Below are 144,179 nucleotides of genomic sequence, written 5' to 3'. Positions count from 1 at the left end.
ACACGACACAGAGGAATAATCTGGTTGTTATTACTACACGTTTTCATGCTTCACTTGCTGATCAATCAGTAGTTAAAACTATATCAATGCTTATTTCAGTATTTCCAATTCCTCTATGAACATTCCCTCTGGCAACAAAGGGTAAAACCACCTTAAGTGAGAGGGGAGAAAAAAATGTTTGCAAAATTTGGGCAATCTTGCTGTTTTATGATTTTCTGATGCAAAATTTCAAAATGCACAATAAATAGCCTACATTTATTGAAATGCAATTAAAAATACATAGGTTGCTGTAAAAGTAATAACTCTTCTTTTAACCTCATAGTGTGTAAGAATGCATTTATATAGCAACGCATAATCTAAATGATTAGAGATGTAACAAGACATAATGACAAAAACACAACTGTTGTCTCTGATTTTGTGTAGTAGTGTATTTATTCTATTTAATCAAAACAGAGAATGAAAGGTAAGCGCATCAAAATATACCACTACACAAAACAACAGTGTTATAACAGAAAATGCAAGTATAATTAATGCATCATAAAAATGTCTCCTTATGATTTGTTGTAATACAGACATACACCATGATACATTTATTTCTGCCCAGAGGTGCATTAATGTTAAACTAAGATGCACCAATCCAACTTTTTAAAGTTCTGATGCCGATACCGATGCTAGTGTATTGCGTATCGGTTGATACCCAATAACGATCCGATATTGTTGATTTGTTGATTTATTGTTTGATTTATATAAGCCATACCTGGTGTGGTAAGGCTGAAGTATCTCTATTATGACTAATTCATTTGAGTTTAGAGAAAACCAGGCAATTGACTTTGGTTTAAGTTTATATTAAAATTATGCATTATTTATCTATTTTCTGATATTTAAGATAATTGTTAATACAGGGATGATTGCAAAAAAAAAAAAAAATCTCAAGCCTGAAAATTTTTTCTTCAGGTCAGGTCATGAGGAAGGGGTCATTTGTGGGCCTACATCCAGCAATTTGCAGGTCTGCATAGGAGCAAATTAAGAAATCATAGGTCCCTAAGCAATAAGGTCTTGTGGCCCCTCAACCACCCAACCCACACTGAACTCACATCATGTAAAGGGGGGTTTGGGGGGCCTTCACCTGAGAAAATGTTGCAAATTATAGCACCTAAAGTGCCTTTTCATGCAATTTCAGATGGAAACTACTTGTTTGAGTATTGTGCAAATACATGATAATTCTGCTCATTAATCCACCACTGGACACTGGACAACTAACTTTATATCTAGAATCACTTTGAACAAAATTTGTTTCAGACATTTTTATTGCGAAGCCTTATCATAGTACAGATTTGAGATCCCCTGATTGGTACATTATGCTTCATTTTTGATATCAACATAACAAACGCACATTCAGAAATAAAAAGAACACAGCACTGATATAGTGACAAAAGAGGAAGGAAAGAACCCCCCCCCAAAAAAAACCCAAAAAAAACCAACCAAACAAAAAAAAAAGCACAAAAAAACACACACATACAATTTAACATTATCCTGTGTGTCCTCAGCAGACAGACCACTTCTTCTGACCATGACAGATTTTTTGTTTGACTGTCTGTCTGTTAGCAAGATAACTCAAAAGTTATGGAAGGATTTTGCTGAAATTTTCAGGAAATGTTGATACTGGCATAAGGAACAAATGATTACATTTTGGTGGTGATCGGGGGGGGGGGGGGGGGGGGGCAGATTTTGATGAAATTTTTAGGAATTGTTTATACTGGCACAAGGAACAAATGATTACATTTTCGTGGTGATTGGGAGGGGGGTGGGGGGACTGATCTGCCTTGGTGGAGGTCTGCGCTCTCTGAGTGCTTTTCTACAGGGTGTCCCATAAGTCTCCATACATAGGAGACATAATACATTCCATACATATATGGTTCTAACATGTATTTCTTTATATTTCTTCTTTATAGTTCTTCAGCAGTGGAGGACACACATTGAAATGTGTTCCCGACAAAATGGCAGTCATATAGAGCATATTATATAAATAAAAATGGTTTATGTCAAGAAACGTTTATTTTTCCTATGTATGGAGACTTATGGGACACCCTGTAGTGTATATTTGTGTAGAAACGTTCAGTCCTCCAGGACCCAACAGGCCCAGCAGACCCATCATGACAAGGCAGAGGGCCTATGCAATGGTATCCATGGTCCAAACTTGAAAACAAGGAAATTTACAGGCGACGTGGATTTGAATAGACATAGTGACATCCAGGTGGCTATGACACCTAGACCCACTAAACAGAGTCAGAGATTCTGTATGAAAGTCCATCAGTCTGGCCCGGGTACAGCTGTGGATATACATGGAGTTTACACCACCAGGTTGTGAATGGGAGAGGGAATGAACGACGGATCAAAAATGTAAAAACACTACAAATCCATTATTATTATTATCATTATATAAATGAGGCTCTGGTCCTGTCCTGTATTCGACAGTAGGTATGGGTGGTTCTGGGTGGGTTCAGGGCTACAGAACTGGACCGCTGCAGGACTCAGTTTGTTCACACACGTGTTCTGTTGGGTTTCCTGAAACACGGTGACGTTACTCACCTTTATACTCTGGAGTGAACTCCTTCATTTCTGGAGGTAAGGATTCATAGAAGCGCTGCTCCCTGCTTATCATGGGCTTACACACCGTGTGGTCATCATAGCGCATCATACTGGTGTGACCCCCCACCTGCGCGCGTGCACACACACACACACAACAGCACCACAGGTTAGAGGAGGTCAACAGCACATGGCTCCGCCCACCAGTTCATCCTGCTCTAACAAATGAACACTACTCACCTGGTGGATGAATGGCTCCAGGGAAACACCTCCATCTCGTGGTCGCGGTGAAGCCCCTCCCCCTGGCCCTGACCCCTGCAGCTTGCTGTCCATGTTGTTCGTCTGAGGGAGGCACATGGCTCCAGGCGGACGTGCCGCACCTCCTCCTGCTTAGGATTGAACAAAGACGGTTCGTTTGAAAGATGCTCTAAGGGTCAAGTGATCAAACAGAAACAGCAGAACAGCTTATACCCATTTTGTCGTTATTGGCATCCTTTGTGTCTTTTTGGACTGTCATTATTACAATATTTTGATTGAATCTAGATGATGTACATACAAGTGTGGCACAGTGCCATTTTCAGGAATTCCAAGAGTAATTTGTTGGTACAGAGTTTTATAATGAATCAAATATTTGTACACTCAGTTATGGGGATTCGTCTGTACCTGAAGTCATCAGTTCATGCCTTCACTTCTTCAGCAAAAGCAAAACAACATTTTACACTCTGGCAGTTAATATGGACTAAAGGCCAACATTTTAGTGAAGGAAAACACTGTAGTATCACTATAAACAGAAAGAAAGAAAAAAATAAAATAAAATAAACAAAAAAACCCAACTCCCCTAATAACAGTAAAGCTACAAACCCAAAAAAAGCCAACTTCTGTTGTCTTTTGTAGTCTTACCAAATCATCAAAATCAAAATCGAGTTTTTAGAGGGCCAAAAAAAAAAAAAAAAAAATTAAGGATTTTATTTTTGGCCAAAATCATGCAGCCCAGTCCTGCTCTTACCTTGGGCATGGGCTCTGGTGTGCAGTGACGGGGAGGGAGGGGTGCAGGGCACCACGGGCTGCTGGGAGCGCACGCCGGCCCCGGGGGGAGGCGGCGCCAGACCGACAAACCACCGCACAAAGCCTTCGATCAGAGCGCTCCAATCCACCGCCGGTTGCACAAAGATCCAGTCAGGACAAGGGGGGAAGGGGGGTCCACCACCTTCTGTACAGAAGACACATGACAGCATGTCAGGGTGGATTGTCTGGATCCCTTCAGGAGCTCTAATTTTAGTTCAATCTTTCAGTTAGATTTCCGATTCCAGTTTAGTCTGAGTTACTTTTGGATCAACTTTTTACATATTATTTTACTGTTGAATATTTGGTCCAGCCTTGCATATAGGTCAGGAAACACATACATACTCACAACCAAACAAACACAGCTTAAGAAATAGGAAAAAAATAAAATAAAAAAAATTTGGAGTTTCATGTTAGTGTTGAACTGAGTTTTCTTGTTCTCTTGACAACATTTTCAGAAGCCCATAAGTATTTTTATGAAGCACCTTAATCCAAAAGATCGTAAAAAGACATTTACCTTAATTGTGCCCTAATACAGCTGATTTTTACGAGGTAAGAAACAGCAGTAACTAAATTACATAGCCTTTTATCCATAGATCTAAAAAAATGTTCCAAAAAGCAATTCAGGGCAATCACCGCAATTGTTACCATCACATACAAAAAGACACTAAAAGAAAAAACTTTAAATTTCTTTAAATAAGTTCCAAGTGTCCAGACAGCATCCAAGTTCTCTAACATTAGAACAACACTGATGGAAATAGGAAAGTCCTTTACATCATGTTTTTATTGATTTGGAAACAGAAAAACATGAGTTTTAACAGAAATTTGCATCAACAAGAATCAATAATACCGGCTGACTGAGTTGAAAACTGCACATCTACAATGATCTGGAAAGAACAGATAAAAACACTGTTAACAGAAAGAAAATAGAAATCAGCTTTTCTATTGACAGGATTTAAACAAATACATACAAGTCTAAACAATTAGCATTTAAAACAACAATGGAATAAAACACAACAAACACTAAAAATGTAGGATTTAGAATTTCATCTTTAGGCCTCAATGAAAAAGAAAAGATGCAGATCTCAAACTGATAGTGACTATATAAGAAAAAGAGTTATCTGATCTACTTTAATATGAAATTTACAGTTCATGCTGCATCTATAAGGTTTGTTGGTCTGAACTCATTACATTAAACATATCACATCAAGAACAGCTTGTGTGAATGTCATCAAATTTGGGGGTGTTTTTAGCCAATTTTTTTTAACCCCAGTGTGTATTAATCATCCCGTATTGTGTAAAGATTTTATTCTTCCTACTGCAGGTCATTAACATTGGAAGAAAAATATATGACAGTCATTTTATTTAGGGGTCATGTGGTGCTAAACCCACTTTTATTAGTCTTTAGTACATTTGTTTGTATATTTGGGGACCCCAACAGTTCATAAAGTTTCAATTTGAACCCTCCAGGTGCTGCAAAGCTATCTTTATATTCATTTGAGCAAAAATCCAGTGGATTTCTACAACCAGTTTCAATTCCTACTTAATTTGTTATGTCTATAACTAGTTACGTCATGACATTTGCACATATGAGGTCAAGACTTCCGATAAACATTTCTCAGAGCACACCATAATTGTTTGTCGGCAGCAGCAGTTGTAGTCCATACTGAAAATATGTCCAAACTTCAAGCCGATTACCTCAAATGTTCAGTTGTTGGTTGTATTAACAAACACAAGTGGCTGAACGGGACAGAGCAGCACAGCCAACATACTGGAGGGGGTGGGGTGTGAAGTGGCTCATTTGCATATAAAGGCCAGTGCTCAAAACATGTCATTACTCAGAAATAAGGTTGAAGATGGGCCTGTGGAGTTTAATTAAGGAAGAATTCAGACCCAAGCATAGCATTTACAGTGTGGGCGGCTGTGTCTCAGTTGGTAGAGCGGGTCATCGAATCCTGGCTCCGACTGTCCACATGTTGAAGTGTCCTTGGGCGAAACACTGAACCCTAAATTGCTCCCAGTAGGGCAACAGCCGCCCACTGGTGTATGAGTGTGTGTGTGAATGGGTGAATGTTTGTAAAGCGCTTTGGGGACCATGAAGGTGTACAAAATGTGCTATGTAATGCCCTGTTTCCACTGCGTGGTATCGGCTGGACTCGGCGTTTTTGCATTTCCATTCCGAGAAAGGACCTGGAATCTGGTACTCGGTACTACTTTTTTGGTATCACCTCCGCCGAGGTTCCAGGACTGGGGACCAGATACTAAAACGTGACGTGTAAACACTGCAGACCACTGATTGGTCAGAGAGTTGTCTCTGTGACCCGCCGTTTTACAAAAAACAGATGCGGAAGTGGACAATAAATATAGCGGTAGGTTAATCCACATGATAACAGCCCAAAACTACACCATGGTTGGTCCAGGAGATTCAGTCTTTGGTGGCCGACGTAAAAATTCAGACGAGACAACATGCAACGACCGAGTTTTCAGCAACTCTCTGAACAGACGACACGGAAGTAACGCGCCGCATCACTATGACATCCAGGTACTATAAAGTTGGTAGTATCTTGTAATGGAAACGGTCTCCAGGAATACCGAGTTGAGCTGGTTCCACGTAGTGGAATCGCAGCATAAGTGCAGTCCATTTACCATTTACAGTTTATGTAGATCACAGGGAAATGTTTTACAATGCATAATTCCATTTTTTAAAAAAAGCACAATATCACTCCTTTAATACTCATTTTACATAGCTTTAGTGTGAAAAAATAAAACCATTAATCACTTCATTTAAGTCAAAATAATTTTTTATTGCCATTTTGTCCTTGAGTTACTACATTAACTATCAGGTATACAGCAGGCAAAACACTTTGATAGTTCATTACAAATAATAACATATTTTTCTGATAATAATGTTTTTTTTTTCCATTTCTCAAGCTAAAATTCCAAAGTATCTGCAGATGTTGATTTGACTTAACTTTCTTTTCTCATTCAGCCCAAAATCATTGAATTGATTGACAACTGCCTTGTTCAACACCATGGGAGGAAAGTGTTCCTTTACATCCAAAGCTTTGCACTTGTGCACCATCAGGGGGTGTTCAATCATTTCTGCCACATTGTTTTGAAGCACTTAAGTGGAAATACTACTGGAAAACTTTGGCAAGGCAAAAAAAATGCAGCTACGCGCAAGTTACGATGAGATTACAAAACGTTCAACATGGCATCAAGGTAAGACATGGCTTTAAATATCACAGACTGCAAACACACACGCACACAGTAAACAGCGTCTCCCAAGAGCAATGAATTCTAAAGTTAGCAGCAAACAGGAAACATCAGGCCACATCTGTGCTGCTCTGACATCAGAGTAATCATCCTGATGATACATGACACGAATACGCCAACACACACCCAAACTATCAAACACTGTAGGATGAAAAAATCAACCGGTGGGTGACTGAAAGAACAAAATACATGTATTTAAAGTGATTCACACCAAATACTACAACTTTTATTGATACTGCACATTGGCTGTGTTCTTACAAGGTCAGTTTTAGGTTAGAGTTACATCTTAAACTGTGAGATGAATTATTTGCCTTATTTTCTCATATGTAGCTTAGGCTCATATTATTAACCAGGCCCGGACTGGCTAATCGGGAGGACCGGGACAATTCCCGGTGGGCCGGTATAATATTTGGGCCGCGAGGGCCGGAGTTCACTTTAAATATGTATTTAATATTTTATTTATTTATTTATTTTTTGGGGGCCGGTGTTCAGTCATAGCACTGAGTTGACCACGTAATCTGCAGCTGCTGTTCCTGGGCCACACCCCCTCTACTAGTAAACTGTTTGTTTTCTTCCTGTTTTGTTTGCGGACACACCGTGACCTGGCGTAACATCTCCTTGCATACGGTTAGCAGCTCTATACTGTAGCTGTGGAGCATATACGATATGTGCTCTGTAGGCTATGTTGATGCTCAGCTGTGTTTGCTGTTTGAGACATGGATAATAGAAAGAGCAAAGGTGGTGTAGAGAAGGCAAGAATTAAAAAGAGGAAAGTCCTGGAAGCAAACGCAGCCAAATGTGCCAAAATCTGCAACTTTTTCACAGAAACGACCTCCCGGTTGGAAACAACTAATGAGGATGATGAACCGGGTAAACCACCTTTCAAGTTAGTTAATTATCGAGTCAGTGAATTATGTGGCATTGTGACGTGGAACATAATGTTATGTCATTTAAATAATAGTATGATGCGACGCCACGTAAGTGGGAAACTTTGTCTTGTAGCTCCTCAGATTCAGAAAGCAGATCCAGCAGCAGACACCAGCCATGAGGCTTTGCAAAATAGAAGATTTGTGCTGAGAATTATGACCATTTTTAAACTGTGCTTTAGTGTCAGAAGCAGAGCCAGGAGCCAGTAGTGATGAGGGGATTGTTCCTGTCAGGATGGAAGGAAAAGGTGAGCTGTTGGAACAGACTGTGTAAACAAACATTAGTTCCACTAAAACCACTTTCTATACCCAAACGATAATACTGGCCTATTTTATTTTTTATTATTAAAAGTGAGACAGTAAATACACAAAGCCCACAACTGAAAGGCAATAGTATAAAGTAATATTAAATAAGCCTGCATATTTTGCCAGTGTAAAGATCTGAATTGGTTCAGTAAGTCCAAATGTCTGTAGATGTTATTTTTTATTGTGATACAGGTGCAGGCGAGTCTAGGGAAACTGGTGGAAGTGTGAAAGGGAGAGCAGAGTCTACTGATGACAGAGGAGCAGCTTAGCAGCACAACCCTGAACCACTAGGCACAAATGAGACAGATGAAGAGGAGTCTGTTGTTAGCTTTGATTGCTTTGCTCACCCTCAGTCACAGGATATACATATTTTTTTCTTATCATCCTCATCAAACCCCTAATATCACTATACCAAAAGTTTTCAATAGCATCGATGGAACAAACTGCAAGTAAGTTGTGATGGAAATCTTTTGTTGCAGAGGATACAAAAATAATAGTTATTAGAAAGTGCAGCAAGCTTTATTTTTTTTTTTAAATTTTTAATATTTTTATACTTTCATTTCATTTCAAACATTTTAAAGGTTTGAAAAATGTTAACACTTATAAGAACAAAAATATAGATTCTGTTCTTGTTGTGTTGTGAGGAATAATAATGTTGGAGATGTCAATGTGCACTCACTTTTGAAATAAATCCACATTGTGAAGCAACCTTTACTTGCGCTGAATTGGAAATATTTTAGAAAATACACTGAATTACAAGGCTGTGCAGAACAGTGTGTAGACCTAACATGTAAGGTTATAATTGCATGATTTTAATAATAATCGGTCGTGATCTAAAGTGGGCCGGTCTGAGGTATGAAACTCCAGGGCTGAAAATGAGTCTCAGTCCGGCCCTGTTATTAACACATCACAAACTAACACCTTAGTCCAGTGTTTTTCAACCTTGGGGTCAGGACCCCACATGGGGTCGCCTGGAATTCAAATGGGGTTGCCTGAAATTTCTAGCAACTGATAAAGATAAAAATAAAAAAAAAATAATAAAAAATATATGGTGAGTTTAGAGAGACAATCACAATACATAAAAGACATGACAAATTCTAAAGCTGAAGCACTGCGGTACTATTTATCTTTCAAATGTTCGTTGTGGCCAGTTTAAGCTCTTTCATAATTCATAGTTTGAGTTATTGCTTGTTCAGTATTAATTGTCAGCGCTGTAAATACAAGTTGGACTGACTGTACATATCCTGACCAAGAAAAATAAAATTCTCACTTTGTGCAGTTGTCTCAACCTGACTTTTCTGCCTCGATCCATAAAATTTTTATATATATATATATATATATATCTCTCTCTCTCTCTCTCTCTCTCTCTCTATATATATATATATATATATATATATATATATATATATATATATATATATATATATATATATATATATATATATATATATATATATATATATATATATCCTTAATGTCATCTAAAAATTATGTTTATTTGCAACATAATATAGCAAACTATTACCTGATCAAAAACACATTCATTTTAGCAAAAAAAAGTCACAGTTTTGAATGTCTGGGGTCGCAAGAAATGTGTGATGTTAAAATGGGGTGAGTCAAAAAAGGTTGGGAACCACTGCCTTAGTCAGAAACAGAGCTGCTGAGAAAAATCAGCCACACAACTTTTCTGTTTTTGTTTCTCCAGCAACCATAAGGAAAACCAATCATTTGGACCCAAGGCCCGTTTAGTACCAGGGTTTGGTACCCATCCATAACCTCGACAAGATAAAACAATGACTACAACAATGGACACCGCAACAAGATGATGGGCATAGAAGGCTACTGCAGTTTGACAGCGGTTGACGGAGGCCCTGTTTAGAGTGACTGGACCTTAGGGGAACAATGTTACATGCTAATGCTACATGTAAACAGATTCACTCAGGACACATTTGGCCATGTGTTGACATTCTCCAAGTAGTCTGAAGAGGATGGTGTTCTAAGACAATTGAAGGACTGAATACTCAACTCAGTTACTCAGCGCACTGATAGGACCATATTCAACAGTTTTTATAAGGTTTGCATTCATTTAACAAAAGACAGACGGTGCAATTAATTGAATCATAATTTTAAATGCAATTTCATCCTGCGCAAGTACACAACCATAACATGCTGCAATCTAAAGATCCGGAATTTAGGAAGGTTTAGGTAGCTCTAAATACTGAAACTGAAAATGAACACAGCCTCTGCTGTATGGTCCTGTATGGATTTAGAGTGAATGATCAGAAGTGAAAACATGCAAAAATCTAAACTACCGATTGCTGTATTACTGACAACATGCAATTATAGTATGCATTTTTCCACCAAATCCAGCAGCCTTGTCAGTATGGAAATAGAATGAATCCAGAATTCCTTTTTGATGAATCCTATTGTTAGGGTTAGACCTGCTGCTGTGGTCCTGCCTCTCTCCTGCCTTCATTGTCATCACTCACTCATCCAGTTGTGATAGTGTTTATCATATTGTTCCATAGATGGTAGAGGTTTCTATTATTTGTACTAAATGTTGTAGTAGTAGTACAACCACTGTTAATACTGTAACAGTGGTACATCCACTGTTAATACTTCTACTTGTAGTAATTGTATTAACAGTCATGGACTTTTGTTCTGGTTGTTGGTAATTATACTGACACCACCTGATCTACTTTTGGCAGTTCTAGTTCAGTTATTTGTGCATCAATTGCATCCATGTGTCTCCCCCTACTTCCCCCCTTCTCCCCCAGTCTCTCTCTCTCTCTCTCTGTTTTTCTCCTCCTTTACCCTCTTTCTTTTACCCAAACTGGTCAAGGCAGATGGCTGTCCTCCAGAAGTCAGGGTCTGCTCGAGGCTTCTGACTATTAAAAGGAAGTTTTTCCTTGCCACTGTCACCAATCACAAGTGTTTGCTCCTGGAGGATTGGGTTGGGTTTCTGTAAATTGGCTTGAGAGTCTGGTTTCGACCGGCTCTATATGTAAAGTGTCATGAAATAAGTTTTGTTATGATTTGGCGCTATATGAATAAAATTGGATTGAATTGGATAGAATCTCAATAGTTCACATAATCTGGTGGAAATATATGTACATATTTTAAATTTAAAGACTTAATTATCACTAAAGGCAGGGCTGTACAGTGCGACATTTTTTGTTGCATTTGCTACTAAAAATCATTCCGTACGAAGAGAAATATGCATCCACTAGCACAAGTGCAAAGGAGTTGCACTGGTATAATGTCTAAAATAGTGGGGAAAACTAGGCTATATTACTGTCGCTTGTCCTATTCGTCAGTTATTGGAACAGTGCTTCATGGGAGTTGTAGTTCTAAGTGTGTACTGTCCTTCTCAATCCGTATACAAAAGAACTACATTTCCGGGTAAACGTTCCCGCCCTCGCTGATGTGTGCCAGGAAAGTGCGACATTTGTATCATTTTCTACAGTACACCTAAGAACAAGAGGAAGCCTCAAGCAAAATGAAGAGGTATTTTTCTGTAATTTCTACCTCAGTATGTCATGACAACGATGTCAATGTATGTGGGGGGGCGGTCCATACATAACACCACTTACGCTAGAGTAAAAATGAAACTGAACATACTTCAATGTACGACTCACGACTTTTGTGCATCTCTTATACAGTGAACCTTACACGAAATTTTCACAACTTCTAGCCTGTATCCACTGGACCCCCTCTGCCGCTGTATGACCCCCCACAAATGCTGGGCCCCATTATTAATTACCGGCTAATTGCCCTTTTCCATGGCAGGATTTGTGGTGTTGACAGTAGGGGGCACCACTGCCCAAACTAGGCTACATTGCTGAAGTTGAATAACAGGGAAGTCACCCTTTCCACCTGTCCACACCTGTCCGAAGGCTGGCGGTTTGTCCGTGCTGCGATGCCACAGCTGGGATAGCCAGTCATCAAACCAGATCATGGCACTGATGAGTTACAATTGCTTTAGGGACATGGTGGAGTGAAACACAGACCCACAGAAACACAGTTTGTTTGTGGGAGCGGTGCACCCTCGCCTAAATACACACACAAATGCGTGGTCGGTATTGGATCAGAGCATTTTCCCTGGAGGTTGGTCTGGTCCACAGTCATCTGGAGTATCTGGTCAGTGAGACAGAAGTTGAAAACATCCTCCAGGCTCCTGATCTGGGCCACAGGCATGTTCCACAGTCACCCCAGTGGCCACGGGAAAATAGCGAGGGGGGGGGCATCATCTGAAATCTCGCTCCATCATGTCAGTGATGCAAAGTCAGAAATGCCCATTTCTTCTAAACTTCCCCTCTTCAAATCCATTTATTTTATTGAATTTCTCTGCAGAATTTATGTAGTTCTACTATATGTCATTGCCTGTAGTGTATCCAGTGGTACAATAAATCACTCATTAAGGAATATAGCATGATTTTTTCATGAAGTAGGCCTATATTACAAATATTAAGCTTTTATTCTTGTAGACCGTAGCAAAAGAGAAATTCAGGGTCTCAGGAAAATCGCTGCCTATCAATTAATCGTTAATTGATTGATAATGTCAACCAACTAATGGTTAATCGATTAATCGATAATTTGCATCCTTAGATGATATAGTATAGAGGAAGAAGATGGAGCTGATAAGTGAAGTTACAAGTATTAAAGGAGTGATATTTTGCTTTTTTACCTCCGTCAAGGAGGTTATGTTTTTGCCAGTGTTGGTTTGTTTGTCTGTCTGTCTGTCCGTGTGCATGATAACTCAAAAAGTTATGGACAGACAGCTGCCTGTCAGCCAGCTGAGCCCATAAAAATAAGAAAAAAAAAAGTTATGGACGGATTTGGATGAAAATTTCAGGAAATGTTGATACTGGCACAAGGAACAAATGATTAAATTTTGGTGGTGATCGGGGGGCGGGGGCACTGATCTGCCTTGGCGGAGGTCTGCACTCTCCGAGTGCTTTTCTAGTTTAAAATGGAATTATGCATTTTAAAGCATTTCCCTGTGGTCTATATAAACTGTAAATGCTATGCTTGGGTCGGAATTCTTCATTAATTAAACTCCACAGGCCCATCTTCAACCCTATTTCTGAGTAATGACACGAGAATGGTTGTTTTGAGGGCTTACTCTTTAAATGCACATGAGCCACTTCACGCCCCACCCCCTCCAGGTTGTTGGCTGTGCTGCTCTGTCCAGTTCAACCAACTGAACATTTTAGGTAATCGGCTCAAAGTTTGGACATATTTTCAGTATGGACTACAACCGCTGCTGCTAACAAAGAATTATGGCATACTCTGAGAAATGTTCGTCGGATGTCTTGACCTTGTATGTGCAAATCTCGTGACATAACTAGTTGTAAAAGAAACAAATTAAGCAGGAATTGAAATGGGTTGTAGAAATCCACTTGATTTTTGCCAAAATTAACATAAAGATAGCTATGCAACACCTGGAGGGTTCAAATTCCAACTTTCTGAACTGTTAGGGTCCCCTTATACACAAATAAATGTACCAAAGACTAATAAAAGTGGGTTTAGCAAAATATGACCCCTTTAAGTTATGATAGACTTATAGATCACCAAACCTTGAACCCAGCCACAGCAAAACTGTTCATAGCTGTCAAAGGACTTGAGGCTTTTGAATTCTTGCACTGTGTAATAACTTATGTCGAAAACGAGATGGTTAACTCACTGCATGTAGGTACAGGGTGGCAGGGACCAGTCAGACGCTGGTGAACACTGGTAGCTTGTAGGGGTCTATATCCTTCATATGTCTGATCTTCTCCAAATACCTCTGCTTTGCAGTGGTGTTGAGCTTCTCCCGATAGGGACCCCTTGCTTTTGCCACCACCATAACCATTTTTTAAAATCTTAATTTATACGGCTCTTTCCTGCATGTCGGTAATATGCTGTTGCCCATCGCAACCGATAGCTTGTAAGTTCATAATGGTGCAGCCTTCCAGATATATCACATGATATGACGTATGTCCTCATTCGTAATTATGTTAGGGCCTGTTTTGCACATGTGGGTCACTTCAGGGTCACATTCAGTTCATACTCAAGACTGACAGAAGTCACATTTAATGTGTACGACGAACAAGCATACAAAAAATGGATTTCACCAAAAAATCGAAACTCTGCATTAAGACCTGCTGTCTGAACATACCCTGTATGTCAGCCTTGCAATGAACTGGTGACATGTCCAGGGTATATCCCGCCTTTGCCCATAAGAAGTTGGGATAGGCTCCAGTGATCCCTGAGACCCTTGTGAGAATAAAGCAGGTTCAGATAATGAATGAATGAATGAATGAAAGAAAATAACAGTTCAATGACAAGTAAAGGTATCATGTACCCGAATGAACAGCTGGAAGGCCTTCGATTATTTTCTGCAGTTTAGACTCTTACCAGAAGGTGCATTTTGTTCACGTAAGTTAAGTTCTACTGTGATTAAATACTTTGGGACACACACACACGCTATCATATCACTTCATTTTATGTCCATGTAAACAGCTCTGCTGGAATGGACACATATTGCCCATGAAGCCACAGTTAACGCTGCTACTGTTGCAATGTTAATGCCAGTGCAAACAAACAGACAAACCACCTGATCGCTAATCATCCTCCTGTGTCTAGGTATGGGTGCATGAGCTCAGCTGGCAGCCAATCAGCTTATAACATACATGAGTGGACATCAGTAGGACAAACCTGAACACACACCAACAGACTGATTAAGCTGCTATTTCTGACTGACTGTGTTTGTGATTGAGCCAATTAAGGACTTCCAGGGATATCTGGGAGTAGAAGTACATGCTCTGAAGCCTGTGTGATGTTCCTCACCAAAGACAAAACAAAAGCAACCTACAAAAGAGCCAAACCCATACCAAAGCATTTCTGTTCTGGAAAATGTCTGGTCTTCTGTTCATCACCACCATTTTCGAGTGTTTAAGTGTTTCGAGTGTACTTGCTGGACAAACAGGATAAAAGGAGACAGAAGCATGACATAAATATACTGAAGACAATGTATCCCACAGTTGAATCAGTGTGTAGCAGTGGAAGGTGTACACACACACACACACACACACACACTTGACAAAATAGAAAACTATGGTGTTTAAGATCTCATTAATCTCATATAAACACAGTTGGCCAATTTATCAACTAAAACAATGAATAAGAAATACAAAATATCAGAGCTCTAACACTCTAAACAGCCTTAAAACCAGCTGTGATGAGTGTCGTCTGTGTGTGTGTGAGTGTGTGTGTGAGTATGAGTGTGTGTGTGTGTGAGTTTGTTAGCCTGTATAAAACTTCACCAGGGTTTGGGCCAGTATGACAGTGAAGGTCACATTGGTCTCAGCTGGTACACATTAAAAAATGTGGCACACTGATCTGAATTATTTACCAGCCATCTGGCCAATGAGCCCCAGTTATTTGTTGGCTGGTGATTCTGGACTCTGGTTCTACATGACAGCTTGTTGAGTGTGTGATTCTAATGATGAAGAAATTCAGTAGGAGGGCAGGAAGTTAAGAGCAGAGCTGACAAATACAGGGAAGCCTGGATGGTGATAATTTAGACAAACAACAGACAGAGGCATTATCAGAAAATGACAGCATATGTTAGATATACGCATTATGAAAGGAGCTGTTTTTCTACTGAACTCAAAGTTTTTCCTGCTAACAAAGCAATAGAAACTACTATTTGATTTTGACTTGGCAATAAATATTGAAGGCCACAGTGCTTGAAGGGTTCAGTTGTTAACATGACTTATTTAATGAGTGTCCACTGAAGGACCAGTCAAATGTCATTTATCCAGTTGTACTGGCCCCAATACCTGACACACAACTGTCCATGAACAGATGCTGTTTAAATCATTCACCTCGTACCCCTTTTCCACCAAACTGGTTCCAGGGCTGATTTGAAGCCAATGCCTGTCTTAGCATTGGTGTTGTGTTTCCACCCCCTGATCAACAGCCAAACCGGTTCCAAACAAGTTCCAGGTAAGAACCAACTTCGAGCTGGGCTAAACCGGGGCCAGATTAAGAACCGACGACGCGACTCCCTGTGTCATCGGTGGGCGGTAGTGCTGCGTACCTAAACCCATGTTCAGGTTCAGGTCCGGACTCGAGTCCAGAGGTTTAGGTTCAGGTCCGGATTTATAAGTCATAAGACATGTGATGGTATCATGTAATGGGCCCACAGAAGTTTTTTTTTTTTTTTTCATTAAATCTTTATTGGATTAAGTAGAGTATACAAACAATGTATACAACAAGAAAATAACAGAACAAGTTTGCCAGGGGGAATACATTACAATACAATGTCCAAATCAGAGCAAATACTGATGGTTTTTACAGCCTTTTTGTTTCCAGATGTATCTAACAGCTTTGAATAAAGTTCAACATCTTTCAAAAAATAAATAATATTTGGTTTTGTGTTACAGAACTTATATTTATGAATGAAAAATTTAGCAGGTAAGAGAAATAAATTACCCAATTATTCGGGCCGATCATAGTGTATCACCAATTAATCAACATCAGCCAATATGTAGCCGATGTAGCCGATATATTAACTTTTTTTGCTGCGCAGAGATTCTGTTGCTTGCTGCTCCTGTGTGTGTGTGTGTGTGTGTGTGTGTGCTGCCCGGAGAATAAGAGGAACTTTAAAGCGAGTTAGTTTCACTTTCACTCCTGCTCAGACAATGACGCTATCACCCCCCCACACACAATCACATAATCACGGAGCTGCCCCCCCCCCGGCAAAAATCACAGACTGCTACCGTGCGCTCTGACAAGGATTGACCATTAAACACCCCCTCCTCCCCGAAAGTCACCCCCCCCCCCCCGTCTTATGAAGTATTCACCCCACACACACACCCATATCTGTGCACTTCCTGTCTCCCTCACAGTTTCATTCTGCCAGCAGGCCTGGATGTTAATAGTGTAGGGGAGACTGGGGACAGTTGTAACACAGGTCAGTTGTAACTCTTGCTATTGCTCCAATCAGGAACAACTTAGGACTCACCTAATTCACTCTGCACATGCTCAGTTTAGTCCTTAGTCCACATAAGAAGTTGTAGTGCCATGAGGCAGACACATCAAAATGTATGAGTGAAAACATAATTGTGTGGTAAGTAATATTGTTTGCTCTGATTATTTTTGTGATTACATAGTTTGCATTTGAAAGTTGTGTAAAATATATTTGTGAAATAAAGATTTATGCAACTGTTTATCCACCTGTCCACAATTATCTAATATAAGATTATTATTTCCTGTGTAGATCAGTGTTCTTATTTCATATATCGGCCAATATATCAGTTATCGGCCAATATCGGATATCGGCCGATATATTGGATATCGGCTTTTTTTAGCCCCCAATATCGGTATCGGCATCGGCCCCAAAAATCCCATATCGGTCATGCTCTAGTCCATAATGTTGTTTCTGTTATTTTACTTAGTTTTGTGGCTCCCTTTCTTTGATATGTGGAGAAGCCATGAAAACCGGGCTGGAATCAGGGGTTTCATGTTAAATATAAAACCTCTGGGTTTTTAAAGTTGGGTACATAAACAAATGTGTTGCAGACCATCTGTGTTGACCACTAAATTAACCTCCTTTACGTAAGAAGCAGATTCATGACGGAGAACAAGATGACATCGTAGAGTGAGCAGCACTGAACAGCAACTCCCGTGGCTTTTCTAATTTTAAGTGGAAATTATCCATGTCATACGATAAACATACAAATAAGCTGTGTGAGTGATGCCCTAATATGAGTCTGGGCACTTATTTTCTGCAAAAAGTGGGTAATATGGAGAAAAAGGCAATGAAAAAAATCGCAGAGGAATACTCCAGTGAAACCGGGTGCCATAGATGAGCTAACTCGAGCAGTATGGAACCCAATATTATTCAGGCTTTGGACAATATAATAGTCAGTCTCACAAAAGACATCAACACAAAAATTACCACCATTTTAGAAGCCATTAAAGAGCAGACCTCACAGATACAAGCTGTTGCCACATGCATAGATGAAGCTGAAAAGCAAATTGCTAATGTTGAAGAGACAGCTCTAGCCTCAGACGCTAAGATAGCAGCTCTTGAAAAGCAGGTCTGCAACATCTTCGAGCATATAGATGATCTGGATAACGGAGGTTGTAGATGTAATGTGTGTATCATTGGGTTACGAGAGGACACAGAAGGGAAGGACCGAAATGTGGATTCCGTAATACCTCCAAATGATGGTGAAAAACAACAGTATGAAGCTGGACTGGGCTCAAAGATCAATGGTACCGAAACCCAGTCCAAATCAGCTTCCCCGGCCATTAACATTGAAGTTCCACAACTTTTGGGATAAACAACGAATAATGGAGCAGCAAGACAGCAGGGATCCCACGACCATGACCGCTCTACATCATCACCCGGAGAGATCAAAATATCCTATTTCAACGATTATTCGGCTGATGACTCAATGGCACATCTTAAGACACTCAACGTGAATTATGCCCTGCTCTATCCGGCTACTTTAAGAGTGACATTGGATAGAAAGCAGAAAAGATCCGTCTCTCCAAAGTACACTGCACTGCTCACACAATCACTGGAAGATGGGCGCAGATGTAGGCGAGCCAAACTGATGGGTCAGAGCATGAAAAGCGAAATACTCACTGATAGATTTGTGGACCTAGCCAAATAACCTACTTTAGATTTATGCAGTTTTTGGACACTTCCTGCTCAACTGTAGTTTATGGTCACTTCAGATAACTTGTACTTATAGCCACTGTGAGTGAACCTGAGTGTTTTTATTCTGTTCTGTATTTTGTGTTTTTTGAAGCTAGCAACCATGGTGTAGCTTTGATAATGATATGGGATGAGGTTTGGATGGCAAGCTCTTCAAGCTTGCATTTCCCTGCTTTTTAGGTAGCAGGGACATCCCCTTTGAACTTGAACTTTAAGTTTGTTTTGTTTTTCTGTGTATGATAGGGTTATATTACCAGTGCAGGGTTTCCCCCAGAAATCTTGCTAAGCCTGGTTGTAAGGCCGCTAGGGAAGCTCACCGGCAGCCCACCATGTTTTTGTTAAAAAAAAAAAAAAGTTAAAAGTTGACAGGAAATATGAAATTATGACTATTACGTGTTATTGTATGACATTTATTAACAATACTTAGACACCAACTATAGTCTAACAAAAAGGCACACTCTGAAATACTGTTTTAACAAACAAAAAAATATAATTAACATAAATAATATAAATTCTTTTCACTTAAGTTAAATCCTAATTAAGTAATCAGCCAGTGAATCTTAAAAAGTCATGAAAAGGTCCCATTCAAAAATAACATTTTGGATTAAATCCGCTAGTTCGATGTTTACCATCGCGGCTCGCCGAAGGCTGCTCTGATGACATAACAACATCCGTGCTAGCTCGCACTGGCTCTGCCTCATCATCGAGTCACGGCTCGGCTAATGTCGGCTCAGTGGCAGTGTACTCCCCTTGGCAGGGCCGCCCCTGGCCAAATTGGGGCCTATGCAGAATTTTATTTTGAGCCCCCCCCAACATTAAAAATGATTTTATCAACAAAAAAGACTAACAAATTAGAAGAAAGAGGAATGACAGACTGACTGGAGAGACAGAAAGACAAAGGAGCAGAAACACCTACACTACAGGGCTAGGACAACAGTTACAAGACAGGACAAAAGGATGAGAGGAGGATAGAAGTGGAAATAGATTAACTAGGGCAGGGGTGTCCAATCCTGGTCCTCGAGGGCCGCTATCTTGCATGTTTTAGATGTTTTCCCTCTTTCAGCACACCTAAAGGTCATTATCAGGCTTCTGCAGCGCTTGATCATAGGCTTATCATTTGAGTCAGGTGTGTTGGAAGAGGGTTCCATCTAAAACAGGGGTCACCAACCTGGTGCCTGCAGACACCAGGTCGCCCGCAAGGACCGCGTGAGAGTCACCTACAGGCCTGTTCTAAAAGTAGAACTAGTCTAGATGTCTCCAACACGATGCTCGCGATCTGCCAGTAGCTGCCAAGGGTCAATAATATAAGAACACAAAGTTGATTCGTCATTTGGTTGAACAGGTCTAAATTTCCACCCAATCAAAATTACAAGGGTCCTGCTCCCCTCCTGAGATGAAACTGTCAGGTAGCAGTCAATCAGACTTTAGCGCTGGTTTGCTGTCTGTCATTGGAGAGGGGCGGGGCCCAGGAGGAGCAGGATGAGCCAGATACCAGGCAGGTAGTGGGTTTAGCCCCACAACGATGTGGGCCAAGTGAGGTCAGGGAGTTATTCTCACAAACAATGAGACATGGACTAATGTTTGAATAATGTGAAAGACAAGTGTGTGTGTGTGTGTGTGTGTGTGTGTGTCTGATCTGTGGTGCGAGCCTGGCAGTCGGAAGATGCAATGTGGAGTGGAATTTCACCAAAGGTCACAGCAACTTTTCTGGATATTTTCCAGTGGGAATCAGCCTTCTTAAAGAGAAGGTAAAAGAGCTGAAAACTAAACTTCAAAAACAACAGTCCATGTTCACTAAACTGACCAAGATCAACATTTCAACAGAGGCATCATTAAAGAGGTACACATCCTGGACAAGTGCAAACATATGTGCGCTATGTGCACATGCGCTCAGACAGCTGGAGTCGGACCTGAACAGGTTCCTCTGCGTTTTACTCCGGTGTGACAACTAAGTAGAAGTGACAGGGCGATGGTGGATTTATGTGCACAAAGTTGTTCTGTTTTTAAGTGATATGTTTTGACAGCATATGTGAATTTAGAAAAGGTCAAATCCTTCAAAAATACAGCAGCACATGCTAGTGAAGTTTTATTGTGTGAGTGACAACGTTCCTTTTCACAATTTCCAAGTATTAAAAATGCACATACAGGTGTGTATTATTTGTCTTTAATAATTGTATATAAATATGCAGGATTGTTCCATTTCATAATATTTGACATAGTATTAAAATATTTAGGAATACAGCATGCACATCTACTTTTTCTACTTTTGATTTTCTAAATTAAAGTAAAATAATAGTTTCATATTAACTTCTTAAGTATTGTAAATGTAAAGACAAAGAAATATAAATTAATAAAATAATAAATGAAGAACACAATGTTACAAATGAATTATACAAAATACACGTATGTATGAAAATTAGGTATGCAAATAAATGTTGCTAAAGTAGAGTAGCCCTCCGGCAACTTCATTATGTAAAAGTAGCTCACAAAAGAGAAAAGGTTGGTGATCCCTGATCTAAAACATGCAGGACAGTGCTCCTCGAGGATCGGATCTGGACACCCCTGAACTAGGGACTGAAAGCACAGAACAGAGGAAGACAGGTGAGGGACACAGAAATAAAAAGGACATGAACAAACACATTATAAAACAGACAGGAAAACTTAAAGACTGACAGGCTGACTTGAAATAATAAGCTCAACTGAAACCAATAGACACACGAGGTGAAAGACACAGGATGGGAACCAGGACCCCACAAGGCCCAGTTCCCCACAAGGAATGGGACGCTGGAAACAGACGAAAGACTGGGGAACAGACACACAGGAAGTGATGACCGACAGCTCCTGGACCTCCTGGCACAGATGATACAGAGCTGCCGCTGGCGGACCATCAGGCCACAAAGTTTTTCTTTTTTACTTCAACAACATACCCACTTTTAAGTGAAACACAAGTCTCCTCTTTTTTGATTTTTTTTCTTTTGCTCCAGATTCATACTGTTGAATGAACCCATTTCTCCTCCAAAGTCCAACAACCTGTCGGTGCATCTGACTGCTGATTGGTCAGATGCTGTTTACTATCAATCATTGTGGAAACACATGGGGTGTCAGATTACTTGTCTCTTTTTTTCCTCTCCTCTCTGCTTTGGGCTGACTTGATACTCTACAGTACGCATTTGGCATGCCTCACGGCTGCGTGCACATATATCCTTTGCAATGCATTTGCAGAGAATGCATCCCCTCACAGCTTGCGCAAAGTGGGCCCACACTGCGCATGTTCTGCATGTAGGGAGGGGCAGCACTGCCCCTTGGTAAGGCAGATAAGATACCGTTTTATCTGGCTTTTGTATGAAATAAATAAATACATATGTTCATAAACAGATAAATAAATAGATGTCCATATACTTATTTACAGATCAAACAGGTGGTCCAACATGAAGATGTGGTCCAACAGGAGGACTTGGTGCAGCCAAGCAAAGGCCAGAAATCTACAGTATTTAGTGCATTTGTTTCTTTTTTTTCTTGAAAATGAGGAATATGGAAGTGTTTATATCAAAAAGCTAAACTAGTATGTGAAAGACTCATAACTGATGTATCTAAGTGTGTAAAGTTTATGGAGAACCTGGTGCTTTAGGAGATGTTTTGTGTGAAGTTTGAGGAGGTTTACCCTAACATTTTGTGGAACGTTGGGATATCTTAGAACTGTTTGTTATTATTATTATTATTATTATTATTATTATTATTATTATTATTATTATTAATAATAATAATAATTATAATATTTTATTTTGTGATTTTGAATACAGTGTTACTGTTTGTAAATAAGAGAGTCAAAAATCTAAACAGAAAATCAGTTTTATCTTGAAAATCAATATCTTTGAAAAAAAAATGCAATTTTCTCAGTTTTTTTTGCTCAAAATTTAGTTTTTTCCTGAAAATGACCAATATTCAAATGTTTATACCTCATGAACGAATGAAGATAGAATAAAATATTTTTTGGTGTTTAAAAGTTGAAGTTGTGTTCTTTCTTTTGATGTATTCAGTGTTTACATACACATAACACAACATTTTCAGTGGGCCTTCAAAGATTAGTGAATATGACCAAAAAGGTTGGCGCTGGCTAGCAACTCAATATAAAATGCTCTGGCGGGGAAAGAGTTAATCACTTTAACACAGAATTTGGGTATTTCATTTCCATTAAAACACAATCCACAGATAACCCTGCTTTGCTGTGGGAAACAGCTACAGCATTTGCTAGGGGTCTCATTATTCCGTTTTCAGCCAGTAAAAAAAAAGCAAAAAAAAAAAGAGAAACAAAATATGTTAATGACTGAGCTTAAAACTAAAGAAGATGCTTATGTGGCATCCCCATCTCCAGCTATCATGGCAGAAATAAATGCAATTAAAAGCATTTTGGATAATTTTCTCACACAAAATAAGGAGGTCAGAATTAGATTTATTAGTTAAAGGATGTATGAACATGGGGACAAACCTGGAAAAGATTTAGCTTATCTCACCAAAAAAAGAGCAGAGTCACAAATCATTGCAACCCTTTGTAATGCTCAGGACAATCACATATATGACAATAGGCTCATAAATGATACCTTTTAGTTGTTTTACCACAATCTATATACTTCAAAACAGCCAAATGATGCACCTGTTTTGATGGAAAGGTTTTTTGCCCAATTAAGACTACCTACTGTATCGTCAGAAGATAAACATGCTCTCAACTCTCCAATATCCAGGGAAGAGTTGATTAAAGCCATATAGATAATACAATGGAAAAGCACCAGGGCCCAGGGTTTCTGGTAAGGTTCTGTCATGAAATCCTTGCTGCCACACCACACATTTCATACAAAAAAAATCATCACCGTCGCATTAGAATTATTATATGTATGTATAATATGTAATAGGCCAGGACAAACGTCCTGCCCCCTCAAATGAAAGTTTGTGAAGCTTCAGGAGGTAGGGAAAACATAAATGAACGTTAAGTTCCATTTTCACATCCGGGAGTGGCACAGTCCACACTGCTCAGTACCCCCATAGTATTATAAGTAGGACCGCCCCCCCGGATTACACACCGCAACACCAACAGATCAGTTCCACAGGAAACACTGCCAGGGCCTGATGGGTTCTGCTCTGAATTCTATTAAATTTTCCAACCAATTACCAATTAGTAGACCCTTTAGTCAGTATGTTTAATGATGCATTTTCAAAGAATGAGCTGCCCCAGACTCTAAGAGAAGCAAATATATCCCTCATTCTTTAAAAAGGCAAATGTCCAGAGTCATGTGGGTCCTTTAGGCCCATATCCCTCCTAAATGTGGACAGGAAAATCCTTACAAAAATTCTCGCCATGCACCTTGAAGGTCTGCTACCAAAGATCATAAAGGAGGATCAAACTGGGTTCATTAAGGGGCGAAACTCTTGTGGTAGCGTCAGGCGTCTTCTGAAAATTATCCAAGTTTTTAAGAGCAGAAAAAGTTGATGGTTTAGTGCTTTCTCTGGATGCAGAGGAAGCTTTTGACTGAGTTGAATGGTCTTATTTATTTTACTCTTTGGATAAATTTGATGTAGGAGATAATTTATCAGATGGGTTAAGGTCTTATACAGTAATCCTCAAGCAGCTATACTAACCAATGGTGTGGGTCTGACAGTTTAATTTATATTTCAAAACCAGAAACTTCAGTTCCCATGTTACTTAATGTTGTTGACTCATTTAGCAAATTTTCTGGCTATAAAATTAATTTGACAAAGTCAGAAGCCATGCCACTTGAGAGTCTAAAGTCAGTTCCTAACATACAGCCCTCCTTTCCCTTTAAGTGGTCCCCTGAGGGCTTTGCATACCTAGTTATATTCATAACCCTGATATTTAGCCAAATGTATAAGACAAATTTTGTCCCATTGTCGAAGACTTGGAGTGCTGGAGCTCATTGCCAATTTCTTGGCTAGGACACAGAGCTATGATTAAAATGAACATGTTGCCTAGAGTACTCTCTCCCATCCAAATGATTCCTATTCTACTTTCAAATGGAGTCTTGAAAAAGTTAAATGGTTGGCTTGTTGCTTTTACATGGAGTAAACGCAAACCCAATTTGAAGATGACTACTTTGCACTTGTCAAGTTCTGAAGGAGGTTTAGACTTGCCTAATTTCAGAAAGTACCAAATATGTGCTCATATGTGATATGTTTATGATTAGTTCTGTAACAATAACACCTAGGGATGCACCAATACCAATGCCAGTATTGGGAATCGGGTCCAATACTCAGCGTGTGTACTTGTATTCGTACTTGTAAAAATACTCCGATACAACTGCACCAATACCACTTACGGCAGCATGACAGTCGCAGTTAAGTGCAGCAAGTACACGGCGGAGACATAATGTCAGCTGTGTGGAGAGTTTTGAAAATAAATGATGGTGACAAAAGTAATGTTAAGGACACAGACGGATACGGACGGAGCACTCTGTCCATCCTCTACATTCCATCCATTTTCCAGGTGCTTATGGATAAGTACCCAGACAAAGAATACCACCGGGAACCATGGGGGTAGCGGATCTTTTCAAAGAGAGACTGTGTGAGTTAGTGAAAAACTACTGACATATTTACGACAAATACCCTCATCAATATCAACATTAGTATCCACATTAGTGTTACCTCTGTTGTCGCCATGTTTATTACTACAGACTTTCTTCTTCTCAGAAAACTTTACTTTTCTTCATGGTATTCGGCCAGTATGGTAAATTAAGAGCAGCACCCCCTGGTGGATTGATTGAGAAATGCTCATTCCAACGCATTAAATGTCAGTAGCAGCACTTTGTTACAGTCAAACTAATGACAACGACAACAAAGCACATTTTCTAAAGTAACTAAGAACTGTAATTGTATTATGAGGTACTTATATTGGTACTCGGTATCGGAAAGTACTCAAATGTAAGTACCTGTACTTGTATTCAGTCTGGAAAAAAGTGGTATCAGTGCATCCCTAATTTTTACTTTGGACCAAAAAAAGCCTTTAAACTTAAAAGAATTAATGATTTCAAATTTTTTCCAAATTGGATTTCATGTAAGATGATACTACAACCACTATTTCGAGTACATAATTATCTCAAGAGACATGGCAAATTAAGTCCAAGACATTAAAATACTGTTTAGAGAAGAAACCCAACAGAATGTCGACATCGACACTTTTATCATGAGAACATTTTTGATCATATCACTATTGCCTTCATTACAATATAAATTACAGAGCCTAAAATTCAATGATAATATTTTTTCATCATACTACAGAACACTTCAATAAATAATAATCTGATTACTACTACCTTCACTCTGGGCCTTTAAAGTGGAACTCCATCTGATTAGTGCTGCCGCGATTAGTCAACTTAGTCATCGCAATCAACCATGAAAATTAGTTGATGGCAATTTTTTTAGTTGACGTGTCGGTTTACTGTTGACCACCTACTTAATCTTGGTCTCCCATCTCAAATGCAGTAGGAATGTGATCAACCTGCAAACGCTGCCAGAGACAAGCCCCAGGTGCCGTGGCTTCATATCACGGGTGCTACAGTCCGGCACCTGGGAAATCAATGCTAGTGCATCAATATGTACCTGCTGTCTCTCTTGATGTAGGTAGTAGGCTAGTCCAGACTCTGACTAATATGGCATAGCCTAATGGAAATGAAGATGCTAATGCTTAGATTGTTAATAGGCTACATGATTTTGAACAGTTTACTTAATGAGCTTCCAACAAAAGTAGGCTGTGAAGATTAAGGTGAAAGCCCAGACAGGTTATTAGGAATGGGCTCTCTATGTCTCCATCTACTTGTGGCTACTTGTGTATTTTTCTCTCTTCTCTTGTTGTCAGTTGTAGGCAAAGTAGTCTGACTGAATTCATCCTTCCAATGAAGGACTGCATGCCACAACTTGCAGCAGTACTCACTGACAGTGTCCTGAAAATGATTGTGAGATATGAGACCATATTTGCAGTATTAAGCAAATACTCACTGGAAGTCCCTTTGCACTGGAAATTTTAAGGGCCCTTGTATTAATATTTTGTTTTATATTGATATAGCTAACCATTTACTTGAATAAGTGTTCAAATGTTTTTAATGTGGAAAACATCCCACTTTGTAATTTTTTTGTTTGGTAATGATTATTTATATTGTTTACATTTGTCATGGTAGAGGTGACATTTTATGTTTTGCCCCCCTTTTTTTATTAGTAGTTTAGATTAGTTGACCAATCTAAAGTTTAGTCAAAAGATTAGTCATTAGAAAATTAGTTGTTAGTGGCAGCGCTACATCTGGTCTATATGGACCTTGATGTGTCTGCCATGATGATACAACGCCTTTCTGTTGCATATTATTTTGTTGTGTTTCCCTGAATTCATTACTTTGTTTGTTTCACTTATTTAGTTTTTCTATTATGTAATTACTTGTTCTTCTTGCTTTCTTTCAAACAAATGAATCTATCGTTAAAAAACAAATAACAAACAAACAAACAAACAAACAAACATGACAAGCACTGGGACAAATACAATTCATGAAGCAGTTCCATCCAGCAGATGTGCACTTTAAACCAGCAGCAGCATTTTAAATCGATCCACATCCTAATAGCATCATAGCACTACTGTTTACGCCAAACTAGCACCAGTAAAGCTAATTAGACTTTTATTAAACAATTTTATCATTTTCCTTGTTAATCTGATCAAAACGTTAATCCGGCTGAAAAATCAACCCGTTCTGCGGTTGTTAACCAGCAGCAGTCCGACTACTCACCACATAACACGTTTATGTAGTCTTAGCTGTCAGCTTCTTGACCTTAGCTTGCCATGCTAGCGGGCTAAGTCAACTCCACTGCACTTAAATGCTCCTCTAGGTAATTACAGAAAGACTTTTCACCTTCTCATGTCACCTCCGTTTAAACACTGTTTTATAGCCGGATGACTGGGGACACATGGAAAACTGATGTTTGTCCGACACTGTGCGGTTCAATTAGCCTCAATGCTAACACTAGCCGACAAGCTAACAGCACGGTTGGTCGATACGCAGTCTCTCCTGTCGGAACACCGACCTGTCAATATAAAGACTTACCGCCGGATTCACGCGCTGGATACAACGCTGACTCGGTGGGGGCAGCGAGTTTCAGACACCAGAGAGCTTCATGGATGTCGGTCCCGGTATCCGGAATCAGTAACGGCGGAAAAAAAACATCCAAGCGGATGACGTCATAGAGGGGCTGCTAACGCAGACTATTCGGCTTTTACGGTGGAGTTGTGAGAATGTGAAGCTCTAGCGCTATCTGCAGGTTAAAGATAGGACTGTGAGTCCAAAAGTATATGGATACACTTTTATTTACGATGGTATGTTCATTTTTGGATGTTTTGGCGTTCAGATAATGGATCTAGATTTTTCTTTGTTAATCGTCCAACCATAAATATCGGTTGAATTCCAGGCTTTCTGTCAGATAATAAAAGAAAAGAATCAAACTTTCACGTTTATAAAGCTTTACTATTAATTAGCTGCTCTAAACCTGTTTCAACACCAAATAAATGAGCTTTTAATGAGTGAAAAAAATATTCTTCCTCTTGCAAAAACGAAGTACAACACTAGAAATGTTGATGAGTCACCGGTTTCAACCAAAAAAAAAATTAGTTTACATCATCAATGTAATTTAAAACAAAACAAAACAAAACAATGTTTACAATTATGAATTGCAGATTTGCTTAACCCAGGATTATGGATTTAAAGTCTTGAATAAGTATTCATTCATATATGAAAATGTAAAAATATATATCTTACGTCTATATACACATTGTACACACGTTATTATCTTGTGTATTGAAAACTACACATTCTTTATGTTTTTCACCAAAGATTAAAAAATTACATGGTGAACTTCATCAATACTGAAAGGCAAACGTAAGATAAGTGTTTGAAAATTAGACATCGAAACCTAGTGACAGATGTATATTCGCAGCACAGACTTACCGTTGTTAGTCCAGCCTCCACAAACATGCAATTGGCGGATACACAAAAATATTCATCCAATCAGAGAAGCTGTTCTTGGTTGTTCTAAGCAACCACCGTACACACTTTAGTAACCAGGAAGTGGAGCGTCTTTAACAGCGCGGTTACCCTGATTTTGTAGCAAAAAAAACCCCAAAACACTTCTTAAAATTATTACGCAACATTTAGCCCATCTGTTCAACCTCAGGAAGGTTATCGGTAATCTCTCTGCCATATCGGCGGGTATTTTCTATCGGCATGAATATTGGGTGAGTCTGTCTTTTTGAAATTAGCAATAAGCTAACTAAGCTTTTTCACAGCACGGTGATTATATCATTTTATTAAACTGGAAACATATATGCGAGTACCATGACACATGGTTCCAAAGATGACAAAGAACAAAGTCAGGCTGTTAGGCTCCAAGTAAGATTGGGCGGTAAATCAAATTAATTTAATTAACCAAGTTTTGGCTGGAAGACAATTATATATATTGCAATTCTTTTTCGTTTTTCTTTTTCTTTCTTTTTTTTTTTTTTTTAATTTTACATCTTGTTTCTTCGACGTCCATGCAATTTGTTTTTAACCTTTCATGAAATATTGAATTAACATTTATAATAATGATTATTGGCTGATTAACACATCACCATGGCCTGATTACCAGGCTGTAATACAGTGTATAGATTTTAAAAAGAAGTCTACTTTTGAATTATGTTTTTACTTAAGATATTAAAGTTTTTTGTGACAGCCCTGTGCAACATGTTGTCAGTACAACTCACAATTTCCAGTGTCAGGAAAGAGGTTTACTTCTAAATGGATATGGTAACTTTCCCTGCAAACCTGCTCTCAAGCAGGTTATGTTCCAAAAAATGGACTGAAGCTTTGAACGTTCCTCCTGCTGACCAGTACTGACCAATTAATTCACCTTGAAGATTGTGTAGATCCTTGGTGTGTGGATGAAAAAAGGAGGGAAAACCATCTGTATGGGTAGTGACATGTAACCTAATATGTAAACTTAAAACAGAATGATTAAAGCACTACAGTGTTTGATTTATTGATTATATAATATTTTATAGTAATTTATATTTTGATATTTGTTCTAAATCCTCAGACTAGTGAACTGAAGAAAAAAATCTGGAAGTCACACATTAACACAGTGGCAGTTGATCCTTGTTTCCTCTGACTTTGATTGCAGGAGCTGTTGTTGCTTTTAGCCTTTATTACAGTTTTTCTGTTCTAGACCTTTCCATGTTGTGATGGTGGCCTGGTGCCATCTTGGCCTCTTTCATGTGAACAGGCTAACATCAGAGCCCTGGATTGACAGATAACCAATAACAGCCTCACGTTATATTTTGTTGAGCCAGGCACAGCCTTAGCTTCATAAAGGAAGTTCCTTCTCGTATTTCATTTTACGAGATCAAGAAACACCAGCCTGTAGGATGCATCATTTCCCTCAAGAAATTTGATCCTATTTATGCTTAGAGATGTGTAAATCTGAACAAAATGTATTTTTAACATGATCTGTTGTTTTTCAGTGTTCAGAAGGACCACATAATCTATGATCATCCAATTTGCCTGGAAATTTTTATAAAGATTTTTTTTTTTTTAAAGACTACTTTAAGTTTGTGTTTTTGAGTCAGGGGAAAAAACTCAGTTCAAAACCATCAGTAATATGTGCATTTTCTTTGAGCAAAATCCAAGTTACTTTTGCCCACGAGAATAATTCTGCACTAAATTGTCTGGTCCTAACAGACTATAGCATTTTTGACATACCTGTTGTACATTAATTATACTTTGATTCATGTTAAAAGTAAGTTTGAATTTTGTACAAATGGTCCCTGCAGGTAAATGGTACCTTTGACATACTTCTAAATGCCAAGGCACCAAGACAATTTTACACAGACTGAAACAGCTCAAATATTACAGCCCACCAGCCCTTTTATGTAAATGATGTAAATTACTTTTATGTTAATGATCAGTCCCCCCCCCCAATAAACACCATATTAATGACTAAACCTAATTTCATTCACTTTCTCCTGTTGTATGCACAGAGACGGCCTATTGTTTGAACTGGACAATGGAAAACCCAGACTGATTCTACTGAGTCATGGTAATTCACTCATCTGACATTTCCTTGAATCAGATTCACTTATTTATAGAAAAAGAACATCCTTTGCTTTTATTTCTTTGTTTGAGCTTAATGATTCAGATTGAACCATGTAGTAAGGATAAGGGTTTGGTGTTGGTGCTGCCTAAAATAGACTGAAATAATTAATTGATAGCTCTTGTCTTTTTTGTATTTCTGAGAATGATGTCTGACCCTGCTGCATCTCATTTTTACCTACAGGCATCAACAAGAATCCAGCAAAAGTAGGAAATATTCTCACAAACTGCACATTTCACCCGTCTGTCACTTGTGTGAAAACTGATCAGAAATCAATAAAGAAGGCTGATAAGTACGGTGGCCCAGAGGGGCAATAGCCCAAAAAATTATCCACTACAAGAAAAAAAAGGAGATTGTGATTTATTAACAAAAAAAAAAAAAAAAAAAAAATCTGAAAAAATACATGTACCCCTTAAATAAAAATACACTTGCATGAAAAAAACTCTCTTAAAAAAAAACCTTTTAATAAAAAATTAATTTGTACAAAGAAATAAAATAAACGTGTATGTTTTTTGTTTTTTTTTAAATACTGTCCTAAAAAAATAGACCTCTACCAAAAAAGTATCTCAAAATAAAATTGAGCAACATCAAAAATTATACGTTTAACAAAAAACGTGTTTGAAAAAAATGAAACTCCATATGCCTAAAAAAGAAAACCCCTTTACTTTTTAGATAAGGTTCATCAAAAAAAAGAAAGAAAAAAAAACATCAACCACCTTTTCAATTAAGGGGGGCACAGTTTACCCAAAAGGTCTCTTGCTTTAAAATTAAGGCCACCACAAAAAATAAAAGCATAGGCGAAAAATTTTTAAGGCCTTCATCTAATGTGGCTAATGCTAAGGAAGTAACTCATTGGAAGTGGAGGTCAGTGTGCTAAAAACAAAGTTATTTTAAAAATATTTACATTAATATAGTTTGCAAAGCAGTTAAATGATTAAATGAGGTTCTCGTTTCTGCTTAAAGTTAAGGTCCACCACAGTGCACACAAAATGATCCTTCTTCGGACAACTGTTCACCACAGAAAACACAAAACATCTTTATCTCCATAAAATAGACAGTTGTCCTTCTTGAGCTAGTGTTAGTTAGCCGTTTGAGTTGAGATGGGGTCTACTGCAATTATTGCCACAATAGTGGAGCTCCACAGGAAGCTCCACTTCTCCTCCTCTCAAAATAAAATAATTTTAAAACTTCTTGTAGTGAATATTCATCAGAATAATACTAAATACCAGGCAGCTGAACAGTTCAACACCATAATCACACAATTGCTTACTCGCACTGGTAGTTCACAAAGTTGCAATCAACTTTTCCCGTTAGCATTAGCTTAACAACGAACCTGCCCACAGTGCATACAAGGGCTATTTACCAATGAAAACTAACCCCAACCATACCCAAACCCTAACCTTAACCATTTAACACCCAGACCTAACCTTAAGCAGACATGGGAACCTTATTTAATTGTTTAACTACTTTGCAAAGTATGTTAATGTAAATATTTTTGAAAATAACTTTATTTTTAGTGCACCGACCTCCACTTCCGATTGATTACTTCCTTAGCATTAGTCACATTAGCTGAAGGCCTTAAAAATTTTCAGCCTATGCTTTTATTTTTGTGGTGGCCTACTTCTAAAGCAAGAGACCTTTTGGGTAAACAGCGCAAACAGCCTTAATTGAAAAGGTGGTTGATTTTTTGTTTGTTTGTTTTTTTTTTTGTTTCTTTTTTGGATGAACCTTATTTAAAAAGTGAAGGGGTTTTCTTTTTTAGGCATTTGAAGTTTTATATTTTCAAACACTCTTGTTTTTTGATAAATGTATAATTTTTGATGTTCAATTTTATTTTGAGACACTTTTTTTTGTTGAAGTTTATTTTTTTGAGGAGATTATTTCATTGTAAAAAAATCCAACATGTTTGTTTTATTTCTTTGTACAAATTGATTTTTTATTAAAAGTTTTTTTTAGGAGAGTTTTTTTTCAATGCAAGTGTATTTTTATTTAAGGGGTACATTTATTTTTTCAGATACTTCTTTTTAAATAAATCACAATCTCTCTTTTTTTTTTGTTTTGCTTAAAGTGGATAATTTTTTTGGGCTATTGCCCCTCTGGGCCACTGTAGATAAGTGACAATAAAGCTTAATAAATGAGCAACGTCCATCCCTAGCTTTGATTATTTGATGAAAGTCTTTGTTGCGTCTCTACCAGCAGCTGTCAGTCAAACCCAGAGCCAATCACATCCTGAGCTCAAAGCAGATCTCAGTGGATGATGTCCAGGTCCAGCAGGTGGGAGGGGCAGGGGAGGCAAGGAGTAGAGGAGGAGGGGGAGGAGGAGGAGCCTCCAGCAGAGGGAGGTGCAACACTCTGATATCATCCAAAATACAGGAGCCACACACAGCAGGGGGTGGAGCCAAAACTGCAGCCAAGGTTAGTTTGTCAGTTGTCTTCTTTTTACCTTTGATTGTTCATCTTTTGATGATCTTTTGGTCTGAGAGCCAAGACTTCTTTAGATTTTTTTGTTTAGCTTTTATATTGGACAAATAAATCTTTTAGTTTCAGTTGATTACAGTTTAGTGTTTGATAAGATTTTTGAAATACCCAAATCAATAACTCTGAGTCTTTGAACATGAAACTCAAAGTATTTGATCAATAAGTCACTGAAGCTGGAACTGTATGGAGAGAAATTTGTTTCTTTATTTATCAATCAAAAAGAATGTGTTTGCAATTAAAAAGAATAGATTTGCAACCAAAAAAGAGATTTGAGAGCAAAAGACAGTAAGTGGCAATCAGAAAAAAAGGTCATTTTGTTTATAAATCAGTCCTCTTTGCTTGTGAGTTAAAAACTTTTGCTTGCAAATTTAACTGCACATAATGGGCTATGCTGACAGATGAGAGAAGAGTTTCTATTGGTGGGTTTGACCTGGCTCCAGCGCTGGCTCCAGCTTCCATGTTAAACCCACTTCTCCGTTGTGTTTATGTTACTGGGAGGTCAGTTCATAGTCTATCGCTCTTTGAAATTGAAATGTTTCTCATAAGTAATGGATTACACTAAATATCGTCAGCTACAGCCTGAGCAGAGGATGGAATGAGTGACTGAGTTACAGGGAGGAGTTGAGAGACAGAGGGTGTATATAGAGGCACTGGCATCACCTGTGGTTCACTGTCGGTGCCTGTGACACCACTGCCACAGAGACAGCGGACGGTGCTGTGGCTTTGTGCAGTGGGTGCCATGGCGCGGTACCACGGCCCGGTACCACAACTCGGTGCCATGTGTGGCTCGGTGCCAGGTGCCATTGTGCAGAAAGAGAAATAAAGACTGAGTGCCATAGGAGCCCATAGGATACCCACAAACACAACTGAGAGAGGTAATCAGGTTATCAATCCTGCAGTTCTGTGTCAAAACAACAGAATACATAACATCATGGCAGTCACGAGAGGTAGGAATAATGGCAGGATGTACCATCTCCCCACTAGCCTTCACAATGGCAATGGAAGTGATCATTTGAGCGTCCAAGTGGGTGGTTGGAGGAGAATGTCTGTAGTGTGGACAGCGTCTACCTCCCATTCGCACCTACATGGATGACAGGACGACTGTAACATCTACCATTGCATGCACAAAACAGCTGCTTGAGAAACTTCAGGACAACATCACATGGGCAAGGATGACGCTGAAACCTAGCGAATCCAGGAGCATATCCATCAGCAAAAGGAAACTTGTGGACCAGAGGTTCTACATCAAGGATACACCCATCCCTCTGGTGTCAGAGCTACCCATTAAGAGCTTAGGGCACTGGTACAATGAGAGCCTCAAAGACTCAGACCAGAGTGATCAGCTGAGGGGAGAAACCATCAAAGGTCTTACCAGCATAGACAAGACCCTGCTTCCTGGCAAGTTGAAACTGTGGTGCCTGCAGTTTGGATTGCTACCCCGCCTGATGTGGCCTTTAACAATCTATGAGATCCCCATGACCAAAGTCGAGAAGCTGGAGAGAACATTCAGCTCTTACATCAAGAAGTGGCTTGGTGTTCCCCGTTGCCTCAGCAATATCGGCTTGTATGGGCATGGGGCCCTGAAACTTCCCGTCTCTAGCCTCACGGAGGAATATAAATGTGCCAAAGTGTGCCAAAGTCAGGTTGAACATGACCCTGAACGAGTCTCAGGATGACACGATCCAAGCAGCTGCCCCCATATTGGCAACTGGCAGGAAATGGATCCCATCAGAGGCCATACAGCAAGCAAAATCAGCGCTCAGACATGGAGACATTGTAGGGCAGGTGCAGCATGGAAGAAGTGGGTTTGGATTTGGAACAAGCCAACCCATATGGGACAAGGCCACAGCTACCCAGAGGAGAAAGCTGGTTGTGGCTGAGGTTCGAAAGAAGGAAGAGGCACCAAGATGTGCAAAGGCAGTCTCACAGTCCAAACAGGGCCAGTGGACTAGCTGGGAAAGCTTGGAGCATCGTAAGCTCACATGGAGGGATCTGTGGGAGATGGAAGGAAGCTGGATCACTTTCATTATCAGAGCCATCTACAATGTGCTTCCCTCACCCAGGAACCTACACCAGTGGCTAGGAGAGGATCCATCATATGCTCTCTGCAAAACCCCTGCAACATTCAGGCACATTCTCACCGGATGCAAAACCAGTTTGTCCCAAGGCCAGTACACCTGGAGACACAACCAAGTCCTACGACAACTGGCGATCATCCTGGAAGGAAGAAGAACTACTAACAACGCCCTTCCTCCCCCAGTGCCTGGACAGGTGAACACCATCCCATTTATAAGAGCAGGGCAACTCTCAGCAACAACAGCTGCTAGAGTGGAAACGACCTTCCTGGCCAGATCCCGGGATTGGAAAATGCAGGTTGATCTGGACCAGAAGCTCGTCTTTCCACCTGAGATAATTACAACTAATCTCAGACCGGACCTGGTCTTATGGTCAACATCGCAGAAGTCGCTGTTCATTGTAGAACTGACTGTACCATGGGAGGCTGCAGTCAGTGAAGCATACGAACGGAAATGCCTGAAATACTCTGACATAATAGCAGAGGCAGAATAACGTGGCTAGCGTGCCCATGTGCTTCCCGTGGAGGATGGATGCAGAGGCTTTGTCGCTAGATCCACAACCAAGCTTCTGAAGGGGATGGGAGCGCGAGGACAGGCCTTTCAGCAAGCCAACGAAACATCACCGAAGCAGGGTGCCCACCTGAAGACCCCAGTGAAACTTTTACCCCTACCCCACTCATCACCAAGTGCAGGGATCAAGGATTGTAATACCAAGTCCTATTAGCTCAACTACGTAACGATTATCATTTTCCAGCACGACGTTTTCTGGTTTTCCCTACGTTGCGTCCCGACTGGATCCAAGCTCACCATGGACCAGGTCCCAGCTCACCACCAACCAGGTCCCAGCTCACCACGGGCTAGGTCCGTGGTGCTGATTTAAAAAGTGTTTATGATCTATCATCTAAATGTAATATATTATTACTGTTAAAAAAAAACTCAAAGGACTTGAATTCAAAGTTTAGGACTTGGGACTTGACAGTCTTGACTCAGGACTTGACTTGAAACTCAGGTCCAAACCTTAGCACCGCACTGTGACACCTGGCACCCATAAGACAAAGCCACAGCACTGTGTGCTGTCTCCGAGCTCAGAGGTGAGCAGGGACCTGGTCTGTGGTGAGCTCGGCTCCGGTCGGGACGCGACGTAGGGAAAACCAGAAAACGTCGTGCTGGAAAATGACACCAAGCTGTGGTACCGGGCCGTGGTACTGCAGCGTAATGGCACCTGGCACTGTAGCCGATGCTATTTAGTGTAATCCATTACTTATGGGACACATTTCAATTTCAAAGAGCGATAGACTATCAACTGACCTCCCAGTAACATAACACAACGGACAAGTGGGTTTAGCATGGAAGCTGGAGCTGGCGCTGGAGCCAGGTCAAACCCACCAATAGAAACTCTTCTCTTGTCCATCAGCTTAGGCCCCGCCCATTAAGCGCAGTTAAATTCGCAAGCAAAACTTTTGAAGTTGCAAACAAACAGGAGTGATTTTCAAGCAAAACTGTCGAGCAAAAGTTTTTAACTCACAAGCAAAGAGGCCTGATTTATAAGCAAAATGGTCTTTTTTTTGATTGCTACTTACTGTCTTGTGCTCTCAAATCTCTTTTTTGGTTGTAAATCTATTCTTTTTAATTGATGAATAAAGAAACAAGTGTCTCTCCAGAACTGTACATCAGAATGACGATGTTTGTGTTTTGAGTCTGTATTTCCAGTTTCACTCATCAGTCACTATCAGCACCAGCATCCACTAATAATAACTATATAACACTACCCTGCTTTTGATTAATCTGTTTAGTATTTTCTGTATTTTTTTGTTTAGTCTATAAAAAAGCAAGAATGTAAAACAGCAAGTTACTGTTGTATTAAAACAGGAATTAGTTTTTACCCCTTGGGCAACTCTGGCCAGAGGGGTATTGTAATCGTTTTGTCTGTCTGTCTGTCTGTCTGTCTGTCTGTCTGTCTGTCTGTCCATTCTGGCCAAGGGGTATTAAAAGTGCACAGCACGTTATGTTTTTTGTGACTGTTGTAGGTAAACATCACCAAGTGAATCTTTAACATTTTTTTTCCACTGCCAGTTATATTTTTAGTTTTAGTTTTTGGTGAATAACTATAATAACTCATGTGTGAACCCTAAAGGTGAAGCAAAACAGACTCAACACCCCTGTCAGCCTGAGAACAAACAGGAAACTGGGACAATCTCACAACAGTCAGGCCAATCAAAAGGGGGGACCACAGGACAAGCCAGCCAATCACGGTGCAGGGCTACAGGACAGCATGGTGTGTCTGACCCAGGAACAGCTGCAGCAGATCCTCAACAGCGTCCACACGTCCAACGATAGCGGACAAACACGTCAGGTCCAAGACTCCCCAGGTGACTGCCACATGTCCATAGTCCATATGTCCACTGGTCCACTAATTTGATTAAAAAATTAATTGTTTGGTAAAAACACAATCTATTAAAAAAAAGCCTTGGACTTAACTTCATATTTGTAATAAATGTGACACACTATTATAAAACATCTTAAATGTGTCAACTTTAAAAGCTGCAGAGGAAGCTTGGCTAAGTTTCTATAAATCTGTGTAATAAATTAAATAAAAGCTTTACTGTATTTGAAGTATGTTTGCAACTGGATTAGACATGTACAGAACAGCCTCTCTGTTTACATCTTTAACACATGAAGCGTCTCATTGAACTCAGATGTGGATGTAGAACTAATGTTTCATTCAAATGATAATATAACTGTTGTGATCTTCAATATAATTTATATATAATATTTTCTTTGGACATCAGTGGCTGTGATTATTGCTTTATATTTTTTATATTGTGTTACATATATATTAATTTTTTCATCTTTAAGTTTTATTTTGTTGTTTGTGTCAGGTAAAACAGAATGTTTCTGTGTTTTATTTAGTTAAATTTTTTTTCTAATTCTAATGAAGGGGTTCAGTTAGGACCAAAACTGGCATGAAAACAGTTATAATATGTTTGACTAAAATAACCAGCCCTATGGTCGCACGTAATAACATAATGTACTGCACACTTTTAATACTCAGCGGCCAGAATGGACAGATAGACAGACAACCAAAAAATTACAATACCCCTCTGGCCGGAGGTGGCGGAGGGGTAATACATTAAAGATTTTTTTTTTTTTTTTGTGCACAGTAAAAGTCTGTGTGTGTTTTTTCTTGTATTTTTTAGAAAACAAAACCGACTCTAAACTGGACTCTTCAGTCAATGAGACAAAGACAGGAGGTGCAGAGACTGGACGTTCACAGGATAAAGACAAGAGGTGAGTTGTTTCCTTTGAATACTGAAGTTAATAAGGTACAAATTTATTGACTTGTTCTAATGGCGGTTTGGTAAAACTGTTTTCACATTGTATTCTTTTTCCAGTCATTATAATATTATAACAGTTTGGAATCTGCTTGATTGTGATGAGATCACAATATTTTCAGTTCAGCCATAGGACGTGAAAAAATAAATAACAGTTAAATTTGCAGTATTTGATAGTTTTTTTGTACATCACTGGTCCAATTAACAGTAATTACCTTTCAGAAAATTGTAAGAAGGCCTCAGATTCCCAGCATGAAATGGCATTAGCTGATTTCTATTGATGTTTAGTCTTAAGATTTGGACTGAGAGGAGAGATCTGCAGAGGGAATGTGTGATTCTGACTTTGGCTAATGCTGCTTTAATTAAAGGATATTTTGAATCCAGTGTTTTAAGGTTTTCATTAGTTTTTACCCCTCGGCCAACTGTGGCCAGAGGGGTATTGTAATCATTTTGTTGTCCGTCTATCTGTCTGTCCATTCTGGCCAAGGGGTATTAAAAGTGCGCAGCACGTTATATTTTAAGGTAAAGTAGTAGGATGGCTTTGGTGATAAAACTCTTATAAGGATTACTGGCATATGATTTTATATTGGATAATGTTAATTATTGTGTAATTGTGTTTTTTACATTAAAAGTGTTGTGTTGTTTTTACTTGGTACACATTTTAATTTTGAGTAAAAACTGTAAAAAATTAGTAGTGGATAGAAATGCTCAAACATTCAAATTTTTTTATGCCAGTTTTCTTAAATCTTGGTTAAAATTTGCACTAGTTTCTTAGCCTTCGGCCAACTCTAGCCAGAGGGGTATTGTCATCGTTTTGTCATCTGTCTGTCCATCCATGTGTCTGTCTGTCTGTCCGTTCAACGACGTAATCGCATTATCTGAAGAATGCACTGAGATATCTGCACCAAATTATACTGTGGATGCATCTCGTCATGGAGCAGATGCCTATTGAAAATAGGTCACCTTCACCTACTTTTTCAAGGTCAAATGGCAACACATCTTTTGATGTAATAGCTATATTTGGCTGAGGGATATTAAAAGTGTGCAGCATGTTATGTTAATATTTTGAATTGGATCCCAGTGAGAGCCTAGGGTCAACTTCTGTGTCCAGATCAGATGATTTTTAATGTAACACATCTGGATATGTATATTTAACTAAGGTTCTCCTCCCTCACCTTCCTCTTGAAGGTCATTCATAATTCAAGTGGGAATATAACGTCCGTCTTTGTCTTTGCAGTGTTGTGTGTGTGTGTGTATATATTGCAGCTGGATAGCTTAGTGGTTTGCATCACTGACTTTGGGGTAGAAGGTTGCCGGTTCGAATCCCAGCAGGAGCGAAGCATGGATCCAGGTGGGCCCTTGGGCAAGGCCCTTTACACTATACACCTATCCCACCGAATGAACGTTACAATAGAGTCATACTGGCTCAGATGTCACCAGGGACAACAAGGTCTGCGTCAGGTGTCGGGGAACCAGGACATCCTGATGTCAAATTGGCTACTGGAACAAGACATTCATGGAGCAGGGCAGAGAACATGGTACTGATGGAGTGTTACTACAGGCGTAACCCCAGTGGAAGAGGGTAGATGCAAAGGATGTGGGAGAAATGGGTGCTTCAAAACCCCACATCCTCACTGACTAAGAAACGGCTCTTAGCTCAGTGTTCAAATATCCGCAATAAGATGTTGCTATCACAGCCAGAGATTGGTGAGGCACAGCGTTGTACCTTACCCACGGTACAAAGATGCTACGGCAAGGGGGAGCCAGGACGACAGGTCAGCTTGGGGGTGGTTTCACCATCACCTAACTATCCTTACCGGCTGATGTATCATCCTAGAGATGCTTGGGTACAAGATGAACAGCATGAGTAGTAGCCAGAAGGAGCGAATTGCCCAATGGAGGAGAAGGCTAGAGGCAAAGATCATGGCAGCATGGAGAGAAGTCAGCCTTCTAACAGAACTAAGCAGTGGTGTGAATCTAACGAAAGAGCTGCCCAGGAAATATAACAAACTGTCCACAGCTGATGCGCTGGAGACTGCTAAGCAAATGCTCACAGCCCTAGCTACATGCCTAAAGAGGTATACAAGAGAAGTCAAGGCAAGGAGAATAAGCAAAGTGTTCTCCACCAACCCAGCTAAGGTCTACTCTCAATGGCAGGTTAACAAGGTGACAACAGACCCACCCAGGGATGAGACTGAGCAATACTGGAGGAGTATCTGGGAGAAAGAGGCAGCACATAACACTAACGCCCAGTGGCTGATAGACTTACAGGGCACAGAGCAGAGCACAGCCAACTTCCAGAACAAGATCCAGTAGTCATCACCCTAGCAGACACCCAAACAAGAGTGTCCAAAATGAAGAGCTGGACAGCACCAGGGCCCAACATGATTCACACCTACTGGCTTAAGAAGCTGACTGCACTGCATGAACGCCTAGCAGCACAGATGAACCAGCTGCAAAAGTTGGGAAACCACCCAGAGTGGCTAACCCAGGGCCAGATAGTCCTCATAATGAAGGACCCCCAGAAGGGAACAATACCATCCAACTACCGGCCTATAACCTGCCTCAGCACCACATGGAAGCTCCTATCAGGCATCATAGCGGCTAAGATGAGTGGAGCAATACATGAGCAGAGCACAGAAAGGAATAGGCAATAACACCAGAGGAGCCAAGCACCAGCTACTGGTTGACAGGGCAGTTGCCCGAGACTGTAAGATGAGGAACACCAACCTGTGCACTGCCTGAATTGACGACAAGAAAGCCTGTGACTGAATACCATACACATGGGTACTGAAGTGCCTAAAGCTGTATTACATCATCATAATGGGCACAAATGTGCTTGCTCGCGCTAAAATATGCGCGTGCTATTGATTTGCGTGTCAGGGTTGATCAACTAAGATTTCCTGCGCAAATGACAACAGGCACAAAGTCTTGGAGACCGCCCTAATTAAATGAGGATTTTGCGTGCGCTACTGGTTGTCTGGAGACAGTACGCTGTAAAAACTGCTCTGGGATATGCCAGCACTCATAAATATGCTCTTTTTCCACACAGAGGGGTGAATGGGCATTTCTCTGTTGTTGTTTATCAGTGGTGAATGTGTTATGAGTGAAATAAATACCTTCTCTCTTTATGTTGCTCTGCATGGTGAACGAAAACTTTTAAGTCCATGGGCATGAGAGAAAACCCTCCACATCAGTGCTTATATAGGCGGTTCAGGAGCCCAGTCACAGCAGTTTAATGCTCGAATACAGCTGTCAATCATCAAGAGAGAGACAGACAGACAGACAGACAATTTCTTGAATAAATTTAGTGATGGTTGATCACCAGATTTGTTCAGGAAATCTGTTTGTCTCTGTCTGTCTCTGTCTGTCTCTCTCGATGGTTGACATTCGGACATGTAGCTACGTTAAGCTTTTTCTCTATAATGTGCGCCTGTGGGGAGGAAAAGTTTTTAATGCATATAGCATCCATAAAAGTGGAGTTTTTGTTTTGATTTTAGGGGAGGTGACAGTGGGCATGACTAGAGATGTCCACATGAAATCTGGTGATGATTAATTGCAGTTTTCGGGCATTAAACTATGTAAATCTTTGAGCAAAGGAGATCAGCGGTGAATTGGTGTGGTCTTTCTGTTCTCTTTACCTATTGGCTGATGAGAGTTCAATTTTAGTGGCCGTGAAAAGCCAGTGGGTGAAGATGAAAATAATACTAGAAAATGCTGCTTTTTATGCCATCAAAAGTGACACAGAGCGCCGTAAAATATGACGTTTTAAAGAGCCATATGACAGCGCATTTTATGCCACTCTTAAAACAGTACATGAGGGTGTAAAAAACTGTTTTTGAGGGATTTTACGCCGTTTTTTACAGCATTTTGGTGATTTGGACGCCATTTTTATGGTGTTTAAATGACCGGACGTGTTGTAGGAGTGGCGAATAGTGATAGAGTTGGCTTGCCATAAGCACACACATTTTTTAGCGTGAGCATGTCATGCCTGCAGCCAGACGTTAGTCTGGTTTTGTCTGTCTCTTATGTTTTGTTTGTCACTTCCTGTTTCACTTTTTTTTTTTAGTTTGTGAAGTTTCCCCTCATGTGTCTTGTCTGTCGTCTTTACTTCCTGTTCCCTGATCGTTCTTACCTTTCACCTGATTACCTGTCTCCGCCCTGATTTGCTCCACCTGTGTCTAGTTGTCTTCCCTCCCTTTTGTGTATTTAAACCCTGTCTCTTCCCTCTGTCAGTTGCCAGTTTGTTACTCTTGTAGTACTTACCAGCGTTCTGATCTTGTCTGTCTGTTTTGGATTCCTGTTTTTGACCCGTTTTTGCTTACCCGGTTTTTGCCTACTGCCTGCTCCCTGTCGGTTTTTCTGCCTCATCTGATTCCTGGTTCTGATCGCCTTGCCTGACTTTTGGTACGTGAGTTTTTGCCTTTCCCTTATGTCCTGTCGCCTGATTAATAGCTTACCTGTGTATGACCTGTTTCCGTCCCTGACCTCCCTTTGCTTTTCCCCAGTCGGGAAAAAGACCCCGCTAACCACACGGGGAGACGGGTTGCTGTTCTCGGTCCGGAGGACTGATTCGAAGAGGAAATTGCCACCCATTATCCTCAAGATTTTGTCAATTATATTTTTCTTACACCTGTGTGTGACTAATAAATCTTTTGAACTTTACATTTTGACTCTGAGTTCTGCATTTGGATTCTGTGCCTGTACTAGCGCCTTAACAGTACAAACTGGCCACATTATGAATCCAGCAGAACTCAATCAGGTCAAGGAGGCTATCCAGTCCCAGGGGCACAGGTTGGGAGGACATGAAAAGACGCTACACTCCCTGGTGGATAGGATGACTCTGTTAGCCACGCAGGTCTCCCAGCTCACCCGTACCCAGGCTGCGGCTGCGGCTGTGTCAGGCGAGAACCAGGCTACCAGTCCTCCTGTTTGGGACTTGGCCGAACCTCACATTCCAGCACCGTCCAAGTACTCAGGTAATCCAGATACCTGTCGGGATTTTTTCACCCAGCTCCAGCTTATTTTTGATTCTCAACCCATTCGTTTTTCTAAAGATTCTGTTAAGATCGCCTATGTGGCCAGTCTGTTAGAGGGTCCCCCTCTGAGTTATTTCAACGCGCTCTTTGAGCAGAATTCCCCAGCAGTTCAGTCATTTTCCTCCCTAGTGACTGAACTCAAAAGGGTCTACGACCACCCGGTTCGGGGACAATTCGCTGGTCATCAGCTTATGAGGCTGAGACAGGGAGATCAGTCTATCAGGCAGTATGTGAGTGTTTTTCGTTCCCTAGCGGTTGAATCAGGGTGGAACAACCAGGCCCTGATCACCGCCTTTTTGACCGGGCTAAGCCGCTCCGTGGGCCGTGAGATGGCGCTCCGTCAACAGCTCCACTCCCTGGATGACGTCATCGCCGAGGCCATCCGGGTCGCTGATCAGGAGTCAGTATGGCAGACAGATGAGTCTGTGGTTCGCTCTTCGTCTGGCAAGGGGCCCGTTCGGGAGGTGGTTCGACTCCCGGTTACTGAGACAGACGGTGGGAAGGAGGAACCCATGTAACTGGGCCGGACCCACATCTCAGCTGAAGAACGCCGACGTCGCCTGACCAAGGGTCTCTGTCTGTACTGTGGACAAGGGGGACATAGGGTATGTAATTGCCCACTTAAGCCTGATGGCAAGACAAGTGAGGGGTCGCTGTTGAGCAGAACTGTTTGTTTATCCACTGTTTCTCGTCCGTTTCCTGTGGTTCTCCTCTGCTCTGATTCTTTGTCTCTCCAGCACCTCGTACTGATCGATTCCGGGTCCGACGCTAATTTAATGGACCAGAGCCTGGTACAGAAGTTGGGACTCGGGTCGATTCCGATCCAGCGTCCGTTGGAGGCCCGGGCCCTGGATGGCCACGTGATTTGCCGGATAACCCATTGTACCGAGCCGGTCTCCGTTCAGTTCACTGATGGACACACTGAGAGCATTAACTTTCACATTTATGAGTCGGAGTCCCAGCCACTAATTCTGGGTTATCCGTGGTTACAGATTCACGAGCCATTTATTGATTGGGGCACTGGGGAGGTTCAGTCTTGGGGTAAAGACTGTGAGACTCGTTGTAAATATATTAAATTACCTGTATACTCACCCAAGACTCCACAGATCTCCGTGGCCCCGGTTAGTGTTCCGGTAGGGGAGGATAAGGACTTTCCAGCACTGGAGAAGGTTCCCCCGTGTTACCATGATTTAAAGGAGGTGTTTAGTAAGTCTAAGGCTACGGCCTTACCTCCTCACCGTTCGTATGACTGCGCCATAGAACTACGTCCTGGTACGTCTCCACCTAAGGGGAGATTATATTCTCTATCTGGGCCAGAAAATTTAGCTATGAAAAAGTACATTGACGAGTCTCTGGCAGCCGGGTTAATCAGACCCTCTTCATCTCCTGCAGGGGCGGGTTTCTTTTTTGTAGACAAAAAGGATAAATCACTAAGGCCGTGTATAGATTATCGGGGACTTAATGACATCACTATCCGCAACCGGTACCCGTTACCGCTGATGTCCTCAGCTTTTGAACTTTTGCATGGGGCTAAAGTGTTTACTAAGTTGGATCTTCGTAATGCCTATCACTTGGTTAGAATCAGAGAAGGGGATGAGTGGAAAACAGCTTTTAACACTCCCAGTGGTCACTACGAGTATCTGGTGATGCCTTTTGGTCTGACCAATGCCCCTGCTGTCTTCCAGGCCCTCGTTAACGATGTCCTCAGGGATATGCTAAATGTTTTTGTATTTGTCTATCTGGACGACATATTAATTTTCTCCCCAGATGAGAGCACGCATGTTCAGCATGTGCGACAGGTGCTCCAGAGGCTCCTCTCCAACCAACTGTATGTCAAAGCTGAAAAATGCGAGTTCCACCAACCTACGGTCTCATTTTTGGGTTTCATCATTTCTGAGGGGAGTGTCCAGATGGACCCTGAAAAGGTTAGTGCAGTGAGAGAATGGCCAACACCATCTTCTCGGAGAGACGTTCAGAGATTCCTGGGTTTTGCTAACTTTTATAGAAAGTTTATCCGGGGGTTCAGCAGTGTGGCTGCCCCCCTGCATTCTCTCACCTCTTCTAAGTCTGTATTCAGGTGGAGCCCTGAGGCTGACAGGGCGTTTAACCGCCTTAAGGTGGCGTTCTCCTCTGCTCCCATTCTGTCCGTTCCAGACCCTGCTCTACAGTTTGTGGTGGAAGTCGATGCTTCTGATTTGGGAGTGGGGGCTGTCATCTCCCAGCGCTCGCCAGCCGACAATAGGCTCCATCCCTGCGCCTATTTGTCAAGGAGACTGTCGCAAGCTGAGATGAACTATGACATAGGCAATCGTGAACTGTTGGCCATTAAGGTGGCATTGGAGGAATGGCGACACTGGCTGGAGGGGACAGAAGTTCCGTTTCTGATCTGGACAGATCATAAAAACCTGGAGTATCTACGTTCGGCTAAACGTCTCAACTCCCGTCAGGCCAGGTGGGCATTGTTTTTCACACGTTTCAACTTCACCCTATCCTACCGTCCGGGTTCCAAGAATGGTAAGCCTGACGCCCTGTCCAGAGTTTTCTCCCCTGAAAAGCCTGTCTCTGAGCCTGAAACTATTTTGCCTAGCTCTTGTGTGGTGGGGGCTTTTCAGTGGGGCGTAGAGAGGATGGTCACTGAGGCCCTTAATGACTGTGATGTTCCGGATGGCGTACCGCCAAACCATCTGTTTGTTCCTCCTCATCTCCGTTCCCAGGTGATCCATTGGGGCCACACTTCTAAGATGGCGTGCCACCCGGGTGTGAGGAGAACCCTGTTTCTGATCAGGCAACGTTTTTGGTGGCCCGCCATGGAGAGGGACGTGAGTGAATATGTGGCCGCATGTCCTGTCTGTGCTGCTTGTAAGGCTTCTAACAAAGCGCCGATGGGGCAGCTGCATCCGCTACCTGTCCCTAAGAGACCCTGGTCGGACATCGCCCTGGATTTTGTTACTGGTCTTCCCCTGTCTAATGGCAACACGACCGTACTCACGGTGGTGGACCGATTTTCTAAAATGGTGCATTTCATTCCCCTACCTAAACTCCCGTCTGCTAAGGAGACTGCGGAGGCGCTGTTGCAACATGTGTGTCGACTTCATGGTTTCCCAAAAGACATTGTTTCCGATAGGGGACCTCAGTTTATTGCTAGATTTTGGAAGGCTTTTTGTTCTCTCATTGGTGCCTCTGTCAGTCTGTCCTCTGGTTTTCACCCGCAGACCAACGGCCAAACTGAGAGACTTAACCAGGTCCTGGAGGTGGGACTCCGTGTGTTGGCTTCCCAAAACCCCGCCTCCTGGAGCCGTCATCTGTTGTGGGTGGAGTTCGCTCACAACTCTCTACCCAGTGCTTCATCCGGATTGTCTCCTTTTCACGTAGTGTATGGTTATCAGCCTCCTCTGTTTCCTTCATTGGAGAAGGAGGTGGGCATTACTTCGGCTTTGGCCCTGATCCATAGATGCAAGAGGACCTGGACTCGGGCCAGACAGGCTCTGGTGAAGGCGTCGGCCCAGTACAAGACCACGGCGGACCGCCATAGGATCTCTGCACCCGTCTACCATCCGGATCAGCGGGTCTGGTTGTCGGCCAGGAACCTTCCTCTGAGGATGGAGAGTCGCAAGCTGGCACCCAGGTTTGTAGGCCCATTCCCCATCTCGAAGGTTATTAATCCTGTTTCTGTACGTTTGAAATTGCCAAGGTCTATGAGGATACATCCCACTTTTCACGTGAGCCAAGTCAAACCTGTTAAGGAGAGTCGCCTGGTCCCGCCTACCCAACCTCCACCACCACCACGCCTTATTGAGGGTGACCCAGCCTACACGGTTCGGCGACTGATGGCAGCTCGTCGCCGGGGGAGGGGCTTCCAGTACCTTGTGGATTGGGAAGGGTATGGGCCTGAAGAACGTTCCTGGGTGCCGGCCTCCTTCATTTTGGACCCTGACCTGATCCGAGAGTTCCATCAACGCCATCCTGATGTCCCTGGTCCGTCTGGTGCCGTCCCTAGGAGGGGGGGTACTGTCATGCCTGCAGCCAGACGTTAGTCTGGTTTTGTCTGTCTCTTATGTTTTGTTTGTCACTTCCTGTTTTATTTTGTGAAGTTTCCCCTCATGTGTCTTGTCTGTCGTCTTTACTTCCTGTTCCCTGATCGTTCTTACCTTTCACCTGATTACCTGTCTCCGCCCTGATTTGCTCCACCTGTGTCTAGTTGTCTTCCCTCCCTTTTGTGTATTTAAACCCTGTCTCTTCCCTCTGTCAGTCGCCAGTTTGTTACTCTTGTAGTACTTACCAGCGTTCTGATCTTGTCTGTCTGTTTTGGATTCCTGTTTTTGACCCGTTTTTGCTTACCCGGTTTTTGCCTACTGCCTGCTCCCTGTCGGTTTTTCTGCCTCATCTGATTCCTGGTTCTGATCGTCTTGCCTGACTTTTGGTACGTGAGTTTTTGCCTTTCCCTTATGTCCTGTCGCCTGATTAATAGCTTACCTGTGTATGACCTGTTTCCGTCCCTGACCTCCCTTTGCTTTTCCCCAGTCGGGAAAAAGACCCCGCTAACCACACGGGGAGACGGGTTGCTGTTCTCGGTCCGGAGGACTGATTCGAAGAGGAAATTGCCACCCATTATCCTCAAGATTTTGTCAATTATATTTTTCTTACACCTGTGTGTGACTAATAAATCTTTTGAACTTTACATTTTGACTCTGAGTTCTGCATTTGGATTCTGTGCCTGTACTAGCGCCTTAACAGAGCAAGCATATTTGCGCCCGTTATTCGCGATCTTAGTAAATCAGGCCCTTGTTTGGAATTGTTTTTATTATTAATATTGACTAATATGACTGTGATCAGGTCTGGAGGCCTGTTCAGCTGGTTGGACGAGCGTCCCTCAGACAGCAGAGCCCTCATGGACGCGAAGAAAGCTCAATGGAAGAGAGAACTTGGTATGAACACACACACACACACACGCACACATTGAAACCTCCAGTAGTGAACTGTCCTTATAGGGGCTTTTACTTTACAGTAAATACTGCATGTTATCAGGTACTTTCTTTAGCTGTAGATATATGAACAATATTTGATGTCTTACTCAAGGTTAATTTTTCCATCTCCTTACCACCAAATACAAATGTTTTCTTATCTAATCCTACTTTTCTTATTAGCATTCTAAGCCTGAACTTCTGTTAACGGAGGTCATGTTTTCTCTTAAAAATAAACATGGTCTGCTGTTCTGCTTTGGTGTATGAAGGGCCTCAAAATGTAACTTGGCAGATTTTTTGTGATTACAAATGATTAAATATGGCTGTATGTTGCTGTAAATTCCTCAAAGAACATGGAGGAGGGTTGGAGTTCTCAAAAAGCAGCGGGATGTTCCTTTAAAACCTCTTTGACCAAACCTCTTTTGTCTTAGATGAGCAAGTTGCTCTGAAGCAGAACCAGCGTTCAGCCCCTGGAAGACTTCAGGTACTGCTGATGATTCAATCACTTCATCTTTCAAAGATCATTATGTCCCCAAAATCAAGTTTCAGGGATGTAATGGTTTTACCCCAACCACTGCCACCTCTGCCACTGCCATTGCCACTGCCAGGTATCCTTGGTGTGAATGTGATAATCAGGATAGATTTATTTGGATTTCTTATCCCTTGATAACCCACATAGGGGACCCCTAGTGGAAGAACCCTATTGATTTCAGCTTCTCTACGAGTATTGTAAGTCATCCAAATTGGGGGCGCTTTAGTTGAAAATCAGTTTTTTGGACATAAATCAAGCAATAATAGGCCGACTGAGATAAAATTTGGTTCATATTGATCATCTTACAAATGTCCATTTTCTCCCAATCATCCAGAGTTCATATGGTGTCATTTTCATTCACTAGGTGGAGTTTTGTGGGGAAAAATTGGTTCTCTGACCATTATTCTGCCACTATCAGGTCGATGTAACTCAAGTTGAGTTTATATCAATTGTCTAACAATTATCGTGGATAGATTTATATATAGCAGAGGATTGGGGGGATTTTTGGAGATATACCCTAGCTGTCGGCCCCCAACAATGTAAGTCTCATTTAGACAGTGCTCCACAGTGCTTCTTTATACTCTTGAAGGTGCTTTACATGTTGATAAAATGGCAAGATAATACATGAAACAGTAAAAATAACAAATACTACACAGAAAAAGTAATTTTTAATAAAGCAGTGAAGTGCCAATAAGACATGATGTATCACTGATAGTGATTAAAGAAATATATCATAATGTTGATGTACCTGAGTATAGTGATGGAAAATGGATCTGATTCCAACAGTAACTGGTTTTATCCCCAGTAACATATGTTGTGTTTGTCTTCAGGCTGAGGAGGACACAGAGCCTTGGGCATCGATGCACAGCTCCATCAGTTACAGAGAACTTCCAGCAGCCATCAGATCCAGCCTCAGACTGGGGGTAAATATGACCATACACTCACACTCTGGAACAACCGTTCCATATCATCAACTACACTTATCTTTAAAATTATCTGGCACCTCGGCGTGGTTTCTAAGCCCTTCGTTTTCTGTCACTTGGTTTAATGTAAAGAATCTTCATGTCAGATTTGATTTCTCCAATGTTGCACTATGATTAAAGTGTCAACACTCCAATAAGGAGTAAAGTTACAGCATGTGAAGATGGTGAAGATGTGAACAGTTGGGTTGTGACATTGGTGGGTTAGCAGATTGCAGCTTGATGTCAGATTTGGTCGTACCCTCTGTTCACAATCACACTGATAAATATTGAAAATTTGTGAGTAGATGACTATGAATAGATGAATTAAGTAAAAGATAAGTATAAAAAATATCAATCTAAAACATGCAAGTGGATACTATATAAAAATGCATATTATTATAGATATATATTTCAATCAAAATGAGGTAATAAAAGGTAATATTGTTTGATATTTGCATTGAAAAGTGTAATTTGATACAGGACGTATGTTTTAATGTCCATCCTAGAGAAAGGGAAAGGTTTATCCAGAGTAACAATCACAGGTAGAAAAAGAGCTTCTGTGGTCCATCTTGATGGTCTCACTCAATTGAAGGTCATGTAATGTCCCTTAACGCATGAAAAAAACATGTTATTGTGTATAGGAGGTTACTCCAGTGGAGGATGAGCTGAATGTGGAGAAGAGAGAGGAGCAAAGGAGACGCTGGCTGGAGGAGTTGGACCGACAGAGGGAGGAGAGGACGGCACGCCACAGACACCAGAAACTACTGCAGAACCAGGTAGAAACACAGTGGAAATGCAGTGGAAATGGGGTAGAAACCCAGTAGAAACACAGGAGAAACGCAGTAGAAAAACAGGAGCAATGCATGAGTAACACGGTAGAAACACAAGAGTAACACAGTGGAAACACAGTGGAAACACAGTAGAAATGCAGTGGAAATGCAGTAGAAACACAGAAAAACAGGACCAATGCAAGAGTAACACAGTAAAAACATATGAGTAACAGTAGAAACACACTGGAAACGGAATAGAAACAATAGAAAAACAGGAGTAACAAAGTGGAAACACAATAGAAACAGAGTAGAAAGACAGTGGAAGCGCAGTGCAAACAGTGGAAACACAGTGGAAATGCAGTAGAAACGCAGGAGTACCTCCTCCTTGAGAATCGTTGAATCCAAGGATTCTGCCAGATTTTGAACCCTTTTGTCAAACTTTACCTGGGATGTTGTGTTTTGAACGTGGTTGAAGGCTGACTGACTGACAAACCTTGTTATGTAGAAGTAATGTGGACAAAAACCAAACTGAAACACTGAATAAAAATAAAAGCTGATATCTGTCTCAGAGCTGTGATCACTCTTACGCTGTGTCCTCAGACAGAGGACCATGAGTTATGGGTGACTCACTTCAATTCCCTGCAGAGGAAGCCTGTTCCCCCAACAGCTCCCTCTGTGGCCCCCAGTGAACGAGGGGAGAACCGGGACTGGGAGCCCTCCTCCAGTCTGTCTCTGGTCTGGGAGGAGGCATCCGGCAGCTGTGGAGCTGAGAGTGTGGAGCTGAGAGGTGGAGCCCAGACCAGAACGAGGTGAGCCCCGTCAGGATGGAGCTATGTATTCCACCCTGGATAGAGTCACAGTAGCTATCATACTGGACTAACAAACCTGTTTTTGGACTAACAATCTTGTTACTGGACAAACTAACCTGTTATTGGACTAACAAACCTGTTACTGGACCGATCCAGTAGAAGCAAAAATGCTTGTGTAAACCCCCCCCCCCCCCAAAAAAAAAAAAAAACACTGGTAAAATCAGAAACCGGAAAGGGTCCGATCAAGTGAAAGTGGACATCAACATGAAAAAGTAAATTTGCACACATCAAGTTGGCTCATTTTTTAGCTAAAGATCTCTATTTTATGGAACTGTTATCCTTTTTTAAAATACCACTTGTAGAAAAAAAGTTACAACCGATTTTATCGATTGTACATTTTACACCATAAGCATGCCTCAGACATAAAAATATAGCTCGAATTTGACACTAAAAATGATATAAAAAAATTTGAAAATGTATTCAATCTGTCACATTTAAAAAGAACTGTGAACTGTTACAGAGAAATTACTCTTTATTTGTAATATACCTATATCAGTATGGACCACCACAAGTTGTAACTAACACTGTATTAGTATTACATACATTTAATAAAGCATTGTGATTATATCTGGCCTGTCAACATTTTGGTTGAAGCATACAATGGTAAAGAGTCGTCCACGTGTTACTATGGCAGCCTGTCCACGTGTTACCACATTCTCATGTCAATGAAACAGGGACTTTCAATATTTTACTGATATCAGTTTTTGTTGAGAACCACATGTTTTGAATTTTTGTGTAAAGCTTAAAAAATTGATGTCCATTTCAAGTTCACGAGTTACCAAGTAGTAATTTTTCACCTAAAAATTTTATTTCCCCACATCTTGTTACACATAATGTTAAGTGCTTATAAATATCCACTCAAATAAGTATAATACATGCACATGTTACTCTGCTTACATGACGGAGACTGTTGAACACGAAATGTGTCGACATGTTAGCGTTTGATTGGACGCTAAGGTGAACGTAATCAATATAATTTTCAGTCCAATGTGTAAATCAGTTTCCAGTTTCAGCAACAGAACTTTCTGAAATATTGACACTTTATCTCTGGGCCAGTCTCCCTTCACCATCTGCTTGGTCTTGTTATGTTTTTAATGTTCACCTTGTTGGATCTTTTAGTTGTTTTTGTCTTGTTACATCTGCCATGTGCAGTGTGTGCTGGTTTTGATATTTGGAAGACAGAACAAAGTAAAATAAAATTATTGTCAAATCTCCCCCAATGCACTGAAACTGAAGGAATGAGGCTGTTTGAAAATGTAAAGAGAAGGAAGTACTGATAATCAAACTTGGTATGAGAGATACCTGAAAGGTCTATATGAGTGCAGTCACCGCTGATCTGTTCCCTGATGTTCCAGCTACCTGAGGACAATGACCTCCCTGCTGGATCCAGCTCAGATTGAGGAAAGAGAAAGGAGGCGTCTGAAACAAAAGGAGCAACAGGTAGGAGCAGATGATGACGTCTATCACACATGATGCCTCAGAAATGTATTATTCTTACATCCTTATTTTGTCTTGTCGTGATGCCAGCGAGCGATTGAGGCCCAGGTGGAGGAGCGGCGGCAGCAGAGGGAACAGGAGGAGGCAAGGAGGAGGCAGGAGGAGGAGGAGGAGGAGTGGAGGGTGGTACAGGAGAGGGAGACGCTGCGGAGACAGTATGAGCTGGACACACTGAGGGAGAGGCAGAGGGTAAACCCAGTAGAATATGTCATCCTGCTCCACTAATCAGAAGACATTCATTTAACTCGTCTGTTTGTGTGGATGCAGATGAATTTGGATGTCCAGGAGGAGCAGAGTCATCAGGCAGCACAGCCAATCACAGGCAGCAACCACAAAACACAGAGTAAGCACACCACTCCACTGCTCAACAAACTGACATTTAGTATTATTGTGTTGTCTGCACACAGCTTGTCCATAACAAATGCCTTGTTCGAACATAAGTGTGTCCATAAGTGCATGTAGCACCAGGGCACCCAAGGCAATAGGTTGATGATCAACTTTATAGTCGTTTCTTCAGACCTGCAGCCATATGTCTTGGACACTCGGGTGAAGAGAGGTGCAGAGCTGTCAACTGATCACCATCTGGTGGTGAGTTGGATCTGATGTTGGGGAAGGATGCTGGTCAGACCTGGTGGACCCAAATGTACAGTGAGAGAGTGCTGGGAATGCCTGGCAGTATCCTCTGTCCAGGAGATCTACAACTCCCACCTCTGACAGCTTCAACCACATCCCGAGGGAGGCTGAGGACATGGAATCTGAATAGACTATGTTCAGCACCTTTGTTGCCAATGCTGCTGTGCAGAGTTGTGGCAGCAAGGTTGCTGGTGCCTGTCATGGCGGCACTCTCCAAGCCCATTGGTGGACACTAGCAGTAAGCAGTGCCATCAAGCTGAAAAAGGAATCCTATTGAGCCTGGCTGGCACTTGGGAATCCTGAGGCTGCTGACAGGTACCAGCAGACAAAGTGGGCTGTGACTTTGGCAGATATTGAGGCAAAAACTTGGGCATGGGAAGAGTTTGGTGAGGCCATGGAGTTTAACTTTTGGTAGGCCTCGAGGAGGTTCTGGCAACTTGTCAGGCAACTCGGGTGGGGGAAGCAGGGCTCCACGAACAGTGTTTACAACGACGATGGAGTTCTGCTGACTTCAACCGGGGACATCATCAGACAATGGAAGGACTACTTTGAGAATCTCCTAAATCCTGCCTTTACACCTTCTATGGTGTAAGCAGTGTCCTGGGAGTCCAAGGCAGGCTCGCCCATCACCCGGGCTGAGGTCTAAGCTAGTTGGGCAACTCCTTGGTGGTCAATCTCTGGGGGTGGATGAAATCTGTCCCTAGTTCCTTAAAGCTCTGGATGTTGTGGGGCTGTCTTGGCTGACACACCTCTTCACATTGTGTGGGGGACAGGGACAGTACCTCTGGATTGGCAGACTGGAGTGGTGGTTCCTCTTTTCAAGAAGGGGGACTGGAGGTTGTGTTCCAACTATTGGGGGATCACATTCCTCAGAGCAGCCGGGGTAAAGATCAGCACCTCCAAGTCCGAGGCCATGGTCCTCAGTCTGAAAAGGGTGGAGTGCCCTCTCCAGGTTGGAGAAGAGTGGAGGATTTTAATTATCTGGGGGTCTTGCTCACAAGTGAGGGAGGGATGGAACAGGAGATCGACAGATGGGTTGAGGCAGCGTTGGCAGTATTGTAAGGCAAAGCTCTCGATTTACCCTTTTAACACTTAAAGACCCAAATATCCACCATTGACCTAAACCATCTACTGATGGAACTGTTTAATACCTATTCCTATCAATACATGTAAATAATTGGTGTAAAATACAGTTTGTCATGTTTTCATGGTCATCAGATATGACCCATTTGGATGTTCAGAGGCTATGTAGTTGCCGTGGAAACACCATCATCTTCTACAACATTGATTCACCAGTAAAACCAATGGAGTTGGATCAATGACTGGATGGACACACTGAGTTTATGTTCAGTTAATGAGAGATTTTGTTGAAAAAGTAACTTTTTCTTCAGTTTTTTGTGTTTCTGATCTAATAACCCTTAATTTTAGTCTGAACTTTAATAAACATCTACATCGGGGGTGTCAAACTCACGGCCCATGGGCCAAAACCAGCCCTCCAAAGGGTCCAAATCCAATCTGTGGGATGAGTTTGTGAAATGTAAAAAGTACACTGAGATGTAACAGCCAAGGATATTAAACTCATTTTAGTTCAGGTTCTACATTCAGACCAATATGATCAAGGTGGATCAGACCAGTAAAACACTATCATAATAACCTATAAATAATTGCGTCTCAGAATTTACTCTTTATTTTAGCATTAAAAAAAGTAAAATTACATGAAAATGTTTATATTTGTAAACTGTCCTTTTACAAAAAATGTGAATAACAAACAACAAATGTGAACAACATGAAATGTCTTAATATACATCAGTGTAATTGTACCAATATTCTGTCTCTTCTTAAATATTTTGTGTATTTGTAGATCCACTGTGATCTGAAAGTTATAATGCACATGTGGAAATAATAAACTGAGACAGAGTATTGGTAAAATAGTCCTTATTTTCCTTAAGAAATTTTAGGTTGTTCATGGTTCATGTTATTCATATTTTTTAAAGGAAACATTGTAGATGTAAACATTTTCATGATGTAACTGTACCTTTTTCACTCTACTTGATCAGTGAATTAAAGATAAGAAAATACATGATTTTTTTCTGAAAATGCAAAATAGAGAGGATAATATAATAAATGGTGATAAATCGCTTAAGAAAGTTTAAATAGAGAGAAAAATTCATTTGGGAACTGACACAAAAGTATCACTGGGTCAGTATGGGTTAAATCCTGGATGCAAACATGTATAAGTAATCTGACAAAGAAGAGATGCTTCATTGGTTGTGACTTTTCTTACACACACTTAAAGACAGACACAGTGAAGGGACAATAGAAACCAGATCCAAGTAGAGCAGAAACATATTAGGAACTGTAGCTGGGTACAGGTACAGAAACTGGTGACACCAACTCCAGCCCAAACTGAGCTGGGTATAGTTGAAACTAATGGACACCACAGAGTAATGGTTCAACCCCAGTAGAGACACAGTAGAAAAGGGAGATGCTTATAGTAGAGGCTGAGATAACAGAGGAAGGATCAGAAATCAGGCTAAAAAATATTCACTCAAAGTCGAAAACAGAGAATAGAAGGCAGAGTCAACCACAGTACAGATGTAGATGTACACATGTACAGAATCAGAGGAAAGTACAATAAAAGCGCATCCAAAAGCAGCTCCAGGTCAAGTAGAAACCCATTAAAGCTGAACCAGGTGCACAAGAAAACAGATCACGATATTTTAAAGTTTAAATGTCACACAAAGAACCAGAAAATAGTCCTACAGTTCTACATCTGTTGGTCTGTTTGTCCAGTTCAGTGCACCAGTCAGAACAATGAGGGTTTATAGTATAGATTAGACAGAAGGAGACCTGAGTGGATACTTTACAGACTAGTAACAGATACGTAGGAACTGATACTAGTACCACATACATAGGAACTGGTAGTGGTACTAGATATGTAGGAACTGGTACTAGTACCAGATACGTAGGAACATTTCTAAATGGAGAGAGTGTAGAAAGGCTGAGGTTATGTTTGACCTGTCCAAGTATGTCTAATATGAGTGTGTTATAATATAATGTATAATATATTAGTGTGTTCTCTGTCAGTTGACCAACAGGAGCAGAGTTGGAAGGTGGATATTGTCAGTTCTGTGTGTCCATACAAAGACACTGCTGTCCAAACAGGTACCGTCACACTCATCTACACATTTGATAGACATTTGCACTTTGGTACTAAACATATATTAGTGTTTGTGCAGAAGCAGCTCCGTCTGTGCTCAAAGATGACGCCGTTCAGACTCCTGATGTCTATGCAGAACACCGGTCACCTCCTCCTCCACCTGGTCCTCCTCCTCCTCCACATGGCAGGAGTAGAGTGGGTAAAGAAAACATATGTGTGCCAGGAGGAGGAGACCCTTATGAGGCGTTCGCCAGGACAGACAGAAGCACGAGAGACAAGAGGAGACCAGAGTGGAATACACAGAGGTACAGCCCACTGACACAACATCTACTTCCACACATCAACCCTTTCATTCCTGATGTTCAGTCTAGTCTTCATCTGTTCTACAGCTGTTCTCTTGTATATTCATGGATTTGGTTGTTTTAGTTCCATATCAGCCAACACAGTGGACACTGGTGCGTCATCCCATACACTGACACTTAGTGAATAGTCGGGGAAGTGGTTTTTTTTTTTTTTTTTTTTCACTTAGGGCAGCTGTGGCTCAGTTGGTAGAGCGGGTTGTCCAATGACCGAAGGATTGGTGGTTCGACTGTCCACATGTCAAAGTGTGCTTGAGCAAGACACTGAACCAAGGGAATAGGTTTGATTTTGACATTGGTGGGGACACAAAAGTGCTTCAAGGCAGCACTCGTGAAAGTTGCAATGTTATTCTCATGACTAATATATCCATCATTAGGCCCTTTCCCACCAAAAGGCCCAGGAACTTTATTACCAGGAACTTATTTACCAGGAACTTTTTGGGGTAAAAGAGTACCTGGTAATTGTGTTTCCACCGCACCCAAAAGTTCATGGTAATTTATTTAAATCAGGTTGATGATGTATGAAGGAGCAGTAACAGAAACTGTAGTCCAGTTCATGTACATTCACAAACTAAGCTCTAGTTCAATAAAATGACACAGTACTGAAGTGGACAGTTTGGGTTTAACATTTTACTGGTTGTTGAATCACTTAATCCATCTGGAATACATTTTAAATGAAGTTAACCATTATTACAGATCCTTAATTTGTATTTAAAAATGGTAGAACATGTATTTTCAACTTCTCATTCCTTAAACTAAATCACATCTAACTTTATGTGTGATGGATGGTTCTGTTTCATTTCTATTGTTTTACAGATATAGTCCAGGTTCAACCTAAAGTCAGACAGATTTACTCAAATGCCTGCATTTAATTCAACTGCATATTACTGATAAAAGTACTAATACTCATATTTTGATGCCTTGTAAATGAACAGACAGTATTAGGTTGTATATATATATATATATATATATATATATATATATATATATATATATATATATATATATATATATATATATATATATATATATACACATATACACAGGGTGGGGAAGCAAAATTTACAATATTTTGAGGCAGGGATTGAAAGACAGTGTATGACCAATTAGTTTATTGAAAGTCATGAGAATTTATTTGCCACAAGAAAATTTACATAATAGAAAATGTTTTTATTCTATGTGTCCTCCTCCTTTCTCAATAACTGCCTTCACACACTTCCTGAAACTTGCGCAAGTGTTCCTCAAATATTCGGGTGACAACTTCTCCCATTCTTCTTTAATAGTATCTTCCAGACTTTGTCGTAATAGTTTTGCTCATAGTCAGTCTCTTCTTTACATTATAAACAGTCTTTACGGACACTCCAACTATTTTGAAATCTCCTTTGGTGTGACGAGTGGATCAGCAAATCACACACTCTTTGACGTTTGCTTTGCTGATTACTCATATGGGCAAAAGTTTCTGAAAAGGTATGGATAATAGTGTTAGGTATGATTATGACATCAATATATGTTTGGTTTCAAAACAATTGACGTAGTGCCTGCTGAGAAAAAACAACTAAATGTTCATTGTAAATTTTGCTTCCCCACCCTGTATATATATTTTTTAGGGACCGAGCCGAAAGGTAAGGCCCTCTCACACAGTGAGAGGCCTTGCCTGCAAGCAAGGCCCTATTGTTATTCGTTCGTTTTTATATTATACTTCCGTGTTTTTGAACTGGATTTTGACCCCCTAAACATGCTCAAAAACTCACCAAATTTGGCACACATGTCAGGTCTGGCGAAAAATTTGATAAAATTTTACAATTATACCCATAGGTGCCAAAATGAGCTCTCTAGCGCCCCCTACATGCACAAAAATGGCCCTAGCGGCCACTAGGAATGTCATAGAAACATGAAACAAACGCCAAAATTTTCATCTCATCGAGCCTAACAAATCACGCACTGACACTCATGACCTAACTCCAACAGGAAGTTCAGAATTTGCCTTTCAAAATAAAATGCTCAAATTGCTAACTTCCAGTAGGAATGTTGTACACACACAAAACCAACGCCAAAACTTTCGGTTAATGGAGCCCAACAAATCATGCACTGACACCTATGAGCTAGCTCCAACAGGAAGTTCACAATATGCCTTTCAAAATAAAATTTTTAAAACTAACTCCGATGACACCGTTTGTCGTATTGACTTCTAAATAGCACCAAAAGATAGAGTGAACCCTCCTCAAAAAAGTGATCTCGTACTTTTTCCATAACTGTCTTTGTTTTTTTTTTATGAGCCTGCAAAGTTGCCATGTTTGGAACTCATTTTTTACTTTGGAGTTTTTCCCCACATGTGACATATCTATCCATTCACGGGACTCAGCACAACTCTCACATGCAAAAAATTTTTAGATACGATGTACGGTTATTGATTTATAACAATTTGTTTATTTTCATACTTTTTCCACTTTAGACTGCCATTTGACCCCCTTAACATGCTCCAAAACTCACCAAATTTGCCATGTATGTCATGGCTGGTGAATACTTTGATTCAATATCAAAATTAACCCCTTGGGTGCCAAAATGGACTCTGTAGCGCCACCTTTGTACTAAAAAACACACAAAATCTGCCCTAGCGGCCAGTAGGAATGTCACAGAAACATGAAACAAATGCCAAAATGTTGGTCTGATTGAGCCGACAAATCATACACTGACACTCATGAGCTAACTCCAGCAGGAAGTTGGCAATCTGCCTTTGAAAGTTACTCTACTTTTCTGCAATTACTGCTTATTCATTTCAGACTTTTGACACAAAAGTTATACCTCATTAAATTCCCACAAGTCTGCAGAATCCAAAAGTGAAAGAATTTTTCAGATACAACCTACGGTTATGGAATAATGGTGATTTTTTTGAAGACTATGTTTAGTTTCACTTTTCACAATGACAAAATCCCTATGAAAGTTGTGTTGGTGCATAGTTGACAGTGTCTGTGTATAGTATAGTGGTTAAAGCTGCTACCTATGGAGTAAGAGGACCCTGGTTCAAATCCCAGGCTGTCCATGGAAATTTTTTTTTTTTTCTCTTCTCTCCCCCCTTCACATTTTAAAACACGTTTTGCTGCATTGTATTGTGGATATTGGACATTTTGCACACATTACAAACTACACGGACTACATTTTTTCAAAATAAAACCCTTATTTAAAATAATGAATAATGTCTATTACAGAACTTCTTTTCATTTTTATGACCAAACGCTCAACTGTTTGTACAATGTTTCTTCATTCAAAAGTACTCTTTCTCACAGACACACATGCTCACACAATAGGGTTTTTCCAAAATAATAGCCTTAAATGTGATAAATCAGCACTTTTATGCTCAATTATTCATACAATTTCAATTCATTTTTCAAACTGATTCTTTCTCTCACATACAAAACAAATGCACAGACACACAGTAGGGTTTCCAAAATAAAAGTCTCATTTAAAGGTGATGGTGGTTTCAGCAGAGGGTCGCTGGTGTTCTGTAGAGATGTAAGGAGGACAGACACTAAAGGGTGTGAACTGGTATCGGGACGGAGAGGTGTGAGTGGAGCTGAGGTATCGACGGTCACGGGGGGTGGATCGCGGGGGAGGTGGAATGCCCGGTGCGAGGTCCCGCCCAATGCTGCTTGCAGCTTTAATTTTATTAAAAACTGAAACAAAACAAAGGTGCCTTGAGATTAAAAGGGAAATAAAGACGTGTGAAAGGTTCAGGCTTTTGGACCAGGGTCTGGTCCAGCTAGTCCAGGACAGCCAGTCTGGAACTCCATGGTCCTGGTCCCTTTTTTGCTTTCCTACAAGAAAAGTGATAAAAATGCTTAAATGAATAACAGAGCACATGATGACAGATTCCTACCAGTGTAATGTGACATGTTAAATCTCTTACCTGGGCTGTTGTAAACAGCAGTAGATGATGGAGGAGGACACAAATGAGCCACAGGTTCAGAAAAAGAGGCGAGTCTGTCCGGTCCAGTTCAGGTGGAAATCACAAAACATACAGAATAAATCAGAGTTCAGCTCACGGCGACAACATGAATACATCCAGTTCTGTGATTTAGGTTTAATGTCAGACTGATGACCAGTTAGTATTAGCATTAGTATTAGCATTAGCATTAGGTTAACTGGACTTCACTTTGGACTAAACAACTGATGTTCCGCTGACTACTGTTACAGCATGAACCAACTAAACAGTGAATATTTCTGATATACAGACCATTGGTTTATTCGACAGTCGGATCCACTGCGACCATTGTGGTCCTTTAGTTTCTTTTAATCCTGCATAAATGTCTTCTTCTTTTCTCGTATTTCTTTAGGCTTGTGTCTTATATTTGGCTCTGACAGCTTTTACTCGCTCATTTCGTGTCGGCGATTTAAAGTCCGTCTGAATTTCCTCTTTGTCCGTCCACTTGTTGTAGCTTCTCTTTTGGTCCATTTTCCGAATTATCAAAATACAAAGCTTGTGGAAATTAAATGAGTTAAATATTGGCGGTGGACAGAATGTGGAAATGCTGCTAGTCTAGTCCACCACTCAGTGTTCTCCAGCACACAGCTCCGCCCCCAAAGTTCCTGGTAATCTGGAAAGTACTACCTCTGTACCAGGAACTTCTTCGGGGTAAATTCGGGGCCGGGGGAGGGTCAGTTACCAGGGTAATTTTCGGTGGAAACGCACCAGGAACTTTGAAAGTTCAGGGTAATATAGAAAGTTCCTGCAAAAGTTCCTGCGGTGGGAAAGGGCCTATTATTTAACCTCACCTGTGTATTTCCAGCCCCTCCTCCTCTATCTTCTCCAGCTTCTCTTCCTCTACCTTCTCTGGCCTCTCCTCTACCTCCTCCTCCATCTCCACCAGCCTCTCTACTGTCTGTCACCTGACATAAATAAGTTGATGCATGACGTATAAACGGATTAGGGATACAATGATCATAGAGTTGGATGGTACAATTATCGCCTGAGCAAAAAAGACTTTTACTTTCAATTATTAGCTGTAATTTATTCCCAAAAAATATAGATAAAATCACATCTAGAATCACATCTAGAGTCTGAAGTTTTATTGTATTTTCCCCACAAATTTTCTTTATTAGTGTTTTTTAAACAGTTGTTCTCTTCCATAGAAATACATGAAAATAATAAGTAAAACTAGACTTTCATACATTTCCTGAAGGAAGTGTAACCCGTGTGCTTGCCTTTCGCCGGATGGACTTTTGGTTAGGTGCGATGTAAAAACAAAAAATATCTCCCATTCACTTCACATATGAATCTGTGTGTCAGTGTTTGTGGACTGACGTCACCACAGACTTTCTGTAGACCTGTATTCAGATGAGAAGCCCCTCCCACAGTCTGTGTCAGTCTTCTAGTTCCATGTGTATGTGTATGTGATCCCAGGTGAGCTCATTTATTTCATATAGAGAATTTATGTGAAGGTTTTGAGCTTTATTATATTTCAATTTTTTATATTTATTCTTATTGTATTCATTATTTATTATTTTGATTTATTTATTTCTAATTTTAGTGTAGCTGTATTAGTTTTTTTGTGGAGTCTTAATTATCTTTATTGTCTGCAGCTGTGTCACATAGACCGCATTTTCTGTTACCATGACAACAGGCACTGAAGACACAGACACAACCACGCTCATTTATGACTGAAACACTGTGAAACAGCTCCCGAACAGCTACTAATTATGGAAAAACTATAAATGATAGGTGAAAACTAACATGATCGTGAGTGGGAGACAGACCCGGGGAACACACAAATGTATTTTTTTTGTCTGTACTGTGAGAAATGACCGGGTTATGTCAGTTTAAAAACAGTCAACTCACCAGGAGCAGGACAATCTGTTTAGTACTAATTTGTACTGATTTGAATAGGAGCTGAGGAGGGATTTGCCCTTAAACTACTGCCAGCCATTTCACTTTAAAAAGAGCTAGGTCTTCAAACATGGGTTCATATGAATCTCAGGAACTACGGCTACATTTTTGGAAAAGATCCTTCACCTCCTATGTATTGTTTGGCCAGGAGGGCAAGTTGTTCAGAAAATTTTCAGGTGAATCTTCGCTGTTCCTCAACTCTAGCTGATGACATCACACACTCTAACAGATGAGATTTTGACTAAACCCAGGGGGTTTTTAAGACTCGTCTATCAAAAACCGTAAACCCCATCCTCATACCACAGACATTGTTGGAGAGATAACAAAAATGCCTGCGTTTTAGTTTAAATGATGTCTGTTGGTAAAAGTATGGCGAAGCAGTAGGAAAAGTCAACTTTTTTGTTGTTCCCATTGAAAATGAATGGGGTTGTTTTTTTCACATTTTTGTGTGAAAACCATGCGTGATATCGTTACCACGTGACCACACAGATAATCTTTGGGCCAAGAACAACATTTTTCGTTTTACTGCATAATTTTAGGACGAATTGTTTGGGAATGGTAGCCACTTGAAAATGGCCCAATTCATTTCAGCTGGAAAAATTTGACTGTTTTTTTGCAATTTTAATGAAATCCGTGCGTCGGAATGTCAATCCGTCAATCAGATATGTCAATCAGATAGCACATCTTTCGAGACCAGTCAGCACATTTTTGCAATAATATATTTTGGTCTATTTCCAACGGTCTGGGCCACATTTTTTTCAAAGTTTTTTATGTAAGTCATAATAATAATAAGGTGCATGTTGGACTCCAGCAGGGCTGCCCTTTGTCACCGGTTCTGTTCATAATTTTTATGGACAGAATTTCTAGGCGCAGCCAGGGGCCACAGGGGGTCTGATTTGGGGACCATAGGATTTCATCTCTGCTTTTTGCAGATGATGTTGTCCTGTTGGCCTCATCGAGCCTGGACCTCCAGTGTGCCCTGGGGCGGTTTGCAGCTGAGTGTGAAGCGAGCGGGATGAGGATCAGCACCTCCAAATCTGAGGCCATGGTTCTCAACCGGAAAAAGGTGGTTTGCCCTCTCCGGGTTGGTTGGGAGCCCTTGCCCCAAGTGGAGGAGTTCAAGTATCTTGGGTCTTGTTCACGAGTGAGGGAAGGATGGAGCGTGAGATTGACAGATGGATTGGTGCAGCGTCTGCAGTGATGCAGTCGTTGTATTGGTCTGTCGTGGTGAAGAAGGAGCTGAGCCAAAAGGCGAAGCTCTCGATTTACCGGTCAATCTATGTTCCTACCTTCACCTATGGTCATGAGCTTTGGGTCATGACCAAAAGGACATGATCCCGAATACAAGCGGTCGAAATGAGCCTCCTCCGTAGGGTGGCTGGGCGCACCCTTAGGGATAGGGTGAGGAGCTCAGTCACCAGGGAGGAGCTCGGAGTAGAGCTGCTGCTCCTCCACATCAAGAGGGGCCAGCTGAGGTGGCTCGGGCATCTGTTTCGGATGCCTCCTGGACGCCTCCCTGGGGAGGTGTTCCGGGCATGTCCCACTGGGAGGAGACCTCAGGGAAGACCGAGGACACGCTGGAGAGACTTTGTCTCTTGGCTGGCCTGGGAACGCCTTGGGGTTCCTCTGGAAGAGCTGGAGGAGGTGTCTGGGGAGAGGGAAGTGTGGGCATCCCTGCTTAGACTGTTACCCCTGTGACCCGGCCCCGGATAAAGTGGAAGATAACAGATGGATGGATAATAATAATAATAAAATATGACGAACAATAATCCCCTGTGCCTTGCATTACATACAAGCACACAGGGAATAACTTTAAAAAGTGTATCTGTTTGGCATTAAATAGTGTCTTTTATTCAATATCTGTATTGTTGAGCATCTACAGTTCTATACCCTTGAAGTAACTTACACTCTGACTCCTAAAGAAGTGTCTTATGACCAGTTTTCTTTTCTTTGACATCCTTCACATTCTAATAACCAAGCACACAAGCATGCACACATGCATGCAGACACAAATGTAAATGACACCACTGATATTAAAATCCGTCTAGCTGATGTGACCCAGGCACGACAAATGCCAAACATGTTGACAGCTTACGCAAACAGTTGAACTGCCTGCCTCCTGGCCTGTCCAACTTTTTTTTTTTTTCCCCCCTGTCCAACTACCAAGTTACTTTAGCTTTTACAAGTAGATGGAGTGACAGTGGGGACAGCCAAGTCACATGTAAATTAGCAAAACCACAAAGCCAATCGGGGAGCGATATTTAGCTTAGAGGCAGGACTTCTAGCAGAGACCAACTGTTAACCCTTTATGTGCCATAATCATTGACTAAACACTACGGACAATGGTTGTCTTGATAGTGAGTACACAGTAGTGGCTGGATATTGGTAGGGACGTGTCCTTAGCATCCCTACCCAATTCTACACCCCTGCAATGAACCCTAAGGGTACGTTTACACGGCAACACTCCGCAAAGATTTCTCCTTTGCGTTATAAAATCATTCCGCGTTAAGACGAAGCCGGTATGATAACGATCTGCGTTAACATGAGTCCGCGAGGACGGCTGAATACGCTGTAGTGGCCATGCCAGACCAGTAGCTGGCGATGTAGAGCTGTAGTGAAACAGTGGCTGTAAAACACGCGCCTGCGCACAAACGATTTCCGGTTTAGACAGCCTTTAAATGAGGAGAAGAAGAAGAGGCGGACAACACTATTTACAAACAACAATGGGGAGTGGTCGTACAAAGACGCAGGACTTCTTTGTCTGGACAGACGAGTTGAGCACAGTTAGCAGCACGTATGTTGTTCTGAAACCGGCCATTGTTGTTGTGGTTGTTCCTTCTTTTTCTGCAGCTTTATGTGTCATAGAGGCTGGCAAACCAGCTTGGAGGCGCATTACCGCCACCAACTGGCCTGGAGTGGGTTAACTGGCGGTTCTTGGCTGCGCGCGCATGCGGTGACGTCATATTTTACCCCGGAACGCTCCGATTCGCGTTAACACGGAGCTGAAATGCGGAGCGTATCGATTACATTCCACCCTGGACCCTGATATCAAAAGTTTCCGGATTCAGGCACTCTAGGCACCGTTTCCATGTTAACAGAAGGCTAATCCGCGATGAAATCTTCCCGGAGTCGACTGAATCCTACGCCGTGTAAACGGCCCCTAAATTGCTCCCAGTAGGGCCTGGCAGCCTTGCATGGTGACAGCCGCCCATTGGTGTATGAGTGCGTGCGTGAATGGGTGAATGTGAGGGTTTGTTAAGTGCTTTGGGCACCATGAAGGTGTGGAAAAAGCTCTATGTAAGTGCAGTCCATTTATCATTTAACTTATAACCAAGATGGTCGACAGGAACATCCCATGAATATCTTGTAAATCCTTCTATATCAGGACACGCCTGAAGGTAGAAAGAATATGGAAACATCAAGTAACATCTATGGATTAATATTGTAGCAATAGTAAGCCAAATTATTTTAAGAATAGAGCGTTGATCTATAGATTAATTCAATTACAGATTTATAGTTGAAGATGCCTGCATCTGACTATTAAACCTTAACTTAAATTAACCCAAACAATAATTTGGAAACTTTGCAAAGGTGGTGGAACTTTTTGACGGGACAGTGAACCCGAGTGTGAAAATATACAGTACACAAGAACAACTGAGGCAGAGGATTTATACACACATAAAGAATTTATTGACTAAGACATACAAGTAACACAAAGACAAGAGACAAATATGATAAAAGGGAGCAGGAGATTACAGACAGGAGGAAAGTGGACTAAATTGGCATGTGGTTATATTCAAGATATTATCACGTTAGTGAGGTTAAGGTGAGGTAAACCTACTTAAATTGGAAAAACACCAACTCAGATAAGCCGGGAGTAAGTTTTCTTACAGGTTGTCGGTCTTTGAAGGATGCGGGTCTTGGCTTTGGGGGAGGATCCGACACGGCTGGAGTGGCACGGCAGCGGTGTGGACAGGAACAGCTGGAACGGCTGGAAGCAGTCTGGACGGCGGATGGAGGACGTTGTGATGACGTCTCTGACAGAGTTCGAAGCAGCAGCTGATGTTGGCACGGCCCGAGCAGAGGAGGCACGAGGGCACGGAGGCGAGAAGGCACGAGCAGGACCAACAAAGTGAGAAGAGACTCACAAAGTTAAAGAGCACAGACTCCGAAGAGTACAGCACGAAGCATGAGCAAGAAGCAAAAAGGCAGAAAAAGCACAAAAAGTGTGAAGAAGCATAAAGAGAATAAAAAAGGACAGAAAGCATGGAGAGAAGTTGGGTCCTCTTCCTTTATAGTTTGGCCAGGGGCCAACCCATCCCATCCTCCTCGTGCATATTGATGAGTTATTGATCTCTTTGGGCCGTGCTTTCCTTTGTCCGTTCTGGGCGCGAATCCACTTCCTTTCGCCGGTCATTTGAATATTTCAGAGTATCACATTTCTCTTTCCCCTTAGGAGAGGGGAAGACGACCTCATGCAGACTTGTAAGAAAACTTCTCCCAACCTTAAATAAGATCCTTAAATAAGATCCTTAAACTTTATACATCACCTGTAACCTCACTCAGCCTTAATAAACTAAGCACCATTATTTAGACATGCTATAAACAGTAATATTCTTACTTTCAACGTGAACATAAATAGGACACACGTATATGAACCCACAGGTCAGGCAAATGGCTTGGGCATAGATATACATAAAAGAGGTACCCTGCGGAGTAAAATCAACATTAACACATTTCTGTGAAACTAGTAATCATGGCAAAAGATACGGATTTTGTAAATCAGTCTTTTGTCCTCAGATTTGCCTCCACCTCTGGGTAAACACGACTGATGGGACACAGATGTTGAGAGGAAGGGGGTCGACTAAGTGTAAACATGAGTTCTAGGGTGCTCTCAATTAACACGACAGGAGAGATGGCTCTTGACGACGAACAGAAGAAAATTAGCCTAAGTTTTATTGTTCTGTGTACTTTTAAATTAGATTAGTTTCATTCTTTAAGCTCATTCGTCATTATAAATGTCGCTTGCAGAGGATGTCCCTGTTTTGACCTGATAACAACCAATCAGCCTGGTTGTTCAGGAATTTGGTTTGACCCGGAGAGAGAGAGAGGTGATCTGGTTAAGAGTTTTTAGTCTGTCCTTTGTTCACAGACTGCGCTGTCAAGACGCTACAATATCATTGGTCAGAATTATACAGATTTATTTTATATTGGAAGAAATAATCCCATGTCAACTAAATTTGAACACCATGCATCAGTGTTTGTATTTACATTGTAATACATACCATTACTCTAAATTAACTGTTCTGGATAAACCTGATCTGCACTAACATGTTTCAGTAGAAGTCAATGGATAAATGGTATTAGAGTGGAATTAACTGGTTTTTTGTACATCATCTCCATAGAGTGAGTAAAAACTAGTATTAGTGAAAAAATGTGAGAAAATAGCAGCATTAAGTGTTTTTATTTCATAGTTTTCATCATTTTCTGATATTGGTTTGTTAAATACATATCTATTTGCTTCAAAAGTTAAACTCATGATGTCCAGCGGAGTAGACATTTTTGTAGAACAGGTTAATAAAAAATTGTGTACTACTGTTGTGTACAGTACTTGAAACATGCTGCCCCCTAGTTGCTTCATCAGGCTGTGTTTATGCCCCCCCAGGCCAAGCCGCCGGTTCGTTCCTGCATCACAGCGTTATCCAATTCATCTGCAGAGGAATCGACAGGAGAGTCGACTGAGGAGGCAGGCAGAGCTCCTGGCCCTGCAGGAGAGGACATGTGTACCCAGAACTGAGCTCCCACCTCCTCAGCACCAGGAGCAGAACCACCTCCTGTGTGACTCCCAACAAACCAGAACCAGTCCCACCACCAAGGTAAGAGGAAAACATTTTACCATCAGGTGTATGGAGGAGAGGAGAGTCAGAGTCAGGAGTAAGGAATAAGTCAGAGTAAAAAACAACAGAAACAAAAACCAACCAGGACATGCAGTCAGTTCTCAAAAATCATAACTTGATGGTTAGTTCCCCATCCTCTTCCACGACACACAGGACACCCCACCCCCACCCCCCCCAAGACCACTCACATGATGTAAAGTCCTGTAAGTTGTCCATTAATTCATGATAAGAATACTCCACTTTGAGGCGCAACTTCAGCAGTCCCTCAAAAACTGGCACCAGATCCACACACCCAGTATCCTGGGCCTTGTTCTTACATGTCTGCCAGATAGCCAACTTTGCAGATCCAGATAAAAAGTTCAACAATGCACAAACAGTTTTTTCCTTTGTCTGATATTTTGGGCCAAAAATAAATACATCCAATGAAAAAGAACATCCAAATCCCTGAAACAACCTTTTTAACAGCTTGAACAGTGACCCTTGCCTAGGACACTCCACAAACAAATGTGCAAGGGTTTCAGACTCCGAACAAAGGGGACACACCTCTCCCACCCCAGGATCAATGTATATTGATCATGTATATCTGTTTGTAGCTATTGCACCATGTACAACCCTCCACTGGAGGTTAGCTGTCTGCCTTTCAATGGGCAGCTTGTACAAGGACCGTCAGCTGCCTTTTGGGGAAACGTCTGGGCCAAAGAATTCAGTCCACCGTGACTCCCTAACTTCTGAGAGGGACTGGAGATGGAGAACTTTTACGTAGATCTGATACAGCTCCTTTTTCCTTGCGTCCTTAAATTTGTCCTAGTGCGGTGTTGTGAAAGACAGCAGCTGACCCTCCCACTCCTTCCACTCCCTCACTACAGGAGAAACAGACAAGGTGGGGAACCTATATTCACTGTCCTCCCTCCATTGATTGCACCAAGGTTGGTCTCTCGCAAAGAGTCTTACTGAGGTGGCAGAGCCTGAAAGACTTCTGCCACCACCTTCTTAATCAGTCGAATGGAGGTGATGTTACTCCTCTCTCTCAGGGTGTTTACAGGGAGAACGGTCAGCTTCGTCAGATGTCCTACTTGGGTGCAACCGGCTCCTCTGAGGTTGGCCCACAGGCTGGCAGATTGCAGGGCCTGAGTCTTCAGGATGTCATTGTGAAACAGCAGCTTCTCAAAAACCCATATATCCAGAGTCCGACTAAATGCTTGTTTAAACTTTAAAACCTGCCAAGCCTGTGGAACAGAAACGTAGAAAGGCATAAGGCCAAGCTCTGTACTCTGTGCCAGGAACAGTTGCTTGTCATAGCACAATCACCCAGCTCTCTGCATAAGCAGTCGAGCTGTATCCAACCAACTTGGACCACTGTTATACAGGAATCTTTGTGCTGTCTGCTGTCAGAATGAGGCAATTCTTGATTGAATGTCTGTAAGTCCTTGCTCACCTTCAACTACAGCAAGGTACAAAGCTGCTGCTTGGATCCAGTGTTTAGCAGACCAGAAAAAGTCCAGGATTGTCCTCTGAATATCCTCTATAAGACCCCTTGGTGGCATTACAAGGATAAGTTTGTGCCAGAGAGTCGGAGCAACCAAGTTATGAGCAACCAAGTTATTAGCAACCAGAACTCTTTCTCTAAATGATAGGTGGGGTAGCAACCATTTCCATTTAGACAACCGGGCACACACTTTCTCCTTAATTGGCTCCTAGTTCCTTAGTTGGCATCCCTCGGTACCCAGGAAAACTCCCAATACCTTCAGCCCCTCCCTCCCCCATTTAAGACCTCCAGGCAGATTGGGCACTGCCTAATCCCTTCATTGACCCAACAATAGTGCTTCAATCTTTGCCCAATTCACCCATGCAGATGTTACTTTCTCATACAAAGACAGGGTGTCTTGCAGACATTGAACATCCTAGCTAGACACAAAAATGTTGACATCATCTGCACAGACAGAAAGTGTTAGGGGACACTCAAAATCACAGGGCCCGGGCCTGGAAAACGGTAAAGGACTTGTATCCTGTTGTTCTCAAAATTGAAAAAAATAAAAAATGGGAAACCGCTCTTTAACTGACTTCAGGTGCTGTGGAAAATGGAATTAAGTGTTGAATTGAAAAAAGTTGTTCCTTTTCCATTCCTGATTTGAGTTCACAGTGTACTTGGTTTTTACCCCACGGCCAACTCTGGCAAGAGGGGTATTGTAATCATTTTGTCTTCTGTGTCTGTCTGTCCATTCAATGATGTATTCGCATTATCTGAAGAATGCATTGAGATATCTGCACACAAATTTATACTGTGGATGCATCTTGGCATGGAGCAGAAGCCTACTGAAAAGAGGTCACCTATAGGGCCTATAGGGCAGTAACTTTCTGGAGAATCTCACACTGTTTGGCTGAGGGGTATTAAAAGTGTGCAGCATCTTATGTTTGTTTTGTGCATCTATTTGAGTGTGGAGCGTATTAGAGACTGAAAGTATTAAAAAACAGCAAAAATACACTGAGACTCCAAAGGGTTAATAAAATCTGAATATGGAGCTAAAGACATCTTGCACCAAAAAATCTGAACTACAAACGTCTTCATTGGTTTTGTGGGTCTCGCAGGAAAACTTGAGGAAACAATGTTTCCGGGTCATTCAAATGGAGCTATGTAACATTTTACCGTTCTGTTTCTTCTTGCCTGTTTTTGGAGGCTTTTCTCTTTGGATCAGTTTGGAAGTGCATATTCACTATGGTAAACCCCACTTTTAACCTCCCCCTCTGACCGTGTGCATTTGTTTTCAATGAAGCCGGTGACAAGAAGATAAAAATGGTGATCAAAAATGCTCCTAGAATGGAGTGAAGTGGGAAACTTTAGCCAGATAATGAAGTTTTGGAAATCTGTGTTAAGAGGTCATGGAACCGGAAGTGCGGCGGGGGGTCGTGTGGACAGGAACCCCCTGGCCATCCAGGTGTATGGGTCACTTTGACACGGCGGTTGTGGGTGCAGAGACCGCCAGTCTCAGGCTCCACCTGCAGCTACTTGCACTGAACTGCTAACGTTAGCTTGCTCAGCTTAAGAGCTAACAGGTGAACAAACATCAGCAGCTCCCACCTGTCACTGCGTCCTGGCCCCGTTAGCAATCAGCGCGCTATCATCCCAGGGCTAACATTTATAACAACAATACTCTAAGCCAGTGTTTCTCAACGGGGGTGGTTCCGCCCCCCCAGGGGGTGTTGGGACAACGTTGGAACGGGAAAGCTGAGATGGGGGCACTAAGACAGAAATGAGTGTTCAGTTAGTCATCACAATGTAGAAGTATCAATATCAACTAGCATGTTATGTCAATGGCGAATTTCCATGCTCACCATGGAGGGGGCAACCTACTGAGCTAAATAAACCCACTCGCGAGGTGAGGGGGCTTTGTTCAAAAAAGGTTGAGAAACAGTGATCTAGACCAGGGGTGTCCAGTCCTGGTCCTCGAGAAGTACTATCCTGCATGTTTTATGCCGCGTGTCCACTATGTGGCACCAACTCGACTCGAGTCAACTCAACTCGACCTTGTTGCGTTTCCATTATGAAAAAGGACCTGGAATCTGGTACCCGGTACTAGTTTTTTGGTATCACTTCCGCCGAGGTTCTAAGACTGGGAAACAGATACTAAAATGTGATGTGTAAGCACTGCAGACCACTGACTGGTCAAAGAGTTGTCTCTGTGACTCGCCATTTTACAAAAAAACAGATGTGGAAGTTTACAGTAAATATAGCGGTAGGTTAATCCACACGATGACAAGCCTGCAAAACTACACCATGGTCAGTCGAGGACATTCAGCCTATGACCGATGTAAAAATTCAGCATGAGCTTGACGAGACAACATGCAACAAGCAAGTTTATCAGCAACTCTCTGAGCAGACACACGGAAGTAACGTGCCGCATAGCTATGGCGGCCAGGTACTCTAAAGTAGGTAGTATCCTGTATTGGAAACGGTCCTCAGGAATAGTACCTGGTACCCGAGTCGAGTCGAGCCGGTTCCATGTAGTGGAAACACGGCATTAGATGTATCCCTCTTCCAACACACCTGATTCAAATGATAAACCTATCATCAAGTTCTGCAGAAGCCTGATAACAACCGTCAGGTGTGCAGGAAGAGGGAAGTATCTAAAACATGCAGGATAGTAGCTTTCAAGGACCGGGATTGGACACCCCTGATCTAGACCTTCTCCTGGACAAGGGACAAGTATTACACAACACCAGCTGAGATCTACAATCAAGGCTAGTTATTATGCCAGTTGCTATTCAGATAAAAAAAATTAGACATGGGTCATATAATGAAGTACATACGTACATCTAACAAAAACAACCAATATCAATCATCTAGACCACAAATCCACTGAAATACGTACATCAAGTATAGAGAATTTATCTGAGCCATACTTACAAGTACAACAGCAACAACGCCAAGTCTTCATTCGTTTAGATGCTTCTTTTCTTTCATCTCTCTCCATTCTGCTAAAGCTGGACCAAGGTAGTCTTGTTCCTGGTTTGGTCACTCACTCTTTTCTTGTTCCTCCATCCTCTGACCACGTCCACCTCTTTCTTTTTGCGGCTCTGCCATGGTAAATGCCTGTGAAATGAAGGCATGGCTGGCTTGTGTTTATATTTGGGGGGGGGTACTTGCTGCGGGCATGTTTGTAGTGTAGTGATGTAAACCGTGACGTTTCAGTACCGGGATGGTGTCAGAGAACTGCAAGTGGTGTATTTGACCCTAGAGATGCTAGTGAGAAGGAGGAGAGCCTCAATTCAACCCATAACAATACATTTAACCACCACTATTACCCCAGTACATTTATTTATAGGTACCTTTCTTGCACTCAAGGACACCATACAGTTAACAAGGAGAGTATAAAACAAGCAATAAAACATGGAGTAAAAAGTAAGACGCAGGTTAAAAAAATTGGAGAATGCAATAGAGGGTATGCACATATGTCACTTCCCCCTGGGCCATGCCCCTCTAAGTCAGACTGAGTGGCAAAACCAACCTGGTCAACATGACGGAGTATAGCAGTAAACACAGCGAGACCGGGAAAATATGAAATATGAAATTAAATTAAGGACAATTGGACTGGACATGGATCCGTACGAGCTACCAAAGAACAAGTGGCCCACGAACATTGACATGTGGCCTGAAATCGTGTATCCAGACATCCAGGGTGTAGGGGATCATTGCTATTTTTACCTGAAACAAATATACATGGTGTCATCATTACTGACATCCAGGGGTTAAAACTAGGCAGAGTACCAACTGATCCAAAGTGCATTTACAGTAGACCGTGTATTGACCCCAGTGAATATATGCATAATCTACTGGTACTGAGGAGATTTATGTCTAGTTCATATCAAGCACTTAATACAACACAAATACTACTGTTTTGTACGAGCAAGGTACGACTTTATTCTTGTAAATTATGATATTTTTCTCATCTGTTTTAAAATTCCGACATTATTCTTTAATATTATGGCTTTATTGTCAGAATATGATGACTTTAATCTCATAAACAAATAACATTTTTGTTAAATTATGAGGGTATTTTTTATAACTACAACTTTATTCTCATAACATTGTGATTCTTTTTGTATTCACTTTATTATCATAAATTATGGGTTTTTTATTGATATTTTATGACGTTAGTCTCGTAGTGACAAGCATTTGTATTTTCTTATGTGGCCTGATCATGAAACCAAGAGCTTTGCTAAGAAGTACGTTAGCCAAAAACAATACGTAATTTAAGGTATGATTTACCCAAAAATACAGCTTAAATTAATGTTACCTGACATGAAATGGGATCAACAAATCTAGGTTTGGTTTCCTGATTTGTGGATCCATCTACTTCTCTTTTCTTTGGCTTCCGGTGTCTGTAAAACGATAGCTCCGACTGCTTTTCAAACCTGTTCATACAATCAATTGCACAGCAGCTCTTCCCATTTTTTATTGAATATTGTTCTTAAGTTTAGACGGTATTGAAGCCAACACTGTCACTCATCTCCCTCTTTCTGCCACTCAGTGGGCGTAACCGCAGTGACTTCTGCTAGCGGTGACGTCACATGCATACCCTCTATTGTCGGTATAGAGAGAAAGCGGTCCTAAACAGATGGGTTTGAGTTTGGATTTGAAGAGAGGGAGTGAAGTGATATTTCTGAGTTCTGGTGGTCATGTAGAGCTGGGTATCATCCGCATAGCAGTGAAAGTTGATATTTTATTTCCAGAATATGTTGCCAAGGGGAAGGAGGTAGATGATGAAAAGGAGGGGCCCTAATACAGAGCCCTGGGGCACACCTGAAGTAACAGGGAAAGCCTGGGATGTGAAAGATTTAAGCTGAACAAACTGAGTGTGGCCTGAGAGGTAGGATCTAAACCCGTCTAATGAAGTGTGGGTGATGCCATTGTGTAATGCCAAAATATGCTCCGTTATTAGCTGTATATATCACATTAGTTGTAATATGTATGTTAAATAAAAGTTTATTAGCATATTTGTAGTGTTTTAGCTCCAGTGAAGTCTTTTATTTTAATTTTATTTTTTTAAGGCTTATGTTTCATTTTACCCCCAAATTTTGTTTCTGCAAATTGTAACATGTCATGTGAAAGTACTGACTAAGACTTATTCATACATAATAATAATAAAAATGGATTGGATTTTATATAGCACTTTTCTAGACACCCAAAGCGCTTTACATTATTGATCCATTATTCATTCACTCTCACATTCTCCCTCTGGTGGTGGTAAACTGCATTTGTAGCCACAGTTGCCCTGGGGCAGACAGACAGAAGTGTGGCTGCCAATTCGCGCCTACAGCCCCTCCGACCACCACCAAACATTCATACGCATTCATACACCAGTGTGAGTGGCACATGTATTAAACATGGAGATAAGTTATTTCGTTTTCAACACAGAGCTTACTGAACATGAAATGTGTCCCTGCGTCACCGCTTGAACAGGCCCAAGGATAGTCTGTAAGCAGGTAATTACTGAGGCCAGCAGAGCAGTATTGTCACCCAAGTTTATGTGATGCATAGGAAAACACAGACAAAATGAGCTTTAGGCATTTCAAATGGGTTTATTCACACAAGTCAAAAAAGACAAATAAACTGAATTTTTAAAAAAAAAAATGCTTGAGAGATATTAACAAAAGGGAGGAAAAATCAAGGTGATGTTGCTGTGGAAACAGTGGTAAGTCCAATCTTAACGTCTTCATTTCTGTGACAGACCCTCCAATATAGAATCCATGCTCCCCATCAGACCAACAAGTGTGGTTGCAGTTTCATTCATCCTCTGGATGTTTTGGAGCAAAGCTGCTGTGAGGTCCTGGTTCCTCCTAGTCTGCTCCAGAAACCTCTCCTCTAACCTCTCAAGATATTCCATCAACTCAATGCGTTCTTTTTCCTGTGTAAAACCAAAACAATGAAACAGTTACAGCATACATCAACATAACACGACAATGCTATGCTTGGTTAGTGTTAGTGGTGTGAGTAATTTAAAAATATGATTTGCATGGTGTGTGTGTGCACTGGGTCATCTAAACAAATCTTACCTGATGTGATAATTTCACATGTTCTCTTCAGTGTTGACAATAACCTTGTCTACTGTAACATGGTTCAGTTAACTACTCAGTTCAGTTCTGCTTTTTATAAACCCACCGAGAAAACATTGTTTTGTAGACAACAATACTCACGATACAGAAATGTTATTGTTAGCTTGTTGTTAGCATACAGCTAGCAAGATGTAAGCACAGGTAGGCATTACCTGCAGGGCATTTCCGCCTGTTGCACCTCCGACGGTGCCAGTGGGCCAGCTGCAGGGTCATCAGCTGGGAGCCACACCTCACCGATGTTTCGCCCCTTTCATCCCGTAACATCTCAGGGTGGTGGGGCAGTGACAGGGATGTCTCCTTGCCACTCCCTGCAGCTGGTTGATGAATCCTTCCCCACCTCCTGTCCTTGTGTTATTGTGCTTGTGGATATGGAATGAAACCCAAGCATTTTAACGTCTGTAACATTTGTAGCTCGCTTTAATCTCTAAAGTTGACTTTTTGTAAACTATTAACCATGCCTTAGAGAAACAAAATTTACCAGTATAGTTTTTCTGGTGTTTGAATAAGGGACTTGTCCACAATTGAAAGCAGCAAGTCCATGGCTGCTGTGGCCAAGTTCAGTGCACTGGTAGTCTGATTCGCCGGCCTGTTCAGCAGGTCGAAATGTGGGACTCTTTTTGGCCAGCCAATGCATCCAAACTTTCTTTTGTGATCCCTGTGGTCTTTCTTTAACTTCTTTAGTTTGTCTAGAAGCTGGTCCAGGGTCCAGTCATGGCCAGCAGCAGCCATCTTGTTTTGTATTTTTTCGACACCGGCTTTGTTCAAGAAGCTCCCTCCAACTTGTCTTGGACTTCAGATGAAGCCCACAGTGCCACAAAGCACCGGGTCTCCTCCTCAGTCCACTGCTGTTTGTTTTGTCTTTCTCTAAAAAGTAACTAAAAACTCGCTGGTTGTAGTTTTAAAATGGCAGTTCATAGCTTTTGCTGTTCCGGTTTTGGTGTCTAATCCCCACCTACCGAGCTCATCAGTTCTCAGCCTTGCCCCTGTTTAGCCCAGGTGCAAGTTGGTGCTTGCCTGGATCCTGTTTTAGAACCACTTGGAACCAGTTTGGCTGGTGCTTAGGCGGTGGAAAGTCAGGCACTGCTCCAAAACCAGCCTGGAATCTGTTTTGGTTGGAAAGGGGTATATTACTACCACAATGGTTATATAAGGGTATAAATCTGACATAGTTTCCATTTAAGAAGACCCACCTATTGCAAAATGGTAATGGAAAAGGGTCCACATACGTCGCGACCATTCTATTTCTGTTTTGTTATTATAAATGAAAAATGACCCGTGTTTTGTTTTTTGTTTAGAAATCAGGACTTGTATCCTGTCGTTCATCAAAAATTTTAAAAAACGGGAAATGGCTCTTTATTTTGACTTCAGATGCTGTGGAAAATGGGAAATGGGAATTGAGAAAATGATGTTCCTTTTGTATTCCCATTTTGTGGAAGGGAGGTCTTTTTTAATGACATGGAAAACATTGTTTTCTTGAGTTTTCCCATGAGACCCATGAAACCAAAGAAGACGTTTGTAGTTCAGATTTGTTAGATGCAAGATGTCCTTAGATCAGTATTCAGATTTTATAAAGCCTCTGGAGTCTGAGTGTATTTTGGCGGTTTCTGAATACTTTGCGTCTCCAATGTGCTCCTCGCTCAAATAGTGCATCATTTTCAGACACATAACAAAAACCTACTACAATACACACACTGCACTACTCAGTAATTATACACTCAAAAAACGCTAAATATGCACAAATCTCTGAAGTCTTGAAGTTCTAATCCTATTGCAGTCGCAGTTACTTCCACAACTTTTCTGGTTGCTCTGCAACCAAGTTATGTGTGGTGCAGCATGCTCTTCTCTGATTGGTCCATGTGATGTACTTTTTCACTAATGGGGATGTAAATGGTGACGTAACCGTCACCTGTTTTCCTGGCTCCACGTCCAAACAAATCAGAGACACACAACCTGCAAAGCAAATGCCAGCTGAGCCAGTCAGTTTTTTTTCCATACCATCTCAAACTGCTTTTCTGATATGTCTGAGCGGATGAAAAGGGTTTGAAACTCTGTTGAGGTTGAACTGTTGTAGTTCTGTAGTCTTTAACAGCTGCGGTCTGTTTTTACCCCTCGGACAACTTCTTAGGGGTATTTTAATCTTTTTATCATCTGTCAGTCCGTCCATGCCGTCCGTTGGTCCTTTCAACAACATAATCGCATTATCTGAAGAATGCATTGAGATATTGGCACCAAATTTATACTCTGAATGCATCTTTGTATGGAGCAGAAGGCTTTGAAAAAAGGTCACCTTAATCTACTTTTTCAAGGTCTGATGGCCTTGTGCCTTGTGCAGTTATAATATCAGAGTACTTTCATATATAACTATGTATGTAATACGTTTACACAAAGACAATCTAATCTAAATCATAGGGCAGTAACTTTCAGCAGAGTCTTACACTATATTTGGTTAAGGTATTAAATGTGTGCAGCGCGTTGTGTTATATTTCAGTCATGCTTTGTCTTAAGTTCATGAAGACCGCTGTGCTCAGATGTAAATTATGACTTCATTTACCTTCCACTAAACTGAACAGAAGAGATAAAGGACTGATAAATTAAACATGAAGTTTGAAGATGTGGAAACACCTAATAAAACCCTTATTCTATATCAAGTAACCACATGAAGATCCTGTTAAGCAGATGCAGTGGGTGCTAATTAGCTAAGATGCTAACATTCACTAGCACCAAACTTCATTACTTTCTCCTTTGTTTAATACTTATAACTTCACTTATCAGCTCCGTCCTCTTCCTCTATACTGTATCATCACATGTGAAGTGGTAGAATGAGAACTGGATGTGTTCTATGGACTCGAGGACACAAAACCACAGCAGATTTAATAGATGAATGAACAGAAGTGGATCCAGAAACAGGAAAAATGGACTTCAAATTTTTAGCATTTGTATTATTTAAAAATTGTAAATGTACGTAACAAAACTATATAGATATTACAGATATAAACTTTAAACTATTTTACATGTGCCCAAACATTTTTGTTGTTTAGATCATGCTGTGTCAATGTTACAGCTTCTTACAATGAGTGTATAATTAGTGTGTAGTGCAGTGTGAGTGTGTAGTGTAGTTGGTTTTTGTTTTCTGCTTCTGAAAAATTATGTGCTATTTGAGCGTGGAGCACACTGGAGACACAAAGTATTCAGAAACAGCCAAAATACACTCAGGCTCGAGAGGCTTAATAAAATCTGAATATTGGTCAAATGACATCTTGTATCTAACGAATTTGAACTACAAAAGTATTCTTTGGTTTTGTGGAATAGAAAAGGAACAACATTTTTCTCAATTCCAACTTTCCACAGCAGCTCAAGTCAAATAAAGAGCCGTTTCCCATTTTTTGTTTTTTTGATTTTAGGAAGAACAACAGAACAACATACAAGTCCTTTATTGTTTTTTGTTTACAGATTTAAAAACGAAAAAATGAAATACAGGTCATTTTCAGTTTTTTTTTTTTACATTTTTTTTAAATGTCAGAACAGAAATCAGATGGACATGGAGCAAGTAGTAGGTGTTGTTAACCCTTTCCTGTCTGTTCCAGGTGGACGGTGGGGGGGGACGGTTAGCCGACAGGTGAGCAGCTCTGACATTACTACAGTACAAGTACTAACACTGCAGTATATAACTACTGTAGGTTATAATTACTTTTGTACTGCAGTATAACACTGATGTACTATAAAATTACTGTAGCATTAAAGTACTGCACTAAAAAACTACTGTAGTATAAAAGTACTGCAGTATAGAAGTACTGCAGTATAAAAGTACTGTACTATAAAATTACTGCAGCATAAAATTACTGTAGTAAAAACTACTGCAGTATAAAAGTACTGTAGTATAAAAGTACTGGACTATAAAAGTACTACAGTATAAAACTGATTTAATATTGAAGTACTGCAGTATAAAACTACTGTAGTATAGTACTGTAGTAGAAAACTACTGTATAAAAGTACTGTAGTAAAAATTACTGCAGCATTAAAGTACTGCAGTAAAAAAAGTACTGTAGTATAAAACTACTGCAGTATAAAAGTACTGCACTAGAAAAGTACTGCAGGATAAAAGTACTACAGTATAAAACTACTTTGATATTGAAGTACTGCAGTATAAAGCTACTGTTGTATGAAAGTATTGTACTATAAAAGTACTGAACTATAAAAGTACTGTAGTATAAAAGTACTACAGTATAAAACTACTCTGATATTGAAGTACTGCAGTATAAAACTATTGCTGTATAAAACTACTGTATAAAAGTACTGTAGTATAAAAGTACTCCTCAATACTCCTCCAGGAGTATTGAAGGACTGCAGTTTAAAACTACTGTACTATAAAAATACTGCAATATAAAACTACTTTAATATTGAAGTACTTCAGTATAAAACTACTGCAGTATAAAAGTACTGTAGGATAAAACTACATATAAAAGCATATCTTGAATAATGCAGTTCATGTACACATTTTAATATGGGGGGTGGGTGTGGATGTACAGGGACAGTCTGGGTGGATCCACAACATTATTTTGAATCTTCCTATGTTTTTCTGTCTCTAGGGGGTGCTCCCCTCATGTCCCTGCAGTCAGACATCAAGTCCAGAGTCCAGAGAACTGTAGTCCTCCCACAGACCTGATCCCATATTTACGGACCAATGAGGACCCCCTGGAACCTGCTGACACCCCCCCTCCACAAACACACACAGGTCAGACCCAACAACTGACAGCCCCCCACCCACCCAAACACACACAAATGCACACAAACACACAGGTCAGACCCAACAGCTGACAATCCCCCCCCCCCAACTAACACACACAAACACACCCAACAACCCAACACACTAGGGCTGCAACTAACAATAATTTTAAACAATCGATTCATCTGTAGATTATTTTAATAACTGATCGGTTTATCGGATAAACACAAAAGACTCAATTCTCAAAGACTGGTAATAAACCCAAAGCAATGTAGGCTAGGCTACAGATAAGTCACTAATGATTACATCCCCGCAATGGATATAGGTTTAGTTAGTGAGCACTAGCCTGCTACCTAGGCTTGTTATGGTTAGAGACTAGCAAACTATAGTCTTCAACCAGCTGCGGTTATAGGCTATCAAACTAGAGTTGTATGTATTAGTCCAGTCAGCGACGATAGTGTCAAATTAGCTAGCGGACTAAAGTAATCACAACACGTAGGCTATCTTAAGCTAGGTTTACATTATATTTGCATTGCTACAGCAGCACCATTTGCCTGAAACGTAAGTGCGCCGTGGGATTTTGACCATTTTTTCTCCATATTCAGTTTTGTTACATAAACAGTGCATTACGTTTCAGGCGAATAGGGCTGCTGTGGCCACCACGAACATAATGTATGTAAACCTAGCTTTAATATTCTGGCCTGGCATCCGAAGCCTCAGCCATGCTGCTCTGTGTTTAACCCCCCCCCCCCCCAAAAAAAAAACACACACACACACAGGTCAGACCCAACAGCCCACACACACACACACACAGGTCAGACTGAACAGCTCACGCACACCCCCAAACACACACCCAACAGCCAACCCCTTTGGTCTGATGTAAAATGAGTGTGTCTCCTTTCATGTTGTGTTTGTGTGTGTTGTGTTTATTGTGTGCGTTGTGTATTTGTGGTTCTCAGCTCCTCTTCCTCAGACTTCTGCATCTCCTGCTGTTTCCTCCTCCTTCCATCATGACTCCAGTCTCCATCAGCAGCTGCTTCACAACACACACAGACAACAGGAGATCCTGAGAGGCCTGGCCCAGCTGAGACAGGTAAATACTACTGCAATACTACTCAGACACTACAGAAATACTACAGTAATACTACACACACACACACACACACACACACACACACACACCCACACCCACAACAGGAGATCCTGAGAGGCATGGCCTCTGCTGAGACAGGTAAATACTAAAGTAATACTACAGTATACTACACAAATACTACACAGATACTACAGGTGGACCTTTGATATGTCGCTTTTTAAACATTTACTCAGTGCGTGTGTGCGTATGTGTGTTGTGTGTGTCCATATGATCACGTTCATATAATCTTTGCTCTTTTTCAAACTGACGTTAAATGATCGTCTATGTCCACTTTAACGCAGGTCAAAGGTCACGTTGTTGTGTTTTCAATAGTGAGCCTCTCCTGTTCCTGTTGGTTCCTTTGGGTTCTTATTGCTTCCTATTGCTTCCTATTGGTCCTATTGGTTCCTATTCCTATTGGTCCTACTGGGTCCTACTGGTCCTATTGGTTCCTATTGGTCCTTATTTGTCCTATTGGTTCCTGTTGGTCCCTATTGGTCCAACTGGTTCCTATTTGTTCCTGGTGTACATGGACTCATACTCACAGGTTCTGTTTCCAGGGTTTACTCCAGAAGCAGAGGGAGCTGGGGACAGACCTGAACCCTCTACTGAAGTACCTCCACAGCGACAGCCAATCAGCTTCCACCGCACACCATATGTGACCTCTGACCTCATCAACCCAGTGGTAAACCTGAAACCACGTCTGCTCTGGTTCTGACTTCAGTGATATTAGTGTAAAACTGATCCTGCTGGGTCTGCGTCCAGACAATTCACTCACATCCATGTCATGTACAAACAGTGAAACATCTGTATGTTTATTTAATGACCGTTACAGTGAAACCACTGTGTGTATTAAATACTTTTAAATCCATGTCAGTGTGAAACCAGACCCATGGGCTTCATGGTCTTTAAACCAGGATCCAACTGGTCCTCCTCAGACCAGGAATCTCTGTTTTACATTCAATAAGTGTCTGTGTTGGAAACGGCATAATGCAACAGTTTTACACATACATGTTTTTTTAATGGAATGTAGTTTGCAGTGGACATTGTTTTTTTTTTTGTTTTTTTTGTAAAACTCTAATACTTTAATGTCCAACAGCAGATGAACCCTCAATGAGGCAGCATTTGTCTGTGAAGCTGTTCACTGTACATTGAAGCACCAGAGCCCCCTGCAGGCAGAGAGGCGCTACGGGACTTGAAAAGTGCACGAAAATGTGCTCATGTCAACACACACTGAGCTGCCCTTCATCTACACCTGAATGTTAATAAAAGATTCTTTGTGAACACAGTTAAATGTTTTGTTTTTTTTTATATTTCACTCACAGATGAAAAATCTGCATATTTAAGTCTTTTCTTCATTTCCTGTTTCTATCTGTAAATTCCATAAACATCCAGATAAACGTGGATGCCAGAAATCAGCAATAAATGAAAAGATGAGCCAGATCATGTATTAGTCTAAATACAATAAACAACATTCAAAAAAATAGTCAGAGCATAAAGATTAGACAAAGACAGATCAGATCATTAAAGCACCGACCACAGAGTTCAGACCTGAATCCACTGAGACGTGATGAGAAAACATCAGACTCCGTCATCAATACAAGAGTTTGGCTCAAACATAATGACACTGGATGGAAATAAATGTGACTCTGCATAAACATTGTGTAAATAAACTGTCATCTGTAAACTGAAACACTATGTCTTTTTAGCCAAACATTATAATTATCACTACACTAATCTGTGATTAACCCTTAAAGACCCAAACATCCACCTTTAACCTAAAGCAGTACCTTAAATAATCATCTTCATCATCATCATCCCCATTCAGAGAAAACCTGGAGTAAAGCTTTAACTCAAAAAGACCCAGTTTCCAAGTGAATTTTTCTCTATTTTTAACCTTAGTGATTTATCACCATTTGTTATATTATCCTCTGTATTTAGTGTTTTTTTTTTCCCAGATATTTTCCTACATTTAATTTACTAACTGGTAGATGTTCATGAAAGCTCAGAGTAAAGTCAATGGTTATTATTTCAAGAACACAGGAAACTGAAGAAAAAGTGACTTTGTCAGTCAAATATATCATTAACTGATCATAAGCCTTTGTCCATCTACTGTCATTGATCCAACTCCATGGGTTTTACTGGTGAATCAATGTTGTAGAAGATGACAGTGTTTCCACGTTCACTACGGAGCCTCTGAAGGTCCAACTGGGTCATATCTGATGACATACTATATTTTATACCAATTATTTACACGGATTGATAGGATTACTGGATCAACAGATATTAACAGTTCCATCAGTTACAGTACATGAGGAAGGGTCTTTCAGATGTCAATCATTCCTGGATGGTGTCCTATAGTTTTACAGGTCATTGTTGAATCCCACTCATCTACAGGTGCCTGGGTCAGTCCAATTCTGCACCTTCATGCTGTATTTCCTTTCCTCCTTTTCAGATGTTTGGTCATAAGGATCAGATTATCATCAGAAACATTTGTTTTATCCTCTGACTGTGTGAAGGTCAGCTGTTTGTTTGTTTGTTTGTTTTTTATTTTGAATTTAAAACAAAAAACAACTAAGAAAACCCAAGAAAAAAAAATTTTTTTTGGAAAAGGAGCGGGAAGAAGTGGAACTTCTATACCCTCCTCACCCCATCCTTTTCTACTGGACACAAAGTTCCATGATACACAAAATAATTCCAAAATATTACACATATCAAAAATAAAACTGTCTAAGCCTATATGCATGATAGTATATCATAAGACATTATTCATAATCATATAATATAATACACATTATTTATATTGTATAATAATACATTACACAGTCACATAATGACATTAAAATAACTGTTTGCACTGCATAATAATAACAGATTATATATACGTGTGTGTGTGTGTATATATATATATATATATATATATATATATATATATATATATATATATATATATATATATATATATATATATACAGGGTGGGGAAGCAAAATTTACAATGAACATTTAGTTGTTTTTTCTCAGCAGGCACTACGTCAATTGTTTTGAAACCAAACATATATTGATGTCATAATCATACCTAACACTATTATCCATACCTTTTCAGAAACTTTTGCCCATATGAGTAATCAGGAAAGCAAACGTCAAAGAGTGTGTGATTTGCTGAATGCACTCGTCACACCAATGGAGATTTCAAAAATAGTTGGAGTGTCCATAAAGACTGTTTATAATGTAAAGAAGAGAATGACTATGAGCAAAACTATTATGACAAAGTCTGGAAGATACTATTAAAGGAGAATGGGAGAAGTTGTCACCCGAATATTTGAGGAACACTTGCGCAAGTTTCAGGAAGCGTGTGAAGGCAGTTATTGAGAAAGAAGGAGGACACATAGAATAAAAACATTTTCTATTATGTCAATTTTCTTGTGGCAAATAAAGTCTCATGACTTTCAATAAACTAATTGGTCATACACTGCCTTTCAATCCCTGCCTCAAAATATTGTAAATTTTGCTTCCCCACCCTGTGTGTGTTTATATATATATATATATATATATATATATGTATGTATGTATGTATGTATATATATATATATAGGACGTTTTATATATATATATATATATATATATATATATATATATATATATATATATATATATATATATATATATATATATAAAAACGTCCTAAAACTAAAACATTTCATTCATCATGCTCTTGTTGGAAAAAGTAATTTATTGTAAGAAAAATACTTCTGTTTTCAGTTTACCAAAGCTTTGCTTCTTTTAACTGGATCATTTACATTAAATTACACCACCTTCAACACAACATGGTTACGTAACACTTACTTAACTTTGCATCATAGTCATTTACCTCCAGAAAAACAAACCTGAAAAACTGTGTTTGGTACTTAGCTCTATTCTTATGTTACTTTGTAAAATTTTTATTTTATGTTCTTATTTTTAGTTTTCGTAATTTTATAGTTGCTCTGTTCTTATTTCTAAAGTACTGGTGTTTTATTAATATTGACTGGAGTAGCATAGTAACAATAAAGGCTATTCTACTCTACCCTACTCTCATGTAAAGGACCAGTTTGTTAAAGGGATCGGATCCTGATGTCGCTCTTGGTTTGGACCACTTCCAGACCAGTTGTAGACCATTGAGCCATCTGTTAGTCCATGGTGGTGAGGTTGAAGTTCTATTTATCCTGTTTCTTTCTACCGTCCTTTTTTTTTTTTGAAAAATCCTAGAAAAACACAGACTAGATTAGGATTCGACCTTCTGGCCCCAGACGACCTAAACCCTAACCTTCAGACCTACATGTGTAAACCTGCACCTGGATAATGAGTCCAGACTGTGGTCCAGATCAGGAGGTTCAGAGAAAACCTGGTGCAAAGCTCTAATGAAAGCTTCATGTAGTTCACCAGTTTGTCCACCAGAGGGCGGATTTCTCTATTTGGTGTGTGAAGGAAAAACAGACAAGTGGTGCCAGGCACAACAAACTCCGCCCCTCGCACGTATTGTAGCTTATTTTGGTATCAATCCAGCTGATGTCATCATGTCTGTGTGTGCTGATGTCAACATATCAATTGCCTCTATATATGTGCCAAGTTTGAAGTAAACTGAAACAAAATTGATGTTTTTATAGACATGAAATTCAGCCATTATAAATAAATGGGAGAAGAAAAAAGATTTTAAAAATTAATAAAAAATTTGAACTTTGACTTCCTTTTCCCAAAATGTAATAACATCTTTTCTTGGTCACTGACAGTCTGTAAACCCAATTTGGTATGACTTCAACCGATAGCTTTGCTGCTACAGACATTTGAAATTTTGCCCATTATGAATAAATGGGGGGGGGGGGGGCTTTAAAAAATTAATTTAAAAAATTTGAATTCTGACCTACTTTCCCCAAAATGTAATGAGATCTATTCTGCATCACTAGCTATAAACCAAATTTGGTTTGAATTCAGCCTATAGTTTTGCTGCTAGAGTGTTAACAAAGAAACCAACCAACCAAACCAAAAACAATACCCCTTGCCCACCCACCCCCACCCCCTCCCCTTTCAGAGGGTGGGGTAATGATGTTTTCTGATGAACATGATGTCAATGCATCTCTGGAGTTCAGACTCAGTATTTAAAACAGCACAGTGGGACTAAATCAACAAGATTTAATAGAGTTGGAATGTCCACAGTTTTGATGAGAAAGCTGTTTGTGTTCCATTGACCTTTGACCTCCTGCTGTGTCTGTGCTCCAGTAGGTTTGGACTCTTCTGTTCCAGTCCTGCTCTTTGGTGTTTGTTTTAAGTCCTTTACATCTTTGTGGGTTGACTCAGTGTTCGTGTGAGGGTTCTGGATCCACAGTCCAGCTTCATGTTTCAGCTGTTGAATTGTGGAAACAGGTCTGCACATGCTCAGTGGGTGACCTGATGCACATTTATGTTAGATTTGACTGAAATTCACTGGTGTCATTTGATCCTGTGGTTGCTCTGACATGTTCAAATGGCTATTATTGGATGAGGGTAATTTCCTCTGAATAAGTCAAAGGTAACATTTATGTGTGTGACTGTTTTTAAACTTACTGATGATGGAGAATGAACAATTACTGTCGACTAGTTTTACAACATTACGTTAGAGGTGGATTCATCATCATGGCTCCAGTTCATCATAGAATAGAATAAAATAGAATAGCATAGAAAAGAATTTTACAATTACAAAACCAGTTGAATGACCAACTGTACACTTCAGACAAACAAACTGAAGACAGTCTCAGGTTGTTGCTAACTTTTAATACAAAATACTGGTGTAAAAAAAACATAAAAAACATTTTTAAGTTAAAAGTGTTCTGTTTCTACACACAGTTACAAAAAACAAACAGCAGACATTTTAATTCAACAGGAGCTGAAGGTCAGTCCTCTTCAGTCTGTTTCCTGTTTGATTCAGTTTCTTAAATAAGTGGATTCATCACTGTACATGTTTTCTGGAACAACCTTCCAAATGTCAAAGCAGACTCGTGGTGCGTTCAAGACAGTCGGGGAGTTGGGTCTTCATGTCGCAGCCAAAAGGAAAAACTGATAAATGGCTGGACCTGTGCCCACAATAAAACCAGAAAAGAACATTTCCAACCAAAACAAACAGCTTCAAACTGAACCCAATGACTGAAAAAGAACTAAAACTCCAGTGATTTCATCAGTGATTTCAGCTGAAAACACAAGTAAACAGTCTGAGTCCCCACATCGGACATATCAGAACTGACATCGGTTTAAGTTCAGGTTTCAGCTTCAGCGTAAGCGTCACTTTCTGAACCTAGATCTGGGTTCTGGATCTGGGTCCTGCACCTAGGTTCTGGACCCGGGTTGGTCTACATCCCGTTGAACCCCCCCCGTGACTGGCCCCTGTATGTGCTGCCCGGGCCTGCGGGGGGGTGGAACCTGCTGGGGAGGGTCCAGACCAGAGCGGTGTGCTGGAGGGGCCCGGGCCAGCCAGGGGCTGCTGGCCCCAGCAGACCCCTCATTCCTCCCAGCATGGCTCTGTGGGGGAAAGGGTGGTTGTGGATGAGCGGCAGATGGGGGGGGTACATGAGACCGCTCCCCCGCTGGGGGTGTCGGAGCTGATGCTGAGGGTGGAGGCGGGGCAGAGCGGAGGCTGGGGTGTCCTCCTGGTCTGTTACCATGGTGACACTTCCTGTTAGTGTAGCATTGGCTCCATCTGATTGGTGGGACTCAGAGGCTCTGACACGACAAACAGGAAAACACCAACATCACACAAACGTCACATAAATGTCACATACCAGGAAGGAGGGAAACGGGTCATGTTACCGTTACAATTTACAGTTACTTCAAATATTCAGATAAAAATGGACAGACGGAGGATGCTGAGTTAAAACATCGTCCAGTGGCCAGTTTATTCCAGAGGACGTTAACAGTCATGATGAAGAAGAAGAAGAAAACTGATTTATAAAATATGGGACCTTAAACATATTCAATGTTCTGACATTTGGGTTTTTTTCTGCCTCTGACACTATTCCCTTCAAACTAAACTCAAACCAAAAACACAGTGTTTTCACTGAGAATGTGAAAATACATAAAGGAAAATATACAGTGTAATAAATATCATATTCATTCATCTTCTGAAGTGCTTTATCCTCCGGGGTGGTGCAGGGGTGGAGCCTATCCCAGTGTCTATGGGTAATTTAGCTTCACCAATGAAGCAATTAGAGCATGTGTTTGGACGGTGGGAGGAAGCTGGAGTACCTGTACATATATATATATATATATATATATATATATATATATATATATATATTTATATATATAAATATATATAAAAGACCAGTTGAGAAATCTAAGTAGAGTTTAAAAATACAAAAAGAAAAAATGGGTGTGAGACAAAAAATTTGAGTAAGCAACAACAAACAACTAAACTGAAATAGGCTGTTCATCAGCCAATCAAAAGTTTAAGACCACAGCCTTTAAAAAACAAAATCTGTGCAAAAATATGGATTCAATGTCATTTTCTGTCAGGTATTCACACAATCATGACCTCCTGATGGCAAAGCTTTCTCTCTTTGAACGTGGTCGAAATGTTGAGGTGCATTAGCAAGGCCTCTCGCAACGTGCCATCGCTGCTGAGGTTGGACGCATTTTGAATTCCATAAAAGATCTTGAGGGTTATGGAACAAAAAAGTGGTAGACCAAAAGAAATTTCACTGGCACTGAGCTGAAGGATCCGATTGGCTGGCTGTCAAGACATGGGACAATCCTCGACCCAATTAAGGCCGTTACTGGTGCCGATTGCAGCCCAATAACCATCAGACAGCATCTGTGAGAGAAGGGCTTTAAGAACAAAAAAAGTCTTTAAAGTCCTCGTCTTCTTCAACGCCACAGAATTGCCCGTCTGGACTTTGCAAGAGAGCACCAAACATGGGACACTGAAAGGTGGAAGAAAGTTTTATTCTCTGATGAGAAAAAATGTAACCTTGACAGTCCTGATGGCTTCCAGTGTTACTGGCATAACAAGGAGATCCCACTTGAGATGTTTTCTACACTGCACAGTGGAGGGGGGCACCATCCAGACCTGAGGTGCTTCTTTCCTTTAGTGGAACATTGGAGCTTCAGGTTGTGCAGGGGCATCAAACGGCAGCTGACTATGTGGAGATGTTGCAGGGGGCATTCCTCATGATTGAGGGCCTTCGTCTGTGTGGTAATGGCTGGGCTTAAAAAACTGGACAACGCTGCAGTTCACAATGCCCACCTGACAAAGGACTTCTTTCAGAGGAATAACATCCCTCTTTTGGACCATCCTGCATTTTCCCCTGATCTAAATCCAACTGAGAATATTTGGGGATGGACGGCAAGGGCAGTTTACAAAAATGGACAACAGTTCCAGACAGTGGATGCCCTCCATGAAGCCATCTTCACCACTTGGAGCAACCTTCCCGCTAGCCTTCTGGAAACACTCCCATCATAATAATAATTTAAAAAAAAATAATAATAATAACAATAATCCAGCATGCTGCTGAAACACATTTTGAAGTGATCAACAAGAACGATGAAGCTACTCATTACTGAATCCTTTTCTGAAACTTTTATTTCTATTTTAAGGGGGTATCGTTTTTTTTTTAGCTGTGGTCTTAAACCTTTGATTGGCTGATGAACAGCCTATTTCAGTTTAATTGTTGTTTTCAATAAATTGTGGTTCCCCACGGGAACCTAGAACCTTCTAGATCCTCTGATACAGTTCACTTTCTTGGTAAATTCCACTAGCATTTTCAGTTGAATAACCTCTCAGCTGGCATATCTGTTTCTGCACATAAAATTTGACACCATGGCAACATGGCCCTATTGTTTATCTGTTGCTACGTAACCCACACATTCTATGATTCTGGGCATAGCAATGTGACTGGCCATTGTATTCCAAAATGACTAACATCTTCCTAAATATTGGTCCTATCAACTTTCTGTTTTCACTAGTCTCTTCCTTGACCAAAAATACACATGTATGCCATGTATCACATATTAAATATTCAAACGTCATTGTTGTGACATAAATATAGTATGTATGTACGTAATATGTCATCTTGTGAATGCAGCGTTTCTGATTTTATTTTCAATCAGATACGGTTTTTGATTGAGGGTTGTATGTTACCGTGGTTACCATTTTATCATCCATGGAGGACATTTACCTCACTAACCTTCCCCTGTCGCCCTCTGTCAGACTGGAGCTGCTACTACTGCATGCCGTGGCCTGGTCAGTAGGGTCCCGCCCATCTCTCCTCTCATTGGCTGAGTTGGAGTCACATGCTTGTGTCAATGTAGCGGGTCTGTGATTGGACAGTGGTGATGGTGAACGGACACTGGGAGACACCAGTGGGCCTGTGGTCTGGTTGTCCTCCTTGATCTCTGGCTCCGGTTCTGGTTCCGGTTCTGGCTGCAGTGCTGAGTGGATCAACTCCAGTGTCGCCGCCACTGCCTTCTTCACTGTCGGGGTTCCTCTCAGACCTGAGGGGGGGGTGCAGGCATAGGCCTTCTTCTCTAACAGCCCCTCCTTATTACGGGATGTCAGAGGTTGAGCATCCAGCTCCAGGACCTGAGACTGAATCAGCTGGGCCTGGGCCTGGCGCTGGGCTCTGAGCTGAGAAATGGCCTGGTGAAGGAACTCCATGTCCGAGTCTGAGTGAAGCAGGAGCCCATCCTTGGAAGAGGATGCTGCAGGACTGGACTCTGGAACTAGCTGGTCCAACAGATGGGGGGCATGAGGGACAGCTGGACTGGACCAAAGAGGGAGACCCTGGGGCAGGTCACTGGACGGCAGGGGGGGGGGTTGTCCTATGAAGACAGAGGACGACGGTCAGAACAGGAGGATATTAATGATGGGATGATCCAAACTAGAGCTGATCTACAGTCACATCAGAACTAGAACCAGAACCCACAGAACTGTAACTGACCGATTGGTGGGGCCCCACCCCCTTAGTTATTATATGCAGTGGAGAACTACATCCACTACATCAAATTCAGAAGGATGGAGACATAATTCTGATCGAGGCAAAAGCATACCGGTGTTCGACAGCATAGTATACCTATCCGTACACCAGGAGAAGCCCCAAGATTTATATGTCAAATGCAAACCCTTCTGGGCCAGTCATGCTCTTAAACTGCGGGGTAAGATTTTCTGTAAATCTTAATTATGTTTGTCCTAAGTGAAAAGCTGTAGCATCTTCATTAGACAGCGTGATATCATGACTCATGTAAATACACGCCACTTTTGTTATCTGTATCACGTTATCTGTACGCATTATAAGCTTTCTATGTGTATGTTCACACCATGTGAAATACCACGCAGGGTTAGGGAAAGAATTATGGATAGGATTAGGGTTACGGTTATGGTTATGTGAACTGGAGATCTCAGGGTAAATTGACACGCGATCAAAGGGTGCTGAAAAACACACGTTAGGTTGAAAATGCATGAGTATAGCAAGCTAAATGCCATAAGAACTGATGTGATATACACTGCGATTTCATGAGATCAGTCTCTCATTAAAGTACAAATGACAAATGACAATAAAAACTAGCTAAGCTAAGGCTGATAAGCTAAATGATGATGACTACGAACAATGCTAGCTGTAAGTAACATGGTTCATAGATGTTGATAGTGGGGTCTGCCACAATATTTAATCCACAAAAGACATCTCTGTTGTTGAGTTTTAGGCTTTGGGAATGGGTGGAAGAGAACACCTCCTTCCAAACATTCAGGATATCTGCTGTTGGAATTACAAGTTCCATAGGCACACCGCTTCAACATCTTGCTCAGTGCTAATTATTTGTCAGATGTTCTGCTCCCTAGTAATGATTGCTAACGTAGGATTGGACGAGGACTGTTTTAGGGTGGAGTCTGCTGATCAGTCAGTTGGCTGGACTTTAACGGGTCTGGGTCCAGGGGAAGCCAGGGGTCTGGGTCCAGCAGAGGTCAGGGGTCTGGGTCCAACAGTGTCCTCTGTATGTTTCCTCTGTATGCGTTCTCTGTATGTGTCCTCTACAATGTGTTTGTAATGAGGACAGAAACAGTGGATTGACTCTTTCTGGGTTTGGACTCTGAACCTTCTTCTAAACTTCCTCATGTTCATGTCCCAGTTTAAACTCTGACTATGTTTATGTCAAATATTTTTGGTATACAGTGGTACCTTGACTTATGGGATTTCTGAGTTACGAGCCGATGCTTGGTGGATATTTTGCTTTGAGTTATGAGCCAAAATCCAAGTTATGAGCAAATTTCAGATATCCTGAAGGTAGTTGGACACAACACCCACTCAGTATCCAGCATCACACTCATTCCCTTCATGTGGTTACCTCGTCATGGAAGCATCTCTGTTGTGGTGTGCTGGTGTTTTGTGCTTTTTGTTCAGGTATTTTGCCAAATTTATTTTTCCTAACCATGGGTCCGACCTCTTTTCACCCCCTCCCCTCTGGATAGTGACAGCAGGAGATAATACCTGTAATACCTCATATCTCCAGAATCTTCACATTTACAATTACATTTAAAAAACAAACAAAGTGCAATAAAATAAGTTTAATTAAATATTCATTATTGATGTTTCAAAGCCACAGGGAGCCTCAGCAGAGGGATGAAAGAGCCACATGTGTCTCCAGAGCCCAGGATATAGATAAATTGGGTTGACAGGAGGAACCCGTCAGTACTCCTCAAGACGCTGTGATGAGTAGGGTGTTAAGGAAGTGTAGTAATTTAACATTGTTTACTAAGTGCTGATTTTAGTGGATGGGTCAGAATTTTAAAAATCATGCAAAAATGAACAACTTTTGAATTATGACCTAAAACAAATTATGAAAAATAATATGACCTTTAATAACATGACGTACCAAGCGTGCATTTTATGCTCACATGGATACTGGAAGGTTAACCACTACTGTTTCTACCACTGGCTGCTGTTGTCTGTGCATTCCCCTCCAAATTCTGTGCTGGAACCATGTGACATTAACAGACCTTTAGGTTCCTGCAGGTCATCTGTGATTAGCTGCCTGTCCTTGTTGTCATGGTAACCAATCAGTCTGCTGAAGTTGTGCTGTAGTTCATCGACACTGGCCACGATGATGCCCCACTGTGAGAAGTCAATGCGACGCTCTGAGAAACAGAAAATTGGAGTGTTTACATGTGATGTGTTCTCTGGCAGCTGATTGGTCAGATTTGGCAGTTGTTGACCCGCCTGTACCTGTGAGGAAGACGGTGTGACGGTACTGAGTGTACCGGGCCTGCAGCTCCAACAGACAGTCCAGGTCAGGAGACTGATGGGTCATCATGTCACAGCGATGATATGGGAGGAACTCCACGATCTGACGCTTCTGATAGGCCGACAGGACGTCCAATAGGCTCGCAGCATCTCTCCTGAACCTGACAACCACATGATAACAGCCGGGTATGATCGTTACCTGAACCACCACCTGATAACCTTAGATGGAAGCTGGTTTGACATATGCTTTTCAGAAGAATTGTACAGATCCAATTATACCCAAACTGTGGTACTGTGCTAATATCATTCACATTCACATTGAACATAAGTGGTCTTTAAAAGGCTGATCCCTCACATTGAAAATTCCAAAATCCTTCACTGGAGAAGTGTTTTAAAGCATGTCTATGTCAAAGTAGCATCAATCAGCAGCTGAGACCATGGATTTACACCCATAATAATACATTGGATTTATTATGGGGGGAAGAAAGGCCTTCCTACAATTTTAGGACAACTTAAGGTTGTTCCTTCACCAAACAAAGCAACACTATGACCTACAGTCACCATGACAACTGTACACGGCATCAGCTGCCTCTTTACTCCGACAGCTGATGGATTGTATGGACTTCTGTCTCTATGGCAACATGAGGACTGATCACATCTGCATCTAAGATGTACAATGATATATACTGAACAACAAAAGAAACGCAAGTATGTTTCGGTATTGGTTTATATGGGAGTTTGATTATGAATATTGGTTTCATATGAGATATTTATATCCAGCTGTGAAATTTACTGTGGGTCTCTCTTGCTGTCCTTGTAGCACTGAGTTGACGGTCACGGAGATGGGCCAAGCGAATATGGCGATCCTGATTATGGGTGGTCACACGTGGTCTTCCGGATCTTGGTCTGTCCTGAGTGGTCCCTGTGTCACGGAATCGTGTCCTCAGCCTACTGATGGTGGACTCGTGCACTTGCAGACGTCTGGCAACGTTGCGAGCCGTTAAACCAGCATCAAGCATACCAATGGCGCGTTCTCTCAGATTATCGTTAAGGCGAGGCATCGTGGTAATGCAGTAACTTTTGAATCTTACCATTTCTTTTTATAGCCCCTGGATAAACAAAGGGAATTGCCACTCCCATTTGTTGCTCCCACTACCATATCACTCAAAACGTACCGCACCTCCGATACTTTGTACACGTGCTCAACACCATTCGTGGTCGTGTTTGCCTGCAAACACACGCTCCAATGGTTACAACTCACTTATTGTAATGTGTATCTCAGTTGACAACTCAACAGGACAGCTGAACTCTTGCCTAAATTAACGACCAAAACTTGCGTTTCTTTTGTTGTTCAGTATATACATGTGACAATTTATGATATCAAGACTTCTCTAAGATCGGAACATGCTGTACTGTCCAAAAGCAGACCTAATATTTCAGTTTTCTGTCACCTATTTAATTTGATGAGGTGGGTGTATGTGTGTGATGGCTTCAGTTTTTGGACCCATTTGGACCCATGTGGGCAAGCAGACATGCACAGTAGGCTATGAGTTGAACAGTGGGTATGTTTAAGGTAGAATAAAGTCTTTTCTGAGATCAGCAGGAAACAGCTTTATGACAAATTAAAAGATGACTGTTACAGACGTACACAACACAGTAAGGGTTTACTGCATCAATAAGCAGGAGTCGGGTTGGTATTCAAGCTGTTGTCAAAATACTGCACCAATTTTAGTCCTTCATGATGAATGAAACAACAAAAACAGCTTAAGCCTGCAGAGAGAGAGGAGTTGAAACTTGCTCTGGTCTAGTTGGAAGTGGCCTCGGTGACAGAGATGAGACCATGATGATCTATGAGGTGTAAGCTGTGTACACAACTGATGCAGGGGCTGCAAGTTCCCTACCTTGCCTGCTCTTTCAACTTCTTGTGAGTTTTGCAGTGAACCTTCCATCTCCAGACGCTCTCTGGAGAACTCTGCTTTTCCACGGCCTTCAGCAACGACGTCAGCTGATCTGCACAACAACCAACACACACTGGACATCAGCTTAACTGTATAAAACCCAACACACACACACCAGACATCAGCTGAACTGTATAAAAACCAACACACACACACTGGACATCAGCTGAACTGTATAAAAACCAACACACACATACTGGACATCAGCTGAACTGTATAAAAACCAACACACACACACTGGACATCAGCTGAACTGTATAAAAACCAGCACACACACACTGGACATCAGCTGAACTGTATAAAAACCAACACACACACACCGGACATCAGCTGATCTGCACAGCAACCAACACACACATGCGCGCACGCACACACACACACACACACACACACACACACACACACAGGATGTCAACTGATCTGCACAACAACTCCGTACAACCCCGTACTCTCAGATCACTTTTTAATTACCTTTCAGTAAGGCTGAGTGATATGGAAAAAAATCATATACCAATAATTTTTTTCATATCAGATAATATCGATATGTATCATGATATAAATCAAATCACTATTTTTGTCAAGCTTAAATTTTCTGTTACTCATAAGTTAGTTGTGAAAACATCAGAAGGTTATTTTTGTTTTAAACATGATGTATTTTCTGTCAGAGGTTGAACATGACAGATGTGCTCAAGAACATTATAGAACTGTGTCAGATAAATAAAACAGGTACATATATTTAAAGCTAAATTAAAAGTCTGACTAGCTGGTAAAAGCTTTCAAGTTTTAAAAGAGAACACAAACAAAACAGACCACCTTCAAGAAACAATGCCTGGGGGTATATACAGTACAGGCCAAAAGTTTGGACACACCTTCTCATTCTTTGCATTTTCTTTATTTTCATGACTATTTACATTGTAGATTCTCACTGAAGGCATCAAAACTATGAATGAACACATGTGGAATTATGTACTTAACAAAAAAGTGTGAAATAACTGAAAACATATCTTATATTCTAGTTTCTTCAAAGTAGCCACCCTTAGCTCTGATGACTGTTTTGCACACTCTTGGCATTCTCTTGATGAGCTTCAAGAGGTAGTCACCTGAAATGGTTTCCTAACAGTCTTGAAGAAGTTCCCACAGATGCTTAGCACTTGTTGGCCCTTTTGCCTTCACTCTGCGGTCCAGCTCACCCCAAACCATCTTGATTGGGTTCAGGTCCGGTGACTGTGGAGGCCAGGTCGTCTGGCGCAGCACTCCATCACTCTCCTTCTTGGTCAAATATCCCTCACACAGCCTGGAGGTGTGTTTGGGGTCATTGTCCTGTTGAAACATAAATGATGGTCCAACTAAACGCAAACCGGATGGAATGGCATGTCACTTCAGGATGCTGTGGTAGCCATGCTGATTCAGGTTGCCTTCAATCTTGAATAAATCCCCAACAGCGTCACCAGCAAAGCACCCCCACACCATCACACCTCCCCCTCCATGCTTCACGGTGGGAACCAGGCATGTAGCATCCATCCGTTCACCTTTTCTGCGTCGCACAAAGACACGGCGGTTGGATCCAAAGATCTCAAATTTGGACTCATCAGACCAAAGCACAGATTTCCACTGGTCTAATGTCCATTCCTTGGGTTTCTTGGCCCAAATAAATCTCTTCTGTTTGTTGCCTCTCCTGAGCAGTGGTTTCCTAGCAGCTATTTGACCATGAAGGCCTGATTCACGCAGTCTCCTCTTAACAGTTGTTGTAGAGATGTGTCTGCTGCTAGAGCTCTGTGTGGTATTCATCTGGTCTCTAATCTGAGCTGCTGTTAATTTGCGATTTCTGAGGCTGGTGACTCAGATGAACTTATCTTCAGCATCAGAGGTGACTCTTGGTCTTCCTTTCCTGGGGCGGTCCTCATGTGAGCCAGTTTCGTTGGAGCGCTTGATGGTTTTTGCGACTGCACTTGGGGACACATTCAAAGTTTTTGAAATTTTCTAGACTGACTGACCTTCATTTCTTAAAGTAATGATGGCCACTTGTTTGTCTTTACTTAGCTGATTGGTTCTCGCCATAATATGCATTCTAACAGTTGTCCAATAGGGCTGTCAGCTGTGCATCAACCTGACTTCTGCACAACACAACTGATGGTCCCAACCCCATCAATAAGGCAAGAAATTCCACTAAGTAACCCTGACAAGGCACAGCTATGAAGTGAAAACCATTTCAGGTGACTACCTCTTGATGCTCATCAAGAGAATGCCAAGGGTGTGCAAGGCAGTCATCAGAGCTAAGGGTGGCTACTTTGAAGAAACTAGAATATAAGAGATGTTTTCAGTTATTTCACACTTTTTTGTTAAGTACATAATTCCACATGTGTTCACTTATAGTTTTGATGCCTTCAGTGAGAACCTACAATGGAAATAGTCATGAAAATAAAGAAAATGCGAAGAATGAGAAGGTGTGTCCAAACTTTTGGCCTGTACTATACATAGGGGTGTGTTGCGTAGCTGCCATAAAACTGAAAATGAAACTTAACATTCTTTGAACGTCTGACTCCTGGCTTCTATGCCTCACCCTACATGTCAGTAACCAGGTCACCCGAGTTCTTGGTCAAATTTTCTCCCGAGGGAACACTCATTATCTCCCGCAAAGGCCCAAACATTAGTGTGTGTGCTGCGGCTGCTCTTACGCCTGTGCTGTGTGCGTCAACCTAAGTTGCTATGGCTCTAGCGTGATTGGTTTGGTGCAGCGCTACTTAATTATGATTGGCTGTTCTTATGTCTGTCAAAACATGGACGAATGAATTCTATCAAAATTGTATTGAGCATGTCTCATATTTCTATTGAGGAAAAGTTATATCGTGATATATATTGCTATCGTTTTATCTCCCAGCCCTACCTTTCAGTTTATGCTTGAGGATAATTCTACACCAGTGATTAGAACTCAGATGAAAAGAACATTATGAGATTGTTCTATCTCAAAGTATGAAAAGATAATTCAGCCAATATTTGCTTCCATGTCATCTGATTATGAAGAGAATGTGTCTAGTGCTGCTATATGTGATGAGTTTGTTGGTAGTGCCATGCACACACTACAAACTGCTCTGGATGTAGGTGCCCCTCTTAAACCGAAGGTTATTAGACCAAGGCAAGCTTCTCCTTGGTATAATGCTGAAACATGTTCCTTTAAACGAGCAGCATGTAAATTAGAGAGGCTATGGTGCCACTCCAGCTCAGAGCATTCTTTCAGTGCCTGGAAAAACAGTTTACTGACTTATAAGCAGGCCCTGCGAACGGCTAAAAGATATTAAAGAGATATTACTCATCCTTAATAGAAGAAAACAAAAATAACCCCAGGTTTCTGTTCAGCACTGTAGCCAGGCTGACAAACAGTCACAGCTCAGCAGATCTCTCTATTCCAGTTACTCTAAGCTGTGATGACTTCCTGCAATTCTTTAACAATAAAATCTCAACTATTAAGAGACAAAACAGATGAAATACTTCCAACTATCAGCTCTGACAAAGCTCAGGCTGCAAACCTAGAATCTCCTATAAACCCCTCTATAATGTTAAATAATTTCACCACTGTAAACCAAGCTGATGTAACATCAATCATTATGTCTTCTAAATCAGGGGTCCCCGGATCGCTACCGGTCCGTGGATCATTTGGTACCGGGCCGCAAAGAAAAAAAAAATTGTGGTTAATATTAAAGCAATTTTTTCCATTAGTCTTGTGGAGATTTTATTTTGAAAAGTGACCGTTTCTGCCCTCAACTCACAACCGCTCTTGATTCTGGTGCGCCATTTCATGAATCAGTAGTAACACAAGCTGTTTGTCAGACGACCCCCAAACACTAAATTCAAGCCACAGTACACTCTGAAGACCGTGAAGCATGGTGGTGCAAGCATCATGGGGCTGTTTCTCTTACTATGGTGTCGGGCCTATTTATCACATACCAGAGATCATGGATCAATTTGCTTATATCAAAATACTTGAGGAGGTCATGCTGCCTTATGCTGAAGAGGAAATGCCTTCGAAATGGGTGTTTCAACAAGAAAAGGACCCCAAACACCCCAAAAGTAAGTGAGCAGCATCTTGGTTTCAGACCAACAAAATTAAGGTTATGGAGTGGCCAGCCCAATCCCTGGACCTTAATCCAATAGAAAACTTGTGGGGTGACATCAAAAATGCTGTTTCTGAGGCAAAACTAAGAAATGCAGAGGAATTGTGGAAGGTTGTCAAATCATCCTGGGCTAGAATACCTGTTTACAGGTGCCAGAAGTTGGTCGACTCCATGCAGCACAGATGTGAAGCAGTTCTCAAAAACACAGGTTATACAACTAAATATTAGTTTAGTGATTCACAGGAATGCTAAATCTTAATGTGTTTTTCAGTATATTGAGTAAATATTTAAGTTTGTAATAAAAAATGCGCACACTGCTATTCTTTTGAAAAGCTCAATATCATTTTTTCCTTCATTTTCTGTAAAGTAATTAAAATATTGATACATTTTTCTTCATGTTTTGATGTAAAATATAATTTTCAGTGTTCCCAATGAATGGAAATAAAAATATTATAAGGATTTTGAGCTTTACTCATGTTTTGAAGAACACTGCTATTATTTTGAACACAACTGTATAAGGGAATATCATGATTCCTGCCCAAGTTACAGGTTCATCGTAACAGGTGACACACAAGTGCCTCAAAACTGCTCCGGTACATCAATCCATGTTTGAGACAACTTCAAACCTCTTTGCATTCTGGATTGAAGTCAAAGCAGAATATGTGGCTATCACCACAAAAGCCCTGAAAGTCCTTCTTCCATTTCCAACCTCATGTCTTTGTGTGTCTGGCTTTTCTGTGATGACAGTTACCAAGACAAGAATCCAGAGTAGACTGGATATACGGAACACAATTGGAGTGTGTGTCTCCCATTACCCCCAGATGGGACTGTCTAGTTGCAGGGAAACAAGTCCAGGGTTCGGACTGAATCTGCATTAGAGTGAGTTGATATTATACTGTAGAATCATTGTAATTGCCTGATATACAGTGTAGGTGTTTCAGATCACATGCTCTGAACTGACAAAGGTTTTTTTTATTGGAACCCCCGTACCTCTACCTGGTCCGCAGAAAATTTTCATGCATGAAACCGGCGCATAGTACAAAAAAGGTTGGGGACCACTGCTCAACTCATCTAAAACTTGCCTCAGATGCAGTCTCAGAGGTGACTCATCTGTGCCCTGTCCTGACCTATGACCCTGGACCTCCTCCCCCACCCTCACCTGTCTGGATAGACTTCCTCTCCCTCATCTGTCTGGATGGACCTCCTAACCCACACCTGTCTCATCTGATTAGATGGACCCCCTCATGTACCCCCACCCTACTGCATCTTTACAGACTGGAACTACATCCGCAAATGGATGTCCATCAGTCCTGGTGCATCTACAGCCTGTCCGTCCATGGGAATGGATCTCTCCTTCACTGTGGTTCTCCCCGAGGTTCTCTTTTCCCACTGGGTTTTTGGAGTTTTTTCTTGACAAGAAGGAGGGTCTAAGGACGAGGGATGCCCGGGACATTAATCCATTTTCTTCATCTACTGTTTATTTGACTGTTGTTTGTTTTCACATCCAACTAATTCTGTAAAACCCAGTGAGGCAACCTTGCTGTGATATAGGGCTCTACAAATAAAATTGAATTGACCTGAAAACCAACACACACACACACACACACACACACACAGAGGACATCAGCTGATCTGCACAACAACAAACAAGCAAACAAACAAACACACACACACACACACACACACACACACACACACACACACACACACACACTGTCAAAGCCATTTGATGTTGTTTGACTTCACTGAAATTAAACCATGTGAGTAGTCCAGATGACATACGCTGGCATTATTCCATTTGGACTGAAGGTGTTCAACATGGAACACAGAAACACATGGATGTTAACCACACAACAGATCAACAACTGCAAAACAGTCACAACTTCAGCCCGACAGAAAATGAAAACAGGACAGGTGCACGTGTGTGTATGTGGACTCATACCGTGGCTGATGAAGTCTGGGTTTAGGACCAACTCATCTGAGATGACGCAGCCTCCAGACACGAACAGCTCGTTGTAACTGTTGTTCCTGATGTCGTCCAATTTATCGATTCCCACGAACACCACAGAGTGATGGTGCTTCAGAGAAACCAGGCCTGGGATCTGCGCGCACACACACACACACACACACACACACACACACACACACACACAAACAAACAAACAAACATGAACACACATATACACACATTCTAATATCCAACACCAGCTTTCCTGTGTGTAACCTGTGGACCAGCAGACGGACTGTTCTAGTTCTAATTCTAATTCATCTGCTCATTCTTTTCTCCAATGATTAATACATTAGCAGCTAATTTTAAAATAATCCATCACTATATTCTGTGAAACTGTCAAATAAAGGAGGAGCAGCGCAGAGACCATGCCCTTCTCTTCCTCAGCCACACCTTTGGAGTGTGAACACACTGGGATTTCACATTGTGTTGCTAAACGTAGGGATGGGGCTGATCCGATCCAGTATCAGTATCAGGTTCCGATGCCCTCGTAATTCACAGATCGGAAATTTCTGATCGAACCTGCGGAGATTTCGGATCTATGAGCCATATCTGTGCTTCCATGTTGCTGAAATGACTCCACAAGTGATTCCCTGCCAGCTGCTCTGCTAGCTGGCTGCAAAATGTGGAATGGGTTTCCTGAATGGAGGTGTGTCTCAACAAGGGATGTCCCGATCTGACTTAAAGATCGGTATCTGCTGCCGATCTGGCATTTTTTTAGAAGATCGGATTGGATTTAGTCACGATATTGGGCTGATCCCCCTCCTGGAAGGGTGGTGGGGTAAACAAATACTGATCCACGCATCACTAACGTACAGCACGGAATACACCCCCATATAATACCTGGACGAACCTGTCCAAAGACCCACTACAGCAGTGGGTAACCTATAGCCCGCGCGCCAAAACCACCCTGCCAAAGGTTTTAAATTGGCCCACAGTATGAACTTGGAAAGTGCAGAAATTATACTAAAGTTATTAAGAGTCAAAGGTGTCATACTTGTTTAAGTTCAGGTTCCACATTCAGCCCAATTGTGATCTCAAGTAAAATAATAGCATAATAACCTATAAATAATGACTCCAAATTTAAATCAAAACTTCATTGTAAAAAGTTGGTATCGGATCGGTATTGGCAAATCTAATCCTAAAAAAAAAAAAAAAAAAAATCAGATTGGAAGCAAAAAAAAAAATCCATTTCGGGACATCACTTGTCTCAATGAGACAGAGTAATGAAACACACCTCCGTTCAGGAAATCTATTCCACAGTTTACAGCCAGCTAGCAGGCGGGCATTGAGCAGTACTGTGGCTAACCAACTTTTGATCACAACTTGTCCGCTGTGTAGAAATTAGGGGTGTAACGATGGGCTCGTTTGTACCGAACCATTTTGGTTCGGGGCCTTTGATACAATACAGAGGTGTAACAAACAAATACATGTAGTCAATGTGAAGAACGCAAACACTCAGAAAGCAGGGTGGCTGCAAGCAGAACCCACATGCAGGGTTTCCCTCATTTATATTCTCAGAGCCGCTGCAAAAAAAACAAAAACAAAAAACAACTTGATTCACTTAATTTTGAGGCTGGGGTGCTGATAAGGGGGGTAAACATGACAAAAGAGAGTATAACAGAAGCACAGAAGCTAGGTCAAACATTCCAAATGTTTTAACTTTCACTTTCGGTTTTCTGTAGTTACAGAGTGCACCCCCACACACACACACCTTTACTGGTCTCCTTCACTGTACCGAAAACATACCGAACCGGAATCACTGCTAATGATGATCACTGCTAATAAGATGAAGCAGCCCTTTGAATTTTATTTGGAGAAGGGTAGTGTTAGACAAGTTCACCCTTTATGTGTATCTGTCTTGGATTTAATAAATATTGACGGTCAATCTGGAACCCTTACAGTTGGATATTTGTTTTCAGGATGGGATGTTTCCTGTTAACAAGACTTCCTGTTTTTCTGACCTTATACTAACCTCAAGTTACCTTTTAGGACATATATGCATACATTTGTACATATCATACTGGCCTGTAGAGAGGAGGACTACTGCCTCAAATAAAATCAACAACAATGATAATAATAATAATAATAATAATAATAATAATAATAATAATAATAATAATAATAATATTAAACCAAACGGAGCTTTGGTATCAGAATAGTATCCGTATCAGCAGATATCCAAATTCAGGTATCGGGATCGGATCGGAAGTGAAAAAATGTGGATCGGTGCATCCCTAGTTAAATGTGTCTGTGTTGAAGACAGACCCTGGTCCAGTGCAGACTCTGATAGACCCTGGTGCCTGAGTCCTGGTCCAGCCAAGACCCTGGTGTCTGAGTCCTGGTCCAGCCCAGACCCTGGTGTCTGAGGGCACTTTCACACTGCGTACCTGAGTCTGTATCACAGTACGTTTGACCCCAAAGTCCACTTAATTTTATCAATGTGAATGCAAACGTTCCATGCTCGAGTACCGTACCCGAGTCCAGCTGAGAAGGTAGTCCTGGGTACGGACTCCAGTATGGTACGCTGCCATGTGAAAGCAATCCATGCCCAAGACCGGAAGTGACCCAATCACCACGAGACCATAGACAGCGCTCCTATTGTCTCCTGAAAAAGCCTTGTTTCCATGCAGCATGGGCTTGCCTTATCGACCGAACCACTCTGTGATATATCGGGGACAACAAACGTTGCTCTTCTTCACTCTGCCTCGAACAGGCTAACAGATAGACAAGTATTGCTGCCACTGTAGACAAATGAACAGAACAGTCGCTCAGTTGATGATGTAAGGGTTTGTCTTCATCTGACTTCCATGTTTGTAGGATAGCAACAGAATTCCTTCCACACTGCCACCTACTGTTTCGGCACTGTAACACCCACTCGTATTTGGGGACGGGCCGAGGTACGTGCTTGTGAAAGTAACATCTGCAGGAAAGGTGTGAATGTATCCAAGTACGGTACAGACTCAGGTACACTGTGTGAAAAGGCCCTGATTCTAATCCCATTATTCCATTATTTCAGTCATCATTTCTCCTACACTGCCTTAGTCTTCACTGTTGGTTGAATGTGAGGATGTGGTCTTTATTTGTATTCATTTTTTTCCATCTCTATAAATAGCTGTGTTTTTCTAATATTTACTTTATATTCATGTTTCATTCATTTCTGTACTGTTCCGTATGTTGTCTAGTTCGTTGGTAATTAGTTCTTTTATCTTCATAATTGTCTGTTTGTTTGCATTAGGGTTATGGTTAGTTATGTTTGTCATTTCTGTTGCAGCCTTTTCCTGTGTTTAAGGAGGCCTTTGGAATGGTTCCTCTGCATGGTTTCATTAAATGTGTGAGATTACTGAACCTGGTGCACGTGTCTTGCAACATCTTTGTTCTTAATGACCACCAACAGTCTGTTGGTGGAGTTGTCTTGGTTCAGAAAGGCTGCAGGACTCTGCTCCATGTTCCCCTGTTTCAACAGGTATTCCTGAAAGACAAAAGAAACACAAAAAACAGAGAGAATTTAAAATGGGTGCGATGTTTACAACCCCAGTGTGGTTTAAATCCAGATGGACTCATTGGTCTAATTGAAACACATTCACACACCATCTGCAGTGACAGCGCTTATGTAAATGAAATTACTCCTTTAACCCCTGACGTGTCTGTGGTGATCATTCTGAATGTATGATTTATTTTAAATATTCATAAAAATTCAACCATTTGCTCAATAGGAGAAAAATTCATAATGTGCTGATAGAATAGACGTTGTACTTTCCATAGACATCTGAGTATGCTCAGTACACCCCCCACCGCCTGTGGAATGGGGGTAAAACATAGATCAGTGTGTGAGACTAACTCACCATAAAAATACATGATTTAGGCTTTTTTTTTTTTTAACTGTTGTTTCCAGTGTTGTGGTGATTTTATTTCTTCTTTTTTTACCTCCGCCAGGAGGTATTGTGATTGCTTTGCTTTGTGTGTTTGTTTGTTAGCAGGATAAGTCAAAAATTTATGGATGGATGTTCATGAAATTTTCAGGAAATGATGATACTGCACAAGGAAGAAATTATTAAATTTTGGTGGTGATCGGGGGGGGGGTGCAGATCTGTCTTGGTGGAGGTCTGCTCTCCCAGTGCTTTCTTGTTTTACTGTGTTTTTACTGAGTCTTGACCGTGTAACTGCTTTATGGAGTTCAACCAGGTGTCAAAAGCAGCTGGACTGATTTATTAAAAACAATAAAAATTACTTGGCCAAAATTCAAATCCTTGCTGTTGTTCAGTGTGTTCCAGTTCACAGTTCATGTTCAACATCCAAAATCTCTTATTGATGTACATTCTAAGTGCCTTATTTAGTTAAAACCTGTCAAACTTCACTTCCTCTCTTTGTCTTTTTCTGTTATTCCACTCTGTTTTAACCCCAAAACCCACAGTGAAGCAAAAACACTGAATAAAAGGAACACAAGCACATAATCACAGCAGCTTTTACAACACCGAAACAGATGACAATTCACAGCGGCACCTTTACCTGGAATCATGGCTCAGGGGTTAAAGGGTTAAAAACATTCAGATCCTTCCACACTGACTCACCTCCACCCTCTCACTTTATGTCATGAATTTTCTCTAAATAACTCATGTGATAATCTCCAAAACTCTACTCCACATCCTTTTACTCCTAATGTTTCCAGATTGTCACTAAACTGTTGTTACTCATTTCTACTGGAGGTCAAACTGTGTTGGTTTGTTTAAGTGGATTGAAAAAGTAAAGAGCATCCAACCGATGAATCTGCTTTATTAAAAAGCACATTGTTGAGATGAATATCTCAAAATAAGAAATGAATAAATAAAAATCACTGACCATCCAACTAGTGCCATCTAGTGGCAACAAAAGCACAAAACACTCAAACTCATTGAAGTCTGAATCTGATATAAAAGTGGACAATATACAAAACGTTCCAAATATTATGGATGAAAGGAGTTTAATAATATTTGTAACCTAATATTTGATATGGAATCTAAATTCATTAGTTTTTCGGAACAGTTCAAATCTCAGATGCTGCGACTCAGTTCTCAGAAGCCTTTTTCACACATTGTATGAGATAGTTTTAGAATCTAAATATTTCACAATGACAATGAATATGACGTTATACAGCATGTTCCCCTGATCTCAATCCAGTTGTCTTACCGCGTCCAACCTCAGCAGCGATGGCGTGTTGCTAGAGGCCTTGCTTATGCAGCTCAACAATCCAACCACGTTCAAAGAGAGACAGCTTTTTTGCCTTTGCCATCAAGAGGTCAGGACAGTGTGAATACCTGACAGAAAATGACATTGACTCCACAATTTTGCGCAGATTTTGGTTTTTAAAGGTTGTGGTCTTAAACTTTTGATCGGCTGATGAACAGCCTATTTCAGTTTAATTGTTGTTTTCAATAAATTGCTTACACAGTTTTTTTTTGTCTCAGTCCCATTTCTTCTTTTTGCATTTTGAAACTCTACTTAGAACCTTGTTAAGGTCCAACAGTGCAAAATGTAAGTTCTTGCAATTTTTCAACTGGTCTTAAAATTTGATCAGATGTGTATATAGCATGAGCTAAATAAATGTATGATAATAAATGTTTTAATGACTGACTGGGTTGTTCAGTGTTCTGTTAGTGATTGTCCTGGTCCAGTGTGTGTCCAGCTGGGTCCGGTCCAGTCTGGTTACAGGTTTAATGGCTGTGTTTAACTTGAAAAAGCATCTTCAGTGATCGTATTCTATTAAAACTGAATATTATCTTAATTTGTTTTCCTGTTCTGATATCCAACAGCATAATAACCGGTCTGTGCAGGTGGATACAAGTGGCAAAGAAGTACATTCCACTCCTATGTGTACAACATAAAAGAAAGCATTACTGCACTGTACCCAAAAAACTGAGGTACATAAGGAACCCTTTTATTTTTGTGTACCCCTAGGACCAACTCCAGTAGATGTCAGTGGTATTACAGTATTAGAAGTAAGTACTTTATAGTGATTAAAACACTGCTGTCACTCTCACCAAAGAATAATCATCATATATTAATCAGAAAGGCTACATACTGTATGTACATAAATCTGGTCTCAATTTGAACCCGTAACCCTAACATTAATCCAACAAATGGAACACATAGTTATCCTCATATCATAATTGCCTAACTCATAAACAAATGGTCAAAAGTATGTGGACACTTTGAATTCAAGTGTTCCTTTTTCTAACAGGGGCCTGGGAAACAATACTGATAAATGTCATAATATAGTTTTATATTGGGATAAATATATCGATGATCAAAATTGATGTTTCTATGTCAGATCATCATTAACAGGATATCTTACAGCTGTAGACATGATGTGTCCCAATATTTATGTCCATATAGTTTAGAAACATCAAGATTTCCTTAAAGTTTAATGGGGGATTTTTCATGCTGAGTGAGATGTGAAGAAAGTAGATGGTCAGTTGTGGTAGAAAATTATAATTTACAGTCAAAGCAGGAAAAATATTGTAGAAATTTAGATGTCGAACATTTAAAACCATTGTCATGGATTTAAAAAAAAACCCCAAAAAACAAAATCAATGTTGAAAGAAATTAAGTCAAACCCATCGCTGAGGCATTTTGGAAGCAAAGATAAAAATTTAAACCAAATTAAAAAATGCAATGATATTTATCCCAATATAAATCTATATTATGGCATTTGTCATTATTGTTTTGTATCCCAGACTCCTGTTAGAAAAAAAAACACCTGAATTCAACAGGTCCATATACTTTTGTCCATTTGTGTATGAGTTAGGCAATTGTGATATGGGGATAGCAATATGAGAGTTTATTTAAGATCAATAAACAGTATTAGCACTGTGGTAGTAGTACTGTAGTAGTCGTACTGTTGGATTTTCATGGTTTCACCTTCACATCTGCATCCATCGGGTCCTGCTCCTCAGTGCTGTGGACGTAGAACTGCAGTGAATTCTTCCTGACGTCGTTGATGATCTCCTCCAGACTGGTGAACACCTCTGGCTGCAGCTGGCTGATCAGGGAGCTCAAGTCTGTGGTGGGGGGGGCAGAGCCTGAACCTGAACCTGAACCTGCTTGTGCACCGCTGAAGGCCACGGCCTCCACAGCAGCAGCGCCCTCACTGCTGCTGTCATCTTCGGTCTGTCTGATGATACAGCTGACCGTCCTGCTGCTTTCTGAGCTGTGGTGACGCTGCTGTGGTGACCGGCACTGCTGTGACGGCTCATTACAGACTGAAACAACATTAGGATCAGATACAGCGACCTGATGAGGTGTAGACAGGGGATTGTTGGGAGGCGGTTCATCAGCTGCTGTCCCATTCTGATCGTCATTGGCAGCTCGGATGCTCGCCACAAACGCACTGACACTACTCGCCAACGTAGCGTCGACAACATTGTTCCGGAGCGGAGGGTGGTGCTCCTCAAACTGCGTCAACATGTTACTGATGTTGTCCTGAAGTGAGTTGATGTAGCCCTGCACTGGAGGACATGGGTGGTGGAAGGACACATACTGTGAGAAAGCAGCAATGGGGGTGTGTGGGAGCATGTGCTGCGAAGAGGGAGCGTCTGTGGGTGTGGCAGGGGGCGGGGCCTGAGGGAAGCTGTACTGTACACTCTCCTCCTGCAGGAGAAGCTGGATGTCGGAAGAGAAACCACCCAGGTGTTTGTCCACGATGTTGTCAATGCCCTGAGGACGAGTAGGAGGTGAGCAGATGGGTGGAGACCGACAGGAGGTCACCGGCAGCTCCTCCCCCTCCCCCTCCCCCTCCTCCTTAACCCCTCCCCTCTCTGGAGGAGGAGGGGAATGGCTCCTCCTCTCCTCTGGGGTTGGATGAGTGGATAATAAACAGGGCTCCTCTTGTTGGGTGGATACTCCTGCAAGCAGGTACACCAAAGAAGACATGGAGAGAGATTTTAGGGCAGACACAAACCACAAGTTAATGTTATCAATAACTTCATAGAATTAAAGACAATAAACAGGGATGTGAAAAGGTGACACCGATGCAAACCCAACAGGGCTATCAGATTTAAAAGGTAGAGAATAAAAATTCAGTCCACCATTAATCCTATTGAACTGCATAGAATGTCATATATTGAAACACTGCTCTATATAGATTCTATTAAACTCAATACATCCTGCATCATAGAAACACAATTAGCATTTGGAAAATCACCACTCTAACATGAGCTGTTCCAGGAACAAATGATTAGTTAATTTCAAGGCCTTATTTGTGACAAATCAGAGCTGACACGGCAACTAAAGACAGTTGAGGTAAGGACAAATCTCTCCACTATCCAAAAGGAAGACACTTTTATACCCAACAGCTACCTTATCTTTCCACTTACTGAGTGAATTAGACACATCATGATAATATCAGTTCACACACAGGATGGAATTTTAACATGAAGATACCATCTTCTAGATACAAAAACATACAAACACCACAACATACTGGGACATGATTTAAGGCTAGTCAATGAGAACAGATGACGGACACAGTTTAAAGTGTGTGAGACATAGTGATTCCAGCTGTGTCCTTACATGACATTTACAGTAAAGAAAAAACAAATGCCAATGGCAACACCCACCCCTCACCCATCCCCGTCCACGTTGTCCATCTTGCTTACAAATAATTGTCCTAGTACAGTAGTCAATCTTTATGTTTTTGACAGTGCGTCTCATATTTTGTGTTGTTTTCATCTTATTTCAATGTTTTGAAGTTTTTCTTGATTGTTTTAATGCCGACATTGTTACCACCCTTAGATTTCTCAAACCTTTACATGTTCAGACCATTAAAAAAAAGAATAAAAACACAAATAACCAACAAGTTTCTTCAACTAACTCTCACTTTAACTTTCACCAAAATGTGCCTTTTAAGGTAAGAAAACAGATTTTTCGGACTTTATCCTGGTTATTATTGACATTTGTGTGACGCTGCTCTCAGGTGTGACTTGTAAACACCTGAGACAGATGGAGACGTACCTAGACCCTCCCAGGGGCCGGGGGATGCCGGCTGCTCCTCGTTAGCACCATGGTGGAGACTGTTAAATGTACTGGGGGGGGAACAGAGCTGAGCAGTGTGGGACAGGGCAGGAGTGGGCCCTGGGGAGGGGCACTGAGTCGGGGAAGGGGGGGGACTGGGATCTGGAGATGGGCATTGGGAGGGGGACGGGGGGGGCTGGGGTCTGGAGAGGGGCACTGAGATGGGGAAGGAGGGGGGCTGGGCTCAGGTGATGGGCATTGGGAGGGGGAGGGAGGAGGGCTGGGCTCAGGGGACGGGGTGGGGCTGTCATTGGGGGGGCTGGTCCTGGTTCCTGTAGTGGGGTGGTGGAAGCGGGGGTCCTGGGGGAGTTTGCGCTCTCTGTGGGTGTAACGCTCTGAACAGACGCCTGTGGGAAACAACAAACACATCATTATGAAGAAGCTCTGAAAACAATAGAACAGAAGGAATAACATTTATTTACATGGCCAAAAAAAGACAGCCTGATCTGAGTCAAACAGGCGTCATCTGATGAAAACCAACGTTTTTTTTAGTTGTTTTAGTCCTTGAAGTGTTGGGGACAGGACAGAGGGAGGTGGGGGGCTTCAACCTTTGTCCGTTTTCACCAGAGTTCATACACATTTTTCAAGGTCAAATTCAAGGACTTTTCAAGCACTTTTAAGGGTAATTTTCACTTTATCGCTGGGGTGAAACACATTTCCACGGGAATACATATACTCAGGATTATTTTTTTCCACTTCTCATCAAAATGATGTACATTTTATTATGCTATAAACATCTAAAACATCTATATTTCATAAAAGCAAAAAATTGGAAAATAAAGGGGAACACAGTTTTTTCCAAAAAAGGTAAGCCACTTGGCATCTTCAGACACACTGACACCGAGACAAAGATTAAGATAAATATGTACCTGGGGTTGAACTGAGAATACCTGGAAATGTTCTTTTTTGACATAAAGTTTTATTTTTCTAAATGTATCAGCTCTGTGTAAGTAGTTTTGGCTTGGAATCTAATCGGGCAGAGTAAATATGGAAGATAAATAAATCACATCACATTACAGAATTAGAATTGCACGTACTTCTAAGCACTTAAACTAAGAATCAAGCATGTTTCAGACCTTGAAAACACAACATTGTAATTCAAGCGTTTTCACGGATTTCAAGTACCCCTCAAATCCTGTTTTACACTGACATACATACAGATTCCTGGAATCTGTTATTCTGTTCTGTACAGGGTACTTGCTCTTTATCCACATAAAAATTCCAGATTTCTTCCAAAAATGCTATTTTTTTCAACCAAACCTTGACTTTATGTACTTTTATACTTGCGTGCCAACTTTTTGGTTGAGATTGTACCTGTTGTGTGGTAGAAAAATTCTCTTTAATGTATGTATGAATGAATGAATGCATAATTCACAGTAAATTATGTTTTACTGACAGAAACGTTTTCAAAACATATCACAATCACAACAGTGCATGGATATCACACAAACAGGTATCACTAGAATCATTCCAGTACTGACCGGTTAGTGAAATCAGATCCATTTTTTTAATATGCTTTTATCATGTATTTGTTATCTCACAAGATTATGTGCCTTTGAACATACTCTAAAATTCAACTGAGAAACTTTTTTCCATACTTTATTGAGATTTTGACACAAAATCCCAGACTTTTCAAGGCCTGGAAAACAGCATTTCAAAGTTCCATACTTTTTAGGACTTTCAAGACCTGTGCAAGCACCCTGTCTGTAGTGTAAACACTGATTATTGAACCGTTTCTCATCATGTGAAACAGTTCAATAATCTCCTCACACATGTGGTCAAACTGCTGATACTCCTAAAACTAGACCTTTCCTAGATGCTGCTTTTGGACCAAATGAGGATTCCAATCCCCTCTTCACAGCAGTCCTTTCTAATCAGTGGTATTTGATGGTTTTAACTCATTACTGATCTTTACTTACTCCGACGTCTACTGAAATGAAATAAGGTTAAATATGCCGTGAAATACAAGCCAAGGTACACTTTAATATTACTGCTTTTGTTTTAAATTGGGATTTTCCATCTATTTCTTTTTCAGGGTTGCATTTGACATCTCCATCACACACACATTTCCATCTAGTTGATGGGTTCGGTTGTAACATATGCGCATACGCACCTGATCAAAATTTTAAGACCAGTTGAGAAATTGCATGAATATACATTTTGCAGTGTTAGATCTTAAAAAGGTTCTAAGTAGAGTTTCAAAATGCAAAAAAAAAAAACGAGTGAGACTAAAAAAAAATTGAGTAAGGAATTTATTTAAAACAACAATTTAACTGTTCATCAGCTGATCAAAAGTTTAAGTCCATAGCCTTTAAAAGCCAAATTCTGCACAAAGATGTGGATTCAATGTCATTTTCTGTCAGGTATTCACACTGTCATGACCTCCTCATGGCAAAGGCAAAAGAAAGTTTTCTCTTTTTGAACGTGGTTGGATTGTTGAGCTGCATAAGCAAAGCTGCAAGCAACGTACCATCGCTGCTGAGGTTGGACGCAATAAGACAGTCATTTTGAATTTCTTAAAAGATCCTGAGGGTTATGGAACAAAAAAGTCACATGGTAGAGCCAAAAGATCCTCGACCCAAATTAAGGCCGTTACTGGTGCCGACTGCAGCCCAATAACCATCAGACGGCATCTGTGAGAGAAGGGCTTTGAAAACAAAAAACATCTTCAAAGGCCTCGTCTCATTCAACACCACAAAAATGCCTGTTTGGACTTTTTAAGAGAGCACCAAACATGGGACATTGAAAGGTGGAAGAAAGTTTATTCTCTGATGAGAAAAAATTTAACTTTGACAGTCCTGATGACTTTCAATGTTACTGGCATGACAAGGAGATCTCACTTGAGATGTTTTCTATGTGGCACAGTGGAGGGGGTGCCATCATTATCTGGGGTGCTTTTTCCACAGAGGGAAAAAGCACCCCAGATCATTGGAGCTTCAGGTTGTGCAGGGGCATCAAATGGCAGTTGGCTATATGGAGATGTTGCAGGGGGCATCCCTCATGACTGGGGGCCCTCGTCTGTGTGGTAATGACTGGGTTTAAAAACAGGAGAACGCCGCAGTTCACAATGCCCGCCTAACAAAGCACCTCTTCCAGAGGAATAACGTCACTCTTTTGGACCATCTTGTGTGTTACCCTGATCTAAATCCAACTGAGAATATTTATGGCAAGGGCAGTTTACAAAAATGGACATCAGTTCCAGACAGTGGATTCAAAACGACTGTCTTACTGTGTCCAACCTCAGCAGCGATCGCACACTGCGACAGGCCTTGCTTATGCAGCCCAAAAATCCAACCACGTTCAAAGAGAGATAGCTTTTTTGCCTTTGCCATCAGGAGGTCATGACAGTGTGAATACCTGACAGAAAATGACACTGAATCCACATTTTTGCACAGATTTTGGCTATTAAAGGCTGTGGTCTTAAACTTTTGATCGGCTGATGAACAGACTATTTCAGTTTAATTGTTGTTTTCAATAAATTGCTTATCTCAAATTTTTTTTTGTCTCACTCCCATTTCTTTTTTTTCGCATTTTGAAACTCTACTGCGAACCTTCTTACGATCCAACAGTGCAAAATGTAAATTCTTGCAATTTTTCAATTGGTGTTAAAATTTTGATCAGGAGTATATGAGCTTTAATCCTCCTCCTTCTGTGGTAGACTGACCTGTGATGGGGATGAGGACCCATGGGATCTCCATCTCTGACTCTTCCTCTTCGTAGGCACCTGTACTCCTGTTCAGGCCTGATCCCCGCCCCCCTCCCCCTCTGCCAGCTGCTCTGTGGTGGTTTAACTCCCCGCTGTGGGAGCTAGGACTGAAACCCTCCAAACTGCTGATGCTGCCTGTAGTCTGCTCCTGTGCAACATTAAAAAAAAAAAAAAAAAAATAGAAACTCAAGGTAAAACTCAGGAACCAACGCAGTGTCACAATCTATTTAGAATTAAACAATATCAGTTTGACACACAGTAGGTGTCCATTCCATTACAATGGACTAAAAAGTGTATTTATTTCTACATTACAGGCCAAAAGTTTGGAAGCAACTTCAAGTTTCTGTTCAGTGTCTTTCTTAAAAATAGTTCCAGTGTCCCTGTATGTCAGCATCATGTTCTATCTGAATCAATCCCCAGTTGAACTTGGGAGGTTGTCACGTTCTGTCTCTATGTTAGAGTCCTGTGGTCTTGATGCAGGAGATCAATCTCCCAATAGATGTGTGTGCTACTTTTATTGGAGGAAAACTCAACTAATTCAGTCAAAGACCATATATGACTTCTATCATTGATCAATAGGAATTATATTGATATCTCCAACCATTTACATGTTATAAACCATCAAAATATGGACTATTACAAGGAAAGGAACATTTATAATATTTCAAAAATTCATTGAAATTGAAAAAAAATCTAAATTTCTCAAAACTGTGAACAAACTTTGTAGAAATTGTCCCAGAGAAGATACATACAAAATATGAAATGAATCCAGTGGTTTCATCAGAGAAAATGTTTGAAGACATTGCTAAGAAAGACTGCAGCAGACACAACATCTTCACAATCAACCACTGAGATAAAAACCAGAATGGACTCTGTGGATTTTGGGATGAGTTTACTGCATGATCAGACTTTGCATTCATTGCTTTTCCTCAATATACTTTAATGCAGTGGTTCTCAACCTTTTTTGGCTCATGACCCCATTTTAACATCACAAATTTCTGGTGACCCCAGACATTCAAAACGGAGACATATTTTTTGCTAAAATTAATTTGCTTTTGATCATGTAATAGTTTGCTATACTATGTTGCAAATAAACGTTAATTTTAGACATCACTTTAGTCCATATAATGTATATTATTATGGACGGAGGCAGAAAAGCCAGGTGTAGATTACTGCACAAAGTGAGAATTTTATTTTCCTTGGTCAGGATATGTAGTCAGTCCAGCTTGTATTAACAAGGCTGCAAATTAATACTGAAAAAACAGTAGCTCAAACTATGAATTATGAAAGCGCTGCAGTATCTTAAACCACAATGAACATCTGAAAGATAAACAGAACCACAGTGCTTCAGTTTCAGCTTCAGAGTTTGTCATGTCTTTCATGTATTGTGATTGTCTCTGTCAACACACCATATATTTTTATTAGTAAGTTTTGGGGGCGTTTTTGTGATCAATGACTAGAAATTTCAGGGGACCCCATTTGAATTCCAGTCAACCCCACATGGGGTCCCGACCCCAAGGTTGAAAAACACTGCTTTAATGTATCCATTAACATTACCAGACCATTGCTGAATAAATGTTAAAAGAATAGAAGAAAGAAAATTTGCAAGAGTTAAAACTTCTGTGCAAAGTAAAAAATAAGCCACTGTTTGCATTATTCAGTTTAGTTTAGCCACTAAAATCCTAATAAATCTCTTCTGTGTCCATAACAATTTTACACTGACGAAACAAGGAAGCATAGTAAGCAAGTCTCAGTTTCAACATTGAAGAGAAGACTTCCAGTTGCAGGTTTGATCAGTCCATAACACCTTCTTCCGGTCTTCAGCAGTCCACTGGCGGTGTTTCATGGCCCAGGCAAGCCTCTTTTTCTTATTCTGAAGTCTCAGCAATGGCTTTCTTGCTGCAACTCAACCCATCAAACCTGCAACTTGAAGTCTTCTCTTCACAGTTGAAACTGAGACTTGTTTACTACGACCACTATTGAGCTGTGCTTGAAGCTGTTGTCCTGTGAGTCGCCTATCACGCAAGCTGTTGACTCTCAGAAACTTGTCTTCTGATTCTGTTGTGGCTTTGGGTCTGCCAGACCTCTTCCTGTCAGCATTTCCCCCAGTTTCTGAGTGCCTTCTGATGGTGAAGGAAACTGGACTTACTGATACCTTGACTTTCTTGGCAATTTCTCTGTAGGAAAGATCTACATTTTAAAGTGTTATGATGGTCTGTCTCTCTTCTATCGTTAATTGCATCGTCCTCGCCATTTTTATAGTAACACACTACTTTCTGCAGTACAATACTGTTCAAATAATGCTCACAACGGTATGATACCAAAATGTGTTCCAACACTACTTTTATGCAGATAGAGGGGGTTGGAAGGAATTAAGAAACGTTGGGACACCTGTAGGAATTGGTAGCACCAACTTTCAAGGCTTGATCAACCTCCATTGCTGCAGAACTGCTTTGAGTTGTTAACCCATTTCTTGTTCGCCTTTTTGTATAATTCTGAAATGTACATTATTTTTCAGTTTTGTTTAACCTTACCTTTTTTTTTTTACCTTTTCACCTTTTCATTTGGCCAAACAGCCAAGGAGGAGATAGTTAAAATACGGCGTCAGCGAAAACGCTGACTCAGCATTTTGGAAATTTCAATCCAATATGGCCGACTAAGGGTTGGTTTAGGGGCGTGGCCATAATAATATTTTTTTGTTTGTCTCCTCGTGATGAATCTGTGTACCGATTTTCGTGGCTCTACGACAAACTTTACGTTGGACGTGCTCCCATTGGTGTAATGTATTTCCACTTTTCAAGGGGGCGCTGCAGCAACATTTCTTTCCCGACATCTATGAAACCTATATGTAAATTCAATTTCTCGCACTTCTGAATTTTGGGCAAAATTTGGTGATTTTTCATAAATGTTGATGGGGTCAAATTTGAGCTCAAAGAGCTGGAGAAGAAAAATAAATTTAAAAAATTAAAGCCGCAAGCGGCATCTAAAGGCCCTCACCATGGGCACGTAAATAAATAAAATAATAATAATCTGAGCAAGAACAATACAGCCGTTTCCGTGGCAACCACATATTTGGCTTCATTTGAAAGCTCTCGAGGTCCCCCACATGTCTGTGGGGTCAGATGTCACATGTCGTGCACTTACACCCACATGACTGGGTGGCCCATTGACTCCCATTCATTCTGAGCAGTTATTAATATGCGATTTGTGCACATGTCATGTACACCTTCGGAAAGGTCTCAGTGCCGTGAATGTGAAATAAATAAATATGCGGTTTTTGCACGTCATGTACATCTTCGGAGAGGGCTCAGTGCCGTGAATGTGAATATGTGTGAGAGTGGCGACAGTGGCGAAAGGCGACCGTGTCACTGGCGTTTTCGTCCCCATGCGCCCACTGCAGACTCAATAGGCCCTGCGCCGGCTTTACTCGGCTCGGGCCTAATTATGTCTTGTACGGACCCTCATATTCTGAAAAAAACAAGACTCTATGACATGTTGTTGCATATTACAAGTATTTTTAATGTCCCATAAAAAAAGTCTAGTGGTGTGAGGTCTGGTGAATGCAGAGAGTATTCAACGAAACCCCTCCATCTAACCCACCTGTCTGGCAAGTTCACCAGACCTCACAACGCTAGACTTTTTTATGGGGATACCTGAAAGACAAAGTCTACGCTATGAGACCTGCAACAGTCGCTGAATTGAGAGCAGCCACTGAACGTGAATGCACATAAATACCAAAGGAATTGTTTTGTGATGTGTGCGATTCCATTGCTTGGCATTGTCAGGCAGTGTCTTGACCAGAACAGACGTCAGTTTGAGAACAGAAGGTGACAAAACAATGAAATGATGTTTGTAAATTCTGTTACTTTTTGAAAATTAAATGAATTTTAATAAACACCTACTTCACAATTATTTAAAGTGTGTATACATTTTTTTGGGACACCCTGTATATGTGTAGGTGTGCATATATGTATGTGTGTAGGTGTGTATGTATGTATGCATGTGTGTATGTATAAATATGTGTGGGTGTGTATAGGGATCGGAATCGAGAACTGGTTCTTTTTGAGAACCGGTTCCCGGGAGCTCGATTCCTTGGAATCGTTTGCCTGCCTGCTTAACGATTCTGCTTATCGATTCCACCTTCGTTGTGCATGTGCTATGACGTCACACGTACGCTACATAGTTTTGGTCAGAACGTAGCCAACATGGCGTTGAGGCAGAAACAGTCTAAACAGATGACACCAGGTCCACTTACTTGGAACACTGTCAAAGCTTCCATGTCTTCAAAAGGGTGGAATCCCTCCAATATCTTCAAAAATTTGTCCACAGCATGTGAATCATTTACAGGAATGTCACGTATTTGATCCACTACTTAGCGGTGCTTGTGAAAGTAGTGGCAGAGTGAACGCCGGGCTGGTTCTGGTGTGGGCAACAAACGTCGTAACTCCTCAAATACAAGTTTCCGAAGGTAAGAAGGGAAAGGAAATGAGGTGCACAACAACGGGAGACAAGCCGAGCTGAGTCGAACCGACTCCACATAGTAGAAATGTGGCAATAGAGGAATTGGTAAAGAGTCTTTAGTTTCACTTTCACTGAACCCCCCCCCCCCCGAACCGGCCCGGCGTCATCTGTTATTATTTGTACATACTGTATATGTTATATTTTCTGTGCAGAGATGGAAATATAAAAGACAGTTAAGGCAAACACACCCATTTGTACTCTTTTATTCCCTCACCCAATGAGAATTGATAAGAGAATCGATAAGGAATCGGATCGATAAGCAATATCGATAATGGAATCCCTAGGTGTGTATATATGTATGTGTGTGTGGGTGTGTATATATGTATGTGTGTATGTGTGTATATGTGTAGGTGTATATGTATGTGTGTGTGTGTATGTCTGTGTGTATGTATGTATTTGTGTAGGTGTATATGTATGTGTGTGTGTATGTGTTAGGGATGTCCCCGTGTGATCTAAAGATCGGTATTGGCTGCTGAGCTGGCATTTTCTAGAAGGGGGGGGGGGGGGGGGTGGGGGGGTAAACAAACATCCTGCCCCCTCAAATTAAACTTTCCAAAAGTAGGGAAAATGAAAATTTGCTGCACAACAGCAGGAGGCTTAGAGGAAATAGTCAGACCTGTTCTAGGTGCATGTTGGACTCTGGCATGGCTGTCCTTTGTCACCAGTTCTGTTCATAATGTTTATGGACAGAATTTCTAGGTGAAGCCAGGGACCGGAGGGGGTCCGGTTTTGGGGACCACAGGATTTCATCTCTGCTTTTTGCAGATGACATTGTCCTGTTGGCCTCATCGAACCTGGACCTTCAGCGTGCACTGGGGTGGTTTGCAGCCGAGTGTGAAGCGAGTGGGATGAGGATCAGCACCTCCAAATCCGAGGCCATGGTTCTGGACTGGAAAAAGGTGGTTTGCCCTCTCCGGGTCAGTGGTCCTTGCCCCAAGTGGAGGAGGTCAAGTATCTTGGGGTCTTGTTCACGAGTGAGGGAAGGATGGAGCATGAGATTGACAGACGGATCGGTGCAGCATCTGCAGTGATGCGGTTGCTGTATCGGTCGGTTGTGGTGAAGAAGGAGCTGAGCTGAAAGGCGAAGCTCTTGATTTAGCGGTCAGTCTACATTCCTACCCTCACCTATGGTCATGAGCTTTGGGTCTTGACCGGAAAGACAAGATCCCCGATACAAGCGATCAAAATGAGCTTCCTCCGTAGGGTGGCTGGGCGCACCCTTAGGGATAGGGTGAGGAGCTCAGTCACCAGGGAGGAGCTCGGAGTAGAGCCGCTGCTCCTCCACATCGAGAGGGGCCAGCTGAGGTGGCTTGGGCAGCTGTTTCGGATGCCTCCTGGACACCTCCCTGGGAAGGTGTCCCGGGCATGTCCCGCCGGGAGGAAGCCCCAGGGAAGACCTAGGACACGTTGGAAAGACTATGTCTCTCGGCTGGCCTGGGAACACCTCTGGGTCCCCCCAGAAGAGCTGGAGGAGGTGTCTGGGGAGAGGGAAGTCTGGGCATCCCTGCTTAGACTGTTGCCCCTGCGACCCGGCCGTGGATAAGCGGAAGACAATGGATGGATGGATGGCACGGAACACACCCCCATATAATCCCTGGACGGACCTGTCCATAGACGCGCTACAGCAGGGGTGGCAAACACACAGCCCATGGGCCAAAACCAGCCTGGTAAAGGCTGTAATTTGTCCCACAGTATGAATTTGGAAAGTGCAAAAATTATACTAAAGTTATTAAGAGTCAAAGGTGTCATACTTGTTTTAGTTCAGGTTCCACATTCAGCCCAATTGGCATCTCAAGTAAAATAATAGCATAATAACCATAACCATTTGGAGTCATAATAATGACTCCAAATTTAAATAAAAAATTCATTGTCAAGAGTCAGTATCAGCAAAACTAATCCTAAAAAAAAATCAGATCAGAAGCAAAAAAATCTAGATCAGGACATCACTAGTATGTATGCATGCGTGTATGTGTGTGTATGGGTGTGTGTATGTATGTAAGTAAGTATGCGTGTATGTATGTGTGTGTCTTGTGTGTATGTAAGTATGTACATATGTATGTGTGTGTATGTAAGTATGTATGTGTGTGTGTACAGGGTGGGGAAGCAAAATTTATAATATTTTGAGGCAGGGATTGAAAGACAGTGTATGACCAATTAGTTTATTGAAAGTCATGAGAATTTATTTGCCACAAGAAAATTGACATAATAGAAAATGTTTTTATTCTGTGTCCTCCTTTCTCAATAACTGCCTTCACATGCTTCCTGAAACTTGCGCAAGTGTTCCTCAAATATTTCGGGTGACAACTTCTCCCATTCTTCTTTAATAGTATCTTCCAGACTTTCTCGTAATAGTTTTGCTCATAGTCATTCTCTTCTTTACATTATAAACAGTCTTTATGGACACTCCAACTATTTTTGAAATCTCCTTTGGTGTGACGAGTGCATTCAGCAAATCACACACTCTTTGACGTTTGCTTTCCTGATTACTCATATGGGCAAAAGTTTCTGAAAAGGTATGGATAATAGTGTTAGGTATGATTATGACATCAATATATGTTTAGTTTCAAAACAATTGACGTAGTGCCTGCTGAGAAAAAGCAACTAAATGTTCATTGTAAATTTTGCTTCCCCACCCTGTATGTATGGGTGTATGCATGTGTTTGTGTATTTATGTATGTATGATTGATTGATTGATCATTACCTCTAGCTCGTCCTGCTTCCTCAGGTCAAGGTCACAGCTGGTGGGCAGACCCAGCTTCGTGGCCAACCTATCAAATGGGCAGGATTCTCTCTGGCCTTCATCCTGCACCTCACAAGCACTCTGATTGGCTGTCCCTTTGGTGGTCTGGTTCAGACCTGTCACAGACAAGGGTTTAACATTTCTTTAAACATTAAGAAGTTCCTGAGATTTGTTGTGAAAAGATCAAGGCCAAAGAAACGCTTTGAAAGAAGATGTTGTACAGCTGTTCTTCATTCTCAGCTGCTACAACGCAGCATTTACATTTCTCTATCACCTGTCTGGCTTCTTCACCACTGTGCCAAAGGCTGATTGGTCTATGAAGGTAGTTTTTTTTTTATTATTAAATTTAAAAAAAAAAGGTGCTTTAACCAAAAACAATATTTTCAATAAAAAAAACCCCTTTTCAATCAAAGAAAAGAAGTGTTTGAACGCAAAAAAAAAATATCTGAGACCCAAAAAATTGCATTTGAACACTTTTTCTTTGATTGAAAAGGTTTTTTTTTTTTATTGAAGTGAGTTATTTTTTGATACAAATTTTTTTTTTTTATTGAAGTCATATTTTTTGTATTTGGGCCATATTGTGGGTAGGACATTTGTGTCCATATTATTCACTTACAAACAATACCACTTCAATCAAAAAAACATTTCAATAAAAAAAAACTTCAATTAAAATATGTTCAAAGAAAAAAGTGTTTGAATGCAAATAAATATTTCAGACCCAAAAAACTGCATTTCAATCATAACTCACTTCAATCAAAAAACCCTTTTCAACTAAAGAAAAACGTGTTCAAATGCAATTTTCTGACCTCAAATTTTTTGCATTCACACACTTTTTTCTTTGATTGAAAATGTTTTTTTTTTTTTTTTTTTAATTATTATTGAAGTAAAGTTTTTTTGTTGAAAATATTTATATTTTTTGGGGTTAAAGCCACTTTTTTGATTGAAAAATAAAGAAACAAATCTACCCTCATATTGGTCAAACTCACATAGACTATATCTGACAACACATTGTTGGCATTTAAACAGACTGACTTTTTGTTGTTTTTTTTTTGGATACACTCTGGGGTCAGGTCAAGCAGTTATGGAGCTACAGTTTTGCTGTTCAATGGGCTGTAACCTTAAACTAAAAAACCTACAACATTCTATTGTACATATTTCTGTGGGTATTAGCAAGTACTTTAACCTGATAAAGGTGGTGATTTGCCCAACTATGTTTTCCAATGTGAAAGTTTTAAAAAATGCTCAGTTATGGAGCTCCAAAAATGATACATCAGTTTTTATGGTTTGCGCAAAAGTGCATAACATGCTGTTCTTGCTCAAATATTGTTACAAATTGGCATGGATATGCTATATTACATACTTATCTATCATACTACCAATTTTTGAGCAAAAAATGTCTGCACTTGTGAACTTATGGGGAAGAGTATCAGTTATGGAGCTACACATCCACTATGGTTATGGAGCTACAGACTACTGTGTCAATATAGCATGAAGACTCTTATTGTAAAAAAAACAAAAAAAACCAAAAAAAAACCAAGTCACAAATGTTCCAGAACTTATTTATATAACACTGAATGCAAACTTTCTAATAAAAAATATGTTAAGTTCTCATAAAACAACATCATATATATATATATATATATATATATATATATATATATATAAATAATGCAGCATTTCCGCTGGTAAGGTTATCCTTGCCGCCACACCATACATTTCATGCAAAAAAATCATCATCATTGCATTAGACCTATTATACATATGTATAATATATAATAGACAAGGACAAATGTCCTGCCCCCTCAAATGAAAGTTTGCCAAGTTTCAGGAGGTAGGGAAAAGGTAAATGAGCGTTTCACTTTCACTTCCGCGGTCCATGACGCACGTACCTCACAATGGGTATGTGCGGCACACACCGCACCACCCCGTACCAGCCCCCCCCCCAGTAGTATAAGCAGCCCCCAATTATACACCACCACACCAAGAGATCAATTTCACAGGAAACACTGTAACGCATAACTATTTAAAAAACAATGGTTAGTTTCTATATTGTAGATTGTATTTCAAAGAATGTCAATACACTGGAAAACAGTTTAAAAAATTGAAATTCTTATCTAAAAAAAATAGTCCATGCAGTATATACTTAGAATAACTTTGATTTTTGTCAAACATGTTCACTTTCCCTTGACCTGACCCTCCACTTCAGGGTAACAATGCAGCAACTAATTTTCTGTGTGTTGATGGACAACATTTCACTGAACGCCAGTATTTTTACACCAGTGGCATCCATAAGAGTGTATGCACTGTGATAGAAATATAAGAGCATTAATCACTGCTCATTATCTCCTCATTAGAATAAAATAGAATAGAATAGCCTTTATTATGTGCTACTCCAGTCAGTGCAGCAATATAAACAAAACACCAGTGCTACAGAAATTTAATGTACTGCTGCCCGTCTTGGCCAGGACACTCTTGAAAAAGAGATTTTTAATCTCAGTGAGGTTTTCCTGGTTAAATAAAGGTAAAATAAATAAAAAATATGAATAGAATGAATGTAAAATTACAAAACCTAACAACAATAAGATAAGAAAATACACTATAAAATTTACAATTTCACAAAGTAACATAAGGATAGAGCAAAGTAGAATAAAAAATAAAAATGGACAAAATATGAATAGATGCAAATTTAAAGTATTAATGGTATGTAACAGTCCGTGCGTTTACATGACAACTTTTATTACTAGTTTAATCTGATTAAACGTTGGATCCTATTTAAGATGACCACGTAAACACCTTATTCCAGTTGAAAAAGAATAGTTAAGATTAAATTTAAACCTGAATAAAGTCACTGGTTTAATCCCCTTTTAATTCTGAACTAAATTATTCCTCAGACATGTAAACCCTTTATTCCGTTTGGACTTTATTCCTGCCATTCTGCGCATGTTCGTTGTCTTGTCCTGTCACGATGATGCACACATTCTGCGCTGGCGGAAGAATATGCAGTGCAGTATAGTCAACCCAAACCGTTCCAGTGGGCTATTCTGATGGGACCTACCAGCCTGGAGAACCCTGAAGGAATAGCTCATCACCTGTTTTTTAATTAATTCATTTGTCATACACTAATGAGTTTGATAAGTGCGCAAATCAGTTTGCACTGCAGTGCATTAATTGCCTTGCTCTCGCAGCCCTTCCCTTAGCTTAGCTTAGCCTAGCTTAGTATATTTGCTTCATTCCTATGGTCAGACGTAGCCAGGCTTTTATAGGTGATTCGTAGTATTTTATGAGTGATTTTGTGAAATTCAGTTCTCCCTAATTATTACTTTAGTCCGGTGGGGTTAATACGATCAAATACAAATTAGATAGATACAAATTTAGGCTCAAATCATGGCGATGTGACTTACTGCAGTAATAAAATCTTGGGAAATAAAAACTAATGCAAAGCTAAAACAGTAAAGCAAAGCTAATTTAGCGCATGCATCCCTTCCAACAAAAAGATTTTCCAACTTCCATCAACACAGCAGTCCCAAGATTGGATGAGTGCAGTAAGTCGCGGATCTAAAGAAATAATTAGGGAGAATGGAATTTCAGAAAATCACTTACAAAAGACAACAAGTCACCTTTAAAAAACTGGCCACGTGTGACCATGGAAATGCAGTGACTTTGCTAAGCTAAGCTAACAGAAGGGCAGCGAGAACAAGGCAACGTGAGCACTGCAGTGCAAACCCTTTTGCTCACTTATCTACCTCATTAATAACTCATGTAAACCTTTATTCGGATTTAACATTTCCATGTAAACGGAAGAGAAAATACTTTAGTTCCGAATTAATTTCTTCTGGAAAAATAAATCGGATGTAAAAAAACATCATGTAACCGTACCCAGTATGTATATCTATGTAACAGTATGTATATCAATGTAACAGCATGTATATCTATGTAACAGTATGTATATCTATGTAACAGTATGTATATCTATGTAACAGCATGTATATCTATGTAACAGCATGTATATCTATGTAACAGTATGTATATCTATGTAACAGTATGTATATCTACGTAACAGTACGCATATCTTTGTACCAGTATGTATATCTATGTAACAATACTTCTTTCTATGTACCAGTACGTATATCTATGTGACAGTACATATATCTATTAACAGTATGTATTTCTATATGACAGTATGTATAGCTACGTAACAGTACGTATATCTATATAACAGTACTTCCTTCTATGTAACAGTACAGTACATCTATGTAACAGAATGAATTTCTATGTAACAGTATGCATTTCTATGTCACAGTATGTATATCTATGTAAGAGTGTGTATATCTATGTAACAGTACGTGTATCTTTGTAACAGTACATGTATCTATGTTTCAGTACGTATATCTATGTAACAGTACGTATATCTATTTAACAGTACATATTTCTATGTAATAGCATGAATTTCTATGTAACAATATGAATTTCTATCCAACAGTATGTATAGCTACGTAACTACATATATCTATATAACAGTACGTATCTATGTAACAGTATGTCTTTCGATGTAACAGTACATAAATCTATGTAACAGTACGTACAGTATATCTATGTAACAGTACGTACATCTTGGTAACAGTATTTATATCTATGTAACAGTGTGAATTTCTATGTAACAGAATGTATATCTATGTAAGAGTATGTATATCTATGTAACAGTATATGTACTTTTGTAACAGTACATGTATCTATGTTTCAGTACATACATCTATGTAACAGTACGTAAGTCTATGTAACAGTATGTATATATATATGTAACAGTATATATTTCTATGTAATAGTATGAATTTCTATGTAACAGTATGAATTTCTATGCAACAGTATGTATAGCTACGTAATAATACATATATCTACAGGGTGTCCCATAAGTCTCCATACATAGGAGACATAATACATATGGTTCTAACATGTATTTCTTTATATTTCTTCTTTATAGTTCTTCAGCAGTGGAGGACACACATTGAAATGTGTTCCCGACACAATGGCAGTCATATAGAGCACATTATATAAATAAAAATGGTTTATGTCAAGAAACGTTTATTTTTCCTATGTACGGAGACTTATGGGACACCCTGTATGTAACAGTACAACGTATATCTATGTAACAGTACGTCTTTCGATGTAACAGTACATACATCTATGTAACAGTACATACAATATATCTTCGTAACAGTATTTATATCTATGTAACAGTATGAATTTCTATGTAACAGTATGTATATCTATGAAAACTAAAGCTGGTGTATGTAACTCCGAGGCTGTCAGGACCAATGGTTCTTCACAGAGGCAGATACACAGTAGACAGTGTGTGTGTTTCACCTGTCAGCAGGCTGAGAAGTTCAGATGCCAACTTGGATCCATCATCCCTTAAATCCACATCCTTTAAACCCACAGAGCCAATCACAGACGTCATTGAGCCAGGGGAGGACGGGGTGTCAGCTGAACCAGAGGACGAGACCAGAGGACACATGTGGACCGTCACATGATGAACACACTGACTGTTGTGAAACTTGGTGTGTAGTTGGACAGGTGTTTGGCATCCAAAGCTAAAGCAAAATGTCAACTGAACTCTAGAAAACAAAGCTGCTTTTTCTGAAAACTCTACCTGGATTTGTTTGTTTTGTCCATCATAGTAGTTCAACTAATGCAATACTTTTGTCATTGCTCATTCAGTCTGTTTACATCCACACTAATATTCCGATCATTATCCAATTTGTGGCATCATCAGATTATTATTGATCACGTAAACAATATAATCTGATCTGTTTTATCAGATAACAGCAGCATAATCAGATTATAATAAATCAGAGTAACAAACCTGGATTTGCCCTCAATACTCCTATATCTTCCTGTATGTATGCAGGTTAATCTGATTTATTTAGTTCTGTTACATCTGAACATGTGGAAAAACTCTTAAAATCATAGAAAATAGAAATTACGTAGTCAAACGTGAGACAAAGACAATAACAGAAACTTTGTTTCTACCATCACTATGTATGTACGAACTCTGAAATAAATCTGATAATGGACCACAGCATGTAAACCAGGGTTTTTGATTATCGCATCTGATAATGTAGTTAGAGCCACGCAAGACCATCCTACTGGTGGAACTCACATTTCTGTGGGAGGAGGGTATGGAGGCTGCCAGTGAGCGGAAGTGTTCCAAGTACACAGACCTGGTGAAGGACTGTAGGGAGGCTGGCTGGAATGCCATCACGTGACCTGTGGAAGTGGGATGTAGGGGCTTTGTCGGGTCCTCAGTTGTGCGCCTGCTCCATGACATTGGATGTACAGGAGCAGCATGTCGGAAAGCCATAAAAGATCTAGCAGAGGAAGCAGAGAAAGGTAGCTTTTGGTTGTGGGTAAGCAGAAGGGTCAGGAGCTGTGGGTCAAAGGACACCTAAGGCATCAGCAGAGGGTGGCAGGGAATTATCCCTGTCATCGCTCTGCCACCAAGAGATGTACTGGGGTTAATGGAGCAAAACATCGAGGAATGGTGGACCCCAGCTGATGACCCAATGATGCCCACAGAGGTGCTCAGAGGCAGCACGCTTGCACAAAGGCACTGGTGGAGGTGCATCAGGCAGAAATGCATAGCAGGCAGGCTTGTATCTTCATATGTTCACCCTGGAGACATCCAGTGACTACAAAAGGGCAGTTGGCATCCTGGGAAGACTGAAGGACAGCCAGGATAGACTGGATGACCGCAGGAAAGTCTGCACTGGGGGTGGCAGGCTAGTTACCTTACCCACTAGTACTAGAAGAGACACCCAAAAGAAACTACGTTCAGGGATTAAGGAAAACAACCCGATGGCCCTCCAAGAGGTGGGGTGGAAGAATAGTCTAACCAGATGGACTTCTTGGTAACAACCGGAATAGACATAGGCAATGAGTCAAAGATGATGAGAAGATGCAGATGTGGATGGGAGAAGGTGGCCACTTTCAGAGGCCTAAGGGTTCACCAGGGAAGGATGAAGTGTGAAGGCCAGCAGCAACATTGCACTGCAACTGCAGGTCAGACAAGGGGAACCCAAAGCCAGGTTGCTAACCAGCTAATAGCAGGTGGAGGAGAGAGAAGAGCCCTCAGTGGACCTTGTTTCCCCTGAGTCTGGCACCAAAAACACCCCTCGAAAACTAGCAAACCCCAGAACACCAACAAACCCCATCTAGAAGCCAGGCCAGAGGACAGAGAGGAGAGACCTTGGGCGGAGGCAGCTGGTCAAATGGCCGAAGGCGAATGAGGTGGAAGTCTGGCACCAGCTGGACAAGGACCTCAGCATCATCCTCAGGCACTCACTGCCTGGCCGAGTGGAAACAAAGCTAAATAGCTTTGGAGACATCATATATGGGGAGTGCAGAGAGAGGTTCAGAGTGGTGGCGTGTAGGCACAGCTCTGGCCCAAGACAGAAGGGGAGGAGGGAGAAAGAGATCGAGCAATTGGTGAAGAGGTGGCGCCAGCTCCGAAAGCAGTGGACAAAGGCAAGTAAAGAGGAGAGGGAGGGCCTGAAGCCACTATGGGAGGAGGTGAAGAAGAACCTTGCTAGCCTACAGAGGGTAGAGCACATCCGAAAATGCAGAAGGCGGAAGGAGAAGGAGCGATGCAGCTTCTTCAGAAATCCCTTCAAGCATGCCCATTCAATGCTGCTTTCCGCAGACTCAGCGAGGTGGCAGAAGTTGTCCAGAAAGCGAGAGCAGCCTCGGCCCCTGGCCCCAATGGGATACCATACAAGCTGTACAAGTACTGTCCAGGGGTCTTGAAACATCTGTGGAACCTCCTGAGAGTGGCCTGGAAGAACCAAGTCATCCCATCAGAGTGGCAGAGGGCTGTGACAGTCTTTATCCTGAAAGAGGGAAACTCTACCACCATCAGCCAGTTCAGGAGCATTGTACTCCAGAATGTGGAAGGGAAGATTTTCTTCTCCATCCTAGCAAAGAGGATGACCACCTACCTCACTAGCAATGGGTACATTGACACCAGCTGCCAGAGGGTAGGTGTGCCAGGCTTCCCAGAGTGCATGGAACACTCAACAATCAATGGGATCCAGATCCAGAGAGCAAAAAGAGAGTAGAGTGATCTGCATGTGGTATGGCTGGCTCTTGCCAACACATATGGGTCAGTCCTCCACCAACTTATCAAGTATGCCCTGGACTTCTTCTACATCCCTGTCTGCATTCGCACCCTGGTAGCCAAGTATTTTGGGGAATTTCAGCTCTGTTGCACCCATTAGGACTGCACCAGCTAGAGGCAGTCATTGCTATGGGATGCTCGATAACTCTCATCCTGTTCGTAGTGGCCTTCAAGATCATCCTCATTGGGGTAAGGAAAGATGATCAGAGGAGAAAGGCTACCTTCGGGCCAGAAGCTTCTACCAGTGAGAGGCAATATGGATAACATCACCACCATTCTCCATACAGCAGCACGTACAACAAGACTGCTGAAGAGAACCAATGAGCTGGTGAGGTGGGTAAAGATGAAGATCAAACCCACCAAGTCACGCAGATTGTCCCTCAGGAAAGGGGTCAGAAGAGACCATACCACCTTTGTCACAGGAGGTGAAGAGATCCCACTGCTGGCCAGCTGACCTGTCCATAGCCTAGGCCAGATTTACACAGCGGAGCTCTTCAACAAGCAGCTGGGGGACACAGTGAGGAAGCAGCTTGCAGATGGCTTGGGGAGGATCAATCAGAGCCAACTCCCCAGCAAGTATAAGGTATGGAGCTACCAAATTATACTGTATCCAAGGGTGATGTGACCCCTGAAGATGAGCGAAGTCCCCTCCTCGGTGGCAGACAAGATGAACAAGTTGGCAAACCCGTCCATCAGGAAGCGGCTGGGACTGCCGAAGTGCCTGTCAGAAGTAGGCTTATTTGGCAGGAATACACTGCAACTGCCATTGCAATCCATCAGCCTGGGATACAAGCAGGAGAAGGCTCGGATGGTGCTGGAGCTGAGGGAATCCACTGACCAACTGGTGAGAGCAGCTGGCACCCAGACGCAAACAGGGATTAAGTGGAAAACCCAGCAAGAAGTTGACGTGGCAGTCAGCAGGCTGAAACACCGCGGAATAGTCGGCAGAGCCCAGGAGGGTCCAGCGGGGCTTGGCAGGAGTGAAACCCCCCCTGTTCTAGTTGAAGACCCTCCACGAAACAACAGAGAGCCATGGTGGTGGCTGAAGTGACAAGGGCAGAACAGGAGAAACTTAGCATAAGGCGGTGTCTCCGAGTCGGCAAGGAGGCTGGATGTCATGGGAGAGCATCACAGACAGGTCCTTGTTGTGGTCCGACATGTGGAAGATTCCCCAAGACAGGCTCAGCTTTGTGATCAGGTCCACATATGACACCCTTCCTTGTCCCCGAAACCTCCACCAATGGTTCAGCACTGAAGAGACCTGCCTCCTTTCCAACACCATCAAGGCAAGCCTCCAGCATATCCTGTTGGGCTGCAGAACAGCACTGTCCCAAGGTCATTACAGGTGGCGACATGACCTAGTGCTGAGGAAGTTGGCAGAGGTGGCAGAGTCCTGCAGAAAAGAGGCCAACAGCAGACCATCCACTCCAATGAGACCACCCATCCTGTTTGCAAGGGCAGGAGAGAAGATCAACTTTCCTCGCCAGAGAGGAGCACCAAGACTCCTCTCACCTGGCAGTGAGTGGACCATGAGGGTCGATCTGGGGAGACAACTCCAGTTCCCAAGGGAATTTGTGGAAATATCACAACGGCCAGATCTGACAATGTGGTCAGAGCCATGCAAGACCATCCTGCTGGTGGAAATAACTGTCCCATGGGAGGAGGGTATGGAGGCTGCCAATGAGCGGAAGCGTTCCAAGTACACAGACCTGGCAAGGGACTGTAGGGAGGCTGGCTGGAATGCTATCACGTGACCTGTGGAAGTGGGATGTAGGGGCTTTGTCGGGTCCTCAACTGTGTGCCTGCTCCGTGACATTGGATGCACAGGAGCAGCATGTTGGAAAGCCATAAAAGATCTGGCAGAGGAAGCAGAGAAAGGTAGCTTTTGGTTGTGGGTAAGCAGGAAGGTCAGGAGCTGGGGGTCAAAGGACACCTAGGGAATCAGCAGGGGATGGCAGGGAATTATCCCTGCCATCACTCTGCCACCAGGAGATGTACTGAGGTTAAAGGAGCAAAACATCGAGGAAAGGTGGTCCCCAGCTGATGACCCAATGATGCCTGCAGAGGTGCTCAGAGGCAGCAAACTTGCCCAAAGGCACTGGTGGAGGTGCATCAGGCAGAAATGCATAGCAGGCAGACCATCAGCTTGTATCTTCTTATAATAAATCAGATTAAGAAACCTGGATTTGCCCTCAATACTCTTATGTCCTGCATGTATACAGGTCAATCTGATTTATTTAGTTCCGATACATCTGAACATGTGGAAAAACTCTTAAAATCATTGAAAACAGAAGTTAAGTAGTCAAACATGAGACAAAGACAATAACAGGAACTTTGTTTCTGCTATCACTATGTACATACAAACTCTGAAATAAATCTGATACTGGACCGGAGCATGTAAACCAGGGTTTATCATTATCACATTTCTGAAGTGCACATAAATGCGTTAGATCTGATAATTACAATGATCTGATTAATAACAGTTATCAGATTTTTATGGTCACGTAAACGGGGTCAGTGTCTATAGTGCATGAGTCACAGGCAATATGACAGGCAGCTGTTGTTCATACGCTGCTGTGTTTTTTTTTTACGGCACAGTGTTTTCCCTATAACAAGCCCTGGGTGACCCCTGACCTGAAGGCTCTACTGAATGAGAAGAAGAGGACCTTCATCTCAGGGAACAAGGAGGAGCTGAAATACAGCATCAGGAGGAGCAAGGGCAGCCACAGGAGGAAACTGGAGCAGCGCCTGCAGGACAACAATGTCCAAGATGTGTGGAGAGGTCTGAAACACATCTCAGGCCACAAGAATAAAGGGGAAGGACACTCTGGGAATGGAGATCAGGACTGGGCAAACCAGCTGAATTTGCATCTCAATAGGTTTGACTCTGTCCTGACTCCAACCCCCACCCATGCAGATGCCCCACCCTCTCCATCACTATGGACCAGGTGAGGTGGGAGCTCAAGAAGACGAAGGCCAGGAAAGTCACAGGCCCGGATAGTAACTGCTCCAGGCTGCTCAGGGAATGTGCAAACCAGTTCAGTGAGGTGGTCCTGTACCTGTTCAACCTGAGCCTCAGTCTGGAGAGAGTCCCTACCCTGTGGAAGATCTCAGGTGTGGTTCCGGTTCCTAAAAAAGCCCACCCCAGTGAACCGAACTACTACAGCCTTGACCTCCCACCTCATGAAGACCATGGAGAGGATCGTCCTCTGCTACCTCTGCTCCCAGGTAAGCTCTGCGCTGGACCTCTGCAGTTCACCTACCGTCCAGGCATCGGGGAGGATAACGCCATTATCCACCTGCTGCACTGGGTCCTTTCTCACCTGGAGTCCCCCAGGAGCACTGTGAGAGTCGTGTTCTTTGATTTCTCTAGTGCTTTCAACACCATCCAGGCGTGGACCAACACCTGGCTGCATGGACCATCAACTACCTCAATGACACACCACAGTATGTGAGACTACACAACTGTGTGTTAGGTGTGGTAGTCTGCAGCATCAGGGCCCCCCAGGGGACAGTGCTCTCACTGTTCCTGTTCACATTTTACACATCTGACTTTACATACAACTCCACACACTGTCACCTGCAGAAGTTCTCTGACGACACCGCCACTGTTTTTTTTGTGTGTCTGAAGGAAATGAAAAGGAAAACAGGGGAGTCATCACACATTTCACGGACTGGCGTGAGCAAAACCACCTGCTCCTGAACACCAGGAAAACAAAGGAGATCGTGACTGACTTCCGCAGGTTACTCTCACAACACACACAGATGAACATTCGGGTCTTTTACATTGAGATGGTGGACTCTATTAAGTACCTGGGTGTTCACCTCAACAATAAACTGGACTGGATAAACAACACTGACACCCTGTTCAAAAAGGGCCAGAGTCGCCTCCACCTGCTGAGGAGACTGAGGTCTTTCGGAGTGAGCAGGGCTCTCCTCCTCTGGACTTTCTATGACACTGCGGTGGCTTCTGCAGTCCACTTTGTTACCGTGTGCTTTGGAGTGGGCAGTACAGACAGAGACAGGAAGAGACTCATTAAACTGATAAAGAGAGCCAGCTCGGTCCTAGGCTGCCCGCTGAACTCCATCGAGAAGGTGGCAGACAAACGGATGTTGGCAAAGCTGACATCCATCATGGATAACCCCTCCCACCCCCTGCATAACACTGTAGAGGCCCTGAGCAGTTCCTTCAGCACCAGACTTTTACAACCCCTGTGGAAGCAGGAGCACTTCCACAGGTCATACCTCCCCACACCCATCAGACTATACAACAGTTCACAGTAACCCCCTTCCTTTTCCTACCTGTCTTTCTTTTGCACTGGTGTGCTGTATGTTGCTGATGTCAACTGTGAAATTTCCCCATGGTGGGATCAATAAAGACTTATCTTAGTGACCTTATCCATCCAATCATAAACCGCTGTGGGCCTCGTCCTCACCTCTGACATCATTGGATCCTCCAGGTTCCTGTGACGCCCTGAGGAACTTCATCGCCCTCTCCGTCACCTCCTGCTCCATCCTCCTCTTCGTGCCCACTGTCTTGGCCAAGCCTTCACCTTCTTTCTCTCTCCTCACCTCGTTCTCTGCATTATTCTGACAAGTGAGAACCAGATCTATCAGATACTGAATGTGAGCCACAAACAATGCCATGAGTGAGAGTTTGGTCTCACAATGTACATGCATATGTATTTAAGGAAGGAAATAAGTAAATGAATGAGTAAACAAATAAGGGGTTTCGCTACGATTACGACTTCCTCTTCCACTTGACTTCCAAATTCGTCTGAAGTCAATGTGGAGAGCATCAATATACAGGGGTTGGACAAAATAATGGAAACACCTTCACCTCAAGATGATAATGCCCCAATCCATACAGCTAGAATTGTTAAAGAATGGCATGAGGAACATTCTAATGAAGTTTAGCATCTCGTATGGCCGGCACAGTCCCCAGACCTCAACATTATTGAGCATTTATGGTCAGTTTTAGAGATTCAAGTAAGACGTCGATTTCCATCGCCATCATCTCTAAAAGAGTTGGAGGGTATTCTAACTGAAGAATGGCTTAAAATTCCTTTGGAAACAATTCACAAGTTGTATGAATCAATACCTCGGAGAATTGAGGCTGTAATTGCCGCAAAAGGCAGACCTACACCATATTAAATTATATTTTGTTGATTTTTTAAGGTGTTTCCATTATTTTGTCCAACCCCTGTAAATATTACATTAGAGCTGAAACCATTAATTGATTGACTCAAATTGATTAAAAAAAATTGGTTTGATTACAATTTTCCTGAATTGAAGCTTCCTTTCCTAATTTCTCTGCTGTTGAACATTGGTTCCACTGTTGTGTTACACATGAACACTTATTGTGACCCACATGACACCAGGAGCAACACAAGTTGTATGTTAGTTCCATGTTCAGTTGGTTAAGTTAGTGAGTTGGATCGAAATGTGTTGAAAACTGCACTGACATATTATTTATAGATGTTACTGGACTGGATTGTTGTCGTTTATATCTATAGATATTTTTATATATACTTTTATACTGTTGTTATTTCTATATAGATATTTTTAGATATCTTTTAACTTTTAGACTTTTTGTGGTTGTTTGTGATTCTGAAATAAAGGACATTTTGTTATTTTCAGGTCATCTCACGTCTGTTTCACATTTTTTAAATGTTTTGCCTTTACATATAATAAAATTCAAGAAAATAACCGATAGATTAATTGATCACAAAAATGACAGATAGCTGCAGCTCTACACTGACATGCAGTAACCATGGCAATGGAGACTTTACTTTTTGCTGATTGGTCCGTCTATCAGCTCTGACGCTTGTCTCCTCCCCCGTTGCCTTCCTCTGGCTTCCCCAGGTCCTTATGGTCCTTGTGGTCCTCTGGTCCTGGTTTTGATTCTGGTCCCTCAGCTCTTCGGGTCCACCGCTGGCCTCCACTACCTGCCTGGCCCGAGCCACCGATAGCAGGTAGTGGTTCTGGCTGTACAGGTAGGAGTGCAGGTAGCTGTTCATGTTGAGCTGGTGGTGTTTAGGAACAGGAATAGGAACCTGCTGGCTCTGTTCATCTGTCTTGGCATCATACTCCCCCATCGGGTACGCTCGTACCTGGAGAAGACAAGAAGAAATCCTGTTTTCTGTCTGCGTCCTTTGGCACCTGTCAGCAGGTAGAGAGGCAGCAAGTGAACATTTATTCCTCAAAGCTGATGCATTGGTGAATGTAAATATCTGAGTAGCTTGACGAAGTCAACCCCACTGGGTCAGATCACAACTGCAGGGGTTCTTGGGACCTGGTCTGTTGTGGATAAAAACCTACTACAGAAGTCTAAGAAAGGACAACTGGACCTCCACCCAATGGAGCAGCCATGCTGAGTTTTCCCGACCTTCAGTCACCTGAATAAATGGGTTCATTTCACCAGGTTCATAAGCCCAGGGGTGGTTGCTCTGTGGCTGTGTTGTGGGAGGGGCCACATACACCAATATATTAAAACACACCACCCACAGCAAATGGATGAGCCTGGATGAAGATGATTATTCTTTGACAGAAGAACAAGAATTAAATATGACCCAAACTCATCACCTATGTACTCCACTATACTTGGAAACAATAACACTAAGCTAACAGTTGCGCTGTGACAAAAGTGGTATTTCTATGTATGGAAAAAAAAAAATAAGAGTGGACAGGTCAGAATGTGATATGGGACCTGGACTCTTAAAAACAGAGCAGGTTGAGATGACAGTTTTAGTTTGAGCTCCATAATCACGTAGTGATATCTGTGTCATTTCAAGATGTGTTCCTGTTGGTTGTTCAGAAGTTGAAGGTCGAAGCAGCTTCACATCAGGACGTTTCATCTTAAACTTCAGACTGAGACAACATCTGAACCTCCCTGACTGGATGACATACAGTGGTTTATGGTTTTTCAGTAGGCCTGGTTGAATAAACATTGGTAAGCTACAGCCAAAAGTCAGTCAACGCCTCGTTGGGTTCAACAGTACCTTCCCATCATTCAGCCCATTGAGGTATTCTGCTGTTTGGTGCTCCACAAAAGCCGACAGGTCAAGGGGGGGGGTTGGCCCGGGCTTTGACCAGAGCCTGGTGCAGCGCTGGGAGAAACTGCTTCAGCCGTGGCATCACTGAACCACCATCATCCATGGAGAGGGAGCTCTGCAATGCTGCAGCAAAATCACAGAAACACGTCCACGCTGTTGACTTCAAAAGGGACAGGTTCCTCAGTATCAAGGCATTGTGTGTTTTCAGTTTGTGTCTTCTGCACCAACGCTGACCTAACTCATACTGAGGAGTTACTCACTGGGTTTGACTTTTCTGCTCTGAGGGAAGATGAACAAGGCCTGCAGACCCGCCTCCAACCCTCCCCTCGCTCTGAAAGAACAACATCCTTTATTGGATCATCAGTGTACTGTTTGACTGCTTTAACACTCACTCTCCTAAACTGATTGATCACAAAAAACAAAGGCTACAACCAGTGATAAAAAAAAAAATTTTTTTCATTGAAATAAAAATTAAGTAGAAAAAATTACACTGAACTATGCAACACAGTGTCAAATAAAATGCAATGTCTGATCAAATCAGTTGGGTTTTGATTCTTCCTTAATGTTAATGGTTCATGTTATACAAGAACAAATGTCTTTAATAAACAAAGGGTTTGTAAATTGTACATCGTCACTAATCAACATTAAGGTGCAGGAGACTTTCGTGACCAACTTTCATCAACTCTGTAAACCTCAGTCATAGCGTAAGTATCACGAATCTGTAAGTCTTTCTGTGATTACTCACCTGCACCTCTTGCATTACGGTGAACAAGTTCGAAATGCCATCCACCATAAACAAACCATATGTTTACAAACAGAGCCAGGAGGTAACTTGGGCATCTTCAGAATTTTGTCGCAACATGCATTGTGGGAAACGCCAGTTTGCGCCGCTGTCTGGCAGCGGAGCTGCTAAAGACACAACGCAGAAAATGGCAGGAGCTCCCTTCCCTCTGTGCATCAGCCGTTTTCCGTGTCATGTTTCATCCATATAATATCATATGCCCATGCTTCCGCTGCCAGGTGGCGGTGCAAGCCTTTGCTACCCACAATGCATGTCGCGACAAAATTCCGAAGATGCCCAAGTGACCTCCCGACTCTGTTTGTAAATGTATGGTTTGTTTATGGTGGATGGCACTTCGAAATTGTTAACCGTAATGCAAGAGATTCAGGTGAGTAATCACAGAAAGACTTACAGATTCTTGATACTTGGGCTATGACTGAGGTTTTACAGATTTGATGAAAAATTGGTCACGAAAGTCTCCCGCACCTTTAACTGTTTCCAAAATCACATCACAATTTAATTATTTCATCTCATTACTAGCCCCATATTGACTTTATCGCAGCATTTTCTATATTTACAAATGAAACACAAACTATGTTTTAATGTCCCTGCTCTTTTATCATTGCCTTTTTCAGACTGTCGACTTTTTCTCATATATAGGTGTAAAAAAAACCTGACCTAGAGCTACATAAAATAAACTCAAACTAACCTGAAATTAGAGACTTAACTGACAAACTCAAGACCACAAATAAAAACATAAGAACTCTGTTGTGAACTAGTGTAGAAATGAGGCCTTCTATCTCCAAGATCAATAGAATGCATTTATATAAATGAATACTGAAACAGGTGTATCAGTGTGTACCAGTGGGCATGGCCATCTGAACACTGGACAGGAGGAAGAGGATGCCTCTCTCAGTCAGTGGAATCACCAGAACCTTCACAGAAAACACAAGACTGTTAAATATCGTTATCCTCATATCATAATTACCAAGTCAAACACAACTGGACAAAAGTATGTGGACTAGGGCTGCACACGATATTGGAAAAAACTGACATTGCAAGTTTTTTTAACCCTGCAATATATATTGCGATATGAAAAACTACTCTGGAGGACATGATAGTTGTGTGGTGCGGATGTAAATGGTCAAACAAACTAGTTATGTTTCCTTTCCTCATTTTTCAATGTTGTTACCACCGACTCACTCCATGTGCAGGGGGCATGGACTGCTTTGGCAAACTGAAGAATGACTGTGATTGGTGGATCATTGTGCACAGTGTGTGTTAGGTACATAAGCTGAACTTAAATGAGAACAGGTTGAGTGCATTTGCCTCCTACATTGCAGGACGTTGCAATGTGACTATAGTGCACACGAACACTGCGATGACAATGCTCAAATGATATATTGTGCAGCTCTAATGTGGACCCACTGAATTCAAGTGTTTCTTTTCTAACAGGGGTCTGGGATACAAAACAATAATGACAAATGTCATAATATAGTTTTATATTGGAATAAATATCATTGCATTGGTTAGTTTGTTTTAAATTGTATCTTTGCTCCAAAATGCCTCAAGAGATGGTTTTGACTATATTCTCTCAAACATTGATGTTTTTTTTTTTTTTGTTTTTTTTTTGGGGGGGGGGGGGGGGGGGGGGGGTAATCCATGACTATGATTTTAGATGTTCTACCTCTAAATTTCTAAATATTTTTCCTGCTCTGACAGTAAATAATAATTTTCTACCATAACTAACCATTGACTTTCTTCACATCTCACTGAAGAAGAAAAATCTACCATTTAACTTTAAGGAAATATTGATGTCTCTAAACTATATGGACATAAATATTGGGACACATCATGTCTACAGCTGTAAGATGTCCCATTTATGATGAACCGACCTAGAAACATCAATATTAATTATCAATATGATATTTATCTCAATATAACCCTATATTATGACATTTGTCATATTGTATCCCAGACCCCTGTTAGCAAAGAAACACCTGAATTCAACAGGTCCACATACTTTTGTCCATTTTTGTATCACTTAGGCAGTTATGGTATGAGGATAACAAAATCGTTCACACCAGTTATCAAACAGTCATCTGATATAGTGTTGCAACCAAGGTTATAATAGTTTTGGATTTTTAATTATAGTTTAGTTTTAATTAGTTTTGACTTTTTTTTTCTCTAATTCAGTTAGTTTTAATTTGTTTTTAGAGCAGATTTGCTAGTTTTTATTAGTTATCGTTTTTTTCTGATTGCTTAGTTTTAGTTATTTCATATATTTTATCTTCCTCACCATCCTATTCAAAGAAATTAGTGAGGTGCGAATCAGCGGGTCACTCTGAACACTTTATTTGGGGGTCAGGGGGTTAGGGCGGCTCATTGACTGAGCAGAGACACAAACCCATGTACAGTAGGATGTATAAATTCCCTATAGCAGGTTGGGGAGGGCGCAATCCATATACAACGTCACTTATGTGAAAACAGTGCGAAGATGTGCAAAGCGTGAGAGGAGATGCACAAAGCAGCCAGCAGTAAACCAGATAAAAAGATATATAAACCAGCTAACCAGCATTTAACCAGATAGAAACTAGGCCTGTAATGGTACACAAAATTTTCGGTTCGGTACATTTTCGGCTTTGAAAGCCACAGTTCGTTTTTTTTTTCGGTTCGGTACGGGAAGAAAGAAAACCCCCTCAAAATGTCTTTAATGGATTTATGAATTTTGAACATTCTTTCCCCAATTTTTGGAGACAGTAGAATATAGAAAAGCAGGAATAATATAATTCTGCTGCTATAAATCAAACAGAAAATAAATATTACTAAATGTATTTTAAAACATTAGTATTGCACTTTTCCCTGAAAGGAAGTTTTGAACAAACAACAAAAAATCTAACCACATTTCTGTCAGTTCACATTCTGCTTTAAAATAACGAAAAAAAAAAAAAATCCACATGAAGTGCAACATTAACCAGAGAGCAAACTGGTATTCTGTTTAACACTTTCAGTGCCATGGGCCGATTAAATCGGCTTTACGAAAACAACCTGTAAAGTGCCACGGGCCGATCAGATCGGCTTTTGGAGAACACGCCATATTGTGTACAAACAAACCATCCACCCCCATTTCTTTCTCACATTTCGATGACGTTCTTTCTGTGTCCCCTTTTGAGACCAAGCAGAGGGGAATTTGAGGTCACGCGACCGAATAATATTTTATATCTTTTTAATGTTTCTTATTCTCCGGTGTTTCATCAGAGGGAGCCCTCCATGCCGGGGGGCGGCTGTGGACTCCGGGGCTGTGGCGCCTTCTCTCACTGGGGTCCGCTCCTTTCTGGTGGGTGAGGGTCCCAGTTGGGCCTCTACCACTAGTTGGATGCGGGGCTGTGTTGCTGGTGCCTGGTCGCCGGGTCGGCGGCTGCCTCCTGGTGCGGATGGCTCCTGAGACAGCGCCTCCTAAATGATGTTTACTTTTACTTGTACATTTTTGTTCTGGTCTACCCATGCTCAGTCAGTCTCTTAAGTATGTGTGAGCTTGTGGTTTGCATGTATAATGTGTGTGTGTGTGCGTGTGCGGGGTGAGTGGGGGGGTGTGGGGGTGGGGGGCGGGTTACTGATTTTTCAACTGATATGTAAAGCACTTTGTGCTACAGTTTTAATGTATGAAAAGTGCTATATAAATAAGATTATTATTATTATTATTATTATTATAAATTATGCAAATTACGATCAATAATGAATCGGCTGCGTTCCGGTGCGTTTTGGATCTAATCAACAATCGGTCGGATGTTACGAGCGGTTCCTGCAGGATTCTTCAAATATTATAAAAACGACGTGAAATACTGAAAAACGGCCAAATTCTGTGGCACTTTTAAGGCTTATTAGCCCCTTAACTGTCTGGCACTTAAAGAGTTAAACAAACTGAAGAGCAACTTTGACAAATAAATTAACCTAATTATTTATTTTAGGACAGATAAACTGTTTAGTCCACTTTGTGTACTTGTGTGTGTGTGTGTGTGTGGTGTGCAGGGTGCGATTTGTCAAAAACACGGGGGGGGGGGGGGGGGGGGTTTGTTTTTTTTTTTTTCCATTGGAGGTGGGTGGGTGGGTGGGGGTTATACGTGGGGGTTCGGTCCAAAACTAATGTAATAACTAACGCAGGCGTGAAACACAAGTGAAATTACATCCTTTCAACTCCTTTACAACTTCCAACTCCCGGGTTCTATTCCTCTATTATACACCGTGTGTGTGAGTGCGTGTGTGTGAGAGAGAGAGAGAGAGAGAGAGAGAGAGAGACAGGGAGAGAGAGAGAGAGAGAGAACTAGTATCAGTGTTTTAGAACTTCCGTAGTTCCTAGGGGCCAAACAACGTCCGTCTCATCAGCGTCTCTTTCCTTGTTGTTGTCTTTCACCTGAACCCATACTGATCCCAAACAGGACTGTACTGATGGTGGAGGGTCTTCAGTCTCTTCCCTTCAGGTTGACATCATATTTGTTTTTTTTTTAACCTTATGGAAGCAGCTATTTCATATTTCGAGTCATTGTGCGCTAGTTCCATATGTCCATGTGGAACTTGCACGGATTGAAAGTTCCGCATAGAACGACGCCTTTCGTTCCTTTTTCTTTTTCTCAATATACTGTCCCGTTTCGGTACAGCTGTGTACTGAACCGAACAGGTGTGTACCGAAACGGTTCGGTTCGGTACATGTACCGTTACAGGCCTAATAGAAACATATATAAACCAGCTAACCCACAGTTAAACCAGATAGAAACATATATAAACCATATAGAAACATATATAAACCACTTATAAACATATATAACCCAGTTCAGCAGCAGTAAACCACACCTTAGCAGATATCTTATATCTTAATCATCTACAGTTCCATTATTAGCCA

General features: G+C 41.3%; 3 protein-coding genes and 1 long non-coding RNA gene across 9 annotated transcripts in view; 1 reads left to right on the top strand and 3 right to left on the bottom strand.

Moving 5' to 3' along the window:
* The window catches only part of ip6k1 (inositol hexakisphosphate kinase 1), a 20,053-nt gene extending 16,328 nt beyond the window's left edge, over positions 1-3,725 (bottom strand). For 2 of the 3 annotated variants that reach the window (XM_030134479.1, XM_030134481.1), the window contains exons 1-3: positions 3,593-3,712; positions 2,827-2,972; positions 2,590-2,716 (exon numbers count right to left, since the gene is read on the bottom strand). In XM_030134479.1, coding sequence (XP_029990339.1) covers positions 2,590-2,716; positions 2,827-2,943 — 244 coding nt within the window. In that variant the 5' untranslated portion in view covers positions 2,944-2,972; positions 3,593-3,712. Of the gene's footprint in view, positions 1-2,589; positions 2,717-2,826; positions 2,976-3,592 lie in introns of all 3 variants that reach the window. The other variant, XM_030134480.1, reaches the window with a different exon arrangement.
* A 25,224-nt stretch (positions 3,726-28,949) lies between these two features.
* Positions 28,950-83,667, top strand: ccdc66 (coiled-coil domain containing 66). Of its 4 annotated transcripts, none has more exons than XM_030134471.1 (22): positions 28,950-29,146; positions 30,926-30,984; positions 31,222-31,244; positions 33,235-33,453; positions 37,726-37,960; positions 38,789-38,879; positions 45,398-45,400; positions 48,796-48,887; positions 49,355-49,407; positions 50,286-50,378; positions 51,059-51,193; positions 51,833-51,996; positions 53,412-53,496; positions 53,584-53,742; positions 53,821-53,896; positions 57,274-57,351; positions 57,426-57,651; positions 69,252-69,462; positions 80,679-80,710; positions 81,681-81,826; positions 82,777-82,910; positions 83,510-83,667. In XM_030134471.1, exons 1-22 carry the CDS (start codon positions 29,136-29,138, stop codon positions 83,609-83,611), a joined length of 2,427 nt encoding a protein of 808 aa, XP_029990331.1. In that variant the 5' UTR covers positions 28,950-29,135; the 3' UTR covers positions 83,612-83,667. The 4 variants fall into 4 exon arrangements, with proteins under 4 accessions (XP_029990331.1, XP_029990330.1, XP_029990329.1 ...); XM_030134469.1 differs by having other exon boundaries at positions 28,951-29,146; positions 33,238-33,453; positions 51,788-51,996; XM_030134468.1 differs by having other exon boundaries at positions 28,951-29,146; positions 51,788-51,996.
* LOC115419614 (uncharacterized) lies at positions 65,777-70,223 on the bottom strand. Its single transcript, XR_003935452.1, has 3 exons — positions 70,210-70,223; positions 68,082-68,083; positions 65,777-65,867 (listed from the first exon to the last, which is right to left on the bottom strand). It is a non-coding gene; the product is annotated as an uncharacterized LOC115419614 (long non-coding RNA).
* A 5,047-nt stretch (positions 83,668-88,714) lies between the features above and the next one.
* Positions 88,715-144,179, bottom strand: part of tasora (transcription activation suppressor a) — an 89,322-nt gene continuing 33,857 nt past the window's right edge. The window contains 20 exon segments of the mRNA XM_030135005.1: positions 88,715-89,676; positions 92,130-92,772; positions 94,943-95,080; positions 95,169-95,347; positions 97,088-97,196; positions 103,196-103,355; positions 106,611-106,733; positions 110,159-111,141; positions 112,229-112,441; positions 112,444-112,656; positions 115,974-116,163; positions 123,238-123,392; positions 128,638-128,757; positions 135,883-136,036; positions 137,239-137,559; positions 138,448-138,519; positions 138,521-138,624; positions 138,762-138,809; positions 138,812-138,832; positions 140,145-140,217. Coding sequence (XP_029990865.1) covers positions 89,307-89,676; positions 92,130-92,772; positions 94,943-95,080; positions 95,169-95,347; positions 97,088-97,196; positions 103,196-103,355; positions 106,611-106,733; positions 110,159-111,141; positions 112,229-112,441; positions 112,444-112,656; positions 115,974-116,163; positions 123,238-123,392; positions 128,638-128,757; positions 135,883-136,036; positions 137,239-137,559; positions 138,448-138,519; positions 138,521-138,624; positions 138,762-138,809; positions 138,812-138,832; positions 140,145-140,217 — 4,389 coding nt within the window. The 3' untranslated portion in view covers positions 88,715-89,306.

Source organism: Sphaeramia orbicularis, chromosome 5 (assembly GCF_902148855.1).
Source record: "Sphaeramia orbicularis chromosome 5, fSphaOr1.1, whole genome shotgun sequence".
NCBI lineage: Eukaryota > Metazoa > Chordata > Actinopteri > Kurtiformes > Apogonidae > Sphaeramia > Sphaeramia orbicularis.
The sequence above is the reverse complement of the archived record's forward strand: the minus strand, read 5'-3'. Positions and strand labels throughout refer to the sequence as shown.

Bases quoted from the DNA above. Each gene is read 5' to 3' on its own strand.
- ccdc66 (XM_030134468.1), top strand. The intron at 51,194-51,787 runs GTAGAAACACAG...CTGTGTCCTCAG, and splicing joins AGAAACTACTGCAGAACCAG to ACAGAGGACCATGAGTTATG. The intron at 81,827-82,776 runs GTCAGACCCAAC...TGTGGTTCTCAG, and splicing joins CCCTCCACAAACACACACAG to CTCCTCTTCCTCAGACTTCT.